The sequence below is a fragment of the Cyprinus carpio genome, chromosome B11, assembly GCF_018340385.1.
Source record: "Cyprinus carpio isolate SPL01 chromosome B11, ASM1834038v1, whole genome shotgun sequence".
Taxonomy (NCBI): Eukaryota; Metazoa; Chordata; class Actinopteri; order Cypriniformes; family Cyprinidae; genus Cyprinus; species Cyprinus carpio.
The window spans coordinates 7,367,095-7,511,273 of NC_056607.1; the positions used below are offsets into that span (position 1 = coordinate 7,367,095).

Consider the following 144,179-nt stretch of genomic DNA (forward strand, 5'->3'; position numbering starts at 1 on the left):
AAAGAAAAATGAAGAAAAAAAAAAGTTTTTAAAGCATGTCAACACAAAACCTCTTTTTAAAAATAGCCTGTATCAAATGGCACTACCTTTCCATCATTTCAGCTTCTGCCCTATAGATCATCATCTCATTTTCCACACAGGTTGTATTAGCACATGCCTTAGTACGAGACGTTTGGCTGCAGCTTCGGGGACTGCAGCAATTCTAGCATTGCATTACTGTGTCACTGGTCTTTGGCTCACATCCAGCCATACTACAGCAGATATGTTTGCCACCTCTATTCCCATCCTTGCAGCATGGAGACCACAAGGAAACGCCTCTACATTTAGCCTAAGTACTGTCCTAAGTGGTGCATTTACTTTGAGTGCTAAATAGGATACAGAACAGCGTAAGAATAAATGCTTTCTTGAAGACCACAGTAGTCTATTAAACATTTACAAATTCATGTGTATAATTCATAGTAGATATATTAAAGGGGTTATATGATGTTGCTAAAAAGAACATTATTTTGTGTATTTGGTGTAATGCAATGAGTTTATGCGGTTTAAGGTTCAAAAAACACATTATGTTCCACATACTGTACATTATTGTTTCTCCTCGTGCCCCACCTTTCTGGAACGTGTCGACTTTTACAAAGCTCATAGCTCTGAAAAGCGATGTGTGCTCTGATTGGCCAGCTTTCCAGTGCATTGAGATTGGCTGAACACCTCAAGCATGTGGCGAAAATGTTAAGCCCCTTACCATACTGTGATGCTGTGTCCCGGCGCAATGAGACAAAAACAATGAAACCCATTACAAACAAGTTATTTGGTGCATCCAGTGGGAACATAATTACTGATTATAATGACTAATACTGTCTTTTTACGCGTTGCGTTGCATCCCGCTGCATAAACATAAAACCATTTCTGCATTTTTGATCGGAGAAATGACAAACAACAAGTGCTACTCTACACTTCTCAAAACTCAGGTTTGAATCATCAGTGGCAAATTCTTTAACCCTATGGGGTCTGAGGGTGTTTTGGGGGCCTGGAGAAGTTTGACATGCCCTGACTTATGTGCTTTTTACAGTTGCTTATAAACATATACATGGCTAAAGTCTGAAAACACTGTATTCAGTACAATCTGGGCTACAATAATATGTAAGCAGCATGTATGTACATGATTGTGTTTTTGAGAAAACAACGTTTATGCGTGGTTAGTGAAAAACAATTCTGAAGTCACTAAAATAAGGTCATAAAACATACAGAACATTTGTTCACAAGACTGTCAAACATGGACCTTGTAGCCTAGAATTTTTGCTTCAAAATGATGTGAAAATCATCTTGTTTACTCACTCACAGAAAACAATATATTGATTTAAATTTTCTAAGACACTTTTTGTTGGTAAAAGTCATATGTGAGTAGGCGTCAACTATCATGAATTCACACCTGAGAAGACAAAGACCTGCATAATGAGCTGCATAATGAGCCATTCAGTCAGCTGTGTCATTGAGAGGGATGAGTTACAAGAAAGAATGTGAGGACAAAATAAATGTATATATTTTTATGTTTGTAGTTTATTTAGAATACATTTAATTATCCCACAAAATAACTTGAAGATTCACCTGTGAGTGCAGTCTCAGAGGGTCAGTAGGAACAATCAAAGCTGACTTTCAAAGCTGAATTTTTAGCATCATTACTCCAGTCACACAATCCTTCAGAAATCATTCTAATATTCTGATTTGCTACTCAAAAAAACATTTATTATTATTAATTCATGATGAATTGAAAGAACAGCATTTGTAACATGGTAAATGTCTTTATCATCACTTATGTGCTAAATAAAAGTTTTCATTTCTATATATACTGACTCCAAGCTTTTGAATGTTATAGTGTATATTGTTACACTTGGAGTAAGAATGGAGTAATGATGCTGAAAATTTAGCTTTGATCACAGGAATAAATTACATTTTAAAATATATTAAAATAGAAAGCAGTTATTTTAAATAAAGATGACTGAGGACGATAGCAAATGATCTGCAGATCCTCAGTACCACTGACAAACATATAATCTTGTAAAATGTGTGGCAAGTACTGCCATTCCATAATATAAACAGAGTACGTGTGATCACAAATCTCGAAAGTGATAGTGAAACTAAAAAGCGATCGTGCATTAAAAAAGGGGGGACGGGGATCACGATGCCAGTGCAACATTGTGATGTCTACCAGCAATAGGCGATGGACGGTGATAGTGAATTGAGATAGTGGGTTAGGGGATGGGGGACGGGTATTACACCCCTCATTAAGACATTGTCTTTAATGTCTTCAATTCTTTACAAATTGTTTAAAGCTCTTATTTAGCAAAACTTTTGCAATACAGAAAATCACATAATGGTTGAAGTATACTGAGAAGTAAAAAAAAAAAAAAAAAAAAACCACAATAAAGCACTGCATCTCAAGCTGAAATTACTACATGGGACAAGAATAAAGCTTACACATGAAAAATGCCCCGGAGCGTTTGTCAATGTATCTCTGTATAATAGCGTGTTCAACACCTTTAACTGATCTTTCCCTGACTGATTAAGGAGCATTGCATTCACATTCTCACAATGACAAGCGAGGCATATGTATTTTTTTTAGCTGGAAAACGATAATAGCCTGAGAAATGAAGAGAGCAGGTGACCTCACTTTCAACAAACTGCTCTAATTCTAGTGAAGATATTTAACATATCCTTGACCTTGAAGAGATACAGCAATAAAGAACATGCTGAAGGGAATTACGAAGTCATTTTTTCTCATTTTACTGTAGTTAGTCCATCCATAGTGCAGCGGAAATTTAGGAATTACATTTGCACAATTGCAAACCACAAGGACAAAGTACACAAGAACATAATTGTTATAATGATGAGCATCGCACCATCTGACAGGTTTCTAATTAACCCCTGTGACTGAAAATGTCACGGAGACAAAATATGACAAATTACAGCAATCAACTATCCATAATATTTCCATAATATAGGATCATGTCACTCCAGAAAGCTCCAAGGACATTAAGAGCATTCAAGGACAGCCGAAAGACACTCAAGGTTGCATACACTAAGTTAATAAAATCATACAATTTTTGATTAAAAAAAAAAAAAATCAAACTCATTCTGAAGCAGTACAAATGTGCTCTGTACAATGAATAAATGTTTTCCATTCACTATTCCATTTGTGAAAAAAAGGTTTTATGTTTCTAGGAAAGAACCGTAAAACTATTAAACGTGTAATATAAACCTGAAGGTTTCATTCCATTCGGTGTTCTAAGTGCTGACTTCATTCTAACCAACGGATATGGTTTAAAAGGGAAGATCCAATCAGGGAAGTCACTGAAGAGTCTCATAATTGCATCATTTAACCAATGACTCGGTCTAGCTAAGAGTCAAGCCGCCAGCTCTCTACTGTACAGCTACTCAAGCGGGAAAATGTGCTACAAAATATGCCAATATTCTAGAAATGTCTTTGAGGAAGAGAGGATTGCCAATCCTTTCTAGATGAAAGCATCGCTGAAATGGATTCAGTGTTATAGGACCAGCATTTTCTAATAGTATGAACTCTGAAACAAATTTTGCATTCATCAAGGTATGGCTGCACAATTATGGCAAAAATAATAATCCTGATTTTTTTCATCGTTATTGAGGTCACGATTATTTAACATGATTACTTATTGACTTTGGAAACATTCTGCATTTATTGTAAAAACATCAAATAAATACACACACACACACACACACGTATACTTACATGGATTTAAAACACAGGACAAAACAAGACAACCATTGGAAGCCAAAACCATAATTAAAAAAACAAAAAAAAAAAAAATTATTAATTGCACAGCTCTAGTCAACTACACAAGCTATTCAGATTATTATATATCACACGCACAGGGATACCAGCAATGCTCTTTGAGCTGCATTTGTGTGTAAGATTGTTACTCTTTTGTTTGAATGACTCTTGGCAGTACTCTAGTCCCAAATGCAGCTTGTTAAAAAGATGAGTAAGACAGCGGTTTCTATTTATACACTGGTTTGCAGCGCTGCAGCGGAACGGAGCAGAGGCCAGGGAGGAAAAAAAAATCAAGATGTGCTTGCATGCAGCCTGTGAGGAGAATTCGTGCCTTTTTACTTCACCTTCCTCTTCCTGCACTCGAGATGAACAGCACATTCACACGTGGCTTGTGGGGCGGTCTCAAATAACTGCAGCACAGTTGAAGTGTGAAAACAGTGGAAGCCAACTTTAAATATTTCTTGACAAAGCAAGTGCATTTCTCAGCCAGCCAAAGAAGTCGCCCAGACAGTTCAGAGTGATTGTTGTACATATTTAACTTATGGCCATTAAAAAAAAAAAGATTCCTGAAAATACCTATTGTAGTAACTTTATACAGCATTCTATCACCTACTGTAGCAAAGGTTAAATGATAAAAGGCGTTCAGTCAAAAATGAAAATTTACTAATAATTTATTCAGCTTCAGACCATCCAAAATGTAAATGAATGGGTTACATCAAGAATTACATCCATTGCTCACCAATGGATCCTTTGCAGTGAATGGGTGCCGTCAGTCCAAACAGCTGATAAAAATAATCCACAAGTAATCCACACCACTCCAGTACATCAACTAGCAACTTAAAACGGGAAAAGCTGCAAAACAAATCCCTCATTATTTTTTTATATATATATATATTTTTTTTTTTAGATGTTGCTTCTGGCTAAATGAGTCCTCTATCCATAATACTGCTTTCTCCAGTGAAAAGATCATCTTGTCTCAATCAGGACAGAAAAATCCGCAGATCAAGCACTGTTCACGAGTGAAAACTGTCATAAACCAATTTGTCTTTGGATTCTGATGTGAGAAGACAAAAAGGAAGTGGACTTTTTCCACTTGAGGAAGTGTTATTATGGATTATAGACTCATATTTTGGCAAAATGCAAAGGTTAGAACGCATTAATGATGAATTTGTTTCTTACAAACACAAAGCTTTTGACATCATTAATTGATGGACCGGACCGGACCGGAGTGGCATGAATCACTTGTGGGTTATTGTGATTTTTTTATCAGCTGTTTGGACTCTAATTCTGACGGCACCCATTCACTGCAGAGGATCCACTGGTGAACAAGTGATGTAACGCTTCATTTCTCCAAATCTGTTCTGATGACAAACAACCTATCTGCATTTTGGATGGTCTACTATTTGTGTGTGTGTGTGACTGTGTGTAAATTTCACACATTTCAGATTCAGGAATTCAGGTCAATTTGTCCAACCAAAAATCCAGACAGATCATGTCAGCAAATCCTTAAATGCATTCATGTAGTTCAGACAGTAAGAAACATGTTGCTAGCCACGGGTTCTATTCCCTGGGAATGCATGGGAAAGCAATGTAAGCTGCTTTGTATAAAAGTGTCTCAGAAATGCACAAATGTAAATTTTTTAATTTGCTCTAAAACATGTTTCTAAATGCCTTAAAAAATGTAAGTTACCAGTATAACCAGAATTTCTACCTCCCAAAAAAACCATACAACAGTGTTTTTTTAAACTAACTTGGTATTACCAGTCATAAAAATATCAACAACAATAAAACAACATGTTTTTACACAATGCGATAAATAAATCATTTATTTATTTTGTTTGTTTATTTTTCAGTAGTAACAGTAACGGTGTTTTGGTGTAAACTATGGTAACCAAGGGGAATATAGGGTCATGAAAAGGATATCCTGCAAAGCAAACCCCATCTCTAAGTTACTTACCAAGTGTAAACTGCCTTTAAAGGATGCAGAACACATTTCTGGCATGTTTTGTCATTATTAATACTATTCTGACGGGAGAACATGACTGACTCCTGCTTTGGATGATGTACATCATGACAGTTTCCTTTCTTCAAGTTCACATTAAAGCTCGAAATCAAACCTTACAGACGACAATCTAGCTAACAGGCGACTGGCAAAACACGAAACAAATTAATTGTGATCAACATTTCCTAACTTTATAAGCTGTAAGACAACGGCAGCTCAGCGTCGCTATATGAGACATTCTGCGAGTTAACGTTACCTCAGCGACACAAGTGTTCAGTCGTGATTGATTTCTTGCATAACGATAGCTAAACAGAGGATAAAATCTAGTATTCTTACCTTGCAGCAGGATGAGAGTTAATCAGACACGACAATTCACCTTTCTTCAGCGCTCAAACTGTTCAGTGAGATGTCGCGCTTCCCTTCCGTCAGAGGAAAACTCGGTCAAGCAGCATCCGACGACTTTTTCGCCGCTTTTCACACTCTCGCCACGCGCTACAAAAGACACTCGCGCTGCACAGGGACGCTCCTATTGGCCGGTTGAGGAGCACCGCGACAAGACAGCGGCGTTTGATTGGTTGGCCTCGCAGTACGTCACTAAAAGTATGTTTCAAGCGCCCAATAGTTATGACCTTTTCAATACTCAGTCTGCAACATTACATCTTTTTTTTTTTTTTTTTTTATGCGAATGTGTTTGTTTAAGCTTTTTGAAACGAGTTATGTAAATGTTAGCTCTGAAAAAAAGAAAATATTATTTCTCAAATTCTAATTTTCAGTACATTGTTGTTATTTTTTGTCATACTTGGCTTTTGTTTTATACACAAATACAAATTTAGGGAGTAAGAAGAACCTGCTACCATTGGTTTTCTGAGACTATAAATCCTGTTTTGTCTTTGATGGGCATAAAAAAAAATAATAATTGAAAAGCCAACCATTACTTTAAATGTTTATCCTTGTATTTTCCCCCTGGCATTTTGTTTTGGCTATTTATTGTATTATTATTTTTATGATACTCATTTCCTATTGTTCTTGTTCTGTATGTGTTGAAACAACTGCATGTACTATAAGTTGTTTGGCACAAATTAAAAAAAAAAAAAACTGTGCGTTAAAGAGGAACAAATTAAACGTTGACTTAAAATTATTATTATTATTATTAATTATAATGCTCTTTTTCCTTTCTGTTCATGCCATCAAAATGCTTTATCAGTTCATGTAAAATGCTTAAGTTATTAAGAGACATTATGAGTTTAGTGCACTATGACTTTATTCTGGTTCAGAAGTTAATAAGTGCAGAGCAAGAAAACTGGGAATCAGACCTCACAGAAAGCCATAAAAAGCCATTTTAGATTATTGCTACACATCAGAAAATCACATGCAGAGAAAACTCTAAACCAAATAAATTCAACTCCCTTTCAGATTATATTGACTCCCTTTTCAGCATAGCAGTACAATTGTAAATGTGAGATCTTCACAGTTTGATGATCAGTCTTTCAGGATGAGGGGGGCTTTGACTTGGGCAGCAACCTCTGCACCCATGAGATCTTCCACTATAGTCAAGGCAAACTCAAAGCTGGTTCCTGGCCCTCTGCTGGTGATCACGTTACCATCCTTCTGAACACGAGCCTCTGAATATTTATAATGGTCTGGGGGAAGAATAGAAAATAATTCATATGGCTAAATATATCACCACAGTCGACAAGTGCAATCTTTATTTTTCGTTCTACTGCAGCGAAAGAAAACAGAAAAGCACCCTAGTTTAAGAAGAACAATATAGTGTAGCATTTGGTCTGCCGACAACAGCTTTGTCATTATGTAATTAATTAAGAAATCCTGACTAACCTACAACATATCTAGAGATACAACACATATCCATTGTGTTTAATGAAAAGCAAAAGTAATGTCCACCACAATTTCTATATAAAGTCAGCTTTTTATAACCAAGACAAGAAGCAGGCAGAAGGCTAGTTATGTGCATTTTGAAATGGGGGAAACTCCAAAGATTAAAGGGTGCTGTATGTAGGATTGACACTGAGTGGTTGAACTGGGTATTGCAGTCCAAATTCAAAATACTGGGGAGGGTTTTTTTCACCCGGCCCCTCCTCCTCAGCCTTGACAGCACATGTAGGTTGCCAGATTGATGACAAACAGGAACGAGCGCACTTGACGATGAATGAAATGAAATATGCTGTGTTTTCTGACAACTGGCAACCTGTGTTGCCGAAATACAATTGGGTAAACTGGCAGTGGGCGGATTTCACAAACCAAAACAAACACCGACATTCCGGAATGCACATTTTCAAAGAAGAATAACTGACTGTAGCATTGTTTTTCAGATAAACAAGTATGTTAACTTAGCATGTTTCTTAAATATCTGCAAACATATTATGGTATTTATATGCTATAGTAGAGTCAAAATCTTACATACAGCACCTGTATGTAAGGGCCAGTTTAACTAAAAAAAAGGGAATTCCAAAACAGCGCTGATAGGCTTGGAAATTTCTGCGGTTGATTAACTAACAACGCTCAAATTAAAGAAACAATCTCATTTACATATTGACCAACGCAATATGCCAAGTGCAGCGCAAATTAGAGGAGTCACAAATAAAGAATGAAATAAAGAAGCCACAATAAACTGAACAGAATGCTTGAAGTTGCAAGGAGATTTGATAGACCTGATATTGTGTGACTCCTAGATAAGTCGTCTTTTATTTCCTAAAGCAAATTAATAATAACATGGCTTGGCAAAAGATATTTTTGTGTTCTTCTTGCATTCCAAATAAATTATGTGGGGGAAAAAAATCCTCTCCCGTCTACCACTAGCAAAAAATTGCAGCCATTTCAAGTGCAAAACAGTTTAAGACGTGCTTTTTGGGGGCGTTAAATAATGGCACAAATACCAGTAATTTGACGAGCGCAAACCGAGCAGCAACCTCCTGCTCTCTCTCGTGAAGCCAACTAGGAAGTGACTAAAACTGTAATTCATCGACTGGCCGCTTGAGGCTGGCTGCAAAAGATAGTCAGTCCTATAGACTCCCCATGTTAAAATGCCCAACTTTATAACAGAAAAAAAACGTTTACAACCTGGTTCAAAAAATGATTTTGGTCTATATAGCTAATTTTGCCCTTCATGACAACTGTGAGGGGGGTGAATTTTTTTTATAACTCATCCATTTAAAATATATTAAGCCTTAAAGTTCTGCATAATTAAGGGCGTGGCCACTTGATTGACAGGTGGATTGCCGCTGCTGACGAGCTACGTGGGCGTGGCTTCAGCAACCAGCTCCCACCTTTTTGCCCATTTTCGATTATCCGGGAAAGTCGCTCTGCACACTTTGAGCTTCAAAAACGCTCTTCAGGAGTCTACGGGTGACGTCACTGACACTACGTCCATGTTTTTATACAGTCTATGGCACAAACGTTAGTATTAATTAAAGTATAATTTTAATATTCTCCTCCCATAAATTTTGCGTCTGAAATGGAAACTCCTACAAATGCATATTCAGTAAGGTCAGGTGCAAAAATGTCTTTTCAGCAATAATACATCACTGCACTTCTTTAGTAAATCCTGACAGTACTATTTTAATGGCAAAAGACGGTTTGTGCTGGCGCAAGCTGTTAGTAAAACTGGCCCTATATCTGATTTGAAGCTTGTGACATACAGTATAAACATGCACATCAACCTGATCATTTAATTTAGCGTTCATTTTAACACTAAGTTTGGATTCATCAATCGGGATGATTTCGTTCCAAATGAAACAAAAGTTGTCCATAAACATGGCTATTGTATACCCTCTATTCGATGTTTATTGTGGTTTTTTTTCCAAGACATGCCCCTTAAGTATGCAAGTTTCTATCACCGACATTAAAGGCTTGTGAGAAAAACACTAGGTATATGCAGAGACATTACCACCAGCCATCATCTTGTCCTTGGCACCTGGATGAGTGGTAACTGTGCTGCCATATGCGATACCGTGTGCCAAGAGTGCCGTCGGGCCTGTAACAGGTCAGAAAATTACATTAAGTTGGACAATTCCACCTTATTTCACCTTATAAAAGCAGAAAATGTGCTGAATGAATATTTGTGCTGTTTGCAAAGCTAAGCATCAAACAAACCTGTATGGTGTGTGTAAAACTCCAATCACATTTTCTTCAGAAAAATGTGCAAACCTAGTTATTTTTAATATAAAACTCTTGCTGAAGTCAAACTGTGCTTGATTCAGTGCCTGGAAAGGGTAAAGTGACTTTTACGTGGTGTAAATCATATCGCTATCAGCCAAACATCAATAAACTGTTATCTAAAATAAACCATGTATACAATTTCCATCTAATTCTCCAATCTGTACTGGGAAAAGGAACGGAAGAAAGTAAAAATAGGGATCTAAAAATAACAGGGTTTTGCTGCATTATCATTGGCAGTGCCCTGGCTGTGCACTGAGCTCATCTGAACATTAATGAAAAGAGAGCTCTTAACTATTGATTGTGCACCCTGGCAGACGCCAAGTGCGGTCTACTGATTACACTTTCTCTGGCAGGACGTTTACTGACCGATCTCTTCCTTGCATCTACTGTTACGGGTCTTGCTTGTGAAAAGCTCAGTCCACAAAAGGAAATAAAAGAAAGGCAAGTATAAAGGGCCTTCATGCCCAGCACAGTCTTTCGTTCCAGAACATTTAGCAGTAACATATAACCTAAGTTAATATGCCTTTAAATTTCACGTTGATTAACAATTCTCGTTCCTGTGTTAATGTATTTTCTATTGAAACAGGAAGCAAAATAATAATAATATGCTCAAATAAATAATAAACATAAAGGGGGGGTTATTATTATTATTATTATTATTATTTATAGCCACTAGCCTTTGGTTAAATCATAGTACTTCAAAACCATGGTTCTCTTCTTCCTTTGGCTAGTCATTTACAGGTGGCATTAGAAAAAGAAGAACATTTCTATTCTAGAAAATTTTATTGGACAAAAAAGGTATATACCCCTGGTCGGCAGATGTCATCAGTGATATTTAAGTATTACTGAATACTATTATAGTTTTTATTAATGTTTAAAATTAGTTTTTATTTTAGATTTTAGTTAAAGTTTTAGCAATTTTGTTAAGTGTTTTTGTGATTTTATTATTATTTTTATGCATACTTCATTTTTATTGATTTCTATTATTAAGTTAAACTAAATGCAACTAGCTAAAAGTTTTATTTTACACAATTTACAAAAAAGGTTCATATATATATATATTATATATATAAAAAAATAGTTTGATTGCAGTTAATCACATCCAAATTAAGTTTTTGTTTACATAATATATGTATGTGTACTGTGTATATTTATTATTTATATATAAATACAAACATGTATATATTTAAGAAAAATGTGTTGTTTATATATTAAATACATTTATATATAATATAAAATAACAAAATATATAAATGTATATACACGTAAATAATTTCTAAATATATATTGTATGTGTGTGTATTTATATATACATAATAAGTAAACACAGTACACATACATGTATCATGTAAACAAAGTTTTTGGATTATTTTGGATGTGATTAAAGGGGTCAAATGATGTTGCTAAAAAGAACATTATTTTGTGTATTTGGTGTAATAAAATGTGTTTTAGGGTTAGGGTTCAAAGGTTCAAAAAACACATTTTCCACATACTGTACATTGTTTCTCCTCTCCTCGCCATTCTGAAAGGAGTCAAATTTTTACAAAGCTCATCGTTCTGAAAAGCGAGCTGTGCTCTGATTGGCCAGCTATCCAGTGCATTGTGATTGGCTGAAAGCCTCAAGCGTGTGACGAAAATGTTACGCCCCTTACTGTACTGTGATGCCATGTCCCAGCACGGCGAGACAAAAACAATAAAAACCTATTACAAATGAGCCATTTGTTGCATCCAGTGGGGACATAATTATGGATTATAATGATTTATACTGTCTTTTTGCGTGTTACGTTGCATCGTGCCGCATAAACAAAACCGTGTCTGCATTTGTGATCGGAGAAACAACAAACAAACAAGTGCTTCTCTACACTGCTCAAAACTTGCGTTAGAAACATCGGAGGCAAATTATTTATATTTGAAAACGTACTCACAGTCTGTGAGTCAGAACAGCCGGCATTGTAAAAAACAGTCCTCCATAAAATGTGCTCCACACACTTGAATATTTCGGTTGAATTGTTCTGGAACAGTGTTGTAAATACAACTTAACCACTGATTTCTAATTGTCTTCACTTTTGGAAGGCCAAACAAAATATTTTCGCAACAAAACACAGCATCTTCACAAAAAGGCGGCGGCGGCAACAACAATAAAATAACGCCTTATTTCTTTGCGTGAACACTTTAGCGCTGTTATGCAAATCTTCCCTCATCATGAGGTAGACAAGTGGGGGCATGTTTAAACGAGGCGTTTTAGAAGGGCGTGGACCAGTCTTAACTTTTATTAAGAATATCTCTTTACAACTTTAGGGATCTTATCTATTCACAAACAGCTTGTAACACTCCAAAGAGAAAGAAAAACTTTAAATCGCATCATATGACCCCTTAAATCGCGATTAATCATTTTGACAGCACTAAATATATATATATATATATATATATATATAGAGAGAGAGAGAGAGAGTGAGAGAGAAAGAGAGAGAGAGAGAGAGAGAGAATGAGTGAATAATTAAAATAAAATAATTATTTCATTTTTTATGGTTTTAGTTAACTAGAATTACCCTGAATGCTTTTCACTGATGTTAAAAGGCCACTAGAAGTTTAGTCGGTCAACTTTTAGGAGTACACCAGCGTATGCATATGCAAAGCTAATTAGACATGGATAAGGATTTCGAGTTTGCCAGTGTAATTACCCAAGAAATTACGGACGCTAATTTATTTTTGACAATCTGATCATGCATTCTGAATCTACGGACACAGACTCGGTTTTGAAGGTACTCCACGGCACTAAAAGAAGCCATTTCCTGTTCATTAGAGATCCCTATGGGGACATCTGCCGTTTTCTGGGACGCCTTCCGCTCTCCTCTGCTCTCTACAGCCACACGGGCTCACTGTCCTCATTCACCACGTCCTTCACGAGCCCTTGAACGGCAAAGCTGATAGCACACATCTCTGCGTTCAATACACCCACAAATGAAGACGGACGTGCTTAATATTGGCAATTATTATAACTCATTATCCTTATAATTTGTATTTCAGATTTGTAGTTTTACAGTCAAAATTATAATCCATTGAGCCATGAGCATCACATTGACATGCCACACATCGGGAAGATTCTTCCAGAAATTATCCGGACGGTTCAGGTGTACAAACGGGGGCAAAGGCCCGCTGGGGAAAAAAAATTACCAAAGGCCCTCTGGGAAATTCATACTGAAGGAAAAATGTAATAAATGGGTTCTCTTGCTGACATTTTGCCTAATGGAGCAGCGCTGAAAGAGTTTAAATAAATGCTGTTTATCCAGGGAAAGGTTAATGTGTGTACAGAGGTCACAGTATGAAGAGTACCTGCACAGATTGCAGCGATCAGACCCTTCCTGCCCTCCTGGTCCTTCAACACCTCTTTCACAGCGGGAGACTACAATACACACACACACACACACACACATACATGTCATTACTGAAATCACCGTCACACTGGCACAACACCTTTTCAATTTACATAATTACGCAATGTTTGCATTTCACAATACGAGCACATTTCTAACCTCAGCAGATGACGCAAAGATGTTTTCTATTTATTCGAGGGATGCAGCTTAATGCTATGCAAGATGCTCACGGCGTGAGAGCACTCCTATGGAATCCATTCAACTGTAAAACACACATAATTAAAGCAAAGTCGTACCTCAGAAAGGTTTTGAGCTCCAAGCAAACCTCCAGGCAGGAGTACCACATCATACGGACCCTGTCAGGAAAATGACATTCATCTGCATTAAGTTGCAAACAGGGGTGTTTTGATAATGTTTGACAATCAAGGATGTTTCATTAATATAGCTGACGTGTATATGTTGGTATCAAGGTTTTGGATGTGATAAATTGAACATATAGAAGTCTAGTTACATCAAGTTTTATTGGCAATGCACTATTTGGCCATTGGATGGAGACAGCACTCCATTCACCTTCAGCTTCAACTTCATTCAGCACAACTTAGTTCTAGTCAACTTGATGTACTTATGAGAAGGTTGTTAAACAAAAATGTTTTTGGGGGTGTTTTAGGGTTTGGTGTGGGGGGATATTGTGATATCGGCTGCACTGCACGGGCTCTTTACCCGCCAGACCTGCCACTGTAACAGCAATCTATGGGAGAGAGGAAAAAACATCAATGAAATGAGCATATCAGCTTTTGTGTGTGTGTGTGTGCATAATATATCTCTCAATCAATATATTTGTACATTTTAAACTGTTTTAATGTGGAAGTTATCTATGTGTGTGTGTTTATATATACATATATAAAATTGCAATTAAAATTTAATACTGTAATAGTTTAATTATAATTTAATTTAATAATTTCAAATGTAAGCTTTTTTGAAGATCCAGGTTTTTTTTTTTTTTTTCATCTGTAACAGATTAGTTACATATTTCCATTTTCACTTTTTACAGGTATATCATAATTATTCAACCCCTGTTCAACATGTTTTTAAGTCTCTTATTTGTATGGCAGGGCACAAAATTCGGCATCATTACTCCAGTCTTCATGATCCTTCAGAAATCATAATATTATAAATATTTGCTGCTCAAGAAACATTTCTTATTGTTATGAATAATGTTTAAAGATTCTATGATGAATAGAAAGATCAAAAACAGCATTTATTTGAAATAGAAATATTTTGCAATATTATAAATGTATTTGTTGTCACTTTTGATCAATTTAATGCATCCTTGCTAAATAAAATTATAAAGTTCTCTCAAAAAACTACGTATAAAAATCTCTGATTATGTAATGTCAGAGTCCAGATGACTTTGGCATTAACACACTGGCAGCTCAGAGTCTGGCACATTCAACAGACACTGATCACTGCATTTACTTTACAAAGACAAATGCAGAAATTCAGATGCATTTATGCCCCGCACACACATAACTAGTTGTCTACAGACTTGCACACAGCAGCACTGCATTCGCGCGCAGCTCCACAGCTCAGTGGAAGAGTGCTGTAAGGCTACAGACCCCCGCTCTGCGCATGACATCCACCGGGATCACCGTTTCCATCTCCTCCGCGCCCTTCGCCAGAATCACTAGAGCTCTTTTACCAGCCATGACTGCGAGTCTGAGGCCTGTGACGGTCTGCAACGCTACTCACACGCGACACATTTATTATAAAAGGCGTTTCCGGTTCTGGGGAGCTGCCAGGCAAAATAAAAGTCTTCTTTTTAGTTCTTCTTGTATGGCGGTGATTTAATTTATTATATTCATTTGTGTAATCCTGTACTTTGTATTATTGTTAAAATAGAATCATGTAATTTCTGTCAAGATCTGAAGTGAAAAAATCGAGTTTATTATAAATAGTCAACATAGAGATGAAAAATGTAGATCCTTCAACCAGAAAATATCCTTAAATGCATAATATACACTTCAGATTTATTTTCTGTATCTTAGACTATATATATATATATATGCAAAAGTCTCTAAGTGCCGTCTGAAATTTTCTTCTAAAATAAGCATTTTATCAGGCTCCTATATTTATGTTCAGTTATTTCACTTTAAATGCATGGAAAACAGCCTATACGTTGCAATTAGGGTAAAATTACTGAACCTAAACATAATGTATATATAATGTATTTTTGTATTTTAACTGCTTTTTATTGGTTGATATAATGTTCGTAATACAGTGGTTCTCAAACCTGTCCTGGAGTACCCCAAGCCCTGCACATTTTGTACGTCTCTCTCATTTATTACACCTGATTCAACATACAAAATGTTCAGTGCTGGGGGTACTTCATGGAGAGGTTTGAGAACCACTGTTGTAATAAATAATAATAATAATAATAATAATAATAATATGGAAAATGCAGCTCTTCGGCCAGTAGAGGACGCTACAGACCACTAAATTGCAGTTTCAGGCATAGTATTTGTAACTTGCTTGTAGATGGGCCTGAAAACAGCATTCAGTGTCATCATCTATGAGCAACAGAAATGTTGACACTGGAGGCAAATTTCCAAAAATTTCAAAGGAAATGTAATAATTAATGTGTTTATTTTAATGACTGGAAGATGAAGGATTTTGCCGAATGTTTACAAATGATTTAAAGAATCTTCTCCAGTGCAACATTATCTAAATCCTGCACCCTAAAGACTCAACAAAGTACAAGTCTCAAGCTGTTGTTGCAAAAACCATGTGTAGTTTTTGAGACTGTTATTTTTTGTGTTTTTGTAGAATGAACTGTCTGCAGCAGTGGATGATACACACATCAGCGGCCTGTTTGTTGCGTGCCTGTGTGCAAATCCAGCAGCCAGCTGTGATTGCCAACATATGCAGCTGGGATCAACTGAGCTCACCCTACATAGCTTATTTTCCCTTTATTTAATTATTTCCCCAACTCTTTACCCCAGAAGCTTATAGTATGCCTGTGTTGTAAATACAAAATGGCAATTAAAGTTGTTTGTAAAACAGGTAACCCTGGTAAGACTGAGGGATTTGGCTTGGAAACACAGGCGATGTGGAGTCGCCCGCTCAGCCATCTGTGCACAATCCTTAACATACCGCTGCTGGCAGCCGCTCACACTGGTTAAGATGCACTGACACATTCTCAAGACAAAAGAGAACATCCTTGAGTTTGGACTCAACACCGTTTTTTCCTGTCGCCTTGTAAATCGGGCCTGTCAGAGTTGTGTGTGCTGTTGTTGAGTTTATTTGTTCTCCCTGAAAATAGTTAAGATTTCTGGTGCCAAAACTATCATGATTTAATGTACATGACCATTTTACCTTTCTCTGATTTTCACATTTCACATTTCGATATTCACATACGAAACAGTTATTTTAAATTGTAATAATATTTCACAATTTTACAGTATTTGGCAGTTTTTTTGACCAAAGAAATGCAGCCTTGTTATGCAGAAAAGATGTCTTTCAAATAAAATTAAAAAATCTTCCAGACACTCAAACGTTTGAACGGTCATGTATGTTTATGTTTCAATAATGATTTAATAATGCATTGCTGGTGATAATTCATCAACTCTTGTTTTCAATAAATGGATTGTCTTTGTCAGTAATTGAAAAAAAAAGAAAATGACCCCAGGAGAGAGACTGAAAGCAGGAGAACAGGCAAAACTTTGGCATAACATTCACACATGAATTTAGCAGAGTAATGCTGCCCTCACTGCTGTGAGAGATTTTGTACTTCCCAATTCTTAAAGGTATACTCCATCCCAAAATGAAAATTTTGTCATTATTCACTTACCCCCATGTCGTTCCAAACCCGTAAAAGCTTTGTTCGTCTTCGGAACACAATTAAGATATTTTGGATGAAAACAGGGAGGCTTGAGACTGTCACATCGACTGCCAAATAAATAACAAAGTCAAGGTCCAGGAAAGTATGAAAAGCATCGTCAGAATACTTCATCTGCCATCAAAGATTCAACCGTAACGTTATAAAGCGACAAGAATACTTTTTGTACACAAAGAAAACAAAAATACCGAATTTATTCAACAATTCCTCTCCTCTGTGTCTCTGTGACATGGGGGTAAGTGATTAATGACAAAATTTTGGGATGGAGTAACCCTTTAAGTCGAGTTTGTCGTATTCAAGTGCTTTGTTATCAGATAACAGAGAAATCATAGAGGACACCAGGTTCATTCTTTTTAAAGCCTAAATAAATACATATGACTGTAGCAGCAAGAGAAAGCGATGTAGGCCTAGATGATATGGAAGAAACTAATAAAGACATAATTTTTTTTATGTCTGCCTGGTGTTTTTAATAAAATGTAACCGGTGCTGTCAAAATTAGCTATTTAATGTCACATTCCATTGAAATACCTTCAAAATGATGTATAAATGGTTGGAATCAGACAAAAAAATGACTGAGCTACACCTGTTTGAAGTCAACAAAGTCATTTCTGAGAAAAATCTAGTTTTCTGAAGGATCCAAAGCAAAATCACCTAGCAACATTGCATGGTTTCCTCCACTTCCTTTCTTCTTATTAATTACTATATTAATAATCACAATATAGCCATTTTTATTTTATCTTTGTATATTAAAAATAAGAATAGATGCAAAAAACAACAACAGTAGAACAAATATAAGAAAGAAAATAGCGACCTTTCTTTTATTGTTAGGTTAATATTAATAAGACAGATGGCCTATATATTTAGACCTATTGTAATGCACACGGATATAATATGATGTTACACATCAGATGTTTTTCCCCATCAGTTTCTCAAACATTCACTTAAGGCATAACAGATCAGGTTTTATATGACATGAGGGTGAGTAATTAATGACAGACTTTTCATTTTTGGGTGAACTAACTCTTTAATAAGAGACTCCACATACTGAATGAGGTAATGGTACAGAGCAGTGACTGCAAATCCTGGTCCGGGAGAACCCCAAACACTGCACATTTTAGATGTCTCCCTATTCAAACACACCTGATTCAACTCATCAGCTCATAAGTGAAGACTCCAAGACCTCAAATGTGTGTGTCAGAAAAGAGAGACACCAAAAATGTGCAGTCTTGGAGGTACTCCAGGACCAGGATTGGAAACCACTAGTATAGAGTAACGTTTAAGCCATTTTAAGACATAAAGAAATCATTTTCATTGGGAAAAATGTTTAAATATGTCATTTTGATCATCAAAGATGAGTTTTAAGGGATAACATTAGTGACTGTAGGCGCTCGGAAACTTGGGTATCACAAAGTAAAGGCACTCTTGGAGGCCTCATGTCCCACAAAAACAGAGCTTAAAAGCAGTGATGCAAAACAGATATACAGCAGAAAACCTGCACAGAACAACTGTATAACAAGGGATGTGAACAAGTGTACAGAGCCTTTCATCTGGTTTTGGCAGCAAACACAGCTCTTCTTTACATCTTTCTGACTCTCACTCTTTATTTCCTTCTCATTTAGTGATCTGATATACTCATCTGTGATGTGACTGTCTGACTAATGCAGGAGCCAAAGTGCAGTTTAACTAAGTACATTATTATCTGTCGCCCTGCACCACATGCAGCCGTGCCGCTGCCAGACCCTCTGCAGACTGCAGCTTTATCTAACGCTGCACAGAGGTTCCCTCTCAAACCTGAGGGGCTTCTGGAATGTTACCACTGGGGATTCTTTAATACTGAGGATTTTTTCCTTCCTTTAAAGAAGGCAACCAACAGATGCAGGAAGTCAGGGAATTCCACAAATTCTTGTTTGTCACTGAGTAATCCTGTTACCGGCCCTGTGAATATGAAACGGTGTAAACATGAAAATAAACACTTCCTTTTTTGCTTCTTTTTTAATTACTTTTTTCTGGAGGGGTGAGCATGTACAAGAAGGCCTCATTTTTGGGGGTTTCAGACCTGTTGTGACATCTGCATCAGATAACATGATGTTTGTTTTTGCTTTTATTGCCACCATAATGCTGCTATATACATTCTAAATGGTTGCTAGGGTGTTCTGGATTGTTGCTAGGGTGGTTACTTGGTGGCCCAGGTCAAAATAGCCCAATCTCAAGATTTATTTGTGGAGTCATTCATGTTCGCAAATGCTGTGAGATGAATTATAATATTTCTTTAATATGGTATGTTTATTGACAGACCCGCCCTGAGTGAGCTGTCATCAGTCTGCCATTGTTTTCGACACTGTCTCCTATGCGATCAAGGTTGTTGGATGTAATAATGAACATAGCAGTTATCATTTACTCCCGACATCTGAGCCGCTGAAGATGCAGTGGATTGCATTTGTTTCTGAAGGGAATGCCTATTTTTGCGGAAATCATTCGTGGTCCAGCTTCACCTACAGGAAAAATTAGTAAAAGGTTTTTTTAAAGAATCATTGCAAATAGCCGTTCCTAATAATGTGCTGTCTCTCTGAGAGCAGCTCAGAAGAGAGGGGCGGGGTCAGCAGAGCTCATTGACATTTAAAGGAAAATGCTACAAAATGGCTTGCTCTGACAAGAGCTGGTTTTGACAGGGTAAAAAAAATGTGTTTTTTACACTACCATTGAGAAATTTTAACCAAACTATGTTACAGAAAAAAAAAAAAAAAAAAAAGTTGCGCTTGCCTTGAACTCTCTGCTCAGAATACAGCCGACTGCAAACTAACACATGCGTTCTGCACCTGCATGAGAGGAATTTGTCATTCAAAAGGAGAAACGAAACAAGGATATATGAGAGATACGCAGATATACGAAACTTAAACAAAGCAGTGTTTGCTCACTATTTTGAATAGGCCTATCAGTTGTTTTGATAACTTTCGTCATGTTAAGCGGCTCATGTTGCTATGAAAACAGTATTATATAATATAATAGTACATACATATTGGAATGCTTGGGAAAGATCATGTAATGTTAAAACGGCCTTCTGTCACTTTCGCTTTAATTGTCAAGCACTGACTCTTTCGCTAAACTGAATATCAAATCTGAGTTTTCACTTGCGCCGATGGCCCTGACACCGATTCAACTTGTTGAACTGCCATCGAATTGAGCCCAGCAAGAGCTGGCGTGTGGAACACACCAAAAAACTAGCCCGACAGACACTCTCTGATGCACAATGACCAACTGTCTGCTTGGTGTCCTGGCCTTTACAAGTAAGTTGATTAGTTAATTTATCCGCATTTTAATATGCCATCACAGAGCTTTTTAGATGGATGCCAATGTTTTCTGGACTGGTTAGAATCTGTGATCTCTTAACCTGCACTACAGTGTTTTAGGCCAAATTATCCCCTGTTTTCCCCTCTTGAGAATCTGAGAATTATTATCTGGTAATGTGAGGCTTTTACAGATCGAATCTTGCGCCTCTCAGTTTGCTCGCACACAAAATGGGGACTCCCCGATCATACCAAACATGTTTGATATTTAGGATTTCAAATCAGATTGATCACAATTACATCAGTTCTTTCACAATAGCCAATGCGCGACCCCAAAACAAGCTGCTGTATGGGTTTGTTGGATAGTGGAGAAACTGCTTGTGTAAGTTTTCAATAACACAACTGTCTGTATAAAATGTGTTGAAAATGTACAACAACCATAAGGACAAAGAGAAGCGCTGGGGTGAAATTGCCTGAGTGAAAGGTGAGTGTGGAGAGCTGCTAGCATGCTAGCTAACATATGTAAACTTTAGTTGTTTAAACGTCAGTGATGATCTGCTGCGTGAGATCATGTGAGGTGCTTCCTCTGGCATGATAATTCCATGATAAATTCCTCTGGCAGATTTCATAATCAGTTCCTGTAGTCTGAGCCCAGCTTTAATCCAGTTCATTGTTTCCATGGATGCAATACGCTGTGTTTTCCACCAACTGGCAACCCGGGGTGTCGAAATCCGAATGAGTAAATTTGCAATGGGCGGAATCACACAGACAAAACCAAAAACAGACATTCCGACACGGAACACACATTTCAAAGTGGAATAACTGGCTGTAGCATACTTCTAACAAGTATGTGAACTTAGCGTGTTTTCTAAATATCTGCAAATGTATTATGGTATGTTTACGCTTTAGTACAGTCAAAAAATGACACACAGTACCTATAAATCAGACAAAATCAGAAAAGAAAGTGCATTGCATTAAAGTGGTATCACACTTGCATGTCGGTCCCATGCATATGTTAATATGCCTTTCTCACACACACACACACATATGACATGATTTCAAATGCATTCACCACTTCCAGGCCATTTGGGTGCACAGAGATACGATCGAGGCCTGTAGACTGTAATATTCCCGATGGGATTTAAAGGTTCCACTCTCCTTTTGCTTTCAGTAGATCATAATAACACATAGGGCCTATCTTCAAACACAGCATGCTGATGACATGCAGACCTGAAGCAGGGCCCTGTGGGGGCCACCGCTCCGAGGAGGGTGTAACAAATATGGCAGGATTATTAGAGTGTTGTGCGGCTGACAGTGGTGCCCACCAGCTGGGCTGATCCTCTCAGTTTATCTTCAGAAACCTGGCCCCTCAGGTTCAATCAGCTTGAAGTGTTGAATATGCCAGGGCTTTTGCTTGAGCACCTATTTAACTGTTTAATGATTTTCTATTGATTTTTAGGGGCAATAGAGAGTGGGATAATCCACAGCTACAGGGAGAACATGCTACTAATTGCACAAGAGTACAAATCTATAAATCGCCAGGAATATTTCTCGCAATTTATAGCTGCATAAATAAAATCCTTATTAAGGCTATATGGCAGAATCCACAGAGGAGAAAAATGCAAATCTAAATCTAAATAAAGACTAAATTATCTGAGCTATATTATCAACATCAATTAATGATGTATGCTGAAAAATTACATAATATTATGATGCTGAATTCCAAAATATCAATAAAAACTTTGCATCACAATATAATTTTTTAAGAAAATAAGAATGAGATAAAATAATAAATAAGAAAGATTTTTCAAATTATATGTGTATTATCTAATGGACTTTAACATGCAAATGTTAAAAGTTCTGATGACTAAAAGAAGAATTCAAAATGTGTCATTTAATTAACAATCTGCAAAGGTGTGGAGAAAGTGAAAATCAGTATTAGACATAAAATAATGTCTTTAGAATCATTCATATGTATGAAAATGGGCTAAGAATTAAATAAATAGTATAACCTGACATAGATGAAGAGAGGAATCCTGTCTTTATGGCAGTTTTTCTGGTGATTAAGGGACAATACAAGACTTCTTACAAGTGATTGTAAAAGAAAAATTGCTATGAAATGCATCATATTTTGTGAGGAAGTGTGACATGCTCAAGCAAAACAGGCACGATATTTGGAATAAACACCCAAAATTAGTGACAATAGATGAGTGTTAATAGATGTTAACTGCTTTCAAATTAGATCAATAATAATAATAATAATAATAATAATAATAATAATAATAATAATAATAATAATAAATATTTCAGTTCACCCCCTCAACAACCCCCTGTTTTTACAGGTTTCACGTGACCTTGGAAAACCTGGATATAAAGAAGCCTAGATTTAAAAGTGGGATTTCTTGACCTGGAAGAAGTAATGGAAGTTAATAAATCCTTAAAAGGCATGCACATTTTTTTTTTTTTTTTTTTTTGTGCTAAACATACATTTTTCCAGTTATGCCAAGCTTTAAAACATTTTATCATTATAAATTGTGAGTTTAAAAAAAAAAAAAATCATTATCTTTATATCCAGTAAATCATGAACATTTGGAAAAGTCAAGGGGCATTTGAAAGTTGATGTTAAAAAGGGGGGCCTCAGAGACAAAAAGGTTGACATACATTTAACAGTTCAACCAAAAATGAAAATTTGCTTAAAATTTACTCACACTCAGGCCATCCAAGATGTAGATGAGTTTGTTTATTCATAAGAACAGATTTTGAGAAATTTAGCATTTCATCACTTGCTCACCAATGGATCCTCTGCAGTGAATGGGTGCCGTCAGAATGAGAGTCAAACAGTTGATAAAAACATCACAATAATCCACCATTAATCCACACCACTTCAGTACATCAGTTAACATTTTGTGAAGAAGAAAAAAATCCATCAAGATATTTTTAGCTTCAAACTTCAATAACTTAGCTAAAATATTCATAATTCATACTAGAGGACTGCTTTACGTTTTAATTAAATTCAACTTCTAATTATTACACATCAACCTGCACCATTTCTGTTCCAACATGTTCTGCTGTGGTGCTCATGTGGGCGATGCAGGTTCCAGTCTGGCGTGTGTTGGTGTCAATCCACACTCTAAACAATAAAAGTGGCATAAGGCCAAAAATAAAAAGCGGCAGATTTTGATGTGTTTTTGGATGGCGTTTGGAGACAGCTGTGTACGGGATGTGGCAGGTGAGGCGAGCAGCTGCCGCCTCCATTGTCCTGAAATGAAGTGCGTGACAGATCATGACATTAGCCTCCCACACAGACGCCCATCACACGGTAGCTGTCCTGATCCATGTAACGTGCTGGCTCCTCTTGCTTCACGTTGTGCTAAGTAGACTAATATCATTTACTGTAAAACTCCCAACCTAAACACATGTGGTGTGCATCAGCGGCCGCCATCGCCGCAGGTCAGTATGGTGTTTCTTTCAGTCAATCTAGTGATAATAAAGAACCTTTAACATCTGACGTTCTTCAGATTATAAAAAGGTAAGAAAGAGATGGTTCTTTAAAGAACCTTTGACTGAAAGGGTTCTTTGTGGAACCAAAAATGGTTCTTCTATGGCATCGTTGTGAAGAACCTTTTAAGCACCTTTATTTTTAAGAGTGTAAGTTATATTCTGTATTTTAATTGTATTCATTTAAATACTTTTACATCATCCTGAGGCCATGTTTGAGAAACCTGACTAAGATCTTTCAATTACACTAACAGATGTATCATGGTAATACCATGTTTTCTGGACATGGTACTATGTAAAAAAATAGATAAAACTATTGTAAAACAACATGATTGTTAATATGTTTTTGATTGCCATGGTTTTCATGATATAACATAAATTCAATGGTATATGAATATGGTAATTATCCAATATGAAACCATTACTGTACCATTTTACCATCCACAGGACAAACTTTAGGGACTGGGGTGTTAAATATGCACATGCAATCTTAATTATGTCTTCAAAAGTAGAAAAGAAGAAAGCAAAACTACTCTATATTTGGATTTCCACTTTAAAGACTTGATTGTTACAAGTGGCCCATTGGACATTTTCAATGCGGTGACAGAAGCTGGTCCACTGTCTTGAACAGATAAGAGAGGAACCATCAGAAGGGAAAACATAAACTCAGATGATCAGTGTCCTCCTCAAGCACACAGTGGGAGTGGATCAGAAACAAATGGAAGTCTTTGAATCTGGCTGGCTTTAATATCTCCCACACTGTAACATCAGTAAGGTGACATTTCAGCGGCGCCATCAAGATCCAATGGTGGCCATGGCGCTTCAGCAATCAATTCTCCATGCATAATAGCCTGCTAGTGTGTAAGACATGATTCAGGCCTCCCCTCCACCCTCCTTTTTAAGAGGAGGACATCATCTATTCTGGAAAAAAAGAAAAGGTCTGATAAGACAGAACACAGGCAACTTAAGGTAAAGAGGGGACAGATATCAAAACTCCTTTATTTGCATTAAAAAATGGTACATATCATTAACAAACACTACCATTCAAACGTTTGGGGTGAGGAAGATGCTGTTTTAAACAAAGAAATGCTTTTATTCAGCAAGGGACAGTAAAGTGGCAATAAAGACAAGCATAAAGTTGCAAAAGATTACCATTTCAAATAAATGCTATGTATCACAGTTTCACAAAAATATTAAGCACAACTGCATTATGATAAAAAGTAAGAAATTTCATGAGCACCAAAATCAGGATATTAGAATGATTTCTGAAAGTTGTAGGGTTTTTATTTTTTTTTTACTAATACAAAAAAAAAACAAACAAACAAAAAAAATTTGAAATAAACTGAAATAAAGATATTACTTTTTATTTTCATTTAATTCAAAATGCATTAAATTAACTAAAATAAATAAAAATGACAAAAACAGACAACAGTTTTGACTACAGTTAAAATAAAAACAGAAAATCTAAAATGAAAACTAATTCAAAATATTAATATAAGCTATAAAGGTATCGGGGTGATACTAAAATATCAATATAAGGATCATGTGACACTGAAGACTGGAGTAAAGATGCTGAAAAATAAGCTTTGCATCACATTAATAAATTACACATTAAAATATATTAAAATATTTTAAATTCTAACAATTTTCACAATGTTACTTTTACATCATTGAAATAAAAAATACAAGCTACTGTATGTGAAGAGAAGAGACTACTTTCAAAATCATTATAAAAAAAACATCAGAATCTTTCTTTCCTGTGGGATTCAAAATCAAAGTCAAATGTCAAAAATCATCTGAAATAGGTAATATTTCATCAGATCCTTAAACTGTGCATTCTGAATGCCTCCTTATATCTCCTACAGTATGTTTGGATTTTGACTACGCTTGACCTCCCGGTCAGGTGAATTATGTCAAGGAGCGACGAATGCCAAGCATCTATCAGCGGCGTGTTTAACAAACAGAGCCACTCTTTCTCCTTATTTCCATCTGTATACTATCACAGGGCTGTCAGCACACGGATTGGCCTGCGGTTCAGCGGATGAAAGGAGAAAGATCCTGTTGAGTGAATAATCTCGGCAGTTTACAGAGAGAGGAGCTGGTGTCAGCTTGACAGAGTCGGGTCGCACACAGGTTTGAGGATTCACACACAATCCCATCGTCTCTTTAAGTTTGGACGGGTGAATGTGAAATCAATGGTACATCCATGTCAGAGATTGTTTGTGTGGGACTCACTGGCTCAGAAATGGAATAAAACTCACATTTCTCGCCTTAAAAGAAAACAGAATGTGATAAAGTGCGTTTTTAGTCCAAACTTGCATGGATCGCTGTATTGATTTGACATTTCTAAAGTTTAACAGCTCTTGATGAAAAAAAAAAAAAAAAAAAAAAAAACTATAGGTTTACTACAAGAATACGGCGAAGAATGTAAGACAATGAATATTAATAGTATTTTAAGTGAACTTTCAACACTTTTCTGAAAAAAAAGAGAAAGAAATAAGAAAATTATCCTTTGGATTATTTTGAATTAAAGAATAATTTAAAGATAAAATTCCCCAAGCCAAAAGAGTCTAAACCTTAACTTCTTGTATGAGTATTGATGTTAAACTCATTACATAAACTAATTAAAGTGAGATTCATTGATTGACCTGCAGGTGGCACTATTACAAAATGTCAAGTTGAACATTTATCAGTAAGCTTAGGCAAAAGAGAATTAAATGGATAAATTACATTTTATACTAACAATAAAAATAGAATTTAAATGTTTGTCACTTTAAGACAACAATTCCATTACAATCTGATGTTAATAAAAAATAATAAAATATAAATACAAAATATTTAAACGAAAACAAAATATAAAATGACCCCCCCCCCCAAAAAAAATTATAATATTACTATGAACTAATATAATAAAATTATAATAGTAGCTATCTATATAGTATAAAACTGGAAGAATCATGTGACACTGAAAACTTGAGTAATGAAGAAAAGTCAACTTTGCATAACTGGAATAAATTACACTAAAATAGTTTGTCAAATAATGAGAATAATAAAGTCTGATGAATTACTTCAAACGCCCACTTTTTATAACTAAACTTCTTAGTTATAGACACGCTTATCAGATTACTCACTTCAAGACAACAGTTTCAAATTTCCATTTTTGATGTTAACATGTTGCTAAGCCAACAGTGTGACACTGTTATATAAAACTAAACAGCAGCCACAAATATAACCTATTTTAATTACATTTAACTTTTTTTATTGATACCATGGCCATATTGAGGGTCAGATTTGAAAGTATAAAAAAAAAATCGAAATAAGATCTAATCATAATTAAATCAATTAAAGAATTATTGGCATTAGCAAAACCAAGGGTAGTAAATAAAATGATGAAACTTCTCAGTTAGACATGCTTGTCACACATATTGCATAATGGTCTCTATCTCGCCAGTGTTTTGGTGCGTGTTGTAAGTCTATTGACACCCCAGTGTGTGAAGGCAAAGTTGCAGAAGAGCTCAGAGCATCTCTGTCTCAGTAGGGTAGCAGTTTAAGCTTGGCTTCTCTCTAGCCTGCCTCCACTTCATATGCAAAGGAGAGAGAAAAGCGCTCCAGTCTTTGGCTAAAGCACTTTCCTCTTCAAATAACCTAAAGTGACAACAGCGGCAGGATCACGGCCAAGTGCGTGGTGCCACTCGCTGATGTATAATGCATTTAGCCTCTTCTCTGGCCTTGATTGTGCGCATTACGGGGGCAAATGAACAGGCGGCAAAACAAATGTTACTTTTCATTCTGTTTTACATACAGGGAAAACACAAGTCTTTCAAGTTGCCTCTTTTTCTTTCTGTATGTCTGTCTATCTCGCTTTCCTCGTTCACAGAGAGGTGAATGAACAGAGGAGATTAAACCTGCTAACCACAGACAAACTCTGCTACTTCAATATAGTTGCCCCAAAATGTCTTCGGACACTTAAGCCTGCATTTATTATTGTTGACTATAACAAAAACTAAATAAAGCTAAAATCAAATAAATATATATTCATTACATTACATTACATTTAGTCATTTAGCAGACGCTTTTGTTCAAAGCATCTAACAAATGAAACACTCACACACAAACTCACACATGTTTGTTTTTGTGAATTGTGGGGACATTCCATAGGCATAATGGTTTTTATACTTTACAAACTGTATGTGCTATTACAGGAAACTTTGTGCATTTTTACTGTCTCAAAAAAACTCATTCTGTATGGTTTATAAGCGTTTTGAAAAATGGGGACATGGGTTATGTCCTCATAAGTCACCCTCTCCTTGTAATACCTGTGTCATACCCATGTCATTATACAAAGTTGTGTCCTGATATGTCACAAAAAACGCACACTCACTCACTCTCTCTCTCTCTCTCACACACACACACACACACACACACACACACACACACACACACACACACACACACACACACACACACACACACACACACACACACACACACACAAATATATACAAACACTAAAATTACTAACTGAAAATTCAGAAAAAATATATAAAACTGAACTAAAACAAAATCTGAAACTGAAATAAAAATAATTGAAACCTAAATTGTAATATTCAAAAAAAAAAAAAAAAAAGAGAAAAAAGCAAAAAATCAAAAGCATCTAAAATCACTTAAAAAATAAAGACAAAATACTGTAAATGCTAATTCAAAACATTTATAAAAACATACTGGAAATACTATTGAAATGGCTCATACGAAAAAGTCAATGTGAAAATCACATAAAATTACAAAAACTGAAACTGAAGACATAGAAATAAGTGCTAATTCAAAACATTAATAAAACCTATAATTGTAAATAAATAATGTTAAAATAATATACTTTATGTATGCTGAAAATACCAAAAAATAAACTGAATACATAAAAATAAATGCTAATTCAAAACATTAATAAAACCTATAATTGTATATAAATAATGCTAAAATAACACTGACTTAAGCTGCACTGAACAATCATGAATGTCATTGCATTATTGTGAAATGTTTTGCCTAAAGGCAAGACTTGGTTCAAAAATATTTTTTGTTATGCTGGTTGTAAGTCTCTTCACATCCCCATAGAAAATGCTAAATTAAGTGGTTTACATGTATTTATGTGTATTTATATCCTCTGTGGAAGGCGTAGGATCATAAAATATTCGTCCAATCAAAATGTTCGGTCCGAACATTATGATAGGCTGTCTTGTCTGCCTGTCAAATATGTATTTGCATACCTCTGAGCACCCTGTTTGCGCAGACAAGATACGTCATCAGCACGTTCCAGCGAGACTAAAAGTCACTATTGTTGTAATATAATGCACTTTGTACTGTAATGTTATCTCACCAGTGAATAAGACATGAGGTAATCTGACAATGTTGCATTCAATCCTCCACCAGCGCCGTCTCTCATCATGTCGCAGGTTAGTCTCTGCTTTGCCTGTGTGCATTCATGAGGAGGCGTGGCTTTGGAGAGTGATTTGCAGGGAGGGTGGGATCTTATGCTTTCAAAGCTATCTTGCTATCACTAGACTTTCCAAAATCACCTGCCCTACCTTTAAAAACTCTCTCTTTTTTTTTTTTTTTTTTTTTTTGTGTGTTTGTGTTTGTGCATCTAATGCCATTTGTTTGATGGTTTGTTATCTAATGAAATTCAGATACTTTAAAGCATGACTTAAATGCCAAAATAACATTTGGGCCACCATATACGTATATATCTTTGAGGTAATGTGTTGAATCATTTCTTACATCACTCCCTCGCTAGTGGACCAGTGGTGTTCCTCAGGCTTCTGCCCTCGGCAGCGTCTTTTATTAAATAAGCACGGCTGAAGGGCCGCAGGTAGCTCCCAGAACCAAGCGAATTTAGGGCCTGTTTGGTTTGAGTCTTTTTTTATTAGAGTGGATAGAGACTTAAGCTCCATAACGGTGCCGTAGCGATTCTCCCAGACAGAGGCCCCTGTCCCCCCACAGCACTGCCTGTATCAAAACATGGGCCCCCTTTAAACCTACAGCAAAGCTCTCTCTCCCTCTCTCTTTCTCTGTCCTCATCCCACAATAGAAACCCAATATCTCGGAATACAGTAATTTCCTTTAGTAATAAGTTTTTTTAGCTATTTTTATGGCTGCAGAACCAAGTAGATGTTTATTTTCTGAATAAAATGTGGATGTGTTTGTCTATGCAAGGGCATTCTGGGATTGGGTCTCTATGATGTTCCCTCTTTAAATCTATGTGATTGTGTTATATTTAGGGAAAAAATTTAATTTTTATCATTTAATGTTCAGTAGTGTGTTGGTAAGATTTTGTAATGCTTTCTGAAAGAAGTCTCTCATGCTCACCAAGGCTGCATTTATTTGATTAAAAAATGCAGTAAAAACTGTAACATTGTGAAATGAATAACTGTTTTCTATTTGAATACTGCAACATAATGGGCGAGACAACGGAGTTGGATCCAAATGTAAGGGTTTCATAAAGAGCGTAGTCAGAAAGGTGTTGTAAAACAACAGCAAACAACAATATCTAAGGCAAGGCAAAAAGAGTAATTCAACAACAGGCAAAGGTCAGGTATTGCAGGATGTTGTTTGGTTGTTGGAAGGCAGTAAATGGTAAAAAAATAGGGAGAGGCAAGGCAAGGCAAGGAAACATAGGAGACAATGAAACATACAGGCTAACAATAATAAGACCTGTGTGTGTGAGAGAGAGTGCAATCTGTATATATCAATCTAATATGAGACAGCTGTAAACTGATGATGAGATCTGATGAGTCCAGGCAAAGGATTATGGGAAATAGGGTCCGGGGTGAATGGCAAAGGTACAGGATGTATTGTCCTCTAGCCTAGCTGAGCTAGCGATTGTAACAAATATGTGTTAAAATGTCATTTATTTCTGTGATGCAAAGCTGATTTTTCAGCATCATTACTCCAGTTTTTTTCACTCACACAGTGAGTTGACCAGACACACACTCACACACACAGAGGAATGTGTAATAACATGCCTATGATTCGGGCCACGGGAGCTCATTGGGAACGGGCGGCACTCCAGTAAGGTCCATGTGGCCGCCCACTTCTTACATCACCATGCCATTCTCATCACACTCACTAATGCTCTCAGCTGCCCCTCTGTGACATAATTTCCTGCCCCAGCTGGGTCTGTGTGGTGACATCAACCAGAACTCTCTGATAGCTTTGGATCAGGCTTTTATGGCAGAAACAGAGGACATGCACAAGGGTTGTGGGAAACACAACATGCTGGTATTGAATGCACGGATGAACCCAGTAAAGAAGATTGAATGATCCAGCTGTAAGATTTAAAACGTCATGGGAAAAGGCGAGTTCTCTCCGATTCTCATGTCATTGTCATTTTACAGATTTCAAACATAAAGTCTGCAACACATTTCAGATTCATATCATCAGTTCCTGTTTCTTGAGTATAGTTGTGACTGGTTAGTCTCATCTGCTGGCAGATGCTGGAACTACCACATCTGGACCCCAAAAACCAGCTTCTCCATTCACATCTATTCAATTATTAATTTTATTTATGACTAATAAAATAACAAATAAACTGTGTGAATTACTCACCATCAAAAAAAAACAAATCACTAAAAATACTGAGCTGTGACGTCAAAAACAACACTACTACTATAAGATCATTTCATACTCAGGCACTGGTAAAATATCAATTTTCGGGATTTATATGCATACAGAAAGTACAATATCTTTCATAAGTTTGATGTTTGTAAGGTTTTATACAATTTAAAACAACTGTTTTCTGTTCGAATATATGTTACAATGTAATTATGCAAAGCTGATTTTTCAGCATTACTCCAGTCTTCAGTGTCACATGATCCTTCAGAAATCATACTGATACGCTGATTTACTGCTCAAGAAACATTTCTTATTACAATCAATGTGGAAACCATGATGCATTTTATTTTTCAGTATTCTTTGATGAACAGAAAGTTGAAAAGAGCAGCATTTATGTGAAACCTAAGTGCTTTACTGCACTTTTGATCAATTTAATGCATCCTTGAGTAATTTCTTTAAAAGAATAAATAAATAAATAAATAAAATCCACTGACTGCATCTGAGAAAGTTTGAATAAGGGACTCAAGAGTCTGAACTCTCCATCTTTCCTTTCAAAACAAATATTTATCTTTCATATTTGGAGTCACTTTACTTTGAGACGCCATTTATAACACATTCTCATTTCAAGTGTGTTATGCAGCTCAGATAAACTAGCTGCCTCTTGATAGAACACAATTACCATCCAAGGCAGACAAGTCGGCCACTTCTCCCGAAGTTAGTAAACTTCACAATTTCCTTATTGTTCCATGGCATGAAAATAACTCCCTAACAGCCATACGTTTTCATTCTCCTGCCTCTGCGGAGAACTCGAAAATGAGACTTTATGTTTCATACACGCCGCATCTCAGTGGCTTCAATAATCCTGCAAATGAAATCGATTCTCTCTCTCCCTCTCACCAATTCAGATCCCAGCTGGGTTTCCCATATGTGGCTGTAATGAGGAACGGCAAAGTCAATCCCTTATATCGGCATACCTGCTAAAGCTCGGCCTCAGCAGAACATCCAATCCTTCTGTAATTACCCATAATGCAAACAGACGCACTGTGTCAGCCCCGTATTTATTTATTTATTTTTTTTGAATAACGTTGTCTGTATTTCCATAAATATTGATGCATGGATTTAATGCAGTTCATTATATGCTTCTCAGAGGTGTGCTGTGCTATTCAGAAAAGAAAAGAAGTAGTGGATCCAAACAGTGCAGAAAGTAAACACGTTTGTTGCTCATATGCGTAAATTATTTGTTTCATCTCAAATCATTAGTGTAAATCTCAAGATATAGTCAATAATGATTTTCCCAGAATATCAACAACATTTCAAATTGTTCATGCTGCTCCGTTGCTTTCTGAATTGGAAAAGAAACTGATTTTCACCACAATTATCTGCGTGGTCTGCCTCACTTTTCCCAGAAATGGCTCGTTTCATGTGTATTCTGCCAATTGTGAACAACTTTTATGCCGGCCAAACCCACACTAAAGCATCTCCACAGGTTTGCATGGAAACCATTTCCTACCGATTCATGTTCTCATTTCCTGTGTTTTCAGCAAGTGCATGTGGTCAAGTGTCTGAAACATGTTTTTTTTTCTTTTCTTTTCTTTTTTTTTCTTCTTTATACATATATTGGTGTGAATTAGCTTCTGATCTTTAGTATTTAGTGTTTTAATGCAACTATAAATTGAAAGAACTTTTCTGTGTTTCTGGTGGTTAAAATATCATCTTAAAAAACAAAAAACAAATCACCTCTTTTTGCTTTCATTTACAAAACGTACATTTACATACAAAACATATAGGATTAGTGGAGGTGATTAAAATAACAGTTTAAAATGTAAAAATATAGTTTGTTAAATTGTTCTTGTTTTAAGTTAAGGTACGATAGGCAAAAATATATTTTTTTCATGAACTCAAATGTTGAGATTTTGGATTATTTTTCTTCCATAACATTACTTTTTCAGACTAGTGGAAAAAAATACATCCAAAACACACTTGTGTTAGGGTTAGGGTTATGGTAAGTGTTTATTTTGTTACACTTGATCTTTTTATGTCTTTAGATTTTAATTACAATTCGTATTTTAAAGGTCATTTTCTCAAAATGAGTTTTTCTTTTCTGCTGCACTTCAGCAGTACTTACATCAAACTTTACAGTTTTAGTCCTATCTATATTCTGTAGATATTTGTTTGTTCATATCAAATGCCTGATTTAAATTACATTTTATTCCTAAAAACACATTCTGTTGACAGTATTTTCTGTTTGATGGAGTGATAAAAAAGACCTTTAACTCTAATATGTTAACAAAATGAAACAAAAGTCAGTTGCACTTTAAGTTGTCTTTACAGTGTAATTATACATTTAAGTATTGCGTAATATTAATTAACTACATGTACATATGGTTAGGGTTAGGTTTAGGATTAGGGTCACTTGCATGTAATTATGCATAATTAATTGTTATTATAATAGTAATTACATGTAACGTGTGTAACAAGGACACCTTAAAATAAAGTGTTAGCCAAGAATTTTGATTCTGGCTTTATCCAATGTTCAAATTTCTGTACTGGAAATGCATGCAAATGAGTGCATGTTTAATTAGATAATAGCTCCTTTGCATAAAACATGACAGCTCAGAAAAATTGATGTTAAAACTAATAACTCATCTATCAAATGCTGGCATCATTATTTGTTGTAAATAAAAGGTAACTAAACTCTTTCTAGTGAATACAGCATGTGAAAGGTGAATAAGGCGAGGTGTGGGTCAGCTCAGGGGTCTCAGATGTTTGTTATCTCTGTGATCATCCTCACCAATCATCCCGTGCCGTTCTGCCCTTGCAAAATGCCTAAACGGCTTGGACCTGGATTCTGTACAGAGAGGAAAAATCAATTATTCTACCCCCTGTACATTTCACAGTGCATTTTTAACATGATGGGGTGGATTAAAGACCACTCTATATGCATTTCCCACGATGACCAGCACACTAACTGCCACTTTTTCCCTTTCTAGTGCTTAGGACGCTGCTAATGTGCTTCTCGGTGACAGGGTGAACATTCCCTGTCCACTGCAGCCGGCGTCCTGACAGCCAGCATGTGACAGCCCTAATGGAAGCTGATTACCAGGAGGCATCTATTAATTTACCCCTAATCACAACAAAGAGAGAGGCAGCACTTAACAGCTGTGAAATGGCAGCCGCTGTTCGGAAATGAAGCCCGGGAAAAGGCAGAGGACGCTGGTGCCGTTATTACCTGCTGCTATTGTGCTGATCGTCAACCTGGCTTAGCCGTCTGTAACTCTATAGGCTACATTTGCCATCCACTTTACCTGGGAGCTCTCAGTAAGCAGTGGGGAAAAAAAAGAACATAAAGGCGATCGGTTTGCACGCAGAGTGCCGGAGAGATTGTGATCCAGGTGAGAAGCTGACAGTAACAGGTTTAAGCTCTCTGGCTTTATTTGTAGAGGAGAAGGGATTGCCGCCCTGACCCGATTGCGAGTGGTCGACTTAGTAACCGTTTTGTTTGAGAACAAATTGTCCGGATGACCTTTGCCTAGTGAGGATGAGGAGAAGAAAATACTGTTAACAAGCATATGGCAAGCCTTCTCTGCACATGCTCTTTATGAGTTTTTACAGAGAGGACAGCACCAGATTGAACCTGATTTTTTTAAGGCAAGTGGCTGCAATCAATTTATTTTAGCTACATTTAAATAAACTAATTTGACTAACTTCGAACATTTTTTATTAAATATAGCTAAAATAAATTGTTTGCACCCACTTACCTTAAAAAAAAAAAAAATATATCACTTTTTTCTAGTGCACCTAAAAAAAAAAAAAAAAAAAAAACACTTGTTTACCCTCAAGTTGTATAGAGAAGTTTTTGTTGCTCTTTTCCATACCACAGATGCATACAGTGATGCAAGCTCCTAAAAGAACGACAAGGCACAATAAAGTGTCATCATTACAGTATTACATATGATTCATCCACTATATTCCAAGTCTTCTGTTCATATTATAACTTTGTGTAATGAAACAGACTGGAAATAAAATCATTACTCACTAAAAATGTTCCCCTCTGATGCAGCACACAAATATCATTGGCATAGACATACATTATGCAGTCAAGATGCATTGCACCAGGATTTCTATTTAAATTTTGCATCTGTGCTTTTGGAAGACACTTTTATCCAAAGCAAATTAAAATGCATTTAAGGTTTCTTCCATCAGTTCTTGCATTCCCTGGGAATCAAGCCTATGGCATTGCTATCTCCAATCTATAGTAGTAGTAAATATGTTAACAACACCTTTATTTTTTTGTATGTACCATTTCTTTAAATTCCTGTTTTTGATGAGCAACACTGTTCTGTTACAGACACATATTGGTTAAGCGAGTTATTGTTGCATGTAGACAAGCTTGATCCTTGTAGGCATGATGAGTGATCAGCAAAAACAGCCTGGTCATAGACCTGGTTACCAGCAATATTATGTTATTCACAGTGGTGGGTAGTAACAGATTACATATAATCTGAATTACATAATCAGATTCCAAAAATTAAGTACTTGTAATTAGATCAGATTACATTTTAAAAGGATAGTTCGCTCAAAAATTAAAATTCTGTCATTAATTACTTACCCTCATGTCGTCCCAAAACCATTAGACCTTTGTTCATCTTTGGAACACAAATTAAGATATTTTTTATTGAATACGAGATCTTTTTGACCCTGCATAGACAGCAATTCAACTACCACGTTCAAGGCCCAGAAAGGTAGTAAGGAAGGACATCGTTAAAAAAGTCCATGTGACATCAGTGGTTCCTACAAGCTACAAGAATACTTTCTGTGCGCAAAGAAAACAAAAATAAAGACTTTATTTAACTATTTCTTCTTTTCCGTGTCAGTCTTTGACACGCATTCATGAAAGTACCACGACATATGTGTGTGGTGCTGCTGCTGTGGAGCCTGGATGCGCTGCACCTTGTTTACAAGCAGAAGAAGACGCATGCTGTACATAAAACAATCTTTGTAAACATGTCTGAAGATTTCGACAGAGATGATGACTTGGAATTTTTAGTAGTACTTGCACTGCTGTCTATGCAAAATATCTTAATTTGTGTTCCAAAGATAAACAAAGGTCTAAAGGGTTTGGAATAACATGAATTTTCATTTTTGGGTGAAGTATCCCTTTAAAATGCACACAATCAGATTACAGTTAATTTTTTATAGATTACATGATTAGATATTAATTACACAACAACAGTAAATTATTCATAATTTGATTTGCCCTAATTGCCGTTTTCTCTCTTCAAGGTGCTGTAAGTTTTTGACTCTACTGAAGCATAAAAATACCATAATATGCTTGCAGATATTTAAGAAACATGCTAAGTTAACATACTTGTTTATCTGAAAAACAATGCTACAGTCAGTTATTCTCCTTTGAAAATGTGTGTTCTGGGCCTGAATGTCAGTCTCTGTTTTGGTTTGTGAAACCCATCCACTGCCAGTTTACCTAATTGCATTTTGGCACCCCGGGTTGCCAGATAAAAAAAAAACAAACAAAAAAAAAAATTTTTGTGTTTCATTTAATTCATAGTCAAGTGCACTTGTTCCACTTTCACATCTTCCAGCTTTTCTTCAACTCACAACCCCCCTGTAGTTTATTCATGAACCACATTTGGGAACCCTTGTCTTCTCTTCCGGGTCTGTTGTGAGCGTGTTCACAACACTGCAGTGACACTGCTGACGTACGACGCTGCTGACGTGTTATCTTTGTTATTGGGCGCACCAGAAAACACGTCAGCAGCGTCATACGTCAGCAGCGTTGTGAACGCACTCACAACAGACCCGGAAGAGAAGACAATGCTGAATAAAGTCGTAATTTTTTTTTATTTTTGGACCAAAATCTATTTTCGATGCTTCAACAAATTCTAACGGACCCTTTGATGTCACATGCACTACTTTGATAATGTTTTTATTACCTTTCTGGACATGGACAGTATACTGTACATACATTTTCAATGGAGGGACAGAAAGCTCTCGGACTAAATCTAAAATATCTTAAACTGTGTTCCGAAGATGAACGGAGGTCTTACGTGTTTGGAACGACATGAGGGTCAGTCATTAATGACATAATTTTAATTTTTGGGTGAACTAACCCTTTAAGTAATCTACCCAGCACTAATTAGTTAACATAATTAATGTGAATATTATCCTGCAGTCTTTTGTGTGTTGCTAAAGAAAAAAAAAAATCTTCAGAGAACAAAACAAAACTGAACAATCGAATTTCAATTTAATTTTCTTAATTTGGAGTGAAAATAATTTGTGTTTGTTTGCTTTTTGTTTTTTTACAAAACCCATGCCATTGGCTGAAATATGATCTATGCATCAATTCTTGTGCTTTATTGAGAAGATTAAACAATCAGGCTTACGAACAACTGCCAAGTGATAAAAACATACACTAAACAGTGAACCTCCACGTGCAGGACCTGCAAGAAAGCACTGAAGAACATCAAGCCAACTTTGAGTTTATTAGCTTGGTGTGACGTTTGTTGTGCCAATGTCGCCTGTACTCCAGCCCTTCCCTAAAGGACTCTTACACAATTACAGATCACAGGACATCTCTGCCGCTGTGTTCGTCGCTGTTAGAGTGGCTAATAGGTTTTACGGGGCCTTTGGGAGCCCCCTTGTGCCAGCTATTGTGGAAGTCATGAGTTATGTGATCTTACAATTCTAAATATACACAAGGCGGATTTCCCTTCCTCCTAATTATCTTCCTATTGTGTGCCGCTTGGCCAAGGAGGGGCACTGATGCCATAAGCTGGAGAAAGAGACAGACAGAGAGAGAGACATCCATAGCCAGATTTGGCTAGTTGGCAGTGGTTTCCAGCCAGAGCACAGTTACCTTTTATTACAGTCATAATTAGAAACTCACACTGCCAGCATCATGAAAAGAGGCTTTTGAAGTCATGCGCTCACAGGGTGTCGGGTGGAACCAACCGGAGGCCCAGAAAGTGTTCAATTAACGGAGGGAGGCAGTGCTCTGGGCCGCTGTAATATGACAAACAAGCCAGAACATTCCGTTTGGCGTCATATGAATTAATCAGTCAAACAGCGGTGGACATGTTGGGCTTACAGACGTTTGATTCCTTCCTGGGGACTGATGAGGCCCGTGATTAAATTAGGGAGCTCTTAAGCAGCACGTCTGAGGGGGGCAACAGAGAGGTTTTTGAAAGAGTTCAATGCAGGCTGACAAGCAGATCGTCTGGAGGGGCTCAGACCCGCAATAATTACCTAATTACTGACACACACACAACAGCTGCATCTGCTTGACCAGCACACATATGCGTGCACGAAGGTAAACGTAGAGGTGTTGCCGATCTGTATTTGAATCTCATCTGGTCATGCATTTAAAGGGATAGTTCACACAAAAATGAAAATTCTGTCATCATTTACTCATCCTCGAGTTGTTCCAAACCTGTATGAATTTCTTTCTTCTGTTGAAGAGAAAAGAAGATATTTTTGCCTTGTTGGCAGAGGCTATTTACACTAACTCTGCCTACCAGCGTACATGTGATTTGGCTTGTCAGCACTACAAAAGATGATTGTCGAGCATAAGCTCTAGTGGTGTGGATGGTAAAGTGTATTCCTTAATCATTTTTTTTGAGATTGAATTGAGTTGGGTTCTGATTTTTGTTTTGACTTTTTTTTTTCCCTCTTTTTTCAAATCTCATATCACATTGCAAAGGCATTTATTTTCAATAAAAATGAAGGAAATAATAGAAAAGTGGGTTTGAAATACATTTATGTGTTTAAACACATTTATGCATTTAGCAGACGCTTTTATCCAAAGTGACTTACAGTGCATTTAGCCGATACATGCCTGTTCTGTGGGAATTGAACCCACGACCTTTTGCGCTGCTAACACAATGCTCTACCACTTAACATGAGCTCTGCACAGTCCAGTGCTGGCTGCTTTGTGTTCTGCCATTACTGGGGAAAGTTCTGAGGCTCTGAAAGCGTCACCTGCTGGCAGAGAATGAATGTGCATTTTCAATAAGCCTGTTGTTTTTGTTCAGACCAATGCGAAAATTTACCCATATTTTTACTCTGCAAACACACATAGCTGTAAATGTGAACTGGTGGATCGATAAGAAGATAATGCATTATGAAAATCTAAAGAGTAAAATGTATTTATGTTATTTAATTAATATAATAATTTACTGATAATAATTGTTTAAATTAGCATAATAATTAATACTTTTTACTCATGTATTTTCTTAAAAATGTCTTAAAGGTTAAAATGTGAAATGTATCATTTTGTAAAACTCTTTGTTTTTGTGAAAACTTGTATCATAACTGTAGATCATGCTTTTTTTGCAGTCATTTTACAGTTTAATATGTTACTATAGACATTGCTCTACCCCGCTCAAATGGCATTAATTTTATTTGTGCAGGTCTTAAAAAAGGTCTTAAAAAGTCTTAAATTTGAGCTCAAAAATCCTGCAGAAACCCTGAGTAAACTAATTTGAACTTTTCCATCTTGACTAACCAGGATTTTTTTTAAACTAAAACTATTAAAAGCTTTTAGTTATTGTTAATTAAATAAAGCTGAAATAAAATATAAATATTACATGAAAACTAAAGCAAAATGAGTAATGTTGACTTTGCAACTAATTAAAACAAGTTTAAGTTAAAACACTAAAATTAATAACTGGAAATAAATAAAACCTAAAACTGGGAGAAAAATAAAACAAAACAAACAAACAAAAAAAACAATATCAAAAACAATATCAAAAACAAAACAAAATGATTAAAAAATATTAAAAATTTCATTAAAAAGAAAATGAAAGCTGAACATAAAAATATTAATATTAATAAAAACTACAATAGTACTGTATATAAATCATTCTAACATAACACTCTGACTAACAAAGTAATTCTGACAAAAAATATCCTAAATTATCTGAAGAGATCCCTTGGGAAACTCTCCTCCTACAAATCACTGACCCTGATGTAAACGCAAGTAATATGTTTCGTTAACCAACATAAATCAATAAATGAGAAAAGTGATCTTGGTTTAAATATTAGCTGCTCTCAGTCCAAAGGGCAAGTTCATTATTCAGCTTATTTACATTAATTATGCCTGCTTCATTCAGCATTGGGCTCAATTATGATTCTAATCATCAATGCTGTCATTTTTGAATAATTATACCTGACCGCATCTAATTTTGTAACATCAGAGATCAATATTGACCAAAAAAAAAAAAAAAAAAAAAAAAAAAAAAATTACAACCCTTAACAGTTTGGAATGTGTCAATAGTTTTGTTGTATATTTAATGAAGCAATGGATGATTTGTGAATATGTCATAATAAGAAAGTATATATGATAACATTAAATATCAATAATAACCAAAAATGCAATTATAATCCTTAAATATTAATCAAAATATTAAATAAATACCTTAAATATATGAAAATGATATAAGCTGCCTTTAAGCTGAGAATATATTCACAATGTAAATATTCATATTTAAATATGACTTAATAATGGACTTAAACGTTTGGTGTGATAAATCTTGTGTACACACTATGTATCTATTTACAATGCCACTCTTGCAGATCTGCATACAAACACACTTTTGCCATCTATAATTGAACTCTGCCGAATTTAAATAATAATTAATGTGATGATTTTTGCAGTTCGAGGGCCTTTAGAAGCCGTCACACACACACTTATGCTCACAAAAATGTACACCTTCATGTGACGCTTCAAGCTCACTTGAGCGACCAATAAGCTACTTAAGCCTGGTTTCCATGGCAACCTCACACAGGCTTTTAACAGGCTGTTGCTTCGCCATCCGTGTCTACTGTATTAATGAGATAATTACACGAGCATACATCCCTACTGCTGTTTAGAAACACTGGATAACGATGCCTATTTACATAAGTTAATTACGACAAACTGAGAAGTCAGTGCCTCAGTTTGTTTGTGCCTTTTTAAAGCGCTCAACCTGAGTGAAGCCAAGAATCCTGAATATTGAATAGCTGTTGCATTTAATGCATGCTCTGATAAAGAAGTGTTAAGCATCTAAATGGAAAATTTGCCCTTTAGAATTATCAAATGTTGCTTATTTTTAGAATTATAAAATGAAGAGTTCCAGTTCTAAACTCTGATTGAGTAAGGCATGTTTGAAAATGTTTTATAATAGCCAATCAGTCATTATGACATTATTCACAATAAAATGGAAAACCATCAAATATAGGTCAAATATATTATAAAAACATCAAATACGGTAGTTGACAATATGCAGTAAAAAAAAAAAAAACACTATTCCTGGTCCTTCAACTAATTAAAGTTGTCTGTGGAGTTTAAAAACAGGATATGGTGTCACACCTGAGGACAGTGACATAATGTATCAAGTTCATATTTTTTTTTTTTTTAGAAATATATGGATGAAAAAATGATTGCCAATTACTAAAATAGACACTTGTAAAATTATGCCTGAGGTATTTATTAAAAATTGTATGCTTTTCTTTTTAATTTATAAAAGTTGTAATTTATTGAACATCCTTGAGACAGCCTCACGCCATAGGACAATTTTGAGATTTAGCTTAAAAATATAAAATAATAAATAAATAAATAAATCTAATAACAAAGCTTTTTATTGTTTAATCAAAGTTTTTATAACAATGGGTCCATATAAGACTAATACATTTTAAATGATGACAATATTATTATTATTATTTTAATCTTGTGTGACAGTGAAAATGCCATGTCATGTCAACAACCCATTTAAGCAAACTTTTAAAACTAAAAAGTTTAACATGTTAAATTAAAGTGTTAAACGATTGCTTAAGAGAAATGTATCAAAATTCAGTGAGATTAATGTTTAAAGCAAAAACACCCTCTTATGAAATTTACATTAGAGAACATAATAATAATAATAATAATAATAATAATAATAATAATAATAATAGTAAAAGAATAATTAATTTTCTGGGCTGGCATGACGAGCAAGATTATAATGCAAAAAACATAAGTGTAAACACATGTTGAAACAGATTTAAGCAACATCAAAGTGAAGGCAAAAATCTGAGACAAGACATAAGATAGGGTTCACAAGAATGAGACTTGACAAGATTTTTACACTATTTTAAGAAATCTTCAATGATGAAAAACATGCTCGGAAAAATAGTCTGCAGGTGCATTTGAAATTTTTTAACTAATCTTGCAATAAATGCCATCTTAGATCTGCTTTCTGACTATGAATTATTATATGCAATAACAGACAAAACTCAAGCACTGTAAAATATTTTGCCACAGACTCAGCTGACTGACTTCTCTTTTGTATTCCTTCACAATAGGCAAGTGTGACAGAATGCCGGACCAAATACAGTTAGTTGCGTGCCTCCCCCATTTTTTGTTATCCATGTTTTTTACAGTGTTTGTTTTCTGTTTTCCCCATGTTCCTATGGATCCCCTCACCTGGAAAATTACCTCCCTTGCCTTCCCTTGGAATATGCGGTTGAGTTCAGCCAGCTTGCTATTTTAACGGCGTTCAACGACACTATGCTGAACTCACTATTCTGGATCGGGGCAAATTACCATCGCCCCATTGAACTCCCAGACACCACTGGACTGAGCTGGAGGGTAGCAATCATCCAGTGTCTGGAGAGTGTCTATCCCCAGTCCGGAAAACGGCCAGACCCAGCCCACCATCTCCCCACTGCGTGGAGCTCAAGTCCGAGCCAACTTCTGATGGAGAGTCAGAGCCTGTCACGACAGACGAAACATCGTATAGGGGTGCGACAGAGCTGAGGATCACCATGGAGCCAGAGCCTCACGGATCGTCAGATCAGGTGTGAGAGCTAGCTACAACGCCCGCCAAGAGGGAGAAAGCTGTGGACAGAGAAAGCATGAAGAGGAGCTCCGCCCCCTGTGCCGTGGCTGAGGGTGAGCTGAAAAGGGATTTGGGAGTATGCAAAGCAGAGGAAACCTTAATTGACTTGTTTACCAACCTGCCCTCTTTCCTTCCTCCTCCGTCGGTGAACTCTGTCCCTCCCGTTCCTAAGTTTAGCCCAGAGAAAGTTACTGTTCCAATGTCTAACCCAGAGAAAATTCCTGTTCCCATGTCTGGCCCAGAGAAAGTTCCCGTTCCCATGTTCAGCCCTTAGAGGGCTCCTGGTCCCAAGTTAAGCCCGGAGGCTCACAAATGCCTGCCCACCCACCTACTCTGTGCATCCTCCACCGCTGTCATCTGGCAGCCCCTCTGCTCATCCTCAGCTCACCATCAATACGGTGCAAGCTCCGTATCTGCCATCCTCCATCGTCACAGTGGCTGCAGAATCCCTGGTCTCTGCCTCCAGCCTCTGAGACCTAGACTCTGCCTCAGCCCGTTGACCCAGTGGCTCCACCATGGCTCTTGGCTCCCTCCTCTCCGCTGTGCCCCATCAGCCCACTGGCTCCACCGGGCTCCCTCGTCCCTCCAGCTCAGCCTTGGTCTGTTGTTGACCATCCGTCACCTCGGAACTCCATTCATCCAGCTGCGCCTCGTCCCTCCGTCCCTCTGGCTCTGTCAGGCTCCTCCATCCCTTCGGCTCCTCCTCGGTCCTCTGTCGCTCTGAATCCTTCTGGATCCCTGCCTCCACCTCTGCCTCGGTCGCAGGAACATATTATTATTATTATTATTATCATTATCCTTATCAGTGTTGAAAACTATGATTCTTAATATTTGTGTGGAAACTGTGATATATTAGGTTAATAAACGCTAATTAAAAAATTAATACTTTTATTTAACAAGGATGCAATAAATTGAACAAAAGTAAAGACATTTATGATGTTACGAAAGATTTCAAATAAAAGCTCATAATAAAGTGATTGCTCTTTTAAAAAAATCCTGAAAAATTATCAGCTTTGTCATCAAAAAAATAAATAGCATTTTAATATATATATAAAACACTTACTGTAATAATAATTATGATTCATAGTAATTTTAATATGTAACAATTTTAAATAATATTATATAATATTGTCTAATAACCTCATGTGCCTTATTGCTTTATTAGTATAAGTATTTAAAAAAATGCAAAATTATACATTCTTTACCTTAAAGCGCATATACCTTCTATACTATATATTCTATACCTTTTATATCAGATAAACAGAAACAGACCCCTCTACAGAGCAGGGCTTGGCCAGGGGGTCGAGGAACCTTCCCATGATGCCCCCATGCTGTGCACCCAAGCACTGCATCCACAGTGGTGAGAGACGCTCCCCTGCTAAGTTTGAAAAGACCAATTTTCAGCTAATATGGAGGTTGTGACAGTGGCATAAAGGGCCTGGTAGGACATTATAGCGGTGGAATTGTAAATATTGGTTAGAGACAGACACAAATAGAGGGGCAGGCTGTGGGAAATTTCCATACAGCGTGCTGCGGCATCACTGGTGGCCCACTGCGGCGGAATAGATTTTCCATTCTACTGTGTCACATTAGATTTTCGGAGGTGCTGGGTGGCAGGTACATATCATTAGTAACACTTTAGCGTGGTAATGAACCTTTTTATTTATCCTCCACTTTCCTCATGAATGCATAAGGAGTCTCTCTGCGGCTCTCCCCTGGAGAGAGAGTGACAGAGAGAGACAAACAGCACTCATGGCCTTCGGAATGACTAGGTATAGTGACCAGGAGACACTGAATACCGCAGGAAAATAACTGAAGAGCTTCTAAAACATAAAAAAAACATAAATTATATACACACTACATGTCATAACACATCTTGGCCTTAGCAAAAACACTGCAAAAAGTATTGTTTCCTCATCAGAACAGATTAGGAGAAATGTAGCATTACATCACTTGTTCCTTTGCAGTGAATGGGTGCCAGTGAAAAAGTCTTCTTGACTGAACAAGGAGAGAAATATGCACAGATCAAGCACCATTGAAAACAGTTCTAAAACAAATACACTGGTGGATTTTGATATGAGAAGTAAACAGGGGATGGACTTTGAAACAGATGAACCTGGAAAGTTTCCATGAATGTTATTCTACATGGAACCATCTATGCCAATAAAGATCCTTTATTTTTAAGAGTGTAGGGTCATTTTTGATTTCTGATTTTTGTTTTGATGTGGACTTAAGAGCTGCTTGGTAAGCTATAATTTTAAAGTTAACAACCACTGCAGCCATTTCACAAGCTTCAGATCCAGTAGAAATACCCCCAAAACAACCCAGCCACAAGCAATCAACTGACCTCATTGTTGTGGGCAGATCACGAGCTAAATGCCCCCTGACAGCACTCAGTAGGGCTCCGTGTGGCTTTAAACGTGTGAATAGATCCCCTGCCTCAGCATCTCTGGAGAATCAGGCATATCACAGCCGTTACATGAGAGTGTGTCATCTGCCAACAACTCCACCTCACCATTTACAAACACACACACACACACACACACACACACACACACACACACACACACACACACACACACACACACACACACACACACACACACACACACACTCATTCACTCATATTTTACAAATGACAATTGAAATTAGAAATAACAATGTATAACATGAAAGCATATGTATATACTAGAATGTATTTTAAATTTGTCTAAGTCAGAGGATCATATAATTTGCACCAGATTTTAGTCAGAATGCATAGACTTGAGGTTTGTACCTCTGCTGTGGCTCTCAAAGGCCCATCAGTTGCTCTCTCCTGTCCTGATGTTAGCCTCATGGAGGTCAGCACCCCTCGCCCCTCCACCCTCAGCTCTGAGTGCACTGGAGCGGCTTCGACTGCACTTCTCCGTCCGGTCAGGGCCTCCCGGTCACCCCTGCGTCCTGCCTGTTCATTTCCCTTTCATCTTCAGTGTGAAATTGCTGCCAGTGCAGCGCTGACCCCGGGCATTAAGAGGTCAGCTATTGAAATCTGATGTGCACCTCTGGATGACAGAATCTCCTTCACGAGAAAAGAGAAAAGAGGAAAGAGGAGGGAGGGAGCAGATCGGGATTTAATGGGCCCGCTGTCCACATCACTGTCGGAGCTTTAGTTGATTTTGTCCAAGCATGTGATGAGAAAGAGGGGGACAGAAGATAGAAATAGCTTCTGGAGATTCACCAACTCACCAGTGAATGAACAACCAATCTTGTATATTATATATATATATATATATATATATATATATATATATATATATATATATATATATGTATATATATATATATATATAGCAAGTAAAAATACACACTCAATAAATACAAAAGCTGTAAAGATAAATTCACCCAAAAAAATAAAAAATCTGATCATACACTGAAGTTTTTTTTTTTTTTTTTTTTTTTTTTTTTTTTAAGCAGAGGAACACAAAATTAAATACTGGCCAGAATATTAGGCCACAGCTATGAAATCAAATTTGTATTTCTGTATTATTAAACTTGTTGTGATTAGTTACAAGACATGAAAATTAAAGGGTCATACAGTATGGCTGGTTAGTAAGACCTAGTTAGCCCCTGCTGGTAGATTCTTGTATCTACATCATCTGGTTGCAAAAGGCTATTCAAAAAATATCTGTGCATTCTGAATAAAACTTTTTTTTGTAAGTAATATTTCAATTACTATAATATTTTAGCCAATGTCAGTGGTTCATTTTATTATTTATTGTGTTTTATTTTATTCCATGTCTGCTGCAAGGAGTTTTGTTGGAATTTAGGTAGGATTTAAGAAGCGCTTCTGCACTGATTAACAAATTAAATTTAAGTCTGTTTCTAACAAAGAGCTATTGCATGGCTTTAAATGACTTGTTGTGCATTATGCATTTCATTGTATGGAAAAGAGCAGCATGAACATTTTGCCTAACATCTACCTTGAAAGAAATAAAGCCATATGGGTTTGAAACAACTGGAGTGTGTGATGACAGACATTTTTCTTTTGAACTATAAACCAGGATGATGATGTTCTCCATCCACCCTATTTTCTGTGATTGTGCAAGCTAGCAGAAGCCTCGCACATTCAAGGTCCATGCCCACTTTTACTATGTTAAAAATAAGGTGGATATAACTTCATAAAGCAAGTTTTGTTTTATTTATAACATATCGTGTTCATTCTGAAAGAAAAAAATGAACCTAAGATGTCAGATAAAAAATAAACATAAATCATACACGCTAACAAATAAAAGGAAAATGAGAGAAAGAAAAAGAGGCAGCAAGAATGACTAAAGATATTGTGATTTTGGCCCCTGCCTCGAGCGCACAGAAACTTATCTGCCGTCATCTGAAAGAACCTCTAAAGTTCCAAATCCGGAGAAAAGTCTGGCTCTCCTCCACAATTATTTATTTTCCAAAGGCTGTCCCTAATCACAAATAAATAAGTGCTCAGACAGAAACGTTGAGAGAGAATGAGATATCGGGAGGAGAGAGTGTCTATCATAGCGGCAGATAACTGCTAGATATGATTGCCTTGATAAGAAATCATAATTTGGCTTTTAGAGATAGCCACAGGGGTTGCAAAGACCGTTTCAGTGTGTGTGTGTTTGCCTTCCTCCACTTCTACACATTTTATCTTCCCCGTTGAAGAGCTTTTTATCTCTGATGATTTTCTTCTCTTTTTTTATGTTTTTTTCTCCGCCAGAAGGTAAGATCAAATACCCACAGAAGCCAAGAGTGGCATGTTTTAAAGCGATGGACAAAATACAAATATTTGAAAATGTATTTCATGGCAATTATGTCAAGTTTCATGGCCCTGGCACTGCACTGAGCCACAGCCTGGATGCCTTAATTTGTATAGAAATTGTAATCATTTGTTCATTTCAAGGTGAAAATTGCATTTTTTTTGTATTTAAATTGTATACTGCGTGATAGGCTATTATCTAGAAAAATTGTCTCTGTGTATTGCGCTCTATGCCCAGGCGTTATGGCTGTTAGCAGCCCTCTTTTACGTTCAGAAGGGGCTTATGTGTGAATCCCGAACAAAACCCTGGCTTGTTCTACCGTACGGGCCTCCTCTGTCTAAGCTCATTTGCATTTTAGTTATTAATATTAATTAGTCTGCGAGCCAAGCAAGCGCTGATTTTTATATGTAAATCGAACCTGGCTTCACAGCGGCCTTATCACGGCCAACCATCTCTCACTTCAGTGGCTCTTTATTCTGGTGCTAACCGCTTATCTACAGAGGAGAGAGGTGTGTGAGTGAAGAACAGAATGGAAGAATAAACAATTCCGATGTGCATACGCCAACTCGCAAAGTGGAGAACTTCTTAAAGCTCTGCTTTAGAAGTTGAAGATGCACTCGACTTCAACGAGGGGAAGAAGTAAGACAGCGGCTGGTCTCCCGAAGACTTATCCTGCGATGACAATGACACATTGAAAACGAATCGACTTGAAATATCTTAATTCGACTTGCTTTTGCAAATTTAAGGCCTTACATAAAAAAGCAATATTGGAAGATGTTCTTTAGGAGATCTCCCGCTGCCAAAGATGAGACTGAAATCCCAGCTTACAGAGGCCTCTGTCTGTGCAAAGCCGGAGTCAAAGTAGGCCGTCAGACGGGCCGCAGCACAGGTACATTATGTATCATGGAATAATTACAGGATTTAGAGAATTACGGGTCTCCATAAGTGCTTTCACTGTGACAGCCATGACAGTCTGAAACACGCAGCTCTCTTAAGACACATAAGCCTCAAAGAAGAACACCTCCAGTGTAATCTGCCAGGATCAGGTCCTCTGTGCCTCTTTAAACCCTCATTTTCTTATATATATATGTAGATACAAAGAGACACGCATGGCCAGGATGGTGTTCACATGAAATCATGCTGATTTGTTGTTTTGTTTTTACCCTATAGGGAACGATCACAAATGAGATCTCTTTGGTATCACATAATTGCTTCACATAAACAGAGATGAGATATGTGCAGAGCATATAAGTTTCAGAAAAGATCTCAAGCTGTGCTCAGATTTGTCAAGATGAAGGATAAAAATATTGCCCTGATTTAATCAAAAATAATTGAGGCAACTACTTGCATTACATTGTACTCAACTAATTTGTCACCTATTCAAAGCAGTACAGATACTCTGTTGCACAAAGTTGACCAAGCTCCGATAAACGTACAGTAAATGTTAAAAGCAACTCAAATAAATAGAAGGAAGTAGCTCTAATAGCTATACATGTTATTCTAAATAAACAGATTAAGACTACCACCAGCACAACAATTACTCTCCAGAAAACTCTTAACTTAAGAACAAGCTTCACTATTCACCATAGTAGTAACCCCAACTAACTTTTCAAAATCCCAATGTAACTTTTGAACATATTAACAAGTCTCCGTCTTCATCCACCTTACTTGAAAACATAAAATAGCACATAATTACCAATCCAGTTCTATGCAAAGCATGCTGGGACCTAGAAATACCCATTTGTCAACATCTGTTTTGCATTCACTCATTAGATAGACACCTAAAGGGTCCATATTGGTACATTAAATGTACACATTAGTATCTAAAGTGAATATATAAGTGCCTAAAATGTACAAAAGTTTAAATTGAAAAAGGTACCACCCAAGTGACAGCTTTTTTACATTTTTTCTGAGTATAGCCAACAATAAAATACTTCTTTACATTGCTTTTAGTTTTATTTTGTTGGAGATTGCTTTATTCAGCTTGGTTTCTAATACACAAGAACTCCAAGTTTCCGTAAGACATCTGAGCAATGAAATTTAATAAAGTCTGTAATCATAAGTCTGTGAAAGAGATTTTATTATTATCTACAGTAAGACAAAATGTGAAGTCTATGAGCCAAGAGTAAACTTTGAAATATTTTGCTGTTGTTGGTTATATTTTGCTGCTTCTTTTTTTCTCTGGAGTGTCTTGAAGTCTCAAAGTGGGGCAATAATGGCTATCATTAAACTGTCCTTCGCTCTGTTTGTTGGCTCTCACTGGGCCAGGTCCATCAACCTCCTCATTCTCCATGCCTGTCCGGTCCTGCTTCCTCACCGCTAGCTCTCTTAAATGAGATCTGAATCTATCAGCCCTCCTCTTGCGCGGCCAGCTCAGTCTATGCAGATGCCTCTCGCCGTGAGGCCTGCCTCCTGGGAGATAGGAGTCCACCGGCATCCTCCTCTCCGCGGCTCAAGAGTTTCATTTCCATCCCTCTGATCTAAACAAGCCCATTACCGGCAGGACACAAGCCCGGGCCTCTGGAGAAAGCTTGCGGCTAAGCCACCGTGGCTCATAGCCACCTTCAATGGCCATACGTCTGGTGTAGGGACCACATATACGGCCCGGCACTTTATCAGAAGCTCTCCAGAGAAGCGAGGGGAATTGGCTCTTGTGGGTCTCATCGAATCCTCCTCCTGTAGTCAATCAATTATGGGATCAAAAGGCGAGAGAGGAGAGGGTAACAAAGACGAGGACACACGGTTGACTGGGCGGTGCCTCGTGGAGGCAGAGAGCTGAAGAAAGAGCAGTGACGGAGGTGGAGGCCGAGGATCGGACAGCCAGAACATGTGCTTTAGCTTAATCCAGAAGAGACTTGAAACATCTCACACATGTCTCGGAGAGAGGTTGACGATAAAAACACAAAGCATGTAGGATAAAGAGCACATTGTGAAATATAAAGACCTTAGCGCAATCATATAAGGCTGTCAAGAGGATAAAATATCGGCTCACTCTATAGGTTTATGCTCTGCAAAGCCAAATGAATCACAGAGGACTGATGTTCTAGGTGTTTTAGAGATATGGTAATCCATATGATTTCTGCCACTACAAATACTAGGAATATGGTTTTACAACAAGGATTAAAAAAATGATTAAAATGATTGGTTGCTAAGAGTATCGAAGGTTGCCTCATGTCTCATTTCAAGTCATCATTTCTACAATCTTTGTTTTATTTTCTTAATGTTTTATTTTATGGACATTTTGGTTTGCACCCACATGCATGAGTAAGCGCAAAGTATTATATAATCAAGAATCTGTACTTGTCGACTTAAATGAAATGGTCACAAACACACTAACAGACTTTTCAAGTTGTTCTAAACACAAGAAACAAAAGGAGACACATGACAAATGAAAAAAAAAAGCTTTCTAAAATTGTGATTTTGAATTAAAAAAACAGACTGTGCTCATTATGCACAATATAATTTTCTGTGAAATCCCGTGTTTTTGGCTCTGACATTCGACGACTAGCGTCAACTCATTCACTTTGCAATTTGGGGCAAAAATCTGTGCGAAAGCTGTGTAGTATTCCAATCTTTGCTAGCTTCAGCTTAATGGTTTGAGATACATAGTAGCAATAATGTACAAATATAGATGAAAGTTTACTATTATATGCAACAATATTTTAATGCTTTTTTTTGCCACTTTGTAAACTGCAAACTTTATTGGAATCAACTATGATCTCTTGAGTCTTGTGCAGATCACAAAATGAATGAGACAGAATGTACATCCAGCCGGTTCATAAAGCTCTTCAGTCAGCTTCACGTCAGGCTGCTAATAAGCCTGTTGGACTTTATTCTGCGACAACAAATGGCTGGATGTACATTATCCCATTTATTACATGGCTACTTGCCACAAAACTAAATAATTAGACATGAAATATTGATTTGAGTTGAAATATTTGAATGCAAAGCTTCTGTGAAGAAAGCAGTTGCTAGCAAGTAGCAAGATGGACATTTACAGTAGAAATACTGTCCTTATACTTATTACATGGCATTTCACAACATGAATATTTATGGCAATAAATTATATTGATTGAAGATAAAACTGTTTTAAAATCTTACCAGTTTGTTATCTAACAATCCATTACAGTGTACAAAAAATGGCAGCAGCTGCATTTGTATGAAACAGAGAGAGTGAGTCCGCTATACCAGGATGATATTATTTAATATTTGTGCAGAGAATATTGATTTGAGTTGTAATATTTCATTAGCCAACCAAACACAAAGCTTCCACAAAGGAAAAAAAATGTCCCCAGCAAGCTAATAGTGCCGACTGCAGTTACCCGGATGAGCTTGTCTCATTAGTTTTTACCGGTTATTATTGGGGAATAACATACCTCGGAATGTGGAGACTGACCAATCAGAATCCAGTATTCCACAGAGCTGTGTAATAAGTTTAGGTATTTAGGATGTAGAATATGATCATGCACACATACCTGTATATGTGCTTTATACGTTAGTACTAATAAACGGCCAATATGCTAGTAATGTAGTCCTGTGTAGTCTGTGTTAAATGTTTACAGTTCTTATTTTATAGTCAGCTTTTTTTAATTATTATTATTTAATTATGTCCAATTTAGTTTCTTGTAGTCTTCTGTTCTGTGTTTTTTGTCTTTGTAGCACCTTTGTGCTGGAGAAACGCTGTCTCGTTTCACTGTATACTAACTGTACGGAGCTGGAATGGCAATAAAGCTTCTCTGACTCTGACCCTAACTAATATGCATGCTAATATGTGACCCTGGACCACAAAACCAGTCATAAGGGTCAATTTTTTTTGAAACTGGGTTTTATACATCATCTGCAATAAGCTTTCCATTGATGTATGGTTTGTTAAGATAGGGGAATATTTGAGTGCGATACAACTATTTGAAAATCTGGAATCTGAGTTTGCAAAAAAATCTAAATATTGAGAAAATCACCTTTAAAGTTGTCCAAATTAAGTTATTAGCAATGCATATTACTAATAAAAGTTTTGGTATATTTATGGTAGGACATTTACAAAATATCTTCATGGATCATATATATTCTAATGATTTTTGGCATAAAAAGAAAAATCTGTAATTTTGACCCATACAATGTATTGCTGGCTTTTGCTACAAATATACCCGTGCTACTTAAGACTGGTTTTGTCATCCAGGGTCATATATGCAACAATAGTTAATAGTGAGAATTGGTCCCTATACTGAAGTGTTACCAATATTTTCAAAATTTTTACATATGATACTCCCCTACAAATTAGCCTATGAAAACAAAGCAGCTTACTATGTTTTAGAGAGGAGCTATAGCTATAAAATGAGACTCTGACAGTGTGGTGATGAATAAAGATTCATAGTTGATCAAAAAGTAACAATGGTTGCATTGAGTTATCATCAGCATGATCAACTGAAATCATCTACAGTATGTGTAGAATATGTTAGGACAGCAGCAGCTGGATTTGGTATCATGTGGTTTGGAATCTCCAGCCATGCCATCAGCATACCAGCAGTTCCTGTGTGACAGCGTCTGCCTCATGAGTCCGGACCAAAGAAGACAGACAGAGAGGATTAATGTCATAGCTAGACAATGGCAGAATGAATGACTTGCCACAGCTGTACATACTGCACTGTGTTACACTAACACACATTCCAGAGTCTATTCACATGCACCTAATTTTAGGTAAGGTATGGAGACTGTCACCAATTCTATAGTACCCCCCTAAAAATGAAGGTTCTTTATTGACATTGACTGGTTCACTGAAGAACATCAATGGAAACTTTTCTTTGGACAGAAGGGAAGGTTCTTTAAAGTGAAAAGGTACTTCAGATTATTAAAATGACCTTCACACTTTTTTTTTTTTTTAAAGAACTGTTCACTGAAAGGTTCTTTGTGGAACCAGCATGTTTCTTCTTTTGGCCCTTTTTGCATCTTTATTTTCAAGAGTGTACCTATATAAGTGCAGAAGATGAATTGGCAACATCTGAAGAAAAAATAACAGGCAGATTAAAGTAAAGTAAGGTAAACTTAGATGATTTATAGAACAAATCCAGGGGAAACCTGACAATCTGATACTTTCTGAAAGGAATGGTGCAGTCTTATCATAATCTTATATTTTTAAAAATGTAGAGGATGCAAACCTCGTCAATTCCTTCCCATCTTGATTTGTCAGCTTTTGTGAGCCTGTACAAGGAGCTAGAACTGATAAGGCATAAGTAAAAAAAAAAAAAAAAAAAAAAAAAAAAAAAAAAAAAAAAAAATATATATATATATATATATATATATATATATATATATATATATATATATATATATATATAAGAATTTTTTTTTTTTTTAATCTGTTTACAGCTTCTAAAATTTTGGATTGTACAGATCATTGGGGCCAAAGATTTATGATCTACTTAGGTTTTTGGGAGACACATCCCAGGAAGCTTCAGTGTTAAGATTTCTTCAAGTTATTCATGTTGAGTAATAATATTCATGGCCACACTTGGTCCACTTCTCTCTATTAACGAACCATTAACTATGACTTGTGTCTCAATAAACTTCTTATTTGCTTCTTATTAACAGAATATGTGCTTTATAAGCACTAATAAACAGCCGATATGTTAACAATAGGCATGCTAATAAGCAACTAGTTAATAGTGAGAATTGGTCCCTATACTAAAGTGTTTCCATATTCATACTGGGACAAAACTAAAAACCTTAGTATATAAATGTTTATAGGAATGCTTTATATCTTGTCCAATTTCAAAGTTCTCATCAGGTCTCATCAACCTTTCCTGTACTCTACCATAATCCATATAATAAGGCAATAAAACTGGCCACAAATATAATCTAGAACAGCTTTCAAAGTCAAGACTTTCATCATTTTGTCAAACAAATTCAATACATAAAAGACAAACTTTGGAAACTGGATGTTTGATCCTTATGTCAGTTTCAGATCTTTAATTGATAACATTTACGCCAGTGTTACAGTACAGACACCAACAGGCTGAAGGTAGTAAATACCAAATACAAGGTTCCCACTAAAGCTACTACTTCATACAGCAGAATAAATTATACCATGATAACGTACACACATGCTGAAAGGAAATGGGAGGAAAGCATAAACACAAATGCTAACGAAAGCAGGTGCCCAGTTTGACGTCCCAGAGGGGGCATGATGGGTAATATTTTTAATATCCAAATGTTGATTAACAAAGGTGTTAGCCACTTCTATACTAGAAGTCTTTTCATTGCTCATTTGCTAAAGATATCGCCAGTTGAAAGGGAAGTGGGCGGGGTTTAGGTCAAGTGGTTTCTTGAAGAGTTCTTTTCCCCTTAAATGCACCCAATAAAACTTTTGCTAAAGAATTCATTGAGTCAGAAGCAGTCAGTTAGCACCAAACACTGCTGTGTTTCCCACAGTCCATTACATGAGCCATCAGTCACCTCCAAATATTATAAATGTCAATATTTCATCTTCATTATGGATCCATAGATTTGAAGCTGGGAATCATAAGCAAATGATTCACCTTCCAGTCAGTTTTAAGTGCGACTGTCTTTATCAAGAGCTTCTCACGTTGAATCCTAAGAAAGATGATACATAATAACTATCGAAAACAAAGAAACAAAAGCAGTGAATATAAACACAAAATTACAATATAAGACTTACACATATCCCCTGCTTCATCTACCACACAACACCTTTTCTGTTTTAGTATAAAACATATTCTTTATAAACAAACAATAAACGATCTGCTTCATCTACTGTACAGTTCCATTTATGTGTCAAAATGTCACCTGTGAGTGCTACAGAAATGTCGAGATTTCACAACTTTTTTTGTACAAACTTGTGAATGCATGGGATTTTAATTACAGGAGACCTGGCGTGTGTATTTGTATCAGTTTGTAACATAAAAAAGAGAAAATGAAATGGGAACATAATAGGTGGAATGTTGTCAAAATTATCATAAAGTGTCAAAAGTATAGGGTCAGTTAGATTTTTTTTTTTTTAATAAATGTATTATTTCATTTAGCAAAGATTCAATAAATTGATTAAAACTGACAGTAAAGACATTTATAACGTTATGAAAATGCTATAATATATGCTGTTCTTTTGAACTTTCTATTCATCAAATTAACTAAAATGATCATGGTTTCCACTAAAATATTAAGCAGCATGACTGTTTTTGAAATTGATAATTAGAAATGTTTTTTGAGCAGAAATCAGCATATTAGAATGATTTCTAAAGGATCATGTGACACTGAAGACTGGAGTAATGATGCTGAAAATTCAGTTTGGCATCACAGGAATAAATTCATTTTAAAATATATTCAAATAGAAAATGCTTTTTTAAAATTGTAATAATATTTCCTGTTTTTAGAGTATTTTTGATCAAAGATATCATTTTCAAAAATATTTATTATACTGACCCCAAACTTTTAAACACTGTAGTACTTGGTCTAAAATCCACTTGTGCATTTGAAACATGTTACTTAGTTAATAAAAGCAAACTGTATAATCTAAATGGAATGTTAAATGTTAAACTCAAAATCATAATATACATTTTTAAAATGATTCATTTTTGTCTAGTTTGAGGGCAAAGTGTTGCTTCACTCTAGAAAATTAAAGAATAAAATTTAGAAAAATCTTTCTAAATCCAGTATCCTGACAATGTCGTTTTCTTTCCCCCAGATGATCTCTGAGAACAAAACTGGCATTTGAGCAAGGGAAAAATCACTGGTCCTCTAAAAGCACTGCTAATTCCCAGCAGAAAGCCAGACTTCCCACAGAGTGGCAAAGTTTGCATGGAATGTCAAGTGAAAAATGAAGTCAGAGAAGGTCAAATCACTCAGGAACATTACAGCTGGAAAGAGAAAAACCAGCAGTCACACTTTCAACACACACACACTCGATCCCCTGTTCGTTTTAGCCCACTGCTAGCATTTCACGTAAAAAACTTCGGGGTTTGAGAATTTGTAAAAAATGCTACGTGTGGATCTTGAAACAACGAAACGAAACAATAGTTACGATAATCATAATTACAACAACTGTAAGGGCAAATGTAATAACAATAACGATAGAAAACAAGCGAGATTATCCATTGTAATGACACTGAGATTCATACACGACTATGCACAGCGAAGTGAAAGTACATTTTGGAAATGGCTCGGAATGCATTCTTGCATCCGTCGACGTGCCTGCAGCTGTTGCATGGTCCTCTTGTCCGAGTTAGACGTACAAGACAAGCCCAGAATCACGAGAAGGTCACGTCAAATGGAATGGCAAGAGTTTCTTGTCTTGAGAATCAGAGTAAAAGCCTCTCTGCACTGAAGAGCTCCAGCTGGTCGGAGGAGGTGTTTGTGAATCTGAGAGCGTGTGAAGGTGTTTGTAGTGATGGGACTCAGTAAGCCTGTCCCGTCTCCACCTGCAGAAGTCCCAGCACCGCCGAATGATCGGCCAGCTTCATCCTTCTCTGAGTCGACAGACTCACGTTCTTGGCCAGATAGTCCACAGCGGCTGTAGGAAACGACACACAAACACGTTCTCATGAGTAGGACGTACCACGTAAAAGCAATCTCACATCAGTTTATGCATTGATAAAACACCACTAGCAAACAGAAGGCCTTCAGTTTGATTAGTTCAAATGGTTTCAATGAACCGGTTCAAAAACGGATTGAAATGTACATACATTGGACTTTTTGTTGTTTATTTACTGATGCTGGACCACTCCGGTCCAGGACAATTTGTGGTCTTTTTAGATATATATGTATTTACTGTATATAAAAAAAGAGACAATTATGATGTTCTTAGACACAATTTATGATTTTTTTTTTTTTTATGGTTTCAGCATGGTTTACTCCCAAACACAGCTCTCCCTTGTACTTAGTGAATCAGTTCATATAGTGTTATTTTATTTATTATTTATGTTGTTAAAATAGTAGTCATTGTGAATTAGCTTTTAATTTTATATTTTCAAATATATATATTTTTAATATGTATATATTTATTTCATGTATTATAGAATTTACTGTATATTTTAGAAATATAATAGCATATTTACATTTACATATTTACATCTATCTATCTATCGATCTATATATATATAGATAAATGAGTTGCTTTGGTAACTAACTGAAATAAATAAGTTTAAGTTTATATGCAATTATTTATATCTTATTTTATTACAGCTATATTTCAATAATTGGAAAGAAGAATTAAAAGGTTTAGTAAACTGTGACAACAGTGATTCAAAGGAATCATTAAAACAGAACCATCACATGTCCCACTGGGAAGTCTTGGCCTAATGGTTAGAGAGTTTGACTCCTAACCCTAATGTTGTGGGTTTGTGTGTTTGGGTGTCGGTTCGGCGGGTGTTGTACGACTGAGGTGCCCTTGAGCCCCCCAACTGCTCCCCGGGTGCTGCAGCATAAATGGCTGTGTGTGTGTGTGTGTGTGTGTGTGTGTGTGTGTGTGTTCACTGCTGTGTGTGTGCACTTTGGATGGGTTAAATGCAGAGCACCGGTTCTGAGTATGGGTCACCATACTTGGCTGTATGTCACTTCACTTCACATTTGTGATTCAAACATCACTACTGACTCAATCCACCACACGTGGCAAAGTATTACGTTTAATACAGTCAATGCTCACTTCTTTAATCTTCTGACTAGAGCATTCAACAAATGGTACATATAAAGATTAATAAAAGATATTACAAACTAAAATGGGCATTTAGTCAATCAAGGGCCAGAAAGATGGGAACGCCTGGTCTCATTCATTCAGCTGTGTGTGTGTGTGTGTGTGTCTGTGTGTGTGTGTGTGCGTGCCAGTCTTTATTACTCTGAGCGTTTGAGATTTCATGCTTCATACTCGCCTCAATTTCAGCAGCTCTCTCGTCTGACTCATTAAACAGATCAGTCCTCTCAATCTCACTCATAATTAACCTGACATTCGCTCGTCAGATCTCTTCAATCAACCCTCCTGCACCTTCTGATGGACCTGACACTACTTCACACTCACACACACGTTTACCCACACATCTCACTGACCTCTAAAGAGCTCATTATAATGACTACAGACTAACCCAAACCTCAAAACATGCATTTTTGTATTAAAAAAAAAAAAAGATTCTGAATAATTTTAATAAATCTTTGAAGACATCCTCAAAGGGAATTTTCTTTGATTTAGATAACCTCTGGGGAACAATTTTATCCCCAAACTAAAGTTTGGACACAATATCTCAAGGTTTGTAAAACATATACATCACAAAACACGTGTGTAGATAGAAACCACTGACTTCTGTGACAACATCAGCCTCTGATTATGTTAATTCAATCTATCAAACAATCGATCAATTCTTTCCTGCCCTGAAGCTTGTGTGTGTGTAAGAGAGAGAGGTGACTAAAAGGACATTAGGACCCTTGGGGTGTAAAAGTGGGCTTTGAAGTGTCCGTTTCCCATTCGAGGGAAGAGTACTGTGACTAACAGAGGAGCCCGGGGCCGGTGCTGGGGTCTTTATCAGGAGCATGTGTCTGCCCTGCTCTGATGGGCAGAGGGGTCAGAGAGACGGGCACTGCTCACCCTCAGAGAGGAAACAGACTCTAACTGTCGATACAAACGAATAAACTTTAGTGGCTTCGCTACTGAAAAGATCAGCACGTGCTGTACTGGCTCACCGAGGATGCATTTATTTGATTAAAAATACATTAATAATCATGTTTTCTTAAGCAGCAAATCAGCATATTAGAATGATTTCTGAAGGATCACGTGACACTGAAGACTGGAGTAATGATGCTGAAAATTAAATTTTGCATCACAGAAATAAATGACATTTTAAAACATATTAACATAAAAAAAAATGTTATTTGAAATCGTAATAATATATACTGTTTTCACTGTATTTTTGATTAAATAAATGCACCCTTGGCGAGACTTACTGACACATTTTCAACAGCAGAGACATACAGACACACACAGAGCATATAATGGAGGTGTGGTACATACTCTGGCCGTACTGGCTGTACTGGTATCCAGCAGTGACGGGGTCCACGCTGTAGCTGGTGGCGCTGTATGTGGGGGGACAGTAGGACTGAGAGGAGGCCAGACTGTCCACACTCTTGATGGGGTCTGAACGCTGGCTGCAGCTCGCTGAGATGGGGTTAGACGCCTCCAGACTGCCGTGGAGAGGAGAGATGGAGAAATCGTGCTGAGTCTGGGATGGGACGGCGCTGGGGTTACTCAAAATACTCATCACCTAGAGAGACACAAAGACAGAAGCAACTTTCATGTAAAATGACCAATAAAGGACAAATGGTGCTTGACTGCTTTTGTTATATCTATAAGAACATTAAAGCTGATACATATGCAATAAGAAAAAAACCCTTCATTCTTATTTTAACAACAACTACAAGATGGAAAGATTTTATTTGTATTTTTGACAGAGCTTAATCAAATTTTGTGCTATTAAGCTTTTTTATTTATTTATTTATTTTTTGCAAAAGCCTATGATATCTTTCAAAGATTTGTTGCTGTTTGATCTTTTTTGGCATGTGTTTAAAAGTGGTAAATACTTTACCAAATACTTTAACTTTGCAGATATTTAATGCTCTGAGTTATCAAATGATACAACAGCAAGAGTTCTTCTCACACGGCAGGCAATTCTCACAGTCCAAAAAAAAAAAAAAAACAGAGGCAAGGGACAGAGAGTGACCTGGTGCCAGGCACAGAGCACAGCCAGCATCCCAGAGTGATTAGCAGCGGCCAGAAAGAGTGATACAGCAAAAGAAAGAGATGGGGGAGCAAGGCCAGACCCATCAGACCCCAGCGGCAGTGCCAAACAGACCCCTGTTCCGAGGCCTCCAGCACAACAAGCACTGAGGGAGAAGATAACCCCACCTCCAGGCCCCAGAAACACCCCAACGCTCATGAATAATAATGAGCAGCGGCCTGAACAGAGCCAAGTACGTGATCTCCCATCCCTAACACACATGCCACACTCTTATACTAACATTAATGTGAGCATTGAAAAAAAGAATGGTTAAGATCTGCATTGTTTGTGGTATTTGCAATCAACTCAATTAATGACGGTTCTAATACTTTCATACCACTCATGCTAATTTTGCAGTAAAATTCTTATACTTTGCCAAGAATGACCTATAAATTCATCAAAATGTTGAACAATGTTGTATCCCACAATGCAATATGATTCCTAATATGAGGAATGAAACAGAGCACTTACAATCATTATGAGACTTACAAAAGGCATAACTCTTAACTAAACATCTTATACCAAGTAAGATCATGTGACCATAACGTAGCATACTACTGTTTTAAACCATTAATATAACTGCTTCACATATGGGGGCAAACTGCATTTTGTTAATGGTCCATTAAATCATTCTTACATAATTTGTTGTATTAATTTGAACATGACAACTTACATAGAAATGGTTATATTACTACTTATCACATAATAACCCTATATATATATATATATATATATATATATATATATATATATATATATATATATATATTAGGTTTTTATGAAAAAAAATTACAAAGTAACCCTATGAATGAATTAATGAGTGAATAAATAAGTAAATAAATAAATAAATAAACGTTTTTATGACCAATTATCACATAATAATTCAATAATATATATTAATATATATATAATATATAATATATATATATATACTGTATTTTTATTTTTTTATTTTTTTTGATAGTTTGCTACATACAGTAGTAATGCAAATAGGTCACCTTCGACTACATTCTAGCTTAGACAAATAAACAACAGGATTTTACACTCTCTAAACAACATGGAGCATGAGGTCTGGTGAAAAGGTTAAAAAAAACAGGGAAACCGATTAAGAAAGGAATAAGAGCGAAAGAAGAAATAGTGTTTGGGGCTGGAGAAGAGTTTTGCAGGAAGCCCCACACATGGTCTTCCCTCTCAGCCGGCAGAAAGCATCGTTCCCAGCATCAGGTTCACGTTGCTTCTCGATACGCTATGCTGCCCTTTGACTCCCTTTGGCTGCTAAACCAATTAGAGCACCCAGAGCTGCTTAAACACACACAGACGTGACACACACAAACTCATATCCGTGTGAGTTTAAACACAGTTCACATGGCGACATCAGCACAAACAGGCAAAACAACGAGAGGCGCGCAAGAGCGGACGGGGAAAATTAATCACATTATGATTAATATTCCCTAAATATCTCACAGGAAATATGGAGCACTTGAGGCGCATCAGACACATAACGCTGGTTAGCGGTTTCCTCGTGCTAATTCTATCAGTATGGAAGCCCGTTCTGCGCACATGTGACATGCATCCGCATAAGCGCGAGATTCATTGCCGTGTCTTTATAAGAGACACATGTGATGTGACCATATGGCTGGAAGATTCATATGTTTCCTGATTATAGCAGATTACGCGAATGGAAAGCACAAGTAGCCCTTGTTGGTGGCCACACGAGGGGACCGTGGGGTGGGATGGGGGCTGACGGCAGCTGCAGGGGTGGGAGAGATGTAGTCATCGGTTAATTGAAGCTTGATTACACTGCTTCCTTCTTTATATGCACATTAAATTAAAGCGGCAGACAATCAGGACTGACTCCTCTATCAGCGCTTCTAATTATAAAGCGCCAAATTCCAGCAGCGCTTCCTCAACAGAGCCGCGCTGACCTCCTTTAGAAAGTGAGTGAAGGGAAATCTCTAGACCTTTGCTGGAAAGGCCAGGCTGTTATTTTCTAATGTTACACTGCTGCTTTCTTCAAGATGAAACCCTGCTATAATGCAAGTAATATTGTAGACATCTCCAATAATTGGCTCATTATATAAATGGAGGCACATTTCAACACTAAAGTACAATTACTATTGGTTTTTAACTACTAGAATAGAATAGAATCATTATACACAGGCACAATCAAACTGCACCTCAAGTACACTTACTACAGCAATATCTGTGGCAATATGTGAGAACATGTATATGTTATACAAGAGCAACTGCAAGAATTTATTGTCCTTGCAAAGCTGTGTGTTTCGGCATTGTGTTTCATGGAGAGGGTTATGTGCTATATATTTTAAGAGCCCTCCAAAAAACTGGCCAAACATCTAGCATAACATAGTCTTATTTAGTCAGAATAGACATCAATGAAAGGGACAGTTCGCCTAAAAAAATAATTCTTATTAAGATATTTTGAAGACAGAAACTCTTTGGAACAACTTAAGGGTGTGTAAATGATGACAGTATTTTCGGTGAACTGTCCCTTATGATCAAATTTTAAACTCTTGCCCCCAGTTTCACAGACAAGGTTTAAGCTAGTCCTAGATTAAATGCATGTCTTAGCAGTAACTGAAAGAAACTTGCACTGACATATCTTAAAATATGTCAGTGCCATTGTTTTGTCTCAAGATGCAAACCAAAAATATTTTTGTCTGAGGCACATTTATAAAAGTTACTTAAATGTTCTAATTGAACTATGGCCTAATACCAGACCTTGGATTCTTAAAAGCACTTTACAATGACTAGTTTCATATTGGATGTGTTTATTAAACTGACCAATTGCGGTTGTGTTGTTCTGTGTTCAACAGCATTTTAAACTGTCATAGTTAGACATTGTTCAGGGGAAACGTGACCTTGACGCACCTTGACCAAAAGTGGCGTAACCACTGAACTTCGCCGCAGGGGAAAGATTAAGCTCAGCTGAGATTGTATTACAAATCTACCCACCCAGAACATTAACGCAGCTAAATAAACAAAAATCAATATCATTCAGACTATTAATCTGATACGGGAGTGTGTGACCTATCTGCGCAAAACAAGCACCTCCGGGGAACGTCGGCTGATAATACAGTTCACAAACGAAATAACCCTTCATTTCACATACTTGAATTCTCTTTCCCCCCAAGTAGGCTATACATTTCTTTCCTTTGTTTCGACTATATCTTCTGCAGTGCTTTTCTCATTTGCTGTGCGTCATGTGTGCGGTAGATAATGGAAGTCAGGGCTCCAGTGTTTAAAGGACACAGCCCAGAGGCAATGCCTTCCTCTCTCCAAATAGATTACTCCATAAATAATAATAAAAAACTAATTAATTCTCCAACTTCTGAGACCCTCCAGCCTGAGGCGGTGCAAACCCAGAATTGTAAATTGATACAATGTGCATCCTTTCAGATAAACAAATAGTGCATGTGCAACACACTAAAAGGGATTCTTTCATACCACTCTAATTTCCTTAACAGTCAATTTATATATTTTTTGTCTGCTTAAATATACGACGAGTCCTTTCGTGTTTAGTCAAGCTCTGGAGAAACAGCTTGACAACTGCGGAGCTAAAAGGAATCTGTCGGGTGCAGATGACAACATTTCAAGAGGCGATTTTCCCAAAAGCCAAACATAAAGGTTGTGCTACAACTGCATGTGCACTCAATTTTACCTGCACACTAGAAGAAGAAAAAAAAAGTAGTAGTACTGGAAACAATTCTATTGGGAAAAAAAATTGAATTGCTAACGACTCATTCTTCCTCTATATTAAGCATTAAAAATAAGGTTATAGTATAACTGTGCAAATTATAAATGGTCACAATCTGGCACAAATCACTGCCACTTTCACTCACCGTTCGACCAGTGCATTTTCATAACTTTTCCAGTTGTTTGTCATGACTGGATAAGGAATATTAAAAGTAATTTCACAGAGATTGCACTCAATATAATATTCTGGTCATTAGGGTTATGATAGTTAACTAAAACAAAAACTAAAATGACAATTTTATTACATTTTAAAAATAAATAAAATTAAAACTTAAATGTATTATATTCATTATTTATTATTAAATTAATTAAATAAAATATAAAAAAACTTTTATAAAGTCAAAATTTCTCATTTTAATTTAGATTAAGTTAAAGTAAAACTAAAATTTCTAAAACGAAAATGAGACTTTATGTATATAAACACAAACAAACAAAAAAAAAAAACTATAGCTGGTTCAAAATATTATTAATTTATTTATTTTCCCCCAATTTTTTTTTGTTGGCTGAACAGTTGACACTCTGGTACACAGAAGTATGTTAAACTAAATGGTCTCTACTTCCATCCTCCTTTTAGTACATGAACTGACTATATTATTGTTATTATTGATGTCGGTTCATTTTTTTTATTGTTATTTTTTTTCACAAATTTAGCAAAACCACAAACTATATCTAAACCTACACATACATATTCACCAGAATAATTTTCACAACATCCAGCAATAACTCAAAGTACATAAGAATACATAAACAACAACTTTTGTCTCTTTCTAGCCTCTATTGTAATGCTTGAAGTTGTTCATTATTACAAACAATGTTTTTTCAAGGGTTTGTCCATACATCAAATCAAATATTCCATCTACTTCGACCAAAGTCTATTTATATCTGAACACAGAGCTAAAAACAGATATACAACATTTCAAAATGAAACAAACTACATATACTAAAGATAAATAATGAACGCAGTGAAATGCAGGGATGGCAGACAGATAGAGAGGATTTGAGGAGGGGGTTTGTGTGCGGAGAGAGTGAGACAGGGGGCTTTTAAGAGTACAAAGACTCCAGTAGCAGCACTGAGTTTGCCTTCAGGCCAGCCTGCCAACAGAGCAGATAGCAGAGGCCTCTGCACCCTCGCCAGGCTCACGGCCAACACACACACTACTCTTAATCTAGTCCAGAGTGGATTAGACAGTTCCTCTCACCACTAACTCCCCCCTACCCTAATGCCCTCCAGTGCAACCTTCAAGTTTAGTGCAGGTCAGGAGGGCAGACAGAGGGGAATCAGCTCACTCAGTGTGTGTGAGTTATCTGAGAGCCACAGAATATCATCTCTTCTCTTCACTGATCAGCGCGGCTGATAGTCGCCTCTACTGGAAATTGTGAGCGCTTTTTCACACTCCTGCTGTCGATTGTTTGTCTGTGTTTCAAAGGACAGTCCTGGGGCCAAGATTACGGCAAATAACGCTTTCGGGATTACAGCAGAGTAACGTAAAAGAGAGACTCCTGGAAGAACTACAGCAATCAATGTAGTAAAATTATGAAAAATATTTCAGGCGCAGCACTGTGGATACTTCATTTGATATTGTAACATTTGAGGTCAAAAGTTTACATCCCCCTTTCAGAATCTGCTAAATGTTAATTATTTTACCAAAATAAGAGGGGTCATACAAAATGCATGTTATTGTTTATTTAGTACTGACCTGAATAAGATACTTCACATAAAAGAGATTTACATATAGTCCACAAGAGAAAATAATAATTGAATTTATAAAAATATGACCCCGTTAAAAATTTTTCATCCCCTTGATTCTTAATACTGTGTTGTTACCTGAATAATCCACAGCTGTGTTTTTTTGTTTAGTGATAGCTGTTCATGAGTGTTTGTCCTGAACAGTAAAACTGCCTGCTGTTCTTCAGAAAAATCCTTCAGGTCCCACAAATTCTTTGGTTTTCCAGCATTTTTGTGTATTTTAATCCTTTCCAACAATGACTGTATGATTTTGAGATCCATCTTTTCAGACTGAGGGCAACTCATATGCAACTATTACTAAAGGCTCAAGCACTCACTGATGCTCCAGAAGGACAAACCATGCATTAAGAGCCAGGGTGTGAAAACTTTTTGAGTTTGAAGATCAGGGTCAATTTAACTTGTTTTGTCTTCAGGGAAACATGTAACAATCTTCTGTAGCCTCTGAAGGGCAGTACTAAATTAAAAAAATATGATATTTAGGCAATCTTCAATTTGTTCAAAAGTTTTCACCCCCCTGCATCGTTTTACATACATACATACATACATACATACATATAATTTTATATGAATATATATATATATATCAAATATTTCTAATAATCCACACAAATTGGCTGGTAATCAGATGCTTTTTAAACATGACTATGGATTAACCGCCCTCCTCCACTTCCCATAGTGGTGCTCATCTGAGACAAAATGACTATTTAAAAATAACAGTGGTTGCATAAATTCAATTAGAGGCTTTTGGTCACGGTGGAAGGGGAGCGCGGGCCAATTAACCAGCCTGGGAGCTTCAGCCAGCCTGACTGCTGACACAGAACAGATGATGGGGGCCGCTCGCTGTGTCAAAGCCATAATTGGCCAAAGCACATTAATCAAAACTGAAAAGAGGCTTCCGAATAGAAAAGAGAAGGAGAGAGTGACGAGGAAGAGAAAAGGGCGACAGATATGGGGGAGTGGGGGTGAAATGAGTAAATGGACTGAGACACAGAAAGATAGACAGAGAGAGGCGAGAAAATGAAGGGGAAGAATACAAATGGACCACTTATGAGGAAACTGAGGAGTGATGCAATGCGATACAACTACGGCCCTGTTATAATAAATGAAGCATTCTAGTGTTTGCATTGCAGAAGCAGTAGCTCTGTTCCAAAATACAGTGCAGCTGCCAAATAAAGTAGCCTAATAAGACAGCATAACCACAATGGAACATAATAGTGACTGATTTTGAACCCTCACATAGACTCACAACTGATTTCACATGAACATTTTTCCTGAGCTAATGATAGATAGACTGATTTTTTCACAGTTGTAAATAAAACAAGAATTACAGAGTTTCACAAAAAAAAAGAAAAAAGAAAATACTATTTCTGCCTTTCTAGTTCAAAATATCAATGTGTTACTTGCTGTTTATAATTGTGAAATTTACTAGCAATTTCTGAGTGAAATTTGTTAATGGCAATCTTTATTTTCAGTGTACTTTAAAGGGGTCATATGATGCGTTTTCAAGTTTTCCTTTCTTTTCTCGTTGTGAATAGATAAGATCCCTAAAGTTGCAAAGACTAAAGTCTCAAACCCAAAGAGATATTCTTCATAAAAGTTCACGTCCACGCCCTCCTTAAACGCCCCCACATGTCTATGCCAAGATGTGGGAAGATTTGCATAACACCGCCCAAATGTTCACACAAAGAAAAAAGGCGTAACTTTGATTCTTGCTGTAGTGTTGTTGCTGCCACCGCCGCCATGTTGTGGAGACACTGTTTTGTTGTGAATGTGAAACTACTTTGTTTGGTCTTCCAAAAGAGGACACAACTAGAAATCACTGATTAAGTTGTATTTACAACACTGTTCCAGAACAGTTCAACCCAAATATTTGTTTGTGTGCAATGCATTTTATGGAGGACTGTTTCCTGAACCTGGGAAAGTAACCTACAATGCTGTCTGTTCTCACTCACAGCCTGTAAGTATGTTTTCATATTTAAAGAATTTGCCACTGATTCAAATACGAGTTTTGAGCGTGAGTAGCGCTTGTTGTTTGTTGTTTCTCTGATCACACATTTTTTTTCCTCGAGTTTATCTTGCAATAGTGAAATATAAGCTTGCAACTGCGAGTCAACATTTTGCAGTTTATTTCTTGACTTTTTTTTTCCCCTCAGAAATGGCCATTTATATCTTGAAAAATCTTGAGTTTATGTCTAGCATTTCTAAATAATGGCATATTTTTATTATGTGGCAAAAATTACTTTCATGTATAAGCATAAAAGCATTGTGTTTTTAATCAGTGGGACCTATTTTATTGATATCACCTTAATAATTTTTCCCACAGTGCATGCTGGGATCGCTACCTATGATGACTTCTAGTGCTGTTTAGGTAGGGAGCTCACTAGACTGGAACAGAGCTAGTTTCACGCAGGGCAGTAGGTGTTCTGGAGGAGAAGGGAGCGTGTGATAATCGTGCTCAATTACATTCTGATTGACACTGACAGAATCTGGGCACTGACATACAGGACACAGATGAGAGCCATTATCAGCCGCTGAAACAAGCTGTCACTCCTTAGAGGATGTTTACTGTACTAAATAGTGTGCATATGCCCTCTACCTCTCTCCTCTGGTCAGTCACACCTCACATCAGCAAACACACTGACAGCTGTGGACGAACGCTTCTCAGAAGGGCTTCTAATGTAGGCATGCACAATATAGTGGCAATCAAATCATACCAGACAGGATTATATGAGAGAATTTTGCACCTATAACACTGGCAAAAAAATAAAAAATAAATAAATAAATAAAATAAAATACAAATTTTGATATATTGTGTTGTCTACTTTTCTACATTGGTGCTGTTTTTTAAAAAAATTTTAAGAGGTAAAAATTATATATATATTCTATATAATATAAGAGATAAAAATATAAATTCAATAATGATTTTGGCATATTGTATCACCACAAATTTCAATTTGAGTGCATCTGTAATATAAAAAGCATAAAGTAAGTTTTATATATATATTAGTGATAAACAGGTGATTTTGTTTTGTAGAATATTCTCTGTTGGTGGGTAAAGTTCACATTTGTTTGTATTAGCAATCACATTATCCTTCTTAAATATTTCCACAGATCTTGGCCGCAGTCTGTCAGCTAAACGAAGGTTAATATGCTTTCTGTTTGGTTGCATTTGAAGAACGTGTGGAGGCACAAACGTCTGTTCTCCTCCACTGATATGCTTGAGTGAATATGGGACGGATTCAGCCACCAGGAACAAGCCAAACTCAAACCACACACACACACGCACACACAGCAAAGCTCCACTCACTTTGCACTGGTGCCTCAACTGAGAGAGAGAGAGAGGCATGGAGGTCGGAGGTTTGTTTGCTAGAATCAGCAGGGGATCAGCACAGTGAAAAATGTCAGGTCAAATTGTTCTTGACAGTGTTAATATCTGCACCTCACAGCAATAATTACATGTAAATAAACAGCGAAATAGTGCTCAGCTGGAGTCTAAGAGGAAGAAACTGCTTGTGTGAGATAGCCAGCTGAGACTCAAACTGCTCTTGCACAGGCACGTTTCACAGAAAGTGAACGAACGAGAGAGAGAAACAGAAACTCAGCTCAATGTGGCATTTGCTAAGACAAACATCATTATTATTATTGCTTATATTCAGAGTTAGTGATTTTAACAAACCCCAAATACTAAAAAACGAACTCTATAAAGCCTACTGTTTTATATTTGATACACACATTTCTAAATGATCAACATGATCAAAACTTTGCTGAAAAACCTGTTGTTCACTATATACCGTGCTTTGTGCTATTGTTTTGATAGTTTATAGCTTTTTATACTTTTTTTGCAAGTAAAAAGGCCTTAAAGTATACAGTATTTCTACAAAGGTTGTGGTTCACTTATGTTTTATTGTGAAATCTTAACTGATTTTTATGAAATAAACATAACTATAAACTATCTTTGAACATAAAACTAAGCATTTAAATATTATTTTACTAAAACATATTGTTGAGAGATTTAGAGTCATAACTAATATTATATTTTATGTAATTAATCTTATTAATCTTCAGCATTTGCACCAAAATGCATATTTTGCGCAATACGGGCCTCTGAATAATATGAGATACATATCCTCACTATATCATACTACATGAGCCATAAAAGCCTGATGTATTGAATGTGAAACTGAACAAAAAAACATATTTTCTCTAAAAGCTCAATAAATTGTTCCATTTTGAAAACAATGATTTTTCTGACTTTTATTTCATATGTCAGACTGTTTGTGCTTCATGCATGAATTATACTGCTTCCAAAATCACTTTACTTAACCACACCGACAACTTTTATCTGGTGGATGATAAAGCAGGTGAAAAATAACTTGCATTGTGTTGGTGAGACCAGAAGAATGCTGCATATGAGACAAAGAAGACAGCTGTCCCATGATGCTGCGGCTCAGCCAGAGTGGGTCAGACAGCAGACAGCAGGTTGCTGGTGTTTGGCTGTGGATGTGTGTGGTTGGGGCTTTGAGTTCGGTAAAGTTAGAGCAGCGCTGCTCATTGTAGTATTAATCACGACGGTGCACCTGTCAGAGTGGCATGTGGAACTAACAGGACACACATTTCACAAAGACGACATCCAAAAAGCCAAAAGCTACCAAAGAGGCTTATTTATGACCCCACCGTGACCCTGCAAACACTTAACCTGTGAACTCATGATTATGAGGGCCTAGGTTACCTGGAAAAAAATCCCCTCACCTGCTAATAGGTGTTAAAAATCTACTTTTACGACACTGACAATAAATTGTAGCGACAGCAATCAAAAAGAAACCGAGAATGCCTCTGAACTTGATACACCTATGCATTTGTCTTAAACTTGACTTGTAGCGACAAAAGTATTGAAACATGATCCAATAACCACAAACAAACACAAATTCACACGATACATCACTACATCAATAAAAGACACTAATGCATGATATTCAAAAGCCTAAGCATGATTTCATGGCTGAAAGTCATTGCATTATTAAATGTCAAAATATGTTGAATGATGTCTTCTCTTCACTGTAACATCCCTTTCCTTCATCATTTTTGCACAGTGTCTTTGAGTCAGCTGTGTTTTGGTGATTTTTAGTGGATGCATCAGTTTTCCTGCATAGTTCATCACAATATGATTTAATAACCACATCTGTCATTTTAGCAAACTATACAAAAAGACACTTCATTTGATGTTTGCTCTAATGCATGGACATTTTTCATTAATAATGTTTTACTTGTAGCTACATTTGGACAAAATCAGACACACTAAAAATGCCATTGCATTAAACATCAAAATACGCAGCAGGATGTTTTCTCTTCATGATTGTCACTTTTATTCATTTTTGCACATGGTCTTTGAATCAACTGTATTTTGGTGATTTTACTGGATGTGTATCTTGTTCACCTACAGTATGTGGTTTTCAAGACTACATCTGTTGTTTTACCATTTCAAACGAACCATTTTTAAAATAAAAGGCAGTTTATATATAATGCAATGGCATTTATTGCCATGTCACTCAAATCACATCAGAATGTCATTGCATTGAATAGCAAAATATGCATGATCTTTGTTCATTGTTCATTAACGGTGCTTTATTTTTGAATTGTCTGGTGATTTTTAGTAGATCAAGTAAGGTGTATTAACTATCAAACAAACATGGTCATTTTCAACATACAGTACATCTTTTGTTTTAGCTTTTCAAACCAAGCCAATTTTAAAATAAAAGAAACTTGGTTTGTTGATATTTTATCTAATATATTTATATTAATATATTCAACTGTGGCTTTTTCACTATATGAGAAAAAAACAATAGAACTAATTAGTTTTAATAGAAAAGTTCAATTACACTACATAAAATCTAACAGATTTGGTCTCTGGTAAAACAATAAATAAGTCATCCAGCATGTTGTGGCCTCTAAAAGTAATTGACATACAAGATAGGATCAGTGAGGGTGCACGTATATGTGGCTATACACTCCCCATTCTCCATATTATAGGCATTTCCAGTTGCGTGGGACACACGGCATATGAATTGGTCTCAGTCGTTCCCTCCTTTAAATCCCTATCTCCTAGGATTTGCTGAAATTTATATTGGCTGCCTCCGCAAGATAAATGTAAATCGCATTCCCTTATATTTGCTATTTATCAGGATGCGGCAGCTCACTTTCGGCAGGGGAAAATATCTCTCACCCGCATACAAACAGCCTTGCATTTAAATAGCATTTTTATTGTCCGCCGTAGCCTTTCATCTGAATGGCGGGAAAAGCATCTTCCTTTCCAGGGGAAGGAGAGGGAGGGCAAAAGACAGACCAGCACACAGCCTTAAAGGAAAAAGTGCAGCAAAATAAATAAATAAAACCCTTTTTCTTTGAGATGAGAGAGGATGTCGGTATTGGACTCAACGGGTGACTGCTGGGCAGCCAAAGATGGAGTTTAGAGAAGACAGACAGGCATGGAGCATCCATGACCTGATCTCATGAGACTGACCATCTCTGCAAACACCCAACAGTCGCTTGTGTGTGTTGCATCATACAAAGCCTTCTTTTCTGAACTACAATCTTGAATTAGATCCCAATACTGAACCTTTATACTTACAAAGAAAATGTTTGTCTGTGCAAAACTCACAGCTTCCGGGCCGCTGCTCTGCTGTTTATGCTCTGAGCGGTTTCTTGAAGTCTCCATGATATTCGGATCCTACCTTCAGTATATATCTAATAGATTTTCACTGTCCACCACGCAGTCTGTCTGACTGATTAGAAAAGTAGCAACACACCTCAACAAGACAGTGTTTTGAGCATCATTCATGTTCGAAAGTTTGGAAATGTTTAAATGTAAAATAAAATTAAAAAAAAATAAAAAAAGAAAATGCTCACCAAGGCTGCATTTATTTGATCAAAAACAAGTGTAAATGTTATTAGAATTTAAAATAACTGTTTTCTATTTGAATATATTTTATATAAGTGTTATTTCTTCCTGGGGTGCAAAGCAGAATTTTCAGCATCATTACTCAATATTAAAGTATAACAATATTAAAGTCTTTATACTGTCATTTTGAATCTATTTATCTGTTTTATTATCTATTGAATCTATTTTTTTTTCTTTAAAAAAAAAAAGATCTCCAAAAATGTAAACAGTAGTGCATGTAATGGTTTATAAAAACAATTTAAAGTATGAGAAACAGTGATATTAATCCTAATCCTAAAAATGTTTAACTTGATTGAAAAAGAGCATTTTTAAACAGTTCTTAAAAAAAAAAAAAAAAAAAAAAAAAAAAAAAAAAAATGTTTTCAAAGTGCGAAGATCATTTTTTTCGCCATTCTAAGGAACGTTTTGTGCAATGAAAAGGTTCTATGGATGTTAAAGGTTCCTCAAGGAACCATCAATTCCAATAAACAACTTTGATTTTTAATGGTGCAAAGAACCGTACTGTAGCAACACAAATTACAGCAAAAACTAGTGTCAAAGAAAAGGTTTAGAGAATATATTAGCCTTCAGACAGTCACGGTCACTTTTCATTGTCATCAGGCCAAAGACTAAACTTACGCACTCGAACCGTAAACCTTACACCAAAACTACAGTTTATTTTTTTTATTTTTTGCCCGTGGCGACGATTTTGGCTGTCTGATGTTCTTGGCAGCTGCCAAGCAGGTCTTGTTTTTTGTAAAGCCTCTTAGATTTCTTTTCCATTACTGCCAAATATAAACAGTATCTGTTTTAATATGGCTTCTAATTATTAAGTATCAATTCCCCCTCTCGCGGCGCGAGCGCACGGGGTACGGATAAATGCCGCGCGCTCATCCGCTTTGATTCGTTCGTCGGGAGAGCGTGCCAGCTGACACGGTGCCCAGTCTGCGGCTTAATGCACAAGTTTTTAATAATGTGTGGGACTACATGAGTCTCCGCGGCTCATTGATATTCACGTGCCTAATGTCTTGTCAAAACTGCGAGGCGAGGGAGACTGCAAGAGAAGCGAGCACTTGAAATTTCTGAGGTAGGTGTCTTTCCTTTTTAGTCGACGCCAGCACAGGGTTCTTAAACGTAATTCATCCCCTTTTTTCAGAGAAGGACTAATGGAAGAGGGAGAGGGTTGAAGCTTCTCCGCGCTTATCTCTGTCTGACAGTCGCGAGCAGCGGTTGGCGAGGGCTGGCGTTAGCGCGCTATGCTGTGCGGTACGGTGCAGGCGAGGAGGCCCGGGGACAGGGATCAAAGGCAGGCTCGGGTGAGCGCCGTTTTTCTCTCTGATCCCTCCGGTGGCGAAACCCAACCCCGCTCGCGCGCTGCCTTACGCACTCATCCATCTGTCCGTCCGTGAGCAGAGCCTCATTCCACAGCACAAATACACTCCCACGGCTCACATTCACACACGCGCGCACGCACGCATGCAACAACCACTTCTGCTTCCTACAGTAGAAACAAGCACACTATTATTATACTCAAGAAATGATCACATTCAAAATTTCAATGCAACAACCTTTGTCGATATTTAAGAACAATGCATTTCTAACAAAACTACTGATATGCCAAGTATTATAACAATATCATTGTATTTTTATATAGAGCCTACCTTTGATGTAAATACCATGGCATATCATTATGGTTGTTCTGTATCAAAGTATCATGATATTTCCATCCTATAGCTACTATAGTATCGCCACAGTACTTTGTCAATGGATGAAATTATCCAAAAGCACTGCAGTATAGATTGTAATCTTAATTTTAATTAAATTTTACTACATTTTAATAATTTAAACAACAACAGCAAAAAACTATAAATTAGTATGTTGTTGTAACGGACGCTTACAAAAAATGACCATATTCATCACAATTTTTGTTTAAATTATTAAATCGTAGTAATATATGTAATCACATTTTATATGATGTTTTCTATCATTTTAAATTTGATCTAATTTTCATAATTAAAGCTGTCTGTGGTTCTGCAGAGGCATGTTGTTTTCCTCTCTCTCCCAGCAGGTGTCCCTGTCAGGCAGAGCAGTGGAATCCACCTCAGAGCTCTCTGCCAAGGAACACATTTCCCAGCACCACTCTTAAAAACCCATTTAGAGAGGCATAATAGCCAGCGTGAGCACCTGACATCACGTTCAGTCTCTGGCGCTGCTGTTCTCTGTCTGTTCCCATCTGCAGAGAAACAGGAAACTTCTGCCTTCTATTTTCAAGATAACATCAATTAGAGATTTTCTGCTTGGTTACAGGACATTGAGAGATACTAGCTATATCAATATGGATATTTGAAGGGTCATCGGGACAAAATATATAATTATGTAACTTATAAACACAGCTGGAGATTTTTTGTCTATTGGAAACTTGTTCTCCAGCAGTCTTTCCCAACAAAAATGTCTTCTATCCAAAGGAAGGAAAGGAAAAAGAGTGTTTTCCCCGACATCTCTCAGAGTACATGTCCTTATCCATCACCTGCTGTGCAACAAAATGAAATGGGGCGATACAGCTCACCTCAACCCAAAAACATACCTGCAGACCAGCCAAGCAATGCCTAATAGACCACATCTGACACTGCATCACTCCCAGACCAGCCTAAACTTATAATCAAGGACTACGACAACAACAACTGCTGGTGGATGGCTTTTCTACTGGCCTGTAATGGGAAAATGTGCTCTGTCTGGATGGGTTACACCAACACCTGTGCTGAGATCAGCAGGAGTCCATTACCAGCCACCAAAGCCCATTTACAGCCAATCGCCACATTTTGGTCAATCTTTACCAGCAACCGGTAGCCCATCAACGGCAGACGTTAGGAGAAATAGGTCTCTCGTCTGAACACATGCGCCTATCTCCTCCAGACAGGTGTTGTCTGTGAACTTCCAATATAAAGGAGTTATCTTTGATCTAAAAAGTAAAAAACAAATTTTTTGCCTGTGTCACAGAAGGCAAGGTGACATCTGATGTTTTGGGAAGGGAAAAGATTCCCGGCTGTAACAGATCCACTTTTTTTTCTTGCTGAACAGCTAGCTTTCTTTTACCAAACAACTGCTGACATGCAAACTCAAGTGGTTTATTGTTTTGAAAAAATCTGGAAAAATTATAAAATACACAAAAAAGTAATATTTAATATTATTATTATTAATGATAAGAATGAACATTTCTTCTATCATATAATAGAGTTCATCAGCCGAAGTGTGTTGGAGTCGTGTTAGGTGATGTCTTATATGACCTCAGTAGATGCTCTCGGACCTTGTGTTGAGGATTTTCTGTGTGAAAGCTGCGATGCTTGACTGAACTCTGTCTCTCCTGTCACTGTCCTCACAGTGACTCTCCCATATGACCGAGAGACACATACAGAGAGAGTGAGAGGTCCCATATCAGAAAAAAATTAAGAAAATTCTAAATATTTAATAAAAAAAAATGTACGAATGTTGAAAAATATTATAATATATACTACTATTTTCCTTTAACAAGTTATATTAAACTGAATAAAAAAGACTATGGCATTAATGGAAAATAATAGTATATATTATATTATATCTATATATATATATATATATATATATATATATATATATATATATATATATATATATATATATACACAATTAAAATTATATTATTTTAATATAAATTTGTCAATGAAAAAATACTATATTATGTATTACTAATTATATTTATATATAAATATTAATATTATTATTATATGTGCAATGCTTTTAAAACATTAGTGAAATGTATTTTGCATACTTAGTAAACTATAAATATACTCAGTGACTATATAATAAAATTAATAAATTAACAAAAAAAAAAATTATTACAATATTCTTTCTTTTGTAAAGAAATTCATATATATGCCCAGCTGAACTATCATAACTATCCAACTATCAAAACAGAAATCTGCACCTTAAAAATATACAGAAATATAATGCTAAAAAATTCAAAACATAGCAATCGAAAAGCAATATAATTTTTTTTTCTCCATTTAAAGCCTGCAGACCTGATCCATGATTCATTATTTATAAGGAGAAAGTATTTAAGCACAGCTGAGAAGGAAGCAAGAGGCAGTGTTAAATGCTCCCATTAATAGAAAAAGACCTCCATGTCTGCTGGTATTTACGGAGGTTTGGAGCGAAGGCATTAGTGCTCAAAGCCCCTGTGCCACGATTAACAATCTCTCTCACTGTAAGACGCCCATGTTATCCTTCCGACGTTGTAGTTACGAGGGGAAAAGCTCTTTTTTGTCACCAAATCCTTAATTCTTTCTTCTCTGAAAAAAGAGGGTAATACTGAGAATGTTTCTCAATCTGCTTTGAGAGAGCAGGGGAGAGAAAAGGAAAGCCCCAATAAAACATGTGTGAACCAAAGGGTAATTGTGGACAAATGCAGCATTGAAATTCATTTTCAACTCTTTACACACCATTTCAATCTTATTTTATGCTTGTTAGCCACATCTTGTTGGTGAGGGTCGGCGAGACTGCCCAGTATTGATGGATAATTGTGTATAATTCACTCCTTACATGCGATTTGCATCAATACGCATTATTTTTTCATGGTAGGTATTTAAGACAGAGCCATTTCTGGAGAAAGTCAACCTAAAAGCTGATTAATGGGGACCAAAGAGGATAACTGGGAAAAATTGACAAAAACACAACAACAGCAACACAAATTCAGACAGGACACAGAAACATAGCAATAGCAAACATAGCAAAAGGCACCTACTCACTCTCATGTACACACATAAATATTCACTGACGAAATTGTCCAAAGAAACATAAATTTCACCCCCCCCCCCAAAAAAAAAATAAAATATAGATATAGATAGATAGATAGATAGATAGATAGATAGATAGATAGATAGATAGATAGATGAAAAATGCCATCCAATAGCTAAATAGATATTAACCATTCTTATGGTTTCTGATATAAAAACTGCAAAGGTTTGGGAATGATTACAATGTTTTCGAGCTATGAAAATAAGAAACACTTTAATTTCTCCATAATTTCTGTTTCCACACAAGTCGAGGATGCTAGCTTAACTCGACAATGCTCTTGATCTGTGAACCATGCTGGCGTTCATTCAGCGTGCCATTCATCGTTCTCACATTAGAAAGAGGCCTCTGCACTAACCTGTGGCGAAAGGCCGTTGCTCACGGGATTCATGTGGTTGCTTGAAGCTGACGGGCTCATAAAAGTCTCTGAATAGCTGGAGAAGGAGTGGCGGTTGGATGAGAGGCAGTAGGCGGAGCTACTGTCAGCCGAGAGTCCGCCTTGGTGCATGGAAGAAGGCGGCAGGGGCTGCGGCCGGTGCAACGTACTGCTGCCATCTGAAACACAAACACAGAGATGGTGATACCTAATTGCATCAGTCTATCAATAAGTATCAAAATGGTAGTGGAGAAACACTTTAGATAAGAAGAGTTTTGGTAGCACTTTACGTAAAGCGTTTATATATAATGCATTATAAAAGTAGTTTTAATGCATTAATTATGCCGTGCAATGCACCTTATAATAAATTGTACAATCTCATGAATCATTGTAGCCACAGTTATACATTATTAATTCATTGTTACACTAAACAATTTAAATTCAGTTATAATTATTTACAACAAGATATAATGCATTACAACACACATTATGATAATTACAATGCATTATAGTCTTTAATAACACTTTATAATGCATTATACCTAAAGGCTTTAAGTAAAGTGTTACCAGAGGAATGGTAGTGTTCATCTATAGAGGTTCATGGGTTACTATACTCTACCTTGTGAGAGAGTAGTGCTGGGATAGGTTGACTCTGGAAGCTGATAGGTAGATAAGGTTGGCATGCCAGTTGGTGGAAACCCTCCAGGCAACAAGTGGTTGAATGCTGCCAGCTGATTTGCTCCTGCTTGTTTGCGCCACCTTGCTCTTCGGTTGCTAAACCAGACCTAATAAAAGATGGAAATAAAATGTTATTTTTAATTTTTTATTACATTATTTTTATTTGATTATTTAAAGGGAGACTGACAATTGTGCAGAGACAAATATCCCATTCTAAGCATGATTTCATTCACATAACATGCAGTTGAAAGCGATCAGCAGTCTTCCAGACAGGTTCATGGGCATGTGTGTGGCAGAGAGTGTGTCCTCATGGGAAACTGCCTCTTAGCACATGTTGAGGTCCCTGTTGTTCTAGTTAAGTGGCTAAAGCTGTGATCTGTTTAAACAGGCCGCTCCGGGATGCCATCAGAGACGAGAGATCGTAAACAGGTCAGAGGTAGCCCACACATCTCCACAGACATCTCCTCCACATCTTGAGTATGTTTATCTACCTGTCGGACACTTTAAAGAGAGTCCAGAGGACTTTTACTGGAGCTGTGTTGTCTGATACACATAGAAACGTACACACAGAGACATCTGTCACATCTTTAACATACTGCTTCATATCAAGCTACAATACTTGAATGAACTGTTTGGCTTTTGTTGTCAAAGACAATGATATGATATATATATTTTTTAAAGAAATTGAGGACCTATATTGTTAAAACAGCATGCTTTATAGCACTAAAATGGCAAAAGAAAGAAATATGCTCAGTGTTTACATTATCGAAATGCATTAGTTCGTTATTTTTTTCAGGGTTAAAATACTTTTTGGTTTTAGTCGAACCAAAATAAACGCCCATTCAAACCAGACTGACTTCAGACAGTCGTCTTAAAATGAGGACAATTTGCACATTTTAAACGGAGGCTTCCCTTCCATCAAAACATGAATATAATTAGCGTCTCTGAAAGCAGCCCGCTCTATTTCACAGGAACAAGACCAGAGCCGTGCATATGTGAAAGGTTGGAGGACATTGATCTTTGCCATGCACTGGCAATTCATCCGCGTTTAATACACTGTCAGGGCAGTTCATCTAGCGTTGTGTTTAAAACAGGCTGGTCCATTGTGCATCCAGATGAAAGGTGGGGACAAAGGCCTCTCAATACACCAGGCTGAAAAGTGTCCACAAAGAGTGGGCGTCCCTTTTTAAACGTGTCTTTAAGAGCTCTACTTTCATGGTACGCACACACTCTATTCTGATGCAATGACACCGTAGACACAATCTACAAAACACACACACACATACACACTCGCTGGCTCTTTCTTACAAAGCATTGCTTACATTGTCAATGTGCAAAACTGTCAGGTCACTAACAGCTAGCATCTCATTCAGATGACTTCAATGGCTCGCCAGCGTTTGATGCGACTAAAGATGACTCTTACCCATCTGTCATGCGTCGGATTCGAATCGCTCTTTCTTACGCTCTTGGAAAGTGAAACCCCCACCCGACTCTCATCCTCTCAAAGGGTTTAGGAGGAGACACTTCGCCCCCTCTGTCCGTCATGAGCCTAAACCTGGTGTCGTAGACAGATAAAGGATGGCCTGGCGTCCTGAAGGAGCTCGGGAAATGCATGTGCTGGGATTCGAACGGATCTCCTACTGGGAATCGTGCAAACATGTTATGAAGAATGGAAGAATGCTGTGTCCTTCCCCCAAAAACCAAAAAGTGTCCCGCTCCACTGTCCCTCCTGACCTTTGACCTCTGAACCCTGCTCTCCACCCCTTCATCCTTTCATCCTGATGGCCTCTACCTTTTTTCTTCTGCTGCAAAGTGCAGATACGTACTTCTGTGACATCAGCGAGGAGCATTTAATAGTTCATAGCACTGGCTGGAATTCATTCAGACACTACAAGCAAAACTTTACAGTTTTATTCTTATCACAATTCTCAGGGTTTTTACTAAAGGGTGTGTTCATATAATATTCACCCATTTATTTATTTTTTTCATAAAAATAACGTTTTTTTTTCTGTCTGTTGACATTGTTTTCTAATTTATGGCATGATAAAAAGAGAGTATCACCATAGTTTCCCCAGTTTATTAATTATAGTACATTATTACAATTGTTTTGTATTAACATTTTAAAAAAATATGTAAATAATGCATTATCTAACTAAATATGCACTAATTTGCATACATTTCCACAACAGAAATCTGAACATTTGAAAAAGTCAGGGTCAGAATTCTTGTTGACGTGGTACAGCTTAAGTTTGAGAATTTTGGATATCCTTTTTATTACTCCAGATTTTTTAGGAATAAAATGTCTCATAAATTGAATGATATATGAACAAACACCTCTGTAAAATCCTTCTGAATATAGATATAAATAAAGTATGGTGTATGTAAGAGCTGCTAAAGTTTAGATTTCAAAACTCAAAGAAATGGCCTTTAAAAATATGTATTGTAAATGAAATCTATAGGCACAAACCCATAAAGTGTAATAAAATAAACACTTAAAAGTGTATTTTAGATCTTTTCTTTCTTTTCACTAAAAGAAAACGTTATAGAAGCAAATTGTCTAAAATGTCTAAATTAACCAGTGTTTGAAAAACAATATTTTTGTCTGTTAGCGTCTTGCCTTAAGGAATATCTTTCTTAAGATTTTTGTGAAATCTTTAAGCAAAAGTTCATTTGCACTCGTCACTTTTGTTTGCGATTTTTCTACAGAAAGCAAACTATTATCGCTTTAAATACTGGCTTGTTTCTTCTCTGGCTTTTAGTTCAATCTCTCATCCTTAACACATAAACTAATCTCTGCACATGCATTACCACACAATCTGTAAGATGCATAATGCTATGACAATTCATAAAGAGATTTGGGATTCATTATTCTCAGAGAGCTGCCTGCATCCCTGTGGTCTGAGCACTTACAACGCAGCCAGCAGATCTTGTGGCTTTACAATGTGCTCGGCGAAGACTCCCGTCTGCCTTAATCACACCAGCAGCCTGTGAAGCATATCTGTCTAAGTGAATTTGCTGCTTTTGAAAGCAACGTGGCGTCACAGAGGTGCACGAGTTAACTCTATTAAGTTAAACATTAAGCACAATATGCCTAATAAATACAGTTCTGTTTTATAGCACAGAGGGATGCGTCATCATAGTGCCTTACCAAGATTATGGGTGTGTGTGTGTGTGTGTGTGTGTGTGTGTGTGTGTGTGTGTGTGTGTGTGTGTGTGTTTTCTGGGTCGCTTATGCCTAAATAAATACAGTTCTGTTTTATGGCACAGAGGGATGCGTCATCATAGTGCCTGGCTGAGATTGTGTGTGTGTGTGTGTGTGTGTTTTCTGGGTCGCTCCAGTCGTACCCTCTGAGCTGGATTTGGAACCCAATCACAAAGTCACCTTGAACAGTCCCAGATTCCCTCTCTTCCCTCGCTGTCTGCAATCCATCCTAATTCCTCTACTGAGACAGTTTTCATCCAGCCCACAGCAAAACCACATGATGAAGAACTTACTGTCCACTGACAGCAGTTTTTAGGGAGAATGCTGAAACAATAGGGCTGATACATTATAAACTGTTTGATAAATACATTTAAAAAGTAAAGAAGTTTGGTTAATGATGGGGTATGCATTTGAATACATTTGCACTTTTTTTTTGTTTTTTTTTTTTGGAAGGGACAACTCACCCCAAAAGGAAAATTTTACATTTTACTCTGTTTTATTTAATTCTATCTCATTCTGAATGAGTGTGACACTCATTTAGTGAAAAAATAAGATATTCTGTCTTTTCTGAACATTTTCAGTGTCTTTTCTAACTTTGCCTTCAGCGAAAGTCAAGCCACATTTATTTATATAGCGCTTTATATAATACAAACTTTCAAAGCAGCTTCATATTAATAATCAGGAAAAAAAACAGTGTTAAAATGAATCAAAACATTCAGCTATAAAGCAGCTCTATAAGACAAAAGTGTCATAATTTAGCACAATTTAGTTCAAGTTTTGTTCTCATCTGACAGTGTAAGTCTTAAATCGATAATATTGCATATTGTTTTAGTTCAGTTCAATAACAGTGTTAGCGCTGCAAAGTTCACCAATTATGAAAATTCTGTTCAGCTGTACAACAGCTCTACAGAAGAAAATAGTGTCATTATTCAGTTCAATTCGGTTTATTCTCATCCAGTAATATCACTGATTATTAAACACCAATGTCAGTGAAAGTCAATAGGGTGAAAAATTGTGTCTTATTAATATATAAATCAGGACTGAAATGGCAAGTGAATGATCATATTTTAGTGCACTACCTTATTTTTTTTTCACTTTCACTTTTTTTTAATCAATCAAGGTTCAGTAATTAGCTTCAGCACACCTTCAGTTGTGTAATCTGTGAGAGAGACTGTGTGTGTTTGTCTGATCATGTAAGCATTTGTTTCAATCATTATGGACTATAAACCCAAAGATGGCGCAATGTCTGGGCTCAGCACTGTCCCTGTGTCCAGTGCAGCAATCTATGGAGATTTTTGTTTACAGCACACACCTGTCACAGAGAAACATGATAAACCTGTGTGCACACGCACAATGTTTCTTATTCCTGTCTTTTACAGGATGTTCCTTACACCACAAGTCCCTTGTTTGTGAGAGCGCCGTGTGCACTCAATAAATCACTATAAACAGTCACCCGTAAATCCAAGATAGTGTTGGACACAGCAACAGTCTCCACTGAAACCTGTTTCTTCTTAAGGAAAATGTTATTAAGGGATGCTTTTAAAAGGTTTCAGGCCGTTCACCTCGTGTTTCAAAGGAATAAACATTAAACAACGGTGACATCTGTTTTTATTCCAACAAATGCGATTTAACCAACTTCAGTCTAACAAGCAATGTGTTGACTGCATCAAACAATCGTTTTTTTCCTCTTTCTTCTGTAGCCCGCTTGAATTCTCTCACTCTCTTTCTCCCCGTCTGGCGCTATGCTAATTAACATTACTGGGAACGCGAATTGCAAAAAGGAGACTGGGATTACTTAGATAAGAATCAACAAACACAAAGCGGCTAAAAGAAAGTCATTTAAATTCTAATAATGCGAAACTGTTAGAACATTCTCACTGATGCATTGCAACAATTTTGCTCTCTACAGTCTTCATAAATCCTATTTATTCTTTTATGGTGCACAAGCTAAGACTCTCAGAAACAGAGTTGCCTGTTGGGCTGGATGGGATTTTTTTTTTTTTTTTTTGCTAGCATTTTTCTGGTCTCGGGGTGCAAGGAATTGATGAAATATTATATGGAATATTGCCATAGAAATAGCTGGCGTATAAAGTACCCTAGTAAAAAATAAATATACTAAAATGTATTTGAAATACATTTATTTCATGCTAAGTATACTATAAATACATTTACATGTTTATGTACTTAAAAAAAATACCCTGCAATTGTACTTTCAGCTAAATCGGAAAAACTATTTTTCTACTTAATGCACTTTAATTGTGTGGAAGTAGTGCTGTTTTATTGATTGGGATATACTGTAGTGTTTTTGTTTGTGTTAAGGTATACTGATATTTGATTGGGCTAAGGTACTCTTTAAATATCTTGCATTTAAAGACTGATATTATTCAAAGCTCATACAGTCCTCAACAATAGTGACATTAAAACACATTTTAGACTTAATATTAAAAATGTACATTGTGCACAAGTAGTACTCCAAATAAAGTTTAATTATAATTTTTATATCATTGAGTCTAGAGCGATATGTCAGTAAATATGTTAATAAATTTGAACTATATTTAGTATATTTTAAATACAGTACTTTTTTACTGGAGTATGTTTTATAAAAAACTGCAGAGAAACCATTCAGAGACAACATCAAATCATGATATCTTTGCAAACTGCATTAATAGTCAAATCATCTTGTCTTTCCTAATTAATTAGTCTATTTATTTTTGATAAATCCATTCTATGCACTTTATATGTAAAATATCTCCTGCTATATCATGATCTACACATCCATTTTTAGTCAGCTAGCATAAAAATGTTAACATTAAAACACACAACTCACAGGTACAGAAAGGCTAACTTCCTGCCAAATTGATTTCTACGCTTCATAAAAGGGAAATATTTCCACCTTATTAGACTCTGCTAACTATAATAGCTGAATGCAAAATGTGCACTGCTTGTAAAAAGGGAATCTATGTCAGAAAGGAGGAACACGAGCCAATGGCGCGGCTCTCTTATGACTGCTAACTGAAGTGGAGCCGCCGTAACCTCTTAAAAACTTCAGAATGAATAAGAACAGAATGCAATTCACTCCATCGTGGATGATTTATAAAAACCACCAGCCTTTCTGCCACTGTCCACTTTGTTTTTAGCGCTGGTTGAAAACGCTCCCCTTGTTTCACCTAGCTAACGATTAGAACAGTCTGCAAACGTTTCTCATTCCACTAATAGTCTGAGTGGTGGCTCGACGTCCTCAGATGTCACATGGCATTTATGTGGTGCTTATTCACCTCGTGGACGTAAAGCAGCAGGACTATAAATCCACAGGGAGAAAGTCTCTGCTAGGCTACATAACCCTGTCACAACCCTTTAACATCCCTGCTACCATCAAACTAAAATGAAACCGGTCTGGGTGCGATATGGATTGTGGTAACTGATTTGTCCGATAGAACTGCAGTGGATCTGAGGAACGCTGGGGCAACTGGATGTGCTAAAGTCTTGGTGAAGATGGTTAGGATGGAGATCAACAAAAATGTTAGCTAAAACTCAACCAAGAATAAAAATTCAAAAGCAAAATTCTGAATTGAGGACCTGGCTTCCTTTCAAATTCATGAGTGTGTATTTGAATAGAATACTGCAGGAAATCCAATTAGAATTACAGGAAGAGGAAGATGAGATGATTAATCAAATATAAAGAACTATATAAAGTAAATACAATCAAAAAAACAAATCTAGCTTTCTTAGTTAATCTATGTCAGTAAAAAAAAAAAAGTTAGTTTAGTTAATTCTACTTCCTTACAGTTCAATTTGACATTCCACATCCTGTTCGCTACCTCAGTTCAAATTCTGGAATTTAAAAAGCATTCTCAGTTTAATTCTGAATGGTGCACAACCCTGCTCTCTTTTCTACTTGCCATGCATATCATTGCCCCAAGACTGCAGAAGGAGGGCTGTCTAACACGCTCTGGAGTTGATGATCCAGGGGTGGAGAGGCCCCTCTTTTGGCCCCTGTCTCACCCCAGTGCCCTCTTCTCCAGTCCCCAGTAAAGTGACATCTGCCGGATGAATCTGCACAGCTGTGGCGGACCAGGTCACCAACCGGGCCAGAGGTCTTGTCTTGTTCTGGCCTGGGAGGAATCTCTATACAGAAACCTGCCGACATACCCGAAGCCAAACCAGTGGGAACTTCTGTGAAACACCTCTAATGGTAACTGCATGAAGAAGACCTGCATTCTTGCTATGAAACAGCATGTCATATTTTATTAGAACACTTGAAAAAGTCTCTGCCAAAGCAGCTGCCATAAATTGGCATGTATGAGCCCTGGAATGTCTTGTTGGGTTTTGTGCCAAACTCGGACACCTCGTTGAATTAGTGTTTTTGGGTGGGTTAAACGCATTATCAAGTACCCTTTAATGTCATTCCAACGGGAGGTCAAAGTGTGAGCTATGATGAACTGCACTTTTATGAGTAAATCTATGTAAGTACTATACCAGGCTGACTCCTTTAACAGTTAAAAAAGTCAATGGCAAAACCACACATGAAATCCCCATTTGGGGGGGCTGCTTTGGGGAGGGGAAGAACTTTCACAATAGACTCTACAGAGAAATGCCACAATCCCCCCTTAACACTAGACCAAGCAGGGAACAACATTGAAGACCCATGGCCAATATTTACTGTGCTTAACCAGAGTCAATTCTTAGGGTGACCTTTTTGGAAGATTCAGTTTGAATTGACCTTTGGAGACTTTCAAAGTGTTCCAGAATTAGATTATGAGAAAAACTGTATTAACAAATTATATCCATGACTCAAATACCTCAGCTTTTCACATGATATCTCTTTAGCCCTATTATGCGAGAGGGGGAGATGTGTCCTTTTGGTTATTCTGCCTTGTTCAAGGTTTTCTTTGAGTCCTATCTCTTGTCATTTACATCAGTTACCATAAATACACCAAGCATCCCCAGGGGAATCTTGCGGGCCAAGAAATGCACAATTGACCTACAAATGTGGCTTATCAGTTGCCATAACATGCTGGAACAGAAGACACTTGTGTTTGACAAGCATGTTGTTTTTCATTGACCAATTAGAGGTGTTTTTTCACACCCTTGGTCTTACGTTCATTATTATCACAGCTAATATGGATGGTAGAGTTCTAGTTGTTTAACTCGGGGCTTTCCCTTTCTTTTCCTTTCGAAATCCCCTAGACACTTCTATCTTTCGTGACGCTGTTTAAGTAATAATGAATGTTTTTACATACACCAGAGCTTACCAGACATAAACCTACAATCAATGCAAATCGGTCCCCTAAATACATCATGTGTAAAATATTGCGAGAAAACAAGTGTAGCATATATCTCTCAAAATTCTCCCAAGAGTGTGGAAGCAACCATTTAAACACAAACATCTTCTTCCTTGAATGCTCAGAGACAGACAAAGACATATGTTAAATCAGTTGACCTGTCGATGAGTATGTTCCGGTAAGGAGCCTAAGCATAAGTACGGTGCGGGATATACGGAGGGCGAAGTGAGGATAGGAGTTTGGAGAAGCCTAGACCCCCTACCCCCACCTTGCCGAGTCTTTTACAAGCACTTGATTGATTAATGTTGTTGTCAGTGAACAGAGTCCCCAGAGAGAACCAGAGGGATCCTTTCTGATATGTAGAGGGATTTACAAGTAGCGGCCAGCTTTCAAGTGCTGGGAAGCGATCGCCAGCCAAGGGAAGAGATGAGAAATCCATCAGGAATGCATTTTGTCTGTTCTTCTTTCTTCCCTTCTCTTTTTCCCCATCCCTCTTTTTGTCTCCCACTAGCTCAGAGTGCAGCTGCTGCTATAATTCTACTGTATTTGCTTTGCGATGTTACATAAAACTACAGGGTTCACAAACTGTCAGGAAGCGTCCCGAAGACTCGGGGTGAAAGCAATAGGGCAGGGCTCCAACTGTCATCTGACCAAGAGTGATGTACTCCCGGAGGGGAGGGGAGGTCAAACAATTAGTCTCCGCTGAATAAATAAATATAACAAACACCAGCAGTAAACAGAGGCATCTAGATGACAAGAGAAGAAATAACACCAAGAGGAGGTCTAAAAGCCTATCAGATACATTCAAGGTCAGTTGCAATTGCGAAACCATGCAGGGGAAGTACAAGTATCTGTGCAAGAAAGCGTATCCCACCTGTACACGAGCCTCGGTTAGTTTGGTCCTCTGTGCAAGCTCCTCTCTAGTGTAGATGTCGGGGTAGTGTGTCCTCTCAAAGGCCTTCTCGAGCTCCTCCAGCTGCTCTGCTGTAAAGGTGGTACGGCTGCGTCTCTGTTTCCTTTTCAGGGGCAGGTCTGGCTCCGACTCCACGTCCGAGCCATCATCTGTACGGTTACCTGCGTACAGAGTTTTAAAATAAGTCCTTGAGAGGCTTTGAACATCGGCACCAAGTCTCGGATGCTTTACAAAATGGCAAGTTATTTTTAAAAATTCAATATGTACAGCAATTGAAAATTTCAGCTGTCGCCAGTACAGCGGCACAGCACAAATTTTTGTCAACGGAAAATGATCCTGAAAGCCGAGACCAGCTATCACGGCAATATTAATGCTTCCGTTATCTCAACGTGTCAATGGAGCCCTAGATACCATTTTATTGGGTCTTATTCATATGTGAGAAGTCTTCAGATACATAATCCTGCCACTGAGCCCTGGAGAGGCCTGGGGGACGTAACTGTGAGGGTTAGGTTAATCTACACCAGACACCTTGCTCTAGCACGTCCGCCTTATTCTCTTTGTAGCGGCCTGGGGCTAGCTCCTAAGAGCAAGTGTTTGAAATAAGAATGTATGAGACTTCTGGGCCATTGAATCCCTCTCTTTGTGTTTCAAGCTAGTGTTCGAAATATATTACAACATATTTTACATTACTTTTTTTCAGGCACGCAGTCAAAGACAAGTGCAGATTGCAGTTGGCAGTTTGCATTTTAGCCAGAGGAGTATTTCCCCGGCACAAAGACGAACACTACTATGACCGAGCCAAGAGGAGCGTTTGTAAGGAGAGATATGGAGTGTGTTAAGATATATTACTGAAATACATTACCATGATAATTGATTCTAAAATTGCATCATACTTTATTTGTGAGCCACCTCTGTATATCTATACATGGCAGCAGAAAGCTTGTGAAAGGTCCTGTCACAAAAATCACACTTTTACATTTGCTTTCCTAAAACGCATGAGTGCTAACAAGCAGAGTAGCTTGAGTCTTGCTCCAGGCCCTTTGGTCTTGCATCATCCACGGGGGAAAGACAGAAAGAAGGGCTCCGAGCTCCTTCCCCCGCAACGCCACAGCTGCCACGATGGAGACAAATCTCCTTTGAGCCATCGTGCGCACTCTCTGCCCACTGCTGATCAGCAGGTTCCTGCACCCTGGACCACTTCACACGAGTTTTCCTGCATCTCCATTTTCTTCTGCCAGACCCAAGCCTGATCGTCTCTCTCAAACCTCCATCTGCCAGCCCTCTTCTATGGCTGATAGGCTGCCAGGAAAAAAGGTTACAAAAAGTCTTGTGGGAGTGTGCTAGTGTGTGTATATTAGTATGTGCATGAGCATGCGAGTATGTCCATGTGTATCAGCGAATGCATTCATCTTGGTGCATGTGTGAGTACTGAGTGCACTTGAAACTGACAATGGGGAAAAAACAATCCCCCAGCGTAATGCAACTACCAATGACAAAAAGAACCAAACTGCGGGCGTGCAAGTGTGTTTGTGCATGCTTGCGTATCCATACATGCATTCTTCTTCTTGCATGTCAATTTTTGTGCACCAAATACATGCAGAAATGAAATTGCAGATTATATATAAAGAACTCAACTCTGGGCGAGTAAGTATGTTGGGTATCAACAAATGCATTCTTCTTAGTGCATGTGGAAGTGCATAGAAAAAGACAAAAAGAAAAACACCTATATATTGTTTTTAAACCAGGTAACTACATACTGTATGTATAAAAGGCAAAGCAAGCTATGGTCTTGTGTATATGCACATACTTTCTTCTAGGTGTGTGTCAATTATGATGTAATCAAAAAAGTTATCAATAAAAAGAACCAAAATCTGGCAGTGCAAGTATGTTAGAGCATACTTGCATATCAGCAAATGCATTCTTCTTGTTGCATGTGGAAGTACATGGAAATTACAGAACATTCAGTCTTATTTATTCACACATTAATTCCTCTTGGTGCACATGCAAGTATTTGGTGCAACTACATCAACAATAGAAGAAAAACTCCCTTCCGCAATGCAACTGCTTCAAGACGCACCAAACTGCTGCAGTCTCCAGACCAGCTCTGGAGTTTAATTAAACATGGAATTAACGGATTATATGGAGACTATCATTACAGACCACTCGAGCAGTCTTCACAGAATGTCTTTTTGTCTCCCCAAGCTCTGGCTCAATGATTCTCAATGGATTACATGCGACCGCAGGACATGAGTCCGCATTCATTAAATCAATTCCTCCATCTTCCCCCTTTTAATAAAGATTGATTTTTTTACAACACTGCCTGGCACTCCAGCACACGAACAAAATCTTGAATATATAAAGTTGAATATGTACATATCCTGGATATCCCTTTGTTGGTTTTCATGAGGATGCGACAGAGCGATTTGTTGCTAACACACCATGACAACACTTGAGACTCGCGCAGTGGTCTACGGATCACTTTCCAAAGTCACCTCGGCATCCTGAGGGGGAGGGAAAGACGTGCCGCTGTGATTTTTGTTTCATTTTGTTTCATCGTTTCGCCACATGATTTATGAGGAAAGATTCTGTCAGCGTATCCTGCCCTTGTGTCTCTTTGTTTTTTTTAATGTCCACACGTTTGATGCATTTAAGCCTTTTCACTTATAATTACAAATGTACTGTAACCATATATAATCCCACCACACGTCTTTTGTATTGAAATATTTTACAAAACACATGTATTCAGTGGGTAAACCCAGAAACAAAACTCAGGTTGTTGTTCTCATTTCACAAGCTCTAGCCCAGTCGTCTTGCAAGTCCAAGACTGAAGGTCAACAGGCCCCCTGACAACAGCAAAGGATTATGGTAATGAAACAGATGCTGGCAGAGATAGAGCAGTGAGAGGGGCATGATACAGGCCTCGTCTCTGTCCCAAAGAGGTCCACTGATTGGGATACTAGCTTCTATCAAGAGAACAGAAACCCCAAATGGGTTCAGATAGGTTATGGCAGACATGTAGTATGCTACAAGCACACAGCGTTAGCTGCTAATGAGACCGTGGAGAAGCTGACTAAAAAGCTAGAAGTATACAAAACTTTAAACTCTTGTGTAGCTATCATAACTAAATGATTGAAATTATTCCATTGGCTCTCATTTCTTGTTTAAAAAAGCACTACATTTAACCACAGTAATCAGGGGACCAAAAAAAGAAGCAGTTAATTTGCACTTTAAACACAGTTAAGCTCAAGAAGATGTGAGGTCAATTCACAAGAACTCTTCCCTGTTTTAAAACAATAAGGTACATCCTGACTAATCTGCCTCACAATAACCGAGCTGTAATTCTATTTGAGGGTTCTGGGGATATTGATAAAGTCCTCTGCTCACTTATCAGCCAATTAAAGCCTAATTATGTTCCATTCATTCTGTGCTACAGCCTGAATGTTTTTCCTCTAGGGCCCAACGTGATCTTTAACAAAATGTTGACTTTGTGCCGAGTATTTCATTTGCAACAAAATCAGGTGCGTACAGAAGGCTCTGACAAATTTTAGATTGTATTTCATTTAAAAACCAAACCCGTATGAAGCAGAAGGCTAGAAGCAGATAACCCGTTACGAGTAGGTTCTCTGCTTCTTGGCTACATGAATCACTAGAGACAAATCTCATCCATTTAAGGCCCACTATCTGCAACAGTTAAGCCAACATACACATTTAGCTCAATTTAGCAGTCGTTTACGTTAGCTTACGTTGGTTTAAAGGGGTAGTTCACAACAAAATGAAGATTCTGTCATCATTTACGCATCCTCATGATGCTCCAAACTTGTACGACATTCTCTCTTCTGTGAAACACAGATATTTTAAAGATCGTTGAGTTCCAAACAACATGAGACCCCATTGACCTTCACTTTATGGAAAAATCTATATTTTAAAAATATCCTCTTTTGCGTTTGAAATGTGACTATTTTACAAAATTCCTTGGTAGTTAACAGGTGAATTAAAGACCGTTCTGAAATGATCTTGGGTATTAAAATTTCCTATTTTAAGCAGCTTGCATGCCACTGAAGAACCATTTTGGGTTCCTCAAAGAATATTTCAGTGAAAAGTTCTTAAAAGAACATTTTAAAAACAAGATTTTACACTGTAAACAACATTTTGTCCAAATGAAAGCTTCTATTGATGTTAATGTTTCTTAATAGAACCATAAACTCCAATAAAGAACTTTTATTTTTCTTTTAACATTAATGTTAACAGCACAGTAATTTATGATGTCTCTTTTTAAAGGGCTTTAAACAAAGTATTTTGAGTATGTTAACTAAGTCAATTGTCTAAATAAAAATATATATATAAACATATTTGGTCCGCTTAAAAGAGAGATGACACTAACAAAAAAGGTACCATGGTACTTTAGTCATTTAGTAGCATGGACTGATACCATCACTGTACCATGCTATACTCCACAGCTTTTTGTCTGTAGAACACATTCAAGAAACGGTGAATAACTGTTTAAAATCCCAGCTAAAAATGGTCTCTTTGTCTGACTGATCTATCTTTATCGTTTTAATTATATCACCCAACAGCATCAAAAGTGATTTGCACAGCTCGTCTGAAAATAGAGTTTCGATATATCATTACCAAACCTAAAAGGATGTCAAAGATCCTTATAAAAAAAAAGACAATTGAAAAGCACGATTGAGCCAGAATTCAAAGTGCAGCTTTTGACATCATCAGAATCCCTGGAATTAGTCAGGGATGGCGGATAATAAAAAGCCTCCATGACACAGTGAGAAGGAGGTAGAGGCGTCTCCAACCTCATCTGCTAAGATTGCCTTTGAATCAGTATTAGCTCAACATTACAGCAAAATTCAATGCAGCCTTTTTTTTAATACCGTAACCAATGTCCTCAATATCAGCTGTACCTTGCAAACTACCCAAGACAGAGTGACAAAAACAGACAGGGCTTTTTGCAGTGCGGCATTAGCTCATAATGGCTCATTTTGAAAAGCATATTAGTTCCAGCATAATTACAATCAAGTCTTATGCTTGCTATTTTACAGGCATTCAATAGGACCAGCCTCAGAGCTGCAAATGACACCAGTTGAGTGTAACTGACAACACATCTTTCCCTCTTTTTTTTTTTTCCTTCGGCATCTTCCTAAACCCCCCACATTCCCACAGGACAAAAATAACAGCATCCCTGCTTAATTTTTGTTTACATGTTTATTTTGTACATGCCTTTGTGAGAGTCACTAGAGCAATTATACTTTTTGTCACTCATGGAGGAGGAGAGGGGAATCATAATGCCGAACAGCGCGTAATGAACGAGTTTTCGCCGTGCGATCTGATTTGATATCTCTGACATCCATCTGCCTCTCTTTGCTATCTCTTTGGCTCACGGCCTGAATATAAAACTCAGCGTGTTTCCTCAGGTCTGTTTAGGGATTGAACCTTTGATACTGTTGTGCCTACGGTGGGAGAGGGAGGTGGAGAATTTGGGGTGGGGTTGGGGGGTTACAGCAAGATCAAATAAATGACAGAAAAATTTGCATTGTTGAAGATGGAGCTGAATGTACTTTTCCGGTCCTGCCCCCACAGGGTTAAGCCATTCTGACGAAATGTTCAAACAAAAAAAGTCCATGAAAAGGCTAGGATTACCAATTACATATGCTTATATATACTTAACTATGATGCAATATTGCATGTTGACAAATAAAAAGAATATCTGAAGCAAGGTTGCTCAGTTATCATTGATTTCACCTAAAGTTTCCTCAGTAATATTAATAAAATCATGGCTAGTTAAGTACATGAAAAACATAGTTCTGTAAATTGAAAGTGAAAAGCAGTTCATTTAATTTAGCCTCAACAAAATGAATGAGAAATCTTCATATTGAGATCTCTGACCTTTGATTAGAGACCATGGCATGACATAGAAAATCTGAGCAAATGTTGAGATCTCTTCTGAAATGCCAATTACAAGAGACCTTTCTTCAAGAGAAACATCTGAAAAGCAGGAGATGTTGTCAAGAGTCTACATTTGTTGCTTTCCTACAGACAACACTGGAGAGAAGCAATGCTCATCAGATGCATTTACATGCACTTTCAGCCAGACTAAAGCAATAAAGTCTTTGAAAATGTCATGTAAATGCATTAATCTGACTCAAATCAGTGCAAGTCAGACCGGCGGACCTAGATCATGTGGATCAGCCTCACCCAGCCTATAAGCACCTGCACGCTTGCTTCAAATGTTTGACTACTCAAAAACTTTCAACATATTGCTCTATTGAATTACTGAGTCGAAATACTCCAAACCACACGTAACCAAATGCTAACATAATGTAATCCATTGCTCTGCACTTTTTCATGCAGTCACAAATACAAGCTAAAAGTATATATTCATGCAAAGCAACTAATGGAAGTCAATGATTCCACTTAGTTGAATGGTCTCTTGTGTCTCATTGCCATTGTCAAAAGCAGTCTCGCAGGATCATTCCCCTTTTGCTTCCCTTTTCACAACATTCTGGATAAAAATCACATCCTTTAGAAATGACGAGAGCGGCGGAGAGAAAGACGAGCCCAAAGAAAACAGACGAAAGGAAAAAAGAGCAAAAGGAGGGGAGGGTCTATAATCTTTGGCTCCCACAACAAACAATTAGACCTTTTTTCTTTTAAGAAAAGGTTGAAAAAAGCGGTTTAAGAGAGGGGCAGAAGAAGCAGCGAAGGCGTTGGTCTTTTATGGCTCTTGTCATGTGCGTGAAGGCACAGGGCGGCGATAGGAACACACGCCTAACATCCAACAACAGGCTGGGCCCCGGGCCTCTTTCGCTTTCAGCCTGCATAGACGCTGCACCTCAGGGGGCCATTAGAGCCTGAATAGGGCCCTGACAACCCTGCGTAGCTCAGTGGGGTATCGATAAATGCTGACATATTGACTCCCTATGCCCCAGCGCCAGGGGACAGGCGTGCCGAAATATGAGAGCGTGAAGGACTTGAATGGCCGTATTTTATACATAAACATTGATACAAATATACAATGGTATATTAATAAGTTTGATCAAAACAGAAACTGCAACCTCTTTTAAATTAATTTTTTTTATTGCAGTTCATATTATCTCAGAATAACAATTTCGGGGGAGTCCAATGATAATTTTTAATTCACTTTTGATTACATTTGATTAGTGCTTTAGAAATACCACAGAACATTAAAATTGTTTTAAATTTTATGTGACAATTGTTATTTGTTTGTTCTACAAATGTCCAAAAAGTGCATTTCTGCATTGTAAACAATGCTTTTTCAAATTCATGCATAAAACAAAAACTGTTGCAGTGTTTTGTTACTTGTCAATTCTTTGTAATTATTTCTGAAATTTACTAGCAATTGTTTACTGTGTAGGTTTAAATAAAAAGTCTCAGACTTTTTGAGCCTCTTAAAAATGGAGAATAAATGATTGCAAATGCCATCTTTTTTAGAGGTTAATGTTTTAAAAAAAAGTAAAATTAAAAGTGGAAACCATTTATCACTTGACACACATGCACCGTCCATGCAGGAATATTTTGAAAAGAACTGAATTCCTGTGACCATAGGGAGTGAGAGAAATGAGAAATGGAGGATGCCTCCCTGAGCCGGTTTCTTGAGGGTCACCCTACCTACCTCTGTTTCGAGGGAGTGGGGCTTAGTTTTCTACAACCTTCCTTTTTTGCCAAAATGGGATTTCGTTTCCTGGGGTTGGTTCCCTGCTAATTACGGTCACAGCTAAAGTAATGAAATTAAGAAGGACCACAAAGCAAAAAGGGAACCCAAGGGGTCCATGCCAATAGTGCAGAAGCCCCTTCAGGAGGCTTGAAAGGAAAAAGCAATGCAGGAAATCAAATACTAACTCTGAGCTCTGAGAAGCGCCTGTTTATTTTATCCAGAATGAAAAAGGATGGAGTTTAGGTAGGAGACGGAATGCACTCAAGGATTGAGATATGTGCCTGCAGGACGGCTCTGGAGTCAAGGCATATAATTCTTTCATCATAAAGTGGTTATAGTACAGACAAAACTCTGGAGGGGGACATTGCCATACTTTCTGGGCAGTATTCTGGAAAAACAATGCTAATTTCTAAACCAACTGTTGATTTATCCTTATCAATAAATGCTATATGTGGCTTATCAGAGGTCCAGAAGGTTCAAAACTGGCATGGGTGACCCACAGCTAGCTCTTTCAGTTGCGTTTAATTTAAAAATAAAGGTTCCAAAATGGTGTTTTCAAAAGAGTCATAAAAGAACAATTTTTACTTCACATGTTCAAAAATCTAAAGAAACTTTTGTGCATTTGAAAAGTTCCATGGGTGTTAAAGGTTGTTCATGGATCTATCAATGCCAATGAAGAACCTTTATAAAAGAGTTTATATACCCTAAAACTCTCCCTATTGCTTCTGAAATTCTACAAAAAAGGTAAAAAATAAAATGAGATAATTGTAAAAGAACTGAGTTTAAAATAACTGAATGAGAAATGTTCATATTGACAGAGTGGATACTACATGAAATTCCCCAGAGGTTCTTCAGGACATAAGGAGGTCTTTAATATTTCCTGTTTTCTGAGTTTACATCAGCTCACAGTCACAGCACCTAATGGTAAAGTCAGAGATCAGCACTCTATAGTGTATCTTCGGACCGTAAGGGTATTTCAAAATGAGAGTGTACATTCCCCTAGGGAGAGTCCGACAGGGGATGCCTTAAATAAACCCATTAGTTAAAATGGAAGGATTGGCTTTTTTTCCTTTGAAGTTATAAGGACTTCTCGCTTTCCACCGCTCGCAGTCTCTCTATGCTCACCGGCCAACGCCTGCATTTTTTTTACTTGCTGGACAGACGAAACACATTTCTGATTTGCAACACTCAGTGAACGAGTTTATTGTCTTTCGGTACAGCCTTAAAAATAAGCGGCCGTACACGAAAATAATGAAGAATCCATTTGCAAAGCAGGTCAAAAGCATAAAATGGGCGATGTTATGGCCGTAAGTAGCATGGGCTAATGGTGATTTTAAAGCAGTCGAGCATGGTGTGAATGGCTCTAATTCATCAGCTGGGCACACAGCTCTAAACTTAATTAGTGTTGCACATTATGTGGGGCATTTTCTCCATTGTAATAAAATTAGTGAGAATGCTTGCTGTACTTTCTAACACGCCTTGGTGTAACGGGGGATGACAATAATCCGGCAGTGTCCATGCCAGCTGACAAAAACTTTGACATCTATGGCAGGCGGGAAAAACGCAGGGGGGGAATTTAGACATTTTTTTTAGACATTTAGCTCTATTATGATCCTGTGTTTTCTTCTAACATGGGTTGTGAAGAAAACAGAAACTCTTTTAACACAGAATAACCCCCCCCCCCCATGTTATGTCTGTCACTGAACGTGGCATGCATTTCAAGTGAATCCCTTCTGATTTATCAGTCAAGAAATCATAACGTGCCAAATGTTTTCCTTAGCAGCGGTTAAATATAAATAGACCACAAATATAATAGACCACACAGATCTTAGGAGACACTGGATCCAATCAAAACAAAGCCAAACAAGCCAATCTTTAAATATGCTGCTTTGTTTATAAGAATAAAAATGATATGATGTTGACAGATGGAGGATGGGTGAAAAGATGTTTAGATGTTCTAGTTTTATCTTAGTCACGACAAAAAAAAAAAAAAAAAAAAGGTAGTTTACAAAAACAGTACTGTTCAGAGAAGAATTTTCAGTGATTGTAGGAAGTTAATTCATAAAATGCCAGACAGTGAAAAATCACACTGATATATCTGCGGCACATTTAACTGAAAACTGATGAATTGTATGCCACATATGTACCATTTATTTACATTCCTAATTCTACTCCTTATACAGTTTGAGTAAAATGGACCACATGTTCACCGATGATTCTCTATTTTAACAATGCAGCAAATTTGAAGAATTTAGCACATTGAAACTTGATGCAATGAGTGAAGTTATAAGGTCTATGCCAATAAGCGGTGACCTTTTTAAATGTTAATCTGAAACATAAAATTAAACAATTAAACAAGAAAAAAAAAAGCTAATTACAAAACAAAGAGAAAATGTCTCTTTTTCTCATCATGTGAAAACAAAGACTAAATGGGTTCATCTATTTCCCCTGTGTTGAAATAAATATTTAAAGCTTATCCTCATATGCAGCAAGAAGCATTTTTTCAAAGGCAGACAATTCAATCAAAATCCTCACTTTGGACGATGTGCTTCACATAAAATCCTGGAGGAAACAAGAGACACTTTTCCTTTCTATTTGTTTTCCGAGAGCTATCCTGAGTGTGTGACAAGAAAGGAGTCTAAAACTACCAATTAAAGCAAAATTGCCTTCGCTCTAGGAAAAACATTGAGTCAAAGCCCCATGGGAACTACTATAGAGCGCTGAGCACTCTTGTCCTTTCCATTGGCACGGTCAAGATCTACCAGACGAGCACAGATAGAAAGATAGATAAATGACTTTTGGAAACCTTGTTTTTCTTGTCAACACAAGCACTTACATGAGAATGCAACCCTGATGTCAACTCATTCCTTTACCAATATCTCCTCCTGCCTTTGAGTAAAACCTCTGTCAAATGAAAGGAAAGACTTGCTGACACCTATGATTACAGAATTTGTCCAATCTCAAAGTTTTCAAAATGACCTGTGCTGCAGAAAAAGGCTTTAGAGTAGGGTGAACACACAATAGAAAAGTAAAATATATAAGATCTCTTTAATAACTCTGTTTAGACTAGACAGCAATGAGATAAAGTGGAGATTGGTTAATGGAGACCTTTACTTGTATCTCCTCATTTTTCAGAATCTTCAGTATGAACTCATTTCTTAATGAGTCAATGATCTGAATTTCTATTCACAATAACTTTGTAGCTCTCCTACTGTATGTCAGCAATGGGCTTTGTGTATATTTTAAGGAAAACAAAGTTAACTAAGAAGGCTTCTGAGTTCAAACTATGAAAACAACAACAACAATTTATTCATTTTACATGTGTCATAAATACACATGTAACACGCAGAGTGCATTCAAAGAAAAAAAAAAGCCTCTTATTATTTGTGCCCAAATTGGATTGCCAATACCTATAATATCAAGAAAAACATCTCTAAGACGAATGAAAAAATAACAATACAAAATAAAAAATGGGTACTTGAGATCCATCATGGCTTAGCCTAGAAAACTAACACATTATTGATTTTTTTCTTGGGTTTCTTTCTCTCCACTGTTTGTTTAGAGAAGCTTCATCCCCACTAATAGCTGCCTCAAAGCATAATCCCCCTCCTCCCCTCCACAACCTCTTCATGCTCCTCTTTCATGGCATCTCATACAGTTAAAGTTAGCCGTCTCGCTGCAGTGAGGCTTCGAGAGCCAATTGTGTTGCTAATGTTGACACCTGCCAGAGAGGAGCCGAGCGAGAGCTGTTTGTGCTCGATGCAGCCTGATGCAGATCACATCGAAAAACTGGGATCTCTTTAGGGTGATTACAAGTACTTTATCCCACACTTTAACTTTACTGTTTTATACAGAAAAAAATAAGAAATGGCTGTTTTATATGGCTGTATCTATTATACTGCAGGCTTGCAAACGTAATATTAATAAATGCGACTAAAAAGTTATTTAACATCAATGTACAGCAAGGTACAGAAATCTGCTGGTTTCATTTAAACCTATGTATATATACACATACCATAACAAAGAACATTTAACTTTCTGCACTATTTAAAAGTCTTTAATCAAATAAGCAAATGAGTGACGGGACTTTGTATATATGGTCTGAAGATGCTCTTTGGAACATCTCAAATCATGCTGGAGAACATAATTATCAGGTTTTGTCATGATGTGCATATTAACATAGCACACACTAAGATATTATGCAATATAAACATAAAAAAATGTACAATTACATTAGAAAATCATGCAAAATGGATACATTTTCATTAGTTTTCTCAACTAGTGGACCTCATGTGTAACTTTCTTTGTAGTGTCATGTTCATTCACAGACATTTATGCACTATAACTACAAAATATAACAGTTGAAGAATTTGTATTTATTTGCTAATTTTTCTAAGAACATGGTCATCAGGTTTTGTCATATTAAATACTAAGAAAGTCTGCAATATAAACATGCATACAGTAACTGCAATGCAAACATATGCATAACAAAATGCATAATTGAAATAGATGCATTTCCACTAGCAGTGGAAATGCATATATTTTATATGCATTATATGCATTCTAATCCATAAAATAAATTTAAATCTTTTTTTGTTCATTCAAATCATACATCCATGATATTATAAAACTCTCCTAAATAAACTTAAAGGTAGCACAGCATGAATTCCCAAAGGGACAGAAGCAAAATCAGCTCTCGCTGGCTCTGAATGTGGCGTTTCCATCTTAGTGTGCTGGAGTGGGGATTCACCCCCAGTCCCTACAGATGTACATTAATGCAGACAACACACTGAGCCCGTCTCTTCCACAAGCCCTCTTCACTAAACAGACTGCTGTCCAGCCCCATCGTGTCAGTTTGAAGCCCCCATTCAAAAGTATTCATGCATCTGCCTTCGAGGCACAATGGCCGCTAGTTTATAGACTGTCTGCCCGCGAGCCCAAAGGCTTTAGTCCACATTGTTTTCATACCCTTAATAAACTTTTTGAAGGAGTTCATCAACTGGCCTGAATAGCCTGTGCATTGAATCTCGAGACAGAAAATAACAGAGTTCTTTTTTCTTCTGCTCTTTTCTTTCTTTTTTTTCCTTTTTAGAAGCAGTTTCTCTGACAATGGAGAAAGAAGGCTGCTAGACTTCAGAGGAGTCTTAGGCCCAACACAAGAAAAAAGGCAGCATTCAATTAAAAGAACAAAATGCTCCCCCCATAAAGGAGAAGGAGACAATTGATTTCTCCTCCATTCAAAAGTGAGACGATGATCCGAGCATCACTTCATATCTTATTCCAGAAGAGAAAAACACACATTCAAACGCACACAAAGTGTAAGAATGCAAACAGACAGTAAATATGTTCATATTGCACAAAGAGGAGATCATTACAAATCAACCTAGGATATTTGGATAGAGATCATTTCAAACGGCATTAGCCTATAAAAATATAAAAAAGGTCGCATAAACCATCACCTGCTGCAAGCATTCATGGCTCCGTGCACTTTAAAGATATTACGCTTGAGAAATCGGTATTTATTTGTTCATTTTTCTAAGTGCTTCTTGTGACACCCGTTAGACAGGCAGGACAAATTTCAACGAGGCAATAAATTTCAGTATTGGCTATAAGCCATTAATCCATTCTCATACCTTTAAAATGTGTGGAAAACTTAAAGGTCTTAAATGGATGTCTTTTCTAATGAATTTCATCCCCAATTAGAACGGATCGCCACAGTCCAAGCTGCGTCTCGCCTCTTCGCCTGTGGGGTCCGGAACAACTCCAAAAAAAAAATCACAAACTTGCAAAATTAACAGGGCGCACACCCATGAAATGCAATGCGCAAAAAAAACGCTTTTCGTCCTCCGATTGTATTTATTAATAATAATAATATTTTTGTAAAACATTAATATAATGTTCATATAGGTCTACATAGGCTAAACTTACTAGATTTGAATATCTACATGTATATACAAAAACAACGAATAATAATAATAATAATAATAAAGAAGAGTAAAAAAAAAAAAAAAAAAACTCAAATACATAATCGTTTGTGTCTGTGAAGTTCAACGCGTTCGTTTATGTCTCTGAAAGCCCGGTAAAGTGTATAAAAAAAAAAAAAAAAACTTTCCAAGATGTTACCAATGACCGGTAATAATAATAATAATAATAATAATAATAATAATAATAATAATAATAATAATAATAATAATAAATTGCATTAGTTACAATTATAATTACTGTTTTTTCTTTTCGTTTGGTTAACAATTCATATTTGTATTTGTGTTGCTGCTGCTTCATTTAAACGTAGCCTATAGCGATTAGGCAATTCAATAGGCTACTAGTAATTATTTTCATCTTTGATCAGGGCGATCTGAGTTTCGGATGTAGAATTTTATGAATTCAGCGTATCACTTGTTGCTGAGATGACTTTCTCAGAGGTGAAGCTGTGCTCACTGAAGCGCAATGACCTGCCCGAGTGTGAGAGGGGTTACCGGTCACTGCCATTTACCGCATCCCGGGATCCTCTATTGTTCCTTAAAACCCACTTGAACGGATCTCTAAAACAACGACCACCGCGACTGAAACGCTCCATTAGTTAAATCCACATGCCCGCGATGAAAAAGAGTGCGTAAGGATTGAAGACAAATGCGTAAAGTACAACGGAAGAGATAGCAAAATATACAAAATATTAATGAACAATTACTGCGACCTTTTATATTCTCGAAAGCATAAATATAAATAGCTATATTAAATGTCTGGATGATAATCCTAAAAATAACCTGCCTTTCAGCGATGTGCTAATACGGTTCATAAATGATAATCCAGCAGACATGTCTTCTTACAAAATATTTGGCATAAACACCTCGGTTCCTCTGACATTAAGAATTTTTACACAGCACTTAAGAATGTTGCACTGATTCTGGAACACAAAACTAATGTGTGTTTTTAAGCACAATCCGTCTGTAGTCATTTTCATGTGTTAGGCTATTGACTACAAATCAGATGCAATATATATTTATATTTTGATATTTAATATATATATATTAATAGTTCACGTGTTTAAAATACAGTGAAATTGCGCGCTGTGTTTTGGATGCATTTTCAGACGCCCTCCCCAAACACACACACACACACACACACACACACACACACACACACACACACACACACACACACACACACACACAGAGAGAGAGAGAGAGAGAGAGAGAGAGAGAGAGATAGAGAGAGAGAGAGAGAGAGAGAGCGAGAGAGAGAGAGAGAAAGAGAGAGAGTTTAATGAGGCCTGTATCACAGCTTGTGTGTGTCAAGTGTGACCCGCCCTCACAAATCAAATGGCTAAAACGGAAATGACAATGTACATGTCAGAATCAATTGTGTATTTAAGTCCCCATTACAAACATTTACCAGATACGAACGCACCAAATACAATATCCATTGCTCGCATGGAGAGGGAATTACGCACAATGAACCGAGCACACATCAGCGCAGATACATTATGTGTAATTCATGTATAACATTTTGGTTCCAAAGCCCTTGAAAAGTTGAAAAATGAAATCCTCTCTGGTTATTAGCTTGAGCAGATGATAAAACAGCGTTTATGTGCGTAAAAGTCTTGTGCGCACTCGGTTAACAGCTGGGGAGCGAAAACCGCACTATTACAAGAATTCTCTCCGATATATGAGAATGATATTCTGTAACATCTGTGCAGAGATTTACACTGTCCCACATGGCAAACCGCATTTAATGAACAGTCAAGCAGTAAAATGAAGTTGCTTTGTACTGCAGTCGTCTCAAGTGTTTTTGATAAGCAAAAGACATCCACGGATCAAAGATCATAAGCTTCTCAATTTCCCTTAACTGCCTGAGCCCTCATTCACATCATCCTTACCCGTTTTGGCTACTTTTTAAACATCTCTGAAACACATCAAAGTTCACATCTTGACAAATTCAGGCCCTGTCTCGAGCTCACAGGTCATCCGCGGTCTAAAAACGACATTGTAAACTAGTCTATAATCCCCGTATGGAGACCAATTAAGCATTACAGCGGAGTCAATAAAAGCCACATTAAAATACCAGCCAAAATGTTAGCATTTTTATCATTGCTATATTGGCTGGATCACGAATATTGTTCACTTCGTCACCTAGCATTAAATTTAAAGTCGTGCCATGGGGGCTTTTAACAGTTACTATCAAGCTACCAAAGCTTTAAGACAATGGTTTTACACAAAATAAAAATAGGCTATACATAATCATATTATTATTTTACAGGGTGAAAATTATTATTGCTATTATTATAGTAAGTAATTATGTAAAGAAAGAAAGAAAGAAAGCTCTGGAATACATAAAATTAAAGTAAGTTGTTCTGGAATTGTCAGCATTGGTTAATGTCAGCATCGCCAGTGCTTGAATGCAAATCATGGTCAATTGCATCTAGTTTGGTAAATTTGATTGGTTCCAGGAATTAGAACTGCATGCCTCTATCTGGATTTTAAGCAACTAGCACTGCAATGGCCGCATGCTTTTATAATCACCAAGTTCAGTGTAATATTATTATGAGCTTATATCTGTTCAATTTATTATCCCTGACATCAAAAATGGTTAATACCGGAAGAAAATAATAATAATATTAATAATAATAATAATTATTTTAATATTTTATTTATGAGGCCATTTTTATTTTTATATATTTATATATATATATATATATATATATATATATATATATATATATATATATATAGTTGTTGTTACTGTAGTGTTGATTTATGGATTAAACCCTGGACTCTATACACTAAAGAAAATCCCTCGCCAGTCAAATTCTCGAGTTGCGTTGAGACAGGGTGACGGGAGAGAAGAGGTTAATCCGTGTTTAATGCAGTGATGATCCACACTCTGATGGCTATGTTATCTCTGCCCAACATTTGGGTCTCCCACAATTTCAGCCCAGCCAAAATAGCTGCAAGAAAGTGCAGATGGAGTCACTCTCGACGCCTGAGGAGAAAAAATATTAATAGCTAAATAACTTCCCCTTACTTTCACTTAATCTTCCTCTCTCTGTGTGTGTATGTCCCTGTAACATATTCTATTCCAGATGGATTTGTTTAAAATGTCTCCCTGTGCTTCTCTTTCAGCACGGTTTTAGGTCCGAAAGTATCTGCTTTATTTTCATATAAATGTGAAGCTGGTGCGCGTCCAGGGCGCCAACCAACACTATAAGAAACTGCTATTCCAGAATATTCTTTGCGCTTTATCACAGGAGAAATGTTGCATTATGAAAGTGTGATTTTTTTGTTCTCTTCTAAATATCACTGAGTTCCTGTGTACAGTAAAACCGAGTCTGCGCATCGCTCACATCCGTCTCGCCTACAGGTTTTTATCACTATTATCCCATAACAACACTCTTAAACCCCTGACTGAAGTCTGTTTGATTAGTCTGAAAAGCTCAGGTAATCCACAGATCTGCTGAAGTGTCCAGTGCCACTCTCACAACGCGTGGACGCATGGTCGCGTTTAACTGATGCTCTTCCAGACAAAAAGAGCACCAGGTGAGCTGTCAGACGCAGGGCTGGAACCCATTAAAGGCTAATTAAGTTTGGCAGGTTTGTGCTAACTCTGCTGTCGCTCATCATATTTTAGTTATTTATTTATTTATGTTATTTTTTTCCGTAATGAGTATGGCAGGTGCACAAGATTATTATTATTGTAATGGCCATAAACCAAATGTGGAAGTCACATTTAAGGCTATTAAGGTTAGGTACACGGAGATCTACTCAGGGTGTAGGGAGCACAGACAGCGTTTCTGTCGTTTGTTTCCAAAACGTTTAACACTGTGTTATGTATAATAAATAAATAAATCTCCCAGATTCTAACTGCGTAAAAACACATGCCACGCAAATACATAAATAAATAAATAAATTTTGTTTGCCAAAACAAGTCAACATAAATATAAGGTCTGACCTTATTTATGTATTTATTTATTTATTTTGTATAAAAAAACATGCATTTTGTTTACCCCCAAAAGTTTACAAAATATGAATAAATGCGGCTAAAAATAAAATGTAATATTATATTTATTTAATAAATTACATATATATATATATATATATATATATATATATATATATATATATATATTTGGTATATGGAGCCTATGATATAACATAATATTAAAACAATAATGCCAAAACAAGTCAACAAAAATCTGAGGTATGACTTCATAATAACTAAATATGCTTAAGCAATTTAACATCTGATCAAGACATTAAATAAATAAATAAATAAATAATATTTTAATAAATAAATAGCCTACGTTTTGTATGCCAAAACAAGTCAAGTAGTCAACTAGATAGTAATCAGTTTAACACCTTATAAAGACATGCAATAAAAAAACGGATGTGTTTAGCATACCCAAAATAAATAAATATCATGTAACATAACTCCAAATCTCATGAATTTACGCCCTGGGCGAGTCACTGTGAGCCGTTTAGAGATGAAAGTGAAAAGAAATAAAGGGGCTCAGTTTAATCAGGGCTTAAAAGACCTTCTACATTACGTTTGTGCGCGAAACCCCGGCGCGAGAGCTGCTGGAGGATCAGTGTGTTTCTTACCGGTGCCTCCGAGCTATTACACTCCTCAGCAACATAGACGCCCATTCAACACACAGCAGCTCTAATAAGTCTTAACATTATTAAATGTTATCCGGATGGTAAACTTAAAGAATCCCTTCAAAGAATTTAACAGTGGGTTCAATATTGTGCAGAAGACGAGACACTGTAAATTACAGATTTATGGAATAATTAACCTAGAGATGACGCACTCACAACATTCCCGACAAATTAACAACCACAACCTGTGGACAGCAACAGAGAGATTGTTTTTCATGCATTTGTTTAATAACGAATATCAGTTTTGGCCTGTGTATAAATGCATATAAAAGTAATTTTGATGGATGTCATCTGAGCGTATAACTTTGGCATTATTTACAATAGGAAAAAAAAAATAGGCTACTATAGATATTTGTATTTAATCATACTGATTGATTTATACATCACAAAATATCACTATCATTTTATACAAATTCTATTAATGAAACTCAATCTAAATAAGTACAAATGTAAAAGGTTTACTTTGTCTCAAACCATATGCGCAGTTACGCGCAACTAAACCCGCACAAAAGACGCCGTTTTGCACCATGAAATGTTGAGCTTACAATTGTAAACGCTCCTTCATATTACAAAACTATCTACCAGCAGGGAGCACTGAATTATTTATCTGCCTTTCTTTTTTTTTACCACCCTTTGTACAAAGTTTTCCCCTCTTTTCTGGGATCTTTGAATGGGGGTCACCGAACCAGTTACTCCTTTTGCTGCCCGGCTCCAGAGCCGTTCTCTTTTGTATTTCAGTCTAAAGGTTACAAAGGCTTAAAACGAGATTGTTCATAACAACGTTTAGAAAAAGGCAAAAAGGTATTGTGACCCGCTATAAATCTAAAATAAAATAAAAATTACATATCGTTTAATTAAAATAATATAATATGACCGTTTCAAATTATAATAATGTATTGTGAATTATAATAGTAGGCTAAAATGTATAATTACAGACTTTTAAATAGAATAGACCTAAATAAATGTATTTATATTTATAATAATAAATAATAATAAAAAATTAATAATGAATGCATTTTCAGTATGAAGCCTAGCCAATTACTATTGTTATGCAATTCAATTCAAATATTTCCAAATGATCATTTTCAGTTCACAATATAATAAAGATCATATAATAATATTAATTATAATAATAATTCGTAATAAATGTTGCCAAAACAAGTCACCTCCATGGGGTCCACATGTCTCGTGTAATGTAGTTGCTTAAACTGACATGGATTCTCAAATGGGTCAAACTGTCAGATGTCGTTTAGGGGGTCGTTAAAACGCGATGGAAATGGAATGTGCCACACAAATTAATTTACCCGGCTAAATACCTGACGTCAGGGCTCACATAAATAATTGAGTAAGTACTGAACAGCTAGCAGCATGAATAATGAGAGCTTTTTGTGCCATTTCTTATCCAAGGGGGCGCACAGATTCCCCCTGGCGAGAACGAAGGACTGCAGCATCTGTCCCTTTCAAATAACTGCCTAATGAAATATCAATTGCAACAACAGCAGCAATTACAGCACCAGTCCATCACAATCTGCCAGTACAACTGATCAACACCTCAAAAACATCTTCCGTGGGAGTTCGAGTTATAATGCACAACTTTTACGCACCCCGTTTCCTCGCATCTATTCGCAGACAATGAGAAATGTAACGGCCTCTGACCTTTATCCCCGAGAATCCCATCGATGCTGTGCTTGGTTTTCTTTTCTCCGTCTTCATCTTTTTTATCACACTCTTCATCGTCATCTTTCTTGCCAAAACGAGCTCTCAAAACCCGACTAATGGAGCTAACTATAAAGAGAGATAATAATCACTGTAACGCCAAATATAACAATCATAACAATGCACACTAAAAATGTGATTTCATTTATAGAATTCAAATGTAAAACTCCAAAATTAATTATAAACGAATATACGGATTTTTTTTTATTATTATTATTATTATTATAATTATTATTATTAATATTATTGTCATTATCATTAAGTAGATGCTATGAAGCGCGTAACGTCCTCTTTAAGAATGAAATGGTGCTTACCGGAAGAGGCCTCACCTGAAGGAACCGTGCCCCTGTCACACACCCCGTCCTTCAGCAACTTATCCCGGATTTCCCAGCTGAACATCCCTGGATTCTCGCGTTTGTATTCCTCAATTCTCTTCTCAACGTCGGGCGTTGCAACTTGCTATAGCGTAGAACCAAAAATGTGGATGGAAAAAAAAGCACAAAAAAATGCCATTCTGTTTACTATCAATTCCAGATTTATTTATAATTAAAATATGTTTAATAATTGATCATAATTATTTATTAAGCGTTCACTCACCCTCGGTTTACTTCCACCTATCGCTCCCGGACGAATGGAACCGGTCTCCTGGTAGCGACAGAGGATTTTGGACACGCAGCCGTGTGAGACCCGCAGCTGTCTGGAGATCACACAGGGTCGGATGCCGTGATGGGCCATTTCCACTATTTTGTGTCGAATATGATTTGGCAGTGGCCTTCCGTTAATGAAAACTCCCCCGAGCTGGTTCACACGACCTTGACCCAGAGGCGTTGAGACTGAGCAAAAACATCCAGGCCCAAAAAGAAAGTTTGAACAAAGGAAACAACATATCAGATAAGATTGTGACACTTTATAACATCCATTTCAACTATGCGATTATATATGGAATTACGCGTTGAATTTATGTAGCCTATACAAAAATTATACATAATGTAAAGTGCATTTTACTTATGAGTAATTTAATGTCATTGAGTTTTGAGGGGGAAATACTGCAAGCGAGTCCTCCAGGCTTTGTGCAGGATTTATCACAAAAACATCTACATGCTGTCATTCTGATTAATCACATCAGATAATATTATTTATCACGTGATATGTAGAGAAGATTTTGAAACGATTCATGCCGAAGGTTTTCTGTTTATTGGAAGATACGAATAATGATTAAACAAAGCCTGGAGGAGAATTAATCCAAAAAAATATATTTCTTACTCATTTTTTTTCTTTAAATGATAGTTTTGTTCTGTGATTTTATTTTATCTGTTTTGTGAGAGGATGTAACACTTGAGGACCCTAATTGCCATTCAAGAGGCACTAAAGACGTGCCACTTTAAACCTCGATTATTCCCAGTCATGCAACACAAATATTAGTGCGATGCTTTGAGCCAGCTGTCAGCTGTGCGTTTTATTTCCCTTCACTGCTGCGAGATACTTCAGCAAATCCCACAGATTGCAGGATTCGTGGGTTTGGTAGGGTTTCGTCAAAATGCTCTTAAGCACGAATTCGCTCGATCCAGGAAAGAGTTTCCCATTTAATGCGCAAGCGGCGCAAGCAAATAACACATTCAGAACATTTTACTCAGAACTCTGCAAGATGACAGGATTGTGAAAGAAGGTTCAGTGTCAATTATTTAAAATAACTGATTTCATAAGTATAATCTCTGCTATTTTTAAAAGTTTATAAATTAGCCTACTTCTTAAATTCCATTCAGGCCGATAATTTCGTTCTGTAAAGCGTGAAAGTGTGTTTGACATACCTTATCCAAAATGATTTTTTGAAAAAAGTATTTTAAAATGACAGTTACAAATATGTAATCAAATTATGTTTTTATTTAAGAATTAGAATAACAAGAAGAAATGTTTCCGTACCTTCTAACGGGAATCCGGTTCGTGGGTAGTTCTGGCCTGGTGCTGGCCGCATCATTCGAGGAACTGTTCCTGGTAAAGTAGCCATTCCAGCTACCCCCAAACAATTTAATCTCTCACTAATAAATTAAAGAAACCAATCACACAGAAAGCTCCAGAGTTGTTTGCGCCGTGAAAACTGTAACAGGTCCAAAAAAAAATGTAAAAAGAAATCCAAACACACACCAGTGGACAATGCCGAATTTGCAGAAGAAAAAAAGTTCTTACAGTGGATACAAAAAACCAATAGCAGGATTAGCAGAGGGAAGCATGAAATGTGCACTGAAGCAACTGTGAGTAAATATTAGTGAGAGGTTCTGCTAGTTTTGATTACAGCTTCTGTTTGCTGTCTGAGAGGAGTTTAAGTGGCCAACTTTGGCGCACATAGTGGGAGGAGGAAGCGCGCGTAACGATAGGCTCTCCAGCACTCTTTTATTCATCATGGAGAGAAAGGGTAATGCCCAAGACCTGCCGTCCAATCCGGGGGAACTTTGCAGAAAACACACACACATACACCACCCTCCCACTTTCTCTCTAAGTCAACACAGGAAATGTTACAAAGAGTTTTCATTCATCTGTCATTTAAACTGAAACGTCAGTTTAATGCATTTCTCTCTCAAACATAATATAATATAATATAATATAATATAATATAATATAATATAATATAATATAATATAATATAATATAATATGCATTATTGTTGTTGTTATGAATTCAAAATAAATAACATTTATTTATATGCCAATTCAGCAGGAAATCTGTGACCCTAAAAATGTTCTGCCAAAATAGGTTTGTAGTCATTTGTAAAAGAATTGTAATCCTGTATTTCAACTTGACCTTGTACATTTTTCATAGTTTAATATATTTTGTAGATTCATGGTGTGGCAATCCTTCATTAATTAAGTGATTTTTTTGTGTATAAATTGAGATACACGACATGCTCATCAAATTACTGTGCTGTGTCATTAAAAACTATCAAGGATGCTATTTTTGTATGTAGAAAGTACAGGAACAAGAGTGTATCCAAAACAGCACACCTACCTGAGATTGAGGTCAAAGAGGGTCATGATGATCATAAAAAAAGTAAAGAAAATAAATTTAAAGAAAAGAAAAAAAGGCTGAAACACTGATATATTCAGAGTGGAAATTAATCAAGACAACGTGACAGGGTTTAATAAAAAATGCATAGTATCATTAATAATAATAATAATAATAATAATAATAATAATAATAATAATAATGGGTAAGAAATAACGGTTTTTGAATGGTCCTTTTTTTTTTTTTTTTTTTTTTTTTTTTAGAAATTTAGACTCAACAATGAACCCTCTTCCTAGAAAGAGTAACTTTTACCTGTAAAGTGTTCTCGAGTTGACTGTATAATTCTATAGAGATTTAATGTTTCAGACGGTACAGATCAGTGTTTTAGTTTCTATGTAGCCTACTCTAAAACACCGGGACAGATGCTTTTAGATTATTTTTTTCTAAATAGCACGAGAGTAACGGTCTTTATGGTTCGAAAACCCTTGTGATTCTAATTAAAACCTCATTTTAAGAGTGTAAGTGGCTTCACCTTTGTTTTTGTTTTTTTCGTGAAAAACCGCAGATATAACAGCACATATGATCAAAATCCTCCAGATTCTTTAGGCTGAATGGCTGTGCGTGTGTTCAGCTCTGTGGGACCGCCGTGCGCTGAGATTGTGTGGAAATTGCCGTGGCGAACACTCCTGGTGGAAAGCAATTTCACAAATAATTTTTACAACAATTAGGGAGTGTGGCGGGGTGAAATGGCGATTTCACATGCAGATGCGCCGTATAGAGAAGGACCTGGTGCCTCAGTGTCCGGGTCTGGTGAGCTGCGCGCAGGTCAGAGACGCGCTGCTGATTAGGTGCAGCACACTAATAACAATCAGTAACAATAAAACAATCATTTAGTATCTAGTCAAAGAAAAATAAACTTTTTTTTTATAGATTACTGTACTACTTACTGCACTTCTCTCTTCTTGCATTTTATTTATTATTATCATTATTATTATTTTTATTTATTTATTTGGTTACAAACTATAATAGATCATAAAGCGAAATATGATAATAAAATAAAGATTCTTGAGTTTGTTAGAAAGCATCTCGGTTTTACACTGCTATGCTGAACTAGTAGTAGTTCGATTTGGAATCTTGTTAGAAAACGTAAAAGTAATGATGTGCCGGCAAAAATGCTCAGATTTCTTTCCAGATTTCTTTCAAGTGATGTCATGGATAATGTTATGAAAACACCAAACTTTAAAGTTAATATCCGGTTGAGCTGAGCGTAGATAATTTATAGGTAATCCTGGAGTCGATTATTTAAAGAATACATTTTAGTTTTATATGTCTGTTATTTATTTATACATATCTAACTAGCATCCTGGGATGTTGTCTAAAATTGTTCGTTAAAAGTTTACAAAACGTTTTTTTCTAGGATATAATCTGAAAATGTCAAAAACAGCATTATCTTAAGAGTGGATAAACTGGCTCCAAAAGCTTACTATCACTTAAAGTGGAACGATAAATACAAATATACCCAAAGAATCCAAAAGAACACACACACACACACACACACACACACACACACACACACACACACACACACACACACACACACACACACACACACACACACACACACACACACACACACACACACACAGGCTACACAGACAAAAGCAATGTATTAGAAAAAATATATACAGATTTCTAGCATGCAACTCATGACAACCAAATGTAACGTATAGCCACTAGAACTACATTAAATCATCGAAATATAGCTTTTAAACAATTGTGGATTATTTATGCATTTGGCGTAAATAGAGCAAAGGCGCGATCTTCTCTCAAGTGAAGAGAAATTCACCCCTTGATGTGCAGATGAATGTATGTCCACTAGCAGGCGATATAGGTTAACTATGTCTCAAAAGATCGTGCAAATGATTTTTACATCCGGCATGCATGGAAACATTCCAAAAGAACAATACATAAAGAATCATTTCTGATACTGTTTGTTCACTAGAAGTGTCTTGACTTTAACATGAAGCCTCTTAAAGGCAAAAACTATGAGGCAAAGAAATGTATCTGTTCATGTTCTGCTTCTTCCACTTGCATCTTTGAATCCTGTAATCAAACCAAACCAGGCTTATAGATCTATAGTTTAATAATACTCAAAACATTACTTTACTTAAACTGTGTTTTGTGGTCCTTTTCTCAACTCCAGGAATCTTCGGTCTTTGTTAAAGTTTAATAACCTGTGCTGGATCTGTTGAGAGTGTACATAGACACTGGACGAGCTCTAGACTTTGCTGCCAGGTTTGAGAAGCGCTGGGGAACCCGGTACACAACCGCAGCCTGTTAGGCCTCTTCCTTTCTCCTTCACGCTGTCCACACTCCCCATGGACTCTTGTTAACTTGCTAAGGCATGCTCACATCTGCTGAGAATTATCACAATGTGTTATTGCTTCCCAAGCAGAATTATTTTATCAGACGAAGAGAGTGAAAGTATGCTAAGAGTTGTGGACAGGGTCGCTGCTTGTTTGACTTTACAGTTTCTCTCTCAATGAGGAATGAGACACATGAAATGCAAAGAGATCACACACGAGGAAATATCCAACTTTTACAGAAGCAAGATTGAGCTGACATCTATATCAAAAACTAAATAAAAACTAACTCCACTCCAAAGTTTCAAACAAAACTATTTCTACTAGTTATACTTTTAATTTAATGCTTTAAATGTACAAATAATATGAATGTTGACAAGGGTTATTATGGTTAACACATATATATATATATATATATATATATATATATATATATATATATATATATGTGTGTGTGTGTGTGTGTGGTGTGTGTGTGTGTGTGTGTGTGTGTGTGTGTGTGTGTGTGTGTGTGTGTGTGTGTGTGTGTGTATTTCAGTTTTTCATCTGAGAAAAACTACAGAAAAGTAAGAACAACAATATATAGATGCTTTTATTCAAAGTTACTTACGCTGCATTTCATTTATTTTAGATTTCTGATTTTGAGAGTCGAACCCATAACCCTGGCTACCACCATGACTCTACTGTTTGGCTAATTTAGTAGTAAGTCTTTCAGATTCTTTTAACTTGTTTATTCATTCATCATGAACTCCAAGTTTGATCGCTCAGAAAAGTATTGCAAATTTCTTGGTGAAAGGTGAAAGCAACAAAAAAAGCGAAGCCATGTGTGTTGCAACATGCTCATGTTCACATTGTTTTGGAGTTTCACTTCTCCCATGTGCAGTTTTGAAAAGTAGATGTTGCAATTCCTAAGTTTATAAACAGAGTTTATATTGAAGGCACAAGTATATACTAACATGCCTAGAAGTGCATGCAGCTAGCTGGAGACCCCACCCCCCCAACACACCCCCACGACAGGCTTTAGAGGAGGCGCAGTAGGAGGCCCGCTGGATTGCAGAGATGGATTGGAGTAGTGGAGAAGAACCCCTCATGTTTAAGGGGACTCCTTAAGGATCACAGGAATGTGGGGGCCGATCAAGGCGAGCTGCAGACGTCTTAGATACTTATTGGTAAACAGCAGTTGAAAAGATAGTCCTCTGCAGTGCCAGAATGCCTTATCACCTAAAAGCAGACATGTCACCTGTTTTTGTCATTTAAATACAAATATATTTCAAATGAATCTTGCTTTAATATGTATAAATCTATATGGAATGTCAGGGCGCTTCTTTAGACCATGATTAGAGTGAGCAATAGAAAAGTAGCACATATTTGCTATAAGTGATTGTAGAAAATCACCAGCAGAATCCAATATAGCTTAAAAGGGCAATGCCATGCACTAATAATCAGTGGTCTGAAAAAAAATTTCAGGGGGGATGGTGTGGTCACTTTTTTTTTCTTGGGTATTGAGTTGGGAGTGTATGTGGGTCCTGTAGTTAATTTTAAAAAAATTAAAAAGGTTTTTATTTAACGAAAAAAAATATATATATAATAAATAGCCTGAAATATTATTCATAAGCGTTTTTTTTTTTTGCCTTCTTGGGCCTGAAATGGAGGAATTTTGGTCAATATTGATAATTAAACAATATCTTGCTTACTGTGCTTTTGTTCTGAAACTTTGGATGGTTTAGGCCTATCATGGATAAATAATGATGACAATAAAACCACCAGTAGGTGGCAGCAAGCCCTTGTTTTGATAAATTTGAATCGTTCAAATCAAACGACTCATTCAAAACGGCTGATTCAATTAGAAACTTAACAAGCCTGCATCCCAATGTGCATAATATCCATTCTAAATTCTATGGCTGTATTCAAAATGGCATACTTACTGCTTACTGCCCAGTACACAGTGCATACTGCCTACTGTTTTTTTTTTTTTTTTTTTTAAAGAATAGTGTGTGATACAGTATACAACATGCAACAAATGTTTCAGAGTAGTATGCTAAAGTGTTGTCACATGACACACACAGAACATTAATTGAGCACAGCTGTCGAGGCTATTACCTTACAAATAAATGTGCTAACCCTTCTTTTTACAAAGGCTTGTTAATAAGGCTTCATACTAGTAAATAATGCTTTATTGCCCAATTGAACTCATTTCATAATTTATGAACTTTACATATGGAACAGAACTGAATCAACACTGAGCTATCTTTAACTGAACTATGATATTTTTTGGCAGTTGTAATAAGTGGAAAAAGTTATATTAAGTGCAAATAATGATAAATTCTGTTTACACTAAGATACCAGCATTTTTTTTAGCAACAGGCATGTAAATAGTAGTTAGATGGCAGATATTTGTACTTCAGTACTGTACTACATTATAAAACAGTATGCAATAACATACTAATTGTAAATTATCATACTTCTAAATTTTATTTTATTTTATTTTATTACAAAAACCTCCCTACACCTACAGCTAAGCAGACCTAATAACACTGTATTACTAATGAGTCATTTTTTTTTTCAACTTTTTAAATATTTATTTTATTTTTATTGAAAAGAAGTGCCTTTCTAATGTGATGTGTGATGGGAAAAGGAGAAGCACGAGTTTGGCAAAAGGCAGATGTTATTTATATATTTTATTACTGCAATATTATTATTTAATATCTTTGAAACAATCAAGGTGACATAATTTGACTTGATTGGAAACATGTGGTAGAGATTAAAGTACTATTTATGAACTGCTAATGATATTGTTTTCAGATACACAGCGATAGTTTGTAGTTAACATGTATGTGTATATAAGCACATATAAATGTGTTACGTTTATAACTACTATTCCCCGCCTCCAGTCACTCATGCGTTTGAAGATGAAACGTCACATGAGCGCGTTTGCCATCTGGGAAACAGTATCCCATGCAGTGTCTTCAGATGCATACACAGGATTCCCACACTTTGGTTAACTTCAAATTCAAGGACCTTTCAAGGACTTTCCGGGTCCAATACCCTCAAATTCAAGGACTTAATGTGGGGACACATTTCAAGTGAGAGCAAGGTTACACTGTGTTACATTGTAAGATGCATTGTTACAGTTTCATGCATCAAACACAACTATACAAAAAAGCATTTTTTTTTTTTTTTGGCCATATGACAGAGATCTGATATTCTAATTTTCGTATTTCTGTTTTGCATAAACCTGAAGAATATTCATTACATCTTATACTGTATTCTAAAATGATCTGATATTAACTTTTCTGCAGGTATCATCAAATCTAATATAATGCTTTTTAATGACATTTTAAAAAATGTTTTATATATATATATATATATATATATATATATATATATATATATATATATATATATATATATATATATATATATATATTGAAACAAGTATCTTCTGCTAATTAAGGCTGCAATAATAGTAATATTGAGAAATATTATTTAAATTTATAATAAATGTTTTCTTTGTGAATATCTGTTAAACTGTAATTGATTGCTGTGATCAAAGCTGAATTTGCAGCATCATTACTCCAGTCTTCAGTGTCACATGATCCTTCAGAAATCATTCTGATATGCTGATTTGCTGCTCTGTTATGATTATTGGTGCTCAATCATTAATAACAGTTCTTATTATTATCAATATGGAACATATTTTTTCTGCTTTATATTTTTGTGTAAATCGTGATGCATTTTACTTTTCAGCATAAATTTCATAAATAAATTTCAGCATTAATAATATTTCAAATGAATCAGCATTTATTTGAAATAAAATCTTTTGTCACATTATAAATGTCTTAACTGTCACTTTTGATCAATTTAATTTGTCCTTGTTGAATAAAAGTATGTATTAAAAAAAAACTTTAGTTTTTAATTGTATTTTTGAATGGTAATATACTATGGTTTCCACAAAACTAAAAAAAAAAAAAAAAAAAAAAAAAAAAAAAAAAAAAAAAAAAAGAATAAGCTGTAAACTGTTTTCTATATTGATAATCAGAAATGTTTTTTTGAATAGCAAATCAGCATATTAGAATGATTTCTGAAGGATCATGTGACACTGAAGACTGGAGTAATGATGCTGAAAATTCAGCTTTGAATCATAGGAATAAATTACATTTTAAAATTTATTCACATAAAAACTGTTATTATAAATTGAAATAATATCCCACAATATTACTGTTTTTATTGTGTTTTTGATCAGATAAATGTAGTGATGCAATGATGATAATCTTATGATAATCTGATGATAATGTAGTGATGCAATGATGATGAATTGACAGTGATGCAATGATAATAATCTGGGATATGTGAGAAGATCTTCATAATTTAAATCACTTTAAATCACTTCTTAATCAGTCCTTACTTAATGAAATCAGTATATTGGTCATATGAAATATCCAATGTGTTTTTTAAACTAAAGAAAGGGCAATTCTTTCAAATGTTTTCCTAATCTAATAAAAATATTTGCTTTATCTTTCATATCAAATTCTTACATTTCATTAAGGAATTGGCATTTACATTGCAAAATTACAACTGCATGAATAATGTTATGAGCTTAGTGTTTTAAATCATTTTTAATATACAAATATGAAAATTTAAAAAAAATGCAATGATACTTTAAAATATAAGAATAAACCGCCAGTAGGTGGCATCAAGCGACTGTGTTAATTAGTGAACATGTTAATCATTAGTTCAAGCGATTCATTCAAACGGGTGATTCATTTAACAACCAAGAAAATGCTGTCTTTACGAATGGATCACTGAATCATTGACTCAAATGATTGATTCAAAAGCGCTGAATCATTCAGTAACAAAACACAGCTGTGTGCTGCTCGGAGATTAGTGAATGATTATTACTGGTTTGTTTAAAGAATAAAATCTATGTCATATCTGCACTCGTGTTGATATTCGGGAATCAGCACACTCTTGGTCGTCTCATGTTGCTTAACTAGTCCACATCATATGGTATAAATATAAAAACTCAATTTTTACCTAAGCATGTGCTATCAGTTGTCTGTGATTACTCCACGAGATTCTCTTACACACACACTCCTGCTGCGGGAGATCCAACATTTGCGACAGTGTTACTGTCAACACATTTTTCATTATCAATCGTCATTTACATGCACTGTTGTATAAAATTAATAGCACATTTGTGCTCGTGCATGTAGGCCTACTGATATTCAGAAAAGTGCATTGCTTGTGCAATGAATAAAACAAAAACTCATAAATGGGTATTTTTTCTTGAATTATAAAGTTTTAGCTGTATTCTAATAGGCTACATCACGCAGTGAATGCTTTTGGACTCTCAAGATGTGTTTTTGTTTGGTTTTTGCAAAGTCGGTGACTTGATCATGTCAGCTCTCCTATCATCTCTCAGTCCCTCACAGTTACACATACAGCACAATAATATTATGTCAGGGTAATGTTTTTAAATTCTAATAAAGGAAAAATCATAACTTTTCAAAAGTAGCGCTTGAACCATTTTGCATGAAAAATGATGAAAACTTGCTTCCGCTTGTGCGCAGCTTGTTACAGAACCGAGTTCTGATTGGCCAATCGCTGTTATTCGTGAATTATCTTATTTAGATCATTTTAACATTTAATTTGCGTGGTAAGTTTTACATAATACAAATTATTAATTCAAAGGGGATGGTAAGGGGGATGGTGGTTTTACTGAGGGGATGCTTTTTTCATTTTTTTTCCAACCAGGGGGATGCTATCCCCCCCACATGCCCCTCAATTCGAGCTCTGCTAATAATCCTTAAAATGAGCAAAGACATGAAGTGTAGGTATTGACCTATTGGCCCACAGCAACATTACGCTCTATCAAAAGCAACTTCTATTATAAGTGTCCAATAGTAAAACAATCCAGCTTTGTCTGGTAGCTTCATTTTAACCTTTTCTTTTTTAATATAATTTAAAAAATATAATAATAATATTAACATTAGGGGTGGGGGAAAAATCGATACAGCATAATATCGAGATATTTTCTGCAAGATACAGGGATGCCAAGTATCTATCTTTTATTATACTATTTGGTAGAATAATAAAATCAATTTCTTTAGCCCACTAGATGGTGGTGTTGAGTTTTTTTTTCTGGTGAGGTCAGCTGGGTCACCTTCTGCATGCATTAAGTTAGTAAAATAAAGATTCAAATGCACCAAAAGTGCTGAAGGGACTGCACAACTTTTTGTACAAGTTCAAGTTGCATTGTTCAAAATACCCGTAGTAGCACAGCAGTGCATACCTGTTTACATGTATTTGAAGGGTTCATATGACGCTTTTTTAAAGATCATTATTTTTTGTGTATTTGGTGTAACAGAATATTTTGACATGCTTTAATGTTCAAAAAACACATTATTTTTCAAATACTGTGCATTATTGTAGGTCCTCTATGCCCCGCCTCTCTCAAACGCATTGTTTTCTACAAAGTTGCAGTCTGCTCTGATTGGCCAACTGAACCAGTGCATTGTGATGGCAGAACACAGCAAGCACTCATTGGAAATGTAATGCCCCTTTCCATAATGTCCTTAGTTTTACCATCAGTTCAAGCCTGAAAGGGGAACAGAGTCGTGTGACAGACAAAGTGATGAAGCTCGTATGTATTTGCAGTACACAAGCCAGGGACGGTTAAGACAGCTGACTCCACTGTGTGACCCTGTCTCTCTCTCACATACACGACATGCATTTGAACAGTCAACAGAAAATACTTAAACTAATAAAAAACATACTTACAGTAGCTGATTCAGAAGCGCCAGATTGTTGTAGTCAGAATAACCTCATCTCCTAGGTTCACGAAACGGTCGTCCATAAAATGCGTTGCTGTTCTGTTGTAAGTAATCTAAAAGAGGTCATATGATGTTGCTAAAAAGAACATTGTTTTGTGTATTTGGTGTAATGAAATGTGTTTATGCGGTTTAAGGTTCAAAAAACACATTATTTTCCACATAATATATATTTTTGTTTCTCCTTTATGCCCCACCTTCTGAAACGCATCGTTTTTTACAAAGCTCATCGGTCTGAAAAGCGAGGTGTGCTCTGATTGGCCAGCTATTCAGTGCGTTGTGATTGGCCAAATGTTTCAACCGTCTGACGGAAATGTTATGCCCCTCAACATATACTGTTATGGCATGTCCCGGTCAGAACACCGGCATGACAGGACAAAAACAATAAACAATGCATCCAGTGGGGACATAATTACTGATTATAATGACTTATACTGTCTTTTTACGCGTTGTGTTGCATATCGCGCCACGTAAACATAAAACCATGTCTGCATTTGTGATCGGAGAAACGACAAACAACAAGTGCTACTCTTCACTGCTCAAAATTTGCGTTTGAATCATCAGTGGCAAATCCTTTACATATGTAAACCTACTTACATACCGTGAGTCAGAAGCGCCAGACTGTCCTTGCAAAGAGCTAGGAACGGCCCTTGGCTTGAGTGAGCGGCAGCCAGCATCTATAACTAGGAAAGGCCGGCAGATTTGACGAAGGAGCACACATAGTGATGTAGAGATGTGGGGGTGTGTTAGAACGAGCCATTTTAGGGGGGTGTGGACAAGAATATCTCTTTGCCAGGTCCATACAACATAACAGGTTTTCATGAAAGTGTTGGTCAGTTTGTCTGCTTGACAATCCCATTTTGCGCTGCAGCAATAAAATTAAAGTGAGATAAACAAACTGAGAAATGTTTCTTTTTAGTTAAAACAGATGTTGCCAAAGTTTTCCTTTTGGGACATAATTTGAAGTTGGAAAAAAGGTAATAAATTACAATATATCACAGAATATCGCAATATAAAAAAATGTTTAAAAAGATTAAAATCACAATAATATTGTATGGTGACACAAGTATTGTGATAATATGTTATTGCAAGGCCTCTGGTGATTACCATCCCTAATTAACATGGACTAAAATCAACCCGGGGCATGTTTCCATTGCAACAGTTTCATGAATATTACTAACTTAAAGGGATAGTTCACCCAAAAATGAAAATTTTATGTTTATCTGCTTACCCCCAGGGCATCCAAGATGTAGGTGACTTTGTTTCTTCAGTAGAACACAAACAAAGATTTTTAACTCAAACCGTTACAGTCTGTCAGTCATATAATGTAAGTGGATGGGAATCACGGCTCTGAGAGTAAAAAAAAAAAAAAAAAAAAAAACATACACAAACAATAAAACCAAATTAAACCCTGCGGCTCATGACTATAGATTGATGTGTAAAGACACAAAACGATCAGTATGTGCAAGAAACTGAACAGTATTTATATATTTTTTTTACCTCTGATTTTTACCGCAATGTCCGAACTGTCTAGAGCGCGTCCTGAGCACGTTCTCAACAGCCGGCACCTGACGCGTCTTCTTCTTCTTCTTCTTGCTTTACAGTGGATCACAGACTTATAAGTGCATTACTGCCACCTATCTCTATATAGAGTGTCAATGGTCCATTTGAGAGATAGGTGTCGGTAATGTGGTTATGAATTCTGTACAACATATATTCCAGTGCAATATGAAACCTCTTTTTCATATATATATATATATATATATATGAAAAAGAGGTTTCATATTGCACTGGAATATATGCAAGTATGGAAGTATGCAAGTTGATGCAAGTACTATTTGAATACAGCAATCTAAGATCTATAAATTTATCTAAAGTCGGTTCCCTTTCAATACTTCATTCGTACTGCGTCGAAGACGCTTATGGGAAAAACTCCTTTTTTCTCCTGAACTGAAGCCTTATTCAATCACCAGTGTTGGGTGTAACGCGTTACAAAGTTACATTTGCCAGTAGCACCTTCATCACACACAAGGCACACAACACAGAGAACAGAAGGGAAGGGGAGGAGGGCGTGAATGGAACAGTGATTGGTCTGGGTTTGGCACGAGGTATCATTTACCATCACCGATTGGTCGACACCCGGCAGCCAGCAGCAGAGCGGCACCCTCAAAGACAGATGGGGAAAAATGGAAGCGTCAACAACGGCAAGCTCTTTTTCAGAGGAAGGCTCCCAGCAACAGAAAGCTAGTTTCGACGGGTGGAGATTCAGTAATTATTTTGAATATGTTCAACGGAAGGAAAATAACTTGACAGTGAAGTGCACTGCACACTCTGCCCGGGGAGAAAGCTGCTCTCCACCGCTTGTAACTCTACCTCTCCTCTGCACTGTGTTTTGTGTTTTAACAATTACCTCTCCTCTACACAGTGCTGGGAAGGCCAGTCTTTTTTATTTATGGATATATTTTTTTGAGGAAGTTAATATTTTTTTTTGTTTGTACTTGTTAATCGACAATCAAATTGATTTTTTTGCACTAGAAGGTTTTGTTAAACATTGAGGAAGTTAATATGTTCTTGTACTTGTTATAAATTGACAATCAAATTTATTGATTGTTTGCACCAGACGGTGTTTGTTAAACATTGAGGAAGTTATTATTTGTTTGGACTTGTTATAAATTGACAATCAAATTTACTGATTGTTTGCACCAGACGGTGTTTGATAAACATTGAGGAAGTTAATACTTGTTTGTACTTGATTGCACAAGTACAGTTGTTTGTAGTTATTTGTGCTAGACAGTGCCAGTCTGTTGTTGGCGTAATAAAGACCCTAAAGAACACTCATCTTTTGTATGTTCTCCCTCCATCTGATGCATCTCAGGAAATTATAGAGTAATTAAGAAAAAAAATGTAACTAGTAATATAACTAGTAATATAACTAGTTGCTTTCTCCAGGGAGTAATAAAGTAAAGTAAGGCATTACTATTTTTGAGAGTAATATGTAATATGTAATATATTACTTTTTTGAGTAACTAGCCCCAACACTGTGTATCACGCAGTGAAACTGCACGGTAATTTGTTATTTCAGTTGTTATTAAAACAAACCAATGGCTCGGCAGCGGTGCTGCACGAACCTATGGCAGCGAAGCCCGCCAAAGCCCGCCAAAATGGGCGGGGGATCTGGCTATATATTGGCCGCTTCGCCACAGGAATTCAGATTTCTTCTCCTTCAACGACGACGTCACATCGCTTCGCTGATCTCCGCTGAACTGCTCGCCGTTGACACGCCTCGCACTGGAACGCGACTGCCGGTCCCCGTTGCAGATACTTTGCTTCCCTGCGGCCATCCGGCGAGAGAGAGATTGAAAGAGCAAATTTTTCTAAAAGAGCCTTTTCTACGGCGTTGTTTCAAATGCCGTCTCGTCATTGCAGCTCGTGCAGAGCCCCTCTGCACGCTGATGACGGGCACAGCGAGTGTGTCGCGTGCTTGGGGAAACCCCACGCTGACGCAGCACTCACGGGGAATTCCTGTTCTCATTGCGAGAACATGAATATCGCTTCTCTGCGCTCGCAAATCACTTTCTTTTCAGAGAGCGGTCTCACTCCTCGCGCCCTCCCGATTTCTTCCTCCCGCGAGGCGGCAAGGAAGAAAAGGCGGGGCAGAGGATTAAAGCAACAGGATGAAAGCGACCTCACGCCGGCTCAGCCCCACGCGTGCCTCGTTTTCTCCGCCCCGAGGGGATTCCCCAGTCCTCTTTATTCAGCCAGACCAATGTTCCTCTGCTGCCGCGAGTGATCTGGTCTTGTTTGGAGGGACTGAGGAGGAATCGCTAGAGGACAGCATGTCTCTAGCTGCTTCAGATGCTGAGGAGCTGTCGGGCTCGCCGGACCCCGCCCCCTCGATGTTATCTGAACCCAGCCGCACGAAACTCGGGATGGACACCGAACTTATTTGCGTTCTCTCCAGGGCAGTGGATGAGCTGGGTCTGGAATGGTCTCCTCCAGAGGAACCATCCCGTAGCCGTCTGGATGAATGGTTTCTGCCTGGGCGAGTGGCAGGAAGCTCGTCGTAGGAGAGCCCCGTTTTTCCCAGAGGTCCACGACGAGCTTACAAAATCGTGGTGTGCCCCCTACTCGGCGCGCTTGCGTACTTCATCTTCATCTGCCCTTACCTCGATTGACGGCACTGAAGAGAGAGGATACGAGCGATTGCCGTCGCTGGACGAGTCTGTGGCCGCGCATCTCTGCCCGCCCACGGCTATTGAATGGAAAGCCAAGGCCAACCATCCGTCCAAACCCTGCCGTACGACGTCGACGCTCGCCGGGCATGCTTATTCATCGGCAGGGCAAGCAGCCGCGGCGCTCCACTCCATGGCAGTGCTACAAGTCTTCCAGGCCAAATTTCTCGCCGCCACTGATGAGTCTGGCCCGGATGTCGCCACGCTCAGGGAGCTGAGAAGTGCAACGGACTTGGCGCTGCGTGCTACCAAGAGCACTGCCCAGGCCATAGGGGGCTCGATGGCTAACCTGGTCGTCCTGGAGCGCCACTTGTGGCTTAACCTCATGGAGATCAAGGATGCTGACAGAGCCCAGTTCCTGGATGCGCCGATCTCCCCCAGCGGCCTCTTCGGTCCAGCGATTGAAGGGTTCGCTGAACGCTTCACGGAGGCACAGAAGTCGTCCCAGGCGATGCGACACTTCCTGCCAAAGCGCGCTTCATCTGCCGCTGCCAGTCGCCCAGACAGGTGCCGACTCGTCAGCCTCCCAAGCAAGCGCCCGCTGCTACCGCCACTGCCCAGCCTGTGAAATCCGAGCCTCAACACCGTTCTCGCTCGGCCACCAGACGGTTTCAGTTCCTTAAACGCATGGGACCCCGGCCCAAGGTAGTGCTGGACCCTGTGCCGCCACCGTCATCCTGATCCACAGGCAAGAAAGAAGAGGGGGCTAAGTCTCGCTGCGGCCGGACCACCCCCCAAACTGCCCCGTGTGTTTTGCCATCCATCTCCAGGGGTCGACGAAATTGTTTTTGCTGCAAACAATGGGCCCTTTGTAGCACCCAGACAGCAAAGCGCTGTTATAGCGCACAAAATAAAAAACACTTCTTCACAAAAAGAGCAGTTTTCCTCACATAACACTCACGAGTGCTATGTCCCCCCGCGGCAGACAAACACTCAAGTTAATCCAACCTCTGTCCATCCAGGCCTCACAATGACAAACCATTCCCGGGGTATCAGATTGGTTCATGGGAATAATAAAACATGGCTATTCCCTTCAGTTCGCACGACGACCACCACGCTTTCGCGGGGTGGTCACCACTTCGGTGCACAACGAAAACGCTCACGTTCTTCATGCCGAAGTAGAAAATCTGCTGGTAAAGGGAGCTATAGAAGTCGTTCCCCCAGCGCACCGCGACTCAGGGTTTTACAGCCGTTACTTTCTAGTTCCCAAGAATGATGGCGGGCTGCACCCCATCCTTGATTTAAGACATCTGAACCGTGCCCTCATGAGACGGCGCTTCAGAATTATCACGTTGAATCAAATATGCTCAGGGGATTGGTTCTTTTCACTGGATCTGAAAGACGCTTACTTTCACATCCAGATAGCCCCCCATCACAGGCCGTTCTTGAGATTTGCCTTCGAGGGTGTGGCTTACCAATACAGGGTCCTCCCCTTTGGGCTGTCTTTGGCGCCTCGCACATTTACAAAGTGCATGGATGCAGCTCTCTCCCCTCTCAGGCAGAAGGGAATCCGCATTCTCAATTACCTCGATGACTGGCTAGTTCTTGCTCAGTCAGAGGGGGAGGCATCGAGTAACAGAACTTTGCTCCTCAGCCACCTGGAATGCCTGGGGCTCAGGATGAATTTTGCCAAGAGTTTGCTGTCCCCCAGCCAACGGATATCATTTCTGGGAACAGTGTTAGACTCAGTTATGATGAGGGCAACAATGGTGAAGGAGCGCGCCGCGGCTCTACAGCGACTCGCGGCCTCTTTCAAAATAGGTGCTTTTCGCCCCCTAAAAACATTATAGAAGTTGCTGGGCCTTATGGCAGCAGCATCGCCGGTGCTGGAGCTGGGGCTGCTACGTATGCGCCCACTCCAATATTGGCTGAAACCACGTGTTCCACCTCATGCATGGCGTCACGGACGCTTGAATATCAAGGTGAGTCAGGACTGTATTTTGGCTCTGACCCCTTGGAGGAACATGCAATGGATGGAACGGGGTGCCCCGCTTGGTACGGTTTGCAGAAGGAAAGTAATCTCCACAGACGCATCCAACAAGGGTTGGGGTGCGCTGTGCGAAGGGAAACCCGCTTTCGGCCGATGGTCGAAAGAGGAGAGCAGGCTTCACATCAACTGCCTCGAGATGATTGCAGTTCAACGAGCCTGCCAGAGCTTTCCTGTCAGACCTAAAGAGCCACCACGTGCTGGTCAGATCAGACAGCATGACAGTGGTCTCTTATATAAATCACCAAGGTGGGCTGTCATCGACGCGTCTCTTCAGACTAACGTCATGACTGCTAGAATGGACCCAGAGCAACTTGGGGTCCCTGAGAGCAGTGCATCTACCGGGCAAACTGAACAAGGGCGCGGATATGCTGTCAAGAAGTGGAGTCTCCTCAGAAGAGTGGAGGCTCCACCCGCAGACAGTTCAGAAGATATGGGACGTCTTTGGCAAAGCGGAAATAGACCTCTTTGCCTCAAAAGACAACTTTCATTGCCCAACATATTTTTCCAAGATCGAGGACGCGTTGTCCCAGGACTGGCCCAACCGTCTTCTTTACGCTTTTCCTCCGGTTCCTCTGATTCCCCAAGTAATCAGGTGGGTCAGGGACCAGAGATGCAGGGTTCTTCTTGTAGCCCCACTCTGGGAAAATCAGCACTGGATTGCCGACCTGTCACAGATGCTGACGGCGGCCCCATGGCCCATTCCTCTGAGACAGGACCTCCTTTCTCAGGCGGACGGAACGATTTGGCATGCACACCCAGAGATGTGGTCTCTGCACCTTTGGTCGCTCGATGGGAACCCACGGGACTCCCTGAGCGTGTGCTAAACACAATTTCACAGGCTAGAGCTCCGTCTACATGACGCCTCTATGCCTCTAAATGGTCTGTGTTCTCCACATGGTGCTCAGACCATGGTGAAAATCCGACCTCCTGTGACGTATCAGTGATAATGTCATTTTTACAAGACCTCTTGGAGAAGGGACGATCCCCCTTCACGCTCAAGGTCTACGTAGCGACTATAGCGGCGTCACACACCCTTATAGCAGGCCAGTCGGTGGGCAGACATGACTTAGTCGTCCGATTTATGAGAGGTGCCAGAAGGCTTCATCCGCCTTGCCCTCCCACTGTCCCTTCATGGGACCTGCCCACGGTACTGAGAGCCCTAAAGAGGGCCCCCTTTGAACCGCTACAGTCCATAGGCCTTAAGGCCCTGTCGCTAAAGACCGGTCTGCTGTTGGCACTAGCGTCTGTTAAGCGTGTGGGCGATTTGCAAGCACTCTCGATAAGCCCTAATTGCCTAGAATTCGGGCCTAACGACTCAAAGGTCGTCCTGAAACCAAGGCATGGCTATGTACCAAAGGTGCTCTCCACACCTTTCAGAGCACAAGTGGTCACTCTCTCTGCATTACAAAACACAGAGGACGATCGAGAGCTGAATCTGCTTTGCCCAGTGAGGGCTCTAAAAGTCTACATAGAGCGTTCTGCGCCGATAAGGCGATCAGAGCAGCTCTTCATATGCTTTGAAACCGCACCAGAGGGTTACCGGTCTCAAAGCAAAGGCTTTCGAAGTGGATTGTGGACGCAATCCAGCTAGCCTACTCTTCTTTGGGCCTGCAAAGCCCAATTGGAGTAAGAGCCCATTCGACGAGAGCAGTGTCTTCGTCATGGGCATGGTCTAGTGGTGTGACTATCGCAGAAATTTGTGCGGCGGCTGGTTGGAACTCGCTGTCCACATTTGCTAGATTTTATAATCTAGACGTCCCGGCACTTCATGCTAGGGTACTTTCTGTGTAAAGGTCACCTTTTTGTTCCTCATTTGCATGCTCTTGGCCATTCTTTGCCCAAGACTCAAACTTTGCTCGTACGCACTCGGTCCCTTTGGTACTGAGGCAATACGAACGCGGGATGATCAGGCTAGGCCAGACGTAACCTCATTGAGCTTATTCTGCTCCTAGTTGCTATTGTCATATCTTGGTATCACAGATCAAGTATGATTGCGTTGGTCGTCCCCCCTTCTTAGCATGGCGTGATTGAACTGGGTTCCCATAAGCGTCTTCAACGCAGTACGAGTGAAGTATTGAAAGGGAACGTACTCGGTTACTAACGTAACCTCCGTTCCCTGAAATACGGGAACGAGTACTGCATTCCTTGCCATGCTAAAAGGCTGCACGACTCAGTCGTCGCTTCAGTAGAAGTAACCTGAATTCCTGTGGCGAAGCGGCCAATATATAGCCAGATCCCCCGCCCATTTTGGCGGGCTTTGGCGGGCTTCGCTGCCATAGGTTCGTGCAGGACCGCTGCCGAGCCATTGGTTTGTTTTAATAACACTGCACGAACCAATGGCCGTGTAGTTTCACTGCGTGATTGAATAAGGCTTCAGTTCAGGAGAAAAAAGGAGTTTTTCCCATAAGCGTCTTCGACGCAGTACTCGTTCCCGTATTTCAGGGAACCGAGGTTACGTTAATAACCGAGTACGTTTTTTAGGTTACAAAATGTATTGTAGCAGGCAAATCCTCAGTAAAGGAGTCATTGCTCTGCCCAGAACACCATGGAAATTCAACTGATATCAAGATCTTTTGCCCCAAATTAAGATCCTGCTGGGTTCCTGATTACCCCTTTTGACATCCTTGTGATGGGATAAAATTGCAATTTTCTTAAAAATGAACACATTCTATTCAGTTTTTTTTTTTTTTTTTTTTTAAATAATCAGTCAGCCCTGTCTTGTCAGATATATAAAAATCTGAGATTTAAACTTTTAACATGGAAATAAACAAAGTTTTATGATTTTGAAATAGGAAATGGTATGAGTAAGAAATAATAAAATTTAATTGCACCCTATAGCTAGGTTACTACTGAAAAAATTGTGACATGATAAAGTAGCAATACAGTTGCATCTCACCTCAAATTGTGAAACTCATGTATTAAATAAATTCAGTGCACACAGTCTGAAGTAGTTTAAGTCTTTGTTTCTTTTAATTGTGATGATTTTGGCTCACATTTAACAAAAACCCACCAATTCACGATCTCAACAAATTAGAATATAGTGACATGCCAATCAGCTATTCAACTCAAAACACCTGCAAAGGTTTCCTGAGCCTTCAAAATGGTCTCTCACTTTGGTTCACTAGGCTACACAATCATGAGGAAGACTGCTGATCTGAGATCTGACAGTTCTCCAGAAGACAATCATTGACACCCTTCACAAGGAGGGTAAGCCACAAACATTCATTGCCAAAGAAGCTGCCATGTTAACAGAAAGTTGAGTGGAAGGAAAAAAAAAAGATGCACAACCAACCGCTGCCTTATTTGGATTATCAAGCAAAATCAATTCAAGAATTTGAGTGAACTTTACAAGGAATGGACTGAGGCTGGAGTCAAGGCATCAAGAGCCACCACACACAGACGTGTCAAGGAATTTGGCCAAAGTTGTCCTATTCCTCTTGTTAGGCCACTCCTGAACCACAGACAATGCCAGCGGTGTCTTACCTGGGCTAAGGAGAAGAACTGGACTGTTGCCCAGTGGTCCAAAGTCCTCTTTTCAGATGAGAGCAAGTTTTGTATTTCATTTGGAAACCAAGGTCCTAGAGTCTGGAGGAACGGTGGAGAAGCTCATAGCCCAAGTTGCTTGAAGTCTAGTGTTAAGTTTCCACAGTCTGTGATGATTTGGGGTGCAATGTCTGCTGGTGTTGGTCCATTGTGTTTTTTGAAAACCAAAGTCACTGCTGATTTCATTTTCCAGCAGGATTTGGCACCTGCCCAGACTGCCGAAAGCACCAAAAGTTGGTTAAATGACCATGGTGTTGGTGTGCTTGACTGGCCAGCAAACTCACCAGACCTGAACCCCAGAGAGAATCTATGGGGTATTGTCAAGAGGAAAATGAGAAACAAGAGACCAAAAAATGCAGATGAGCTGAAGGCCACTGTCAAAGAAACCTGGGCTTCCATACCACCTCAGCAGTGCCACAAACTGATCACCTCCATGCCACGCCAAATTGAGGTAGTAATTAAAGCAAAAGGAGCCCCTACCAAGTATTGAATACATGTACAGTAAATGAACGTACTTTCCAGAAGGCCAACAATTCACTAAAAATGTTTTTTTTATTTTTTTTTATCGGTCTTATGAAGTATTCTAATTTGTTGAGATTGTGTGCATTGAATTTATTTAATACACAAGTTTCACAATTTGAGTTGAATTACTGAAATAAATGAACTTTTTCACAACATTCTAATGTATTGAGATGCACCTATATATGAGCATATTTACAAGCAGCCTCAAACTTATCAACCCTGGTGAAAAATAAATATACTAAAATGAATTTAAAATACATTTGTTTTGTGCTAAGTATACTACAAATACATTTACATATTTATATACAATTGTACTTTTGGTATACAAAACTGGTATACTTAAAGTTTGCTAAATTGGAACAACTAGGTTTGTACTTAATGCAGTTCAATTGTGTGGAATAGTGCTGAAGTCCAAATAAAGGTATACTAAAGTACAGTATATCCGATTGTGCTAAAGTGGAACTGTTGCAAGTATACTTCAGGTACACTTAAAATATCTTGCATTTAAAGACTGATACTATTTAAAGATCATACAATCCTCATCAAAAGTGACACATTTTAGGCTTAACGTTAAGAAATGTGCATGTGCACAAGTAGTACTCCAAATAAAGTTTAATTATAATATTTACATCAGTAAGTCTCAAGCGATGTGTTGGTAAATATGTTAATAGATTTTAACCATACTTAGTATAAAATAAACGTATTGATAACACTTTACAATAAGGTTGTATTAGTTAATGTTAGTTAATGCATTAGTTAGCATTAACTAGCAATGAACAACGCATCTGTTCAGCATTAATTAATCTTTGTTCATGTTAACTTATTCATATACTAATGTATTAGTTAATACATTAGTTAAAATGAACTAAAAATGAACAATGCATCTGTTCAGCATTACTTAATCTTTGCTCATGTTTAATTATTCGTATACTAATGCATTAGTTCATGTGTTAGTTAACACGAACTAACAATGAACTATGCTTGTCAATAGCTTTATTTAATAATCTTTAATTAATTATAATACAGAATGTACACATACATTTATTTACACACAATGGATAAACAATACTAACTCCCTATTTGTACAGTGATTTGGGCTATTGGTAAATTTGGAAACTATCTAAACATCAACTGATAATGCTTCTCATGTTTGTAGACTGTTTATTAAGATTTCTTACTACTATCAAAGGGAACAGGACGGACTGGACCTACAAAAACAACGTCTGATGGAGTGGATTAACTGACTTGGAAAGCGGGAGAGAAATGGTCCTCTTGGAAGAGGTGATTACCAGCTGTTTGTCCATCCTGACCATTGTTGCAGTTAACGTTAGGAAAAACACCTTCTTCTTCTCTAAATTTGTTTCTTTCTTTATTTAATGCATTGATTATATAATATAAATGTATATAATGTATACCACTGTTATGTAATAATATAATATGTAATAAAGTTTCTGAAAATGTAAGAGATGCATGAATGGCTTTCATTCATTTAAGGTCCAGTACAATCAATAATGACTGCTTTGTTAGTTAATAGTTAGTTAATGGTAATGGTAATGTTAAGTCATGTTAATAAACCGTCTACACATGTTAGTTAAACATTAGTTAATGTTGATCTAGTGCACACTTTACAATAAGGTTCACAAATCCCCTTAGTAAATGCTTTATTAATAGTAAGTCATGTTAATAAATAGTCTACAAATGTTAGTTAAACATTAGTCAATGTTTGACTAGTGCACACTTTACAATAAGGTTCACAAATTCCCTTAGTAAATGTTTAGTTAATGGTAATTGTATCTCTTTTTGTTTGTTTTTTTTCATTATGGTTTCTATGGGTGAGGGTTTTGGTTTGAAGAGGTTCGCTGCTGAGAAAGATGCCACAACAACAGTGAATACTCATTTGAACACACACTGTATTTTCAGGTGAATGACAACAGGTGAATTACATTGGTTGATAACAAATAAAATGAAATGAAATAAAATGTAGATATGTATTTCCTTTTCAACAGACTGTAAGATCTCAACACTTTAGGTCTCAATTTTTTTCCCTTTGGGTTTCAATAGACAAATCCGGCGAAACACGGAAGTAAAGCAGCGCCGCCATTACTGCGTGCCTTGCTGCTAAGGAAGTAGCAGAAGTAACGTTAGTCCCGTAGGCGGCTGTAGCAGATTATAGCTGTACGAAAAGTTATTTTTATTTAGTTTTTTTTAGTACGTATGCTGTCCAGTGATGCCGAGAAGAGTGTGTTGTGTGGTTGGCTGTTTTAACAACAGCAAAAAAACTACAGGCATGGAATAAACCCGTTTGTGAAATCCACGAACCTTTGTTGCACATTGACTGCCCATGTTCACGGCCATATGGATTACACAGAGTTCTTTACTATTAGCTAGAGATGATTAGTTCACGTGCCGCTAGGGATCTGTCGCGTCACGTTTACAAGCACCAAAACGGTATTCATTGTTTGAATTTCATAATAAAATTGACAGAATCTGAGAGCTGAGATTGTCGGTCTCCGTGTCCTCTTTGCTTCGCGATTTTTCTGTGCGTGAGAAAATGGATGTGTGGTGTGTGAGAGCGTGTGAAAATCGTCAATTGCGTGTGTCTCACATTTTATTGCATTTGTATTAGTTTGAAGAGTAAAAAAAATCTGTGGGTCTTAACGCAATTACAATCGGCAAGTCGGTCGGACAAAAAGGGGAAAAAATTATTAATTGGGTCAGTCCTAAATTGACATGGTCGGTCAGTTATGGCAAACAAGAATAATTTTTAAGGATGGCCTAATAGTTATTTGAAACTTGTGAAGCTTGTGAACATATTAACAACACAGCTAGTAATGACAGCGTTCAGTTTTATTGTTGTCATCAATTAATACACTTCTTAATTACAATACATTACATATTTATACATTATTACATTATGTTGTCAATAAATTACCTTTATCAGTAAGTTTTGGCCACTGCCTGACATCATCTACCCAATTTTCCCTTTCACCAGACATTTTCTTTAATGAGCAGGATCCGCTTTCATTGAAATGTCATTAGAGGGCACCGGCAAGTGTCACACCGTCACACTTCGCAGGCACGCAGTAATGGCGGCAGGCAAGATGGCGGCGCCCATAGAGTTTGCGGCGGATTTGTGTATAGGGTAAATCCAAAAATAAACAACATACAACCCAATTGCACAACAAATGTTTCTTTTTTTTTACGATGAAATCCAATCAGAATTGCAGTCCTTGTCAAAGAGTGCTTTGAAAAGTTTTTAGAAAAAAAAATAAAAATAAAAAAAATAAATAATTGTCCTTTATCTGTTGGTAATGAAAAAGGTCTCCATCCGAAAAAATCAGGAAATAAAAGATGAGGAAAGTTAGTCCTTTTCCTACCATTCGCAGTTCAATCAGTGCGAATACTTCTTCAACAGAAAGATCCAAGAACAAACTCAAGGGGAGGCTCGCCAGTCCAAACCCTCCTCAGAACCACTGGAAGGCCAGGACAGATCCAGTATACACAGCGAATTTGGAAAAGACAGAACAACAGAAGAAAAAAAAAAAACCTTACCTTGAACAGTCAAGGTCACAGAAATATCATTAATATCTTCATTGTAACATAAAATAAACAATTTTTACTGACAGTAGAGTTACTCCTCATAACCTGAACATTTGTAAATACATTTTTCAAATAAAGAATATTTCTTTTACATAGGCAATGTTTGTGACTCTCTCAACATATTACACTGATTCATATATTGACCACTTCTCCATCAATTTAGCTGTTATTAACCCTATACAGCATTAAACATTTTCTTTAATACATCACTCACAGATCACTCACAGATTTAATTTCTGTTGCTTTTCGTCTTATACAACTGTAACAGTTTAATTTGTAACAGTTACAAAGCAATTTGACTTACCAAGGAGATCGTTTAACTCAGAAAATTCCAGAATGGTGCAGGCACAGCACGCTCCATTACAATTGCTCCATAAATTCACTTCATAAATACTTTAGCAATACTCTAATGCTATTTAAGTATATGTATATCAGCATACACTTTTATATAAAACAGATGAGTGTTCGTTTCACTCTCATAACGATACCAACGTCACTTATATGTAATAGGAAATAAATGCGTCTTTTCACTCACATCAATCCATCGACCAAACTCATCTAGAAGGCTATTTTCTATATTTCTGTTTCCCGGAGCATCGAGACACAGCGCTCATTAGGCATCCGTGCATGCGAGAGAGAGTTGCCTCTTAACTTCACGCATATACCGCGTGCAAAACCCGGAAATCAATTCTTCCGCGGCGCCAGATTCTGCGCTCGTATTGGCTCGTCTCAAGTTCAAAACTCATCACCATTGGTCATAGTATTACCCAAATGAAAATATACGTTGTATATTTGTATATGAAAGTAATATTTTTCTTTTATAAAATTACTAATTTTGAATACTTTTTAATAACTCTCCCATTATTATATTGTTATATTAATAACAATATTTTTTCTGTTACTCCACTGGTAACCTTGGTTACACTTTCCCCTCCTGAATCAAAGCACGTCCCTGTGCTTGGGAGTGGCTAAGTCAGACAAGTGAAGCTGCATTGGATCCAGAATTGCAGTATTTATTGTAATCTGATTCCCCCACTGACTCAGAAAGTGCAGAGCTCAATCCATGCAATAAAGACTGAATGACTGAAATCAATGGATTTCCCAGCTGTGCATACTGCAGTTTGTTTGGTGGTCTACTCTGTCTTTTTGAACGTTTTGGACCCATGGCTCCTGAATCATTTTCCACAGTTGGAATGTCTATGAATTGTCTGGATGTGGACAAATCAAAATGAGAAGTTGTGTTTTCTACATGTGCATCAGGTTCAATTTCATTCACCACTTCAAATGATTCAGGTAGCTCACTTGATTCATTACATTCTTTTTCTGAAGTTACTTTCACAAATCTGTCTTCACTATCACTTTCAGGTTGAACCCCAGAGGTGCACGGTTCTACGTGATCCATCACAGGTGAGTTTCTCTCTACTCCATCACTGATTAAATTTTGATCAACAGGTGAATCATCTCTTAATGGATCCGGGACGACAGATGGTGAGCTCTCTGACTCTACTTGAGGTAGGTTCCTTGTAACCAATGAACTCTCCGAGTGATGAATTGGTCTTGCTTCAGAAACAACTCTAGTAGTGAACTCCAAGGACTCTTCAGGTATATCAAGGTAAACTGATTCACTCTCAGATTCAGAATGACTATACACAGTCTCTGTTTCGGGAATGTCCTTAACTCTGAACTGGGCTCTTGTCCTAGGCCTACGATATTCTTTTCGCTGGACAGATTCTTCAGCTGCAGTGCTGGGCAAGAACCCACAGGGAAGAAGTAAATCACGATGCAAAGTACGCACTGGACTTTCCTTTCCTTCTGGGCGAACTGTATACACAGGAATACCACTGCTTTTCGTCAACACAACATAAACATCAGGTTCCCATTTGTCCGCTATTTTGTGTTTCCCTCTTAGCCGTACATTCCTTACTAGGACTCGATCACCTACATCCAGAGCGGAGGCAACTACATTCCGATCAAATCTCCTTTTGTTTCTCTCCGCTACATTCATGGCATTGCGAATTGCGAGCTGGTAACTCTCCTCCAACCGATCCTTCAGAGATTTGACATACTGTGAATGAGATTGGAAGGAGTCATTGACTGGAAGTCCAAAAGCAAGATCCACGGGCAATCGAGGCTGGCGTCCGAACATCATTTCGTAAGGTGAGTACCCCGTAACATTGTTTTTTGTGCAGTTGTATGCATGCACAAGTGGTTTAACAAATTCCTTCCAGTGGGCCTTCTTGTCATTCTCCAGGGTTCCCAACATTTGCAGCAAGGTCCTGTTAAACCGCTCCACTGGGTTTCCCCTCGGATGATAGGGAGTCGTCCTCACTTTACGGATACCTGCGACTTTGCACAGCTCTTGAATGGTTCTGGACTCAAAATCTGGGCCCTGATCACTATGTAATTTTTCAGGAAAGCCATAGTGCAGTAAAAAATTATCCCAGAGACATCTGGCCACGGTCCGAGCCTTCTGATCTTTCGTAGGTATCGCAATGGCATACTTTGTAAAATGGTCTGTAATGACCAATATATCCTTTGCGTTGCTACTGTCTGGCTCTACCGACAAGAAATCCTTACAGACCAGCTCCATGGGCCTGCTGGTCTGTATGTTCACTAAAGGAGCTGCTCTCTGTGGTGGAGATTTCCTCCGAATACAACGCTCACAGGTTTTGATTTTTCTCTCCACAGCATCAGCCATTTTAGGCCAATAGAACCTGTAGCGAAGGAGGTCAAGAGTTCGCTCCAGCCCTAGATGACCCATGTCATCATGTAAACTGGTGAGTACCATTTCCCGAAGATTCTTGGGTAACACTAGTTGCCTCAACACTCTACCTTGATCCATCCTTTTCTGATACAACACTCCATTCTTGACTTCAAACTTATTCCACTCTCTCATCCACATTGCCATATTAGGTGACTGGAGCTTCCTACCAAGGGGTTTTTCACCAGACTCTAGGTACTCAAGGACCACTTTCAACTCTGGATCTGCTCGTTGCTGGGCTGCTAAAGCTTCTTCAGAGAGGTGAGGGATTACAGGTAAGCCATTTTCATATTCTTCTTGGAATTCTTGAGGCAATGCACCAGCATCCATCGTTAAGGACTCCACTAATGTCATCAAGACAGGGTGATGCTCATCCTGTGCCTGGCTAACCTGATGTTTCTCACACACTGCCTTCATTGCTTCTGGCAGGATCAGAGGCAGATCTTTTTGTCGATTTCAGATAGATGATTGAGAGTGAATTGTTTAATTCTCTCCTGTTCTTTTTGAGATTCCAGATCATTCAACAGCTGTCCATTCGGACGCCTGGACAACCCATCGGCATCCTGGTTTTGGGCTCCTGCTCTGTAGTGGATCTTGAAATTATATGTTGATAACCCAGACAGCCATCTATAACTGGTAGAGTCCAATTTGGCCGAAGTCAGGATATAAGTTAAGGGGTTACTGTCGGTTACAACAGTAAACTCAGCCCCGTACAAATAGTCGCTGAACTTTGAGGTAACCGCCCACTTGAGGGCCAAAAACTCAAGTTTATGAGCAGGATATCTGGATTCACTCTTAGTCAGTGCTCGACTTGCATAAGCAATGACCCTCAAATGACCTTCTTGTTCTTGATATAAAGCGGCACCTAAGCCTATGGTGCTTGCATCAGTATGCAATACATATGGCAATCTAGGGTCAGCATATCCCAGAACTGGAGCAGTTGTTAATTTCTCCACAATTGTCTCAAACGCCTGCTGACAAGAAGCATCCCACCTGCCTCCCAGCTTTTCCTTTGGATCATAGTAATGACGATTAGGGTCTTTACACTTCCTTCCTTTTCGGATTGGAGGGTATCCAGCTGTGAGGTTGTTGAGAGGCTTGACTATTTTAGAAAAGTCTTGAACGAACCTCCTATAATACCCAGCAAATCCCAAGAATGATTTCAGTTCCTTGAGAGTTTGTGGCCTTGGCCAGGTTTTAATGGCCTCAGTTTTCACTGGGTCTGTCTCTACGCCGTGTTGACAAACAATATGTCCCAAATATCACACTGAAGTCTGAAAAAATTTACATTTTTCAGGCGAGAGTTTCAAGCCATATTCCTTCAGACGAGTGAGGACCTGCACTAGCCGATGTTCGTGCTCTTCAAGGGATTCTGAAAAAATGATTAGGTCGTCTATGAAAACTAGTACCTCCTTTCGATTCAGATCATTCATACAGCGCTCCATGAGCCGTTGAAAGGTACTGGGAGCATTTGTAATCCCTTGCGGCATTCTATTAAACTCCCAGAATCCTTGCGGGCACACGAAGGCAGTCTTATGTTTATCCGCTTCCTCCATCTCGATTTGTTAGTACCCCGACTTCAAATCCAGAACGGAGAACCACTTTGAACCGGTTAAAACGGAAGACACCTCTTCCAAGTTGGGAAGCGCATAGGCGTCCTTTATAGTCTGGGAGTTGAGTTTTCTGAAGTCGATACAAAGGCGTACTGAATTATCCTTCTTCCTCACCACCACAATAGGGGAGGCAAAGGGAGACTCAGATTCTCTAATAATTCCAGCAGCCAACAAGTCTTGCAGGTGCTTGCGGACAGCGTCGACATCCTGTGGATGAATGGGCCTGGCTCGATGTTTAAAAGGAGTTTTATCACTGAGTTTGATGTGATGTCTCACTTTATCGGTATGACCATAGTCCATGTCGTGTAATGCAAAAACCTCAGGCATTGTGTTCAGTAAAGCTGATATTCGGGTCCTCCACTCTGCTGGTAAAGGGGAATCACCAAAATCTAATTTTATCGGTGAGCTGCCAGAGTTCAATTGCATATGAGGAGCATCATGTTTTGCCTGCGTCTCCATTACGTGATGAACAGTGTACATTTCGGCGATCACAGCTTTTGGTGGAACAGTTATGTCAGTCTGGGTGTCATTTCTCACCACTACAGGTAAAGTAAAAGAGCGTTTAGCAGGCAAAGTGTACAGTCCACTAGCCACTAATAATCCACCTGGCATAGAGGACATTTCTGGCTGCCCTAATGTTGTCAAGCTCTCAGGAGAACAGCAACTTAGATTAACAACTCCATCAAGAACAGCTACACTCCCTGCTGACACAACTTTTGGAGTAGTCCCCGCCAATGTTACACATCCCAGAACTTCAGTGCTCATTTGTTTATGTCTGACATCCAGAATTTTGAGAACTGCTTGATATCCATTAAAAGCTGGATTGAAGTTTCCTGAACCTTCTTGAGCATGGTTCGCATAACGAGCATCAAGGGAATTCGTTCCCACAAGGACCTGGGGCATGTGCATCAAATCAGGGACCACTAGAGCTAATGTAGTGACTTCTGATTTTACTCCCAAGAACTCTGAAGGGAATGTCAGAGTGAGCTCTACATAGCCCAAGTAGGGGACTGACTGGCCATTTGCTCCCTCTACCAGTAAAGACTCAAGTGACTTCAAAGGATGTTTCGACAGATGTTTGTGATAAAAGGAAAGCGGAATGGTGGTTACTTGGGAACCTGTATCTATCAAACAGTTCACTGGAGTTCCTTCAACTACTAACTGGGCAGTACATTTCATTCCAACCAATCCTCTTGGTAAATTTCTCTGAATTACTTCATGACACTTGTTGAATGCTTTTCTAGGTTTGTTAGGGCATGTAGGTCTTCTCTCAGTTTCCGTACGCCCTGCTACAGAGACTGATTGGAGTTTAACCTCGGGGATGCAACTCTGTTTTTCAGGTCCCACTGAGCTTGCTTCTCCCTCAGCTGGTGGCGTTTGCTTTCTACTTTAGCAGGATCTGGATCATTTTCACAGTTTACGGCGATATGACCGTCTTCTCCGCAACGAAAACAGTAGCTTGGACGGGGTCTAGTTGAGGTCAATCCACCACTACTGATTGAGTCACTTTCTTGTCGAGTTTGCTTGGGCTGTGAAGTCGTGGAAGGAATCCTGAAACCAGATGCTCTTCCTGGCAGATGCTTCTGTGAATCTGAGATGGTTAGTTGAGCTTTCAACTCTGCAACCTGTTTTGTAAGTTCAGCAATTTCCTCAGCCTCTGAGCTTCTGTTCTGGACTTCTGGAGAGACTGCAGATGCCATAGCTTGAACCTGGGCTCGTAGTTCAGTCAGTTCTTTTTTTAGCGAAGTCACGTCCATCACTTTGGAACAAGCGGGCTGGCACTTCTGGTGAGTTAATGGTTGCATGAAGGCAAGTTGAGCGTGAATTTCTGAAATTTGCATTCTCATAGAGTTTGTTTCAGGGGCTGCTCCACTGGCTACCTCACGTGAGTGAGCAGACAACTGATGAGCTGCAGCTCGTGCCTTGGAAGGGGCTAGACCTTGTTTAGTCATCCCAAAATGACTCCTCATCCGATCCTCCTTTGAAGCTCTCCTATCTTCCTCTGTTCTGACAGACACTACTAGTTCAGCGAAGGTAGGTGGGTTATTCGTTCTCCTTTCCAGCTGAAGATTGACAATTAAGTCCTGATCCCAGCACCCACGACAGAACTGCTTGAGCAAACTGCGGTCACGCTCCTTCTCTGCAATGCCACCTCTCCTCACTGTTGCACTTAACATCACTTGTAATCGGTGCAAGTAGCTGGAAGGCTTTTCCCCCTGATTCTGCAACATCGTCATAAACTTCGCCAGCAGCTCCTCCCCATCCTCCACTGATCCATACACTGATTCCAGCAACTCTAAATATACGGAGGGCGTCGATTGTGGACTAACCAGTTTGATTACATCAGCAGCAGGTGGAAGCAAGCTGTCTAGGATTCTTCTGGTACGGGACAAGTCTGAAACAGATGGATCGTCCAGCAGGAATTTCACACTTGCTCGCCACGTTTCGAAGTCTGGTTCATTTGGTGGACGTGGAATTTTCCCTGAGAAAGATCTGAGATGTAGTGAAGTATGCTGAGCTGTCATATCACTTGTCCTCACAACATGCTCAACCACGACTCTTTGCACACCAGGAGGATTTATTATATCCATATTCAGAACTGGCTGTGAAATCCCTGGGGTTGAAGAACTGTTAATTCCACCAGCATTAGTTACAGTATTCTCATTTTCCTTAGACAGGTTTTGAGTTTTCTGGCTTTCAGCACCCAGCAATGGAGAAATGTTTGGTGAGAAAGTTCCATCTCTGCTTTCTCCCATTCTCTGTGATGTGACAGGTGACCCACTGTCATTGAAAGAACTGTCAGTGCTGAGTCCCCGAGTTTGGGGGTCTGCTACATGACCGCTGGGCAACTGCTCAGTGGTAGGACCAACTGACCTCATTTTTAACAACTCCTCTTGAAGCACTTCTTCAAAAGATTTGCCAGTAGCATTAGCAATGGCTTTCAGTTGTGCCAAATAACCCTCAGTAGAATTCTCTTTAACTACAAGGGTATATACACTGCTTAGGGCACGCACAGTGAATATGACATCTGCATCTGAAGTGCTAACAATACTCAAAGGCAACAGAAGCTTCAGAGTTGCCATTGCAGAGCTATGTGCAAACTCTATTATAGCCTGCCGATGAAATTCAGATGTGGGGTCATCTATAAGTAGAGTACGACTAATGCTGCCATACCGTACTAGCCATGCTTCTAAGTTTTGGTCAGATTCACTCAATGTTAAGCCACCCACTATAACAGCATTGGGAACATTTACATTTTCTCGTTCCACTATTTTGCTAATCTGGGCCTAAGTTGGTACTAAAAGGTTAGTATTTGCGTCCTTTAGTGTTTATTTGCGTGTGTGTGTTTTTGCTGAGGTCGCCACTGGCGACTACCCGCCGAAAGCTCCTCAGGATTTAACCACTAGAAAAGTTTTCTCAGGCGGATGATTTGCTTCATTCTAGCAGTGCCCCGTCTGTGATGAAACGAACTCAGGCCGAAGGTTAATACACACAACTACACCGAGTGTGGACCTGCCGCGTGTTCAACAGCTTTCAGCCGAGATCGGCCCATAGGGGAAAAGCCTTCTGTCACCCAGAAGTGTTTTGTAGAGTCGGCGCGGCTCTGGCCCATTATCTTCTCACCGATGCTGAGACTGAACCGACAGAGACGCATTTCAGCCAGAATCAGCCCGATTGTTATTGCTATCTGGGTATATATTTACATCTTATAACTTAAAAAATTTAAATGTAATGCCTTTTTTCCTAATTGTTTTGCGATCAAATCTTTTATGTTCACGTATTAAACTGAGACGATGCGCATTGAAGTTTTAGTGGAAAAATAAAGTTTCAGACAGTCCTCTTCTCTGCCGCACATCAGAGCTGACGCACACAGTCTGATAAACGCAGCTCCGCTGTGCAGCGAGAGAAATGACGGAGACGTAAGAAGGGAAAGTGCAGAAAATACAGCGTCTATTTCGTGCACAACTTGAACAAACTAGAACAGGTAAAGCTGTCAGCTGTGTGGATATTGGCAATTTCGTTAACAATTCTCGTTTATAATTACTAATATGGCTTCTTCTAAACAAGATCTTGGTCTGTGTTCTTTTAATGCGTGAACTTCATTATTTGAAGTGCAACTGCCGTCCAGTAATCGGAAAAATGCTCTGTGCTTTGTAACTTTTTAATAAAAAGTACCAGCTTTAAAATTATTCCGAATTCATAACGAAATTCAAACAATACAGTTTTGGCGCTCATTAATGGGGCAGGCGCGGTCGCTTTAGCGCCTCAGTTCAAGGGCAAGTGAACCCATTTAATCTTTCTCTTTACTAATATAGTACATAATGAACATGAATTAACATCAAAAGGTTGGCTATTTTGTAAGAGAGCCTACAGTACAACTTACTGAAATGTCTCATGTAGGAGGAGCCCAAGCTACACTCAGTGACCAGGTGATGCTTATGCTCCATGATACTGGTACAGATTCTGTGTAATGAACAATTCTTTGTGACTGTAGATTTCAAGCTGGAAAAGACATTTAGTTCCCACTTTAAGTGAACCTTAGTTCCTAGGTCATCTACAATATGGATTAAAATGCTGATAAAGTCAAAAATAGATGAGACATAAACACATGACAGTATGATTGAAATTTTAAAATGTAAATAAATAAATAATAATAATCGTAAAATAAATAAAACACGTTTATTCTGTAGCACCTAAAAAAATTATTTGGCTCCTAAGTTTTTTTCTTATAGGAGCCAGTGGCTCCTTACTCGATTTTTTTGTTTGGAGCCCTGCATATTGTTAACACTTGGATATCTTGTTTCTCAGTAAGAATTCAATTTGTTTTGTCGTACTGAGAAGTCACTGTTGTTGTAAGGCAATCAATCTCCTGGCTGGCTCGCCAACTTTTGTAGCGCTTACTC

At 37.7% G+C, this 144,179-nt stretch overlaps 3 protein-coding genes and 2 long non-coding RNA genes across 7 annotated transcripts in view; 1 reads left to right on the forward strand and 4 right to left on the reverse strand.

Annotated features, from left to right (window-relative positions):
* Positions 1-6,429, reverse strand: part of kcnab2a (potassium voltage-gated channel subfamily A regulatory beta subunit 2a) — a 137,817-nt gene extending 131,388 nt beyond the window's left edge. Inside the window, exon 1 of one of the 2 annotated variants that reach the window (XM_042733704.1) lies at positions 6,141-6,429. The gene's annotated coding sequence lies outside the window, so the exon portion shown is untranslated. The remainder of the gene's footprint in view (positions 1-6,140) is intronic. The other variant, XM_042733700.1, reaches the window with a different exon arrangement.
* A 618-nt stretch (positions 6,430-7,047) lies between these two features.
* On the reverse strand, positions 7,048-15,136 carry park7 (parkinson protein 7). Its single transcript, XM_042733708.1, has 6 exons — positions 14,971-15,136; positions 14,003-14,102; positions 13,651-13,712; positions 13,314-13,383; positions 9,709-9,795; positions 7,048-7,444 (listed from the first exon to the last, which is right to left on the reverse strand). The coding sequence occupies exons 1-6, from the start codon at positions 15,058-15,060 to the stop codon at positions 7,284-7,286; spliced, it is 570 nt and encodes a 189-aa protein (XP_042589642.1). The 5' UTR covers positions 15,061-15,136; the 3' UTR covers positions 7,048-7,283.
* Positions 15,137-56,610: 41,474 nt separating this feature from the next.
* Positions 56,611-111,191, reverse strand: LOC109099010 (paired box protein Pax-7). 2 transcript variants are annotated; one of them, XM_042733710.1, is made up of 9 exons: positions 110,745-111,191; positions 109,422-109,657; positions 109,154-109,283; positions 108,765-108,893; positions 88,734-88,933; positions 79,317-79,482; positions 78,680-78,876; positions 60,277-60,526; positions 56,611-57,792 (listed from the first exon to the last, which is right to left on the reverse strand). In XM_042733710.1, exons 1-9 carry the CDS (start codon positions 110,827-110,829, stop codon positions 57,677-57,679), a joined length of 1,509 nt encoding a protein of 502 aa, XP_042589644.1. In that variant the 5' UTR covers positions 110,830-111,191; the 3' UTR covers positions 56,611-57,676. The 2 variants fall into 2 exon arrangements, with proteins under 2 accessions (XP_042589644.1, XP_042589643.1); XM_042733709.1 differs by having other exon boundaries at positions 109,139-109,283.
* LOC122138870 lies at positions 74,420-76,758 on the forward strand. Its single transcript, XR_006155852.1, has 3 exons — positions 74,420-74,581; positions 74,651-74,810; positions 75,563-76,758. It is a non-coding gene; the product is annotated as an uncharacterized LOC122138870 (long non-coding RNA).
* A 32,863-nt stretch (positions 111,192-144,054) lies between the features above and the next one.
* Positions 144,055-144,179, reverse strand: part of LOC122138815 — a 1,431-nt gene continuing 1,306 nt past the window's right edge. The window contains exon 3 of the long non-coding RNA XR_006155811.1: positions 144,055-144,179. This exon is cut by the window's right edge and continues 661 nt beyond it. This is a non-coding gene — a long non-coding RNA (uncharacterized LOC122138815).

Bases quoted from the DNA above. Each gene is read 5' to 3' on its own strand.
- park7 (XM_042733708.1), bottom strand. From the start codon at position 15,060: ATGGCTGGTAAAAGAGCTCTAGTGATTCTGGCGAAGGGCGCGGAGGAG. The intron at 13,713-14,002 runs ATTTTTGTTTAA...CATTTTCCTGAC, and splicing joins CCTAAAACACCCCCAAAAAC to AGGGTCCGTATGATGTGGTA. The intron at 13,384-13,650 runs GTACGACTTTGC...TGTGTATTGTAG, and splicing joins GAGCTCAAAACCTTTCTGAG to TCTCCCGCTGTGAAAGAGGT.
- LOC109099010 (XM_042733709.1), bottom strand. From the start codon at position 110,829: ATGGCTACTTTACCAGGAACAGTTCCTCGAATGATGCGGCCAGCACCA. The intron at 79,483-88,733 runs GTGGGATACGCT...ATCTTTTATTAG, and splicing joins TAACCGAGGCTCGTGTACAG to GTCTGGTTTAGCAACCGAAG. The intron at 60,527-78,679 runs GTTAGTGCAGAG...GTGTCTCTCTAG, and splicing joins GCAACGGCCTTTCGCCACAG to GTGATGAGTATTTTGAGTAA.